Source organism: Zalophus californianus, chromosome 14, assembly GCF_009762305.2.
Source record: "Zalophus californianus isolate mZalCal1 chromosome 14, mZalCal1.pri.v2, whole genome shotgun sequence".
Lineage (NCBI taxonomy): Eukaryota > Metazoa > Chordata > Mammalia > Carnivora > Otariidae > Zalophus > Zalophus californianus.
The window spans coordinates 30,859,294-31,000,211 of record NC_045608.1 but is presented as its reverse complement, the minus strand read 5'-3'; the positions used below and the strand labels follow the sequence as shown (position 1 = coordinate 31,000,211).

Below are 140,918 nucleotides of genomic sequence, written 5' to 3'. Positions count from 1 at the left end.
CCCATGTTTTACCATGTATTAGTACTTCATTCTTCTTTATTGCCAAATAATATTCCATTTATGGATTATACCATGGTTTCTTTATCCATTCATTACTTGATGAACATTTGAGTTGTTCTACTTTTTGGCTATTATGAATAATGCTGTATGAACATCTGTGTACAAAACCTTATATGAGCATATGCTTTTATGTGTTTTACATACTGTATTATTAGTCTGAGTTCTCCAGAAAAACAGAATTTATATATATATATATATGTGTGTGTATATATATATAATTGATTTACTATAAGGAATTGGCTCATATAATTATGGAGGCTCTGAGAAACCCAAGATCTGCAGCCTGCAGCTGGAGTCTCAGGATAGCCAAGGGGGTAAGTTCCAGTTCAAGTCAAGTCTGAAGGCAAGAGAAGACTGATGTCTCAGTTCAAAGACAGTCAGGCAGAAATAGTGAATTCTCCCTTATTGAGTCTTTCTGTTCCATTCAGGCCTTCAACTGATTGGATGAGGCCCATCCCCATTGGGGAGGGCAATTTGTTTTACTCAGACTATCAATTTGTATGTTAATCTCATCCAGATACACCTTCACAGACACACCCAGAATGATGTTTAACCTAATATCTGGGCATCTTTGACAATTGCCAAACTGTTTTCCACAGGAGCTGCACCATTTTAGGTGATCTCCAGTGAGGGGTGAGGGTTTCAGTTTCTCCACATCCTTGCTATAGCCATCCTGGTGGGTGGAAATTGGTACCTCACTGTGGTCTTGATTTGCATTTCCCTAATGACTGGTAATGTTGAGCATTGCATATGCTTATTAACCATTTGTATATCTTTGGAGAAATGTCTATTCAGATCCTGTGCCCATTTTTAATTTGGGTATTTATCTTTTTATTAGTAAATTTTAAAATTCTGCATAATAGGCCCTTATCAGATATTTGATTTGCAAGTATTTTCTCCCATTCTATGGGTTGTCTCTTACTTTCTTGATAGAGTCCTTTGATGCACTGAAGTTTTTCATTTAAAATGAATCTTTAGGGGCACCTGGGTGACTCAGGCAGTTAAGCGTCTGTCTACCTTCAGCTCAGGTAATGATCGTAGGGAATTGAGCCCCACATCGGGCTCCCTGCTCAGCGGGGAGACTGCTTCTCCCTCTCCCTCTGCCTCTCCCCTGCTTGTGCTCTCTCTCTCTCAAATAAATAAATAAAAGCTTTAAAATAAATAAAATGAATCTTTAAATTGAGTGATATTCTCCCCTACAGAATATTTTTTTAAAACTTTATTTATTTTAGAGAGAGAAAAGGAGAGAGAGAGCAAGAGAGAGAGAGCCTGTGAGTGGGGAGAGGGAGAGAGAATCATCAAGCCAACTCCCCACTTAGACCGGAGCCTGATCCAGGGCTCGATCCCACGACCCTGAGATCATGACCTGAGCTGAAACCAAGAGTCGGCCACTTAACCAACTGAGCCACTCAGGCGCCCCTCCCCTAGCAGAATCTTGAGTCATACCCACATTGCAATAATATGAGTACATTGTTTTGATCTTTACATCATAAGAAATTAAGTCCCTATGAATTCACAAAAATCTAGAGGCTTGTGTTTCCCCACACCTCAGTACTGGGGTTTGAGGAACTTAAATCAGCTTACAGGCTAAGGGTCCCAGCTCTCATTTGGGTTATACCACTATTAAGGAAATCTTATTTACTATTCTTCGTTGCAAATGTTGTTTACTACTTTTATTACAACTAACACACTAGGTTAGCAATATTTCGGGTAAAATAGACTTGTGTGGCCCAACTTGAGAAGTACATTTAGAGCACTATTCTATGGTGAAGTGTTTTGAGTTCTAAACAAGCACATGTAGAAACACACAATCCATAAACAAGTTGGGAACTACCTGCATATGATTCCATGACTTATTTCAGTCATACAACTTGGTTGATTTTGAGCATTAAACTTCCATATCTTGCAATATGTATTTATTCTTAAGAAATAAACTTTTATCTAAATAACTGACAAAAACAGAGATTGAATAAATTGACAATAAGAGTTGAAACAACATCTTATTCATAGAAAGAAAACATTTTTATGTACTTAATATTTTACTAGGCTTTTAAAACTTTTTATTGATAAATGGAATATTTTCCTAATTATAAAATCAATGCCTGCTTATTATAAAACATTTAGAAAATACAAAAGAGCATAAAGAAGAAAATAGGTATCATCCATAATCATTACAGCCAAAATTAAAAACCATTGACCTTCTGGTGTAATTCTACTCAAATATTTATTCAATATGTATATATATATTTATTTAAATGTATAAACATTTTTTTAAATTGACATTATATTGTATATAGAATTTTGTATTTTTTTTAATTCTCTAATTATATAAGTGATGAATATACTTTCACCAAAAACAATTTAAAGGGTACAGACGTAAAATGCTTCCTCAGCTCGTCCTTCCCCTCATGCTTTCTCCCCAAAGAGACCACCATGCAGGTTTGTCCACTATCCTCTCAGACTTTCCTGTGCATTCCCATTATTCAGGAATTCACTATGTCTAGTTTTCTATTAAAACAACCAGTAGAGGGAACTGTTAGACTGTTTTCTCCTTTAATATGTAAGTTATACCTCTTTTTGATTTACAAAAATCTAAGCGTCCTGGATGTCATTTACACAATGCAGAATGATACATCAATTTATAAATATATTATTTCCGACTAGTTTTTTTTTTTTAAGATTTTATTTATTCATTTGGGACACAGAGATACAGAGAGAGAGAGAGAGAGCATGAGCAGGGAGAGAGGCAGAGGGAGAGGGAGAAGCAGGCTCCCCACTGAGCCAGGAGTCCGATGTGAGGCTCGATCCCAGGACCCCGGGATCATGACCTGAGCCGAAGGCAGATGCTTAACCATGTGAGCCACCCAGGCACCTCTTCCGACTAGTTTCTAACCTAAATAAAAATCTTAAATCTTATTTTCTCCCTTCAACTTTCTTGTTGGTTGGTTTGTTTTTGTTTCCTTTGACTTTGAAATTATGTGATTTTTAAAGGATACTGCTACTGGGTATATTTATGGGGGCAAAATCCTTTCTGTTGGCAGAAATATGGTTTTTTTTTTCCTTTGAGAAGGTAAATCAGATACAAAAAAAAAGAGGTGCAGATGAAACTTTTATTTAATGTGGCAGTAATTCCATTTAAGATCCTAGATTAGAATAATTGGATAGAGACTATTTACATATACATACTCTGACAATGTTTTTTTCCAAGATGATAAATTCTGTGTATGTCTTTCAGTAATACTTTATGTAAATGATATTTATATTTGTAATTTCACAGCGGTTCCCAAGAGAACCTGACAAAACTTGCAAGCATATTCCATCTATTGTGCTGCTGCTGTGGGGGTTTGTTTTCACAGCTGCTGTTGATTTGCATATTAACTAAAATACCCTGAAAATGGTGGTTAGGCAATGAGGTGTTCTAGTTATGAGAACTTTCCGAATAACTGACTCTCCTTCATATGCCAACACTTTTCATTTTTAAGCATAGGAAGGGAACGTTTCCAAAGAGTATTTTATTGTTCACTCAGCTTTCTAAATAAAGGATTTTGAGCCTGAGTTTTGTTATGTTGACTACATTGTATTTTTAATCCCTACTTAGTCATCTCTGTGAACCTTCATTCGTTTTTCTCTCCTAGCCAGCTAGGCGTATCTTCATAGTGCCAGTACATTTCATATGCTTCATAAATATTTGATGAAAAAAAAAGAACGATCTGAGTGTCCTCCTCCCGTCAGTTTGCATGTATCTAACAACCCGTCTCAGGTCTCAGCCGTTCACCCTGTGCGCCCCTCCTCCCCACTCCCATGGTTCTCCCACCCCTACATGCCCCTTCAGCTTGCGCATCTAATCTGCTTGTACAAAAACAAAATAGGCAAGCCTGATTCTTAAAATTGTAGTAAATAACAGTGAATTAACAGCCAGTGGAGCCCAGAATGAAAGCCTAAGGAACTTGACTGGGGAGCTTTCTGTCAGCCACTGCCCTCTTTAAAACATAGATTCATCCTTCTGAAGTAATCAGCCTAAGACTGGAGCTTTTTGTGAAATCCATGTGTAACTTAACTACAAAAGTACAAGACTTATTTATAACAATGAAAATGTGGAAACAAATGAAATTGGAGATTGGCTAAATGTAAAGTTGGAGACATCTATAAGATAAATATCATGTGCCCTTTAAAAATGGTCTTAGACAATAGTTCACAGTGATCTGATATGAGGGACAAAGGCAAAAGAAATTTAGGGGAAAAAAATTAAATCTTACAACTTACAGCCCATTGACAAGTTCTTGAGACAGGCAGAGTGACCTTCCCCTAGGAACTCAACTGCCTCGATGTTAATACTTTAGCTTAATATTGTCCAACTTCCAGGATCCTGTAAGTCTCCTTTAACATATAAAAAGTGCTTTGGAAACTTCCCTTATCTCTACCCCACTGAGATATAGGTTAACAATCATCCTCCAAGGATGTGGCCCACTGATATAAATCTGAAGAGACTCAGGACTAAGGTTTTACTAAAACAGTAGTAAATGACCTTTTCCTAACAACAGCTAGCCCAACAAGGTCCTGGAACCTTGCTTCCAAATTCCTTAGAGACTTTCACTATCCCTAACCCACTTCCAACTTAAAAGTATATAATCAGTCACCTGTCACAACCCCAGAGCAGCTCTTTCTGCCCACAGGTCCTGTTCCTGTGCTTTAATAAAACCACTCTCTTTGCCCAGAAGACATCTCAAGAATTCTTTCCCGACCATTCGCTCCAAACCCCATTTTCACATTGATCTGCATGGAGAAACCCATGGGAATCTGTTGGAAATGATGCATCTATGAAATGAGTGTCTGTTTTATCATTTATCTTGAATTTTGATGAACCCATATAAATTTTCTTTAACCACAAAGATATGTTAGGGAAGAATATTTAATGACTTGAAAACATGTTCACTTAACCATATGGTTAAATAAATAAAATGGGTTACAAAACACTCTTTATCATATAATCTCAATTTAGTGGGAGGAAAGCATAGCAAAAAGACAGGATTGCTGTTTACCAAAATGTTGGCAGCAGTTATTTATGGGTTATTTTTTAAATTTTCTTCTGTTTGTTTACCCACAAAGCCTAAATTTTCTAGGGTTAACGTACTGTTCTTTTGAAATAAAGGGGAGAAATGTTATCTTAGACTACTTTGAGTCAGAGCACTTTAGTGCCTGAGCCAATAGGGGGCGCCCTCAACAGCAGGCCCACAAGTTCAGCCACCACTCACAAAGAACCAGGTTCCTAAAGGTAGCGGGTTGCTGAAATCAACTTGATGTTGTCATTGTTTCAATATTGTTCACTAAATAGCAGGAGTTACCTGTGCTTTCCATATTTCTTTTATGAGTCGGGCTATGGTATCTTCTTCATATTCAAAAGAAGGAAAATTTTTCCAAATTTAGTCTAGCAGAATTGATATTTCAAGGGAAGAAAGCAGGCCAATTTCAATTAGAAGGATAATAATTTAGGACAAAAATTTGAAGTTAATGAGGTTGCCCAGGAAGCAGGTTGTAATGTAATCATAAATTTACTTAACCTTTGGTAAAATGTCTCCAAGAAGAGAGTACAAGGCCAGAAGTACGGCAAATAGAACATGCTTTGTGTGTTCTATTTATGACTAAATCATTTCAGATCATTTTGCATTGCAAATAGGGTTTAGAACAGTTGATATTTATTAATATACATTTGAAATGATATTTTTAAAAATTCAATATTTAATATCTTCAGTCTCGAGGCTTAAAATTCCATATACATGCTGCTGTTCTCAAATTTATATTTCCAACTCAGTTTCTCCCCTGAGCTCTAAATGTAAACATCTAACTGCCTACTCAGCATGCCAAATTCATGGCATGTAGGAGATACCTTGGCTTCACTACATCTAAAACCAAATTGCCACCATCCTGGTCAAGACTATTCCTTACTGGGGCACCTGGGGGGCTCAGTTTTTAAGCATCTGCCTTCAGCTCAGGTCATGATCCCATTGTCCTGGGATCGAGCCCCACATCGGGCTCCCTGCTCCGAGGGAAGCCTGCTTCTCCCTCTCCCACTCCCCCTGCTTGTATTCCCTCTCTTGCGCTGTCTCTCTCTGTCAAATAAATAAATAAAATCTTAAAAAAAAAAAAGACTGTTCCTTACCATTCTTCCCTACCTCCACTAACATCACTGGCTTCCTCCAGTTGCTCAGGCAAAAAACCTGGGCACCCTTCCTATCTCTTGCCTTTCACGAATGCACCTCCTGTCAGCAATCCCTGAAGGCTCCCCTTTCACCATATCTAGAATTGACCATGGCTCACCATCTTCACCATCTCCTGCTGTAAGTCACCATCATCTCTTATCAAAAGAATTGTCTCTGTCCCAACTCACCTGTCTGTCCTCCATTCTCCTGCTGGGGATTCACAAAGGCTAAGCTCCAGTCAGAGTGGCCTCCTGGGAGGGAGACAGTGCAGAGAATGGTGGACAGTGGGCTTGCAGGCACTAATAGACACAGTGGGGCTGGTCGCTTCATACTTAAAGAGGGTAACTTGACCCATTGAGTGGGATTTTCAACTTACAAAGTATTGTAGGAGAAGAAAAACAATTTTCCCTCTACCTTTCTAGGTTCCTGGCTGAGGAACACTCCTCCCAATAATAAAAGATTAACAAGACAAAAATAAACAATTTAAATTGCGTATGAACATACGTGCACACAAGATCACCACCTCATATACCCTTTAGACAAAGAAACAATAAATTTGTGAAGGATTGACAAGACAAAGGGGTTTGGGCTAGGGTTATTAATATGGTGAAGATGTCACAAGTTTTGTTTGTACAGTCTTCTTGGCCCTAAACTCCTTGTCTCTGGTGATAAGGATGCCTTCTACCCTCTTGTTACAGGAAGATTATCTTTCACGTGAAAGATTTATCTTCTGCTCTCAGTGAGACAAGGGAGGATCAGTGTCCTTTTTACACAAGCTATTTCTCAAGTATGTTTAGTTCAAAATAATCAATATGCCAAAGTGACATATGCCGTATGCCAGTATTTTGAAACAACATGTTCTGAACCCCAACAGTATCATTGTTGGTCAGACTCTTATTGCAGTAGTTATTTATAAAAACTTAAATAGTACTATTCATTTGAGGGATACAACATCATTTCCCACTTAAAATTATGCTGGGTATATAGTAACACTCCTGGGCACACTTGAGGTATTTAAATGTACTGTGGCACCAGGGAAAGGGGAGAAGTTGGTGGAGAGAAGTGGGCTCAGTACCCAGTGACAAAAAGGGAATTAGTGGAGTCAGCTCTTTTACAAATTCATACTGGGGTGGCAAAGGGACCTGCCAAGGAAGGAATCATGGCTGGCATTCATGACATCCATTGCCAGGGCTAGAAAAACAAGCACATGTCCCATGGGTGGTAATGAGCAGGCAGCATCTGTATGCGGGCAGACTGTTCTTATTTAAAATAAATGATGTGTGCTTTCGTGTGAGCATGTGTGTGCTCACACTTTCTTCGAATACAAATGTAAGATGATACACTTAACTATTAGTATTTCGGCATTTTTAAATTAAGTTTTAAATTTTAATTCTAGTTAACATACAGTGTTATATTAGTTTCAGCTGTACAATTTAGTGATTCAACATTTCCATACAACACCCTGTGCTCATCAGGACAAGTGCGCTCCTTGGTTTCCATCACTGATTTTCACCCATTCCCCCCACCCACCTCCCCTCTAGTAACCATCAGTTTGTTCCCCATAGGTAAGAGTATGTTTCTTGGTTTGTCTTTCTTTCCCTTTGCTCACTTGTTTTCTTCTTCTTCTTCTTCTTTTTTTTTTTTTTTTAAGATTTTACTTATTTATTTGAGAGAGAGAATGAGAGATAGAGAGCACAAGAGGGAAGAGGGTCAGAGGGAGAAGCAGACTCCCTGCTGAGCAGGGAGCCCAATGTGGGACTCGATCCTGAGACTCCGGGATCATGACCTGAGCCGAAGGCAGTCGCTTAACCAACTGAGCCACCCAGGCGCCCCTCACTTGTTTTCTTTCTTAAATTCTACATATGAGTGAAATCATCTGGTATTTGTCTTTCTCTGACTGACTTATTTCGCTTAGCATTATACTTTCTAGCTCCATCCATGTCATGGCAAATAACAAGATTTCATTCTTTGTTATGGCTAAGTAACCGAGTAACTAATTCCATAGTATATCTATACCACATCTTCTTTATCCATTCATCTACCAATAGACACTTGGGCTGAATTTATTTTTCATTAATTTATGTTATTGGATTTGTTTTTGTGTATGGTGAAAAAAAGTGGTCCACTTTCATTCTTTTGCATATAGCTGACCAATTTTCCCAACACCATTTGTTGAAGACTGTCTTTTTCCGTTGTATATTCTTTCCTCCTTTGTCAAAGATTAATTAGCCATGTAATTGTGGGTTTATTTCTAGGTTTTCTATTCTGTCCCATTGATTTCTGTGTCTATTTTTATGCCAGTTCCATACTATTCTGATTGTACAGCTTTCTAGTATAACTTGAAGTCTGAAATTGTGATACTTCCAGTTTTGTTTTTCTTTTTCAAGATTACCTTGGCTATTTGGTGTCTTTTGCGGTTCCATACAAATTTTAGGGTTTTTGTTCCAGTTCTGTGAAAAATGCTGTTGGTATTTTGATAGGGTTGCATTAAATCTGTAGATTGCTTTGGGTAGTATAGACATTTTAATAATATTTGTTCTTCCGGTCCATGAGCATGGAATGTTTTTCCATTTCTTTGTGTCTTCTTCAATCTCTTTCATCAGTGTTTTATCGTTTTCAGAATACAGGTCTTTTACCTCTTTGGTTAGATTTATTTTTAGGTATTTTATTATTTTTGGTGTAATTGTAAATGAGATTGTTTTCTTAATTTCTTTCTGATGCTTCATTATTAGTGCATAGAAATGCAACAGATTTCTGTATGCTGATTTTGTATCCTGCCACTTTACTGAACTCGTTTATCAGTTCTAGCGTTTTTTTTTGGTGGAATCTTTAGGGTTTTCTCTATATAGTATCTTGTCATCTGCAAATAGTGAAAGTTTTACTTCTTTACCAATTTGGATGCCATTTGTTTCTTTGTGTTGTCTGATTGCTGGGCTAGGACTTCCAGTACCATGTTGAATACAAGTGGTCAGAGTGGACATCCTTGTCCTGTTCCTGATCTTAAGGGAAAAGCTCTCAGTTTTTCCCCATTGAGTGTGATGTTTGCTGTGGGCTTTTCATATAAGGCCTTTATTATGTTAAGGTATGTTCCCTCTAAACCTACTTTGTTGAAGATTTCTATCACGACTGGGTGTTGTACTTGGCAAATGCTTTTCTGCATCTATTAAAATGATCATATGGTTTTTATCCTTTTTCTTGTTGATGTGATGCATCATGTTGATTGATTTGTGAATATAGAACCACACTTGCATCCCAGGAATAAATCCCACTTGATAGTGGTGAATGATTTTTTAATGTATTGTTGGATTCAGTTTGCTAGTATTTTGTTGAGGATTTTTGCAACTCTGTTCATCAGAGATATTGGCCTGTAGTTCTCTTTTTTGATGGTGTCTTTATCTGGTTTTTTATCAGAGTAAGGCTAGCTTCATAGAATGAATTTGGAAGTTTTCCTTCCTCTTCTTTTTTTTGGAATAATTTGAGAAGAATAGGTATTAACTGATCTTTAAATGTTTGATAGAATTTTCCTGTGAAGGCTTCTGGTCCTGGACTTTTGTTTGTTGGGAGTTTTTTGATTACTGATTCAATTTCATTGCTGGCAATTGGTCTGCTCAAATTTTCTATTTCTCCCTGCTTCTGTTTTGGTAGGTTACATGTTTCTAGGAATTTAGCATTTAGGCATGTTTTAAGGCTACTTTATACAGTACTGAGTGACCAGTGTTCCCAACTAAATTCGATATGCTGAGTGACAATTCTTCATTGAATATTTATTTGGGGGAAGCTAATTAGTGGCTCCTAAATTGAAGTCAACCCAGTGATCTCTTCCAACTCCTACTCCTTTCCACCCACAGCATGGTTTCCCACTTCCCTTCCAGTGTAAAATGATTCCTCCCAACATTGCTGTGACCAGCATTTTCCCAACCAAACCACTGTTTTCTCTGTCATGGCCTTTAAAAAAAAAAAAAAAAGTCAGGCAGATGAGTTTCACAGAGAGAAATTCACTCTTACTTTTCAACATCTTACTTTTCCATATATGACATTTTGAACATTTTTGGTCTTGAGACACATTTGAAAATAGTAATTACTCAGTAAATATTTATGGAGCACCTACTATGTGCCAGGCACTGTTCTAGACACTGCAGACCCCTGCCCTTTTGGGAAACTGACATTCTAGATAGGCAATAAGTAAGAAGCATAGTAAAAATGTGCTCTGCATAACATGTTGAGAGGTGATAAGTACTATGAAAAAAATAGATTAGTCTGGGAGACAGTTATCACTGCCAGATTTTTTACGTCACTGTCTTGCTCAGAAATATCTAATGCTTCCCTCAGTGTGTCATCCAAGACTTTCTGTCTGCTCCCAGCCTACCCTCCCACTTCATTTGGTACTGGACATGTACAAAAACTCAGGCTTGGGCCCTCACTGTCTCCCGCCACCTTCCCAGCTCCAAACCATTGCTCAGATTGTCTCCTGACTCTTGGAATGTATGTATGTGTGGCCTATAAAAAATGGTGATCCACTCCCCAAAGCCTTTGGGACCTCTGCAGCACACACCCTGAGCCCATTGACCTCTGAACTTCCTGGTCTTCTCTGTCCCTGACATTCAGACCCTTAATCAAGCGCCTCCTTGAATCGCTACTTAATGATTACTGAACCATGTGTAGGGATTATCTCCTGGTGCAGATTTTCAACTCCTGGGGGCGGGGGGGGGGGGGGCAGGTACCACCCTCAGGATTTAACTCAACTGCTTTCTATGTACATGGTAGGTCCTCAGAAAAATTCCTGTTGCTGAATAAATGAAGGATAAACTACTAAATAGAGACATTTGTATACAACTTCTGAGTTGATGGACCAGAACTCCTTCTCTGCTCTTAGAGGATGTAAACAAGGAAAGATGAGTGATGATTTTGTCATTCTATCTCCCAAACAGCAGTTTTCAATCCTTGTGCAAATGTTTATAAAACTGATTTGACATAAACCATAATATTTTCAGGCCACTTATATTTTCTATATTACTCTCTCGAAGCATTCTGTAAAGGATTTTTTGGTTGCTTGCTTCTAAAATTCTAACTAACGTATGGCCTGCTTGGTTGTTAAGCAATTACAGTCTCGTTCAGTCAAGTCCCTGTCGTGGCTGTCTCACAAGTCTCACTGAATTCAGTTTACCTTGCACAGCCATACCCAGGGCAGTAACAAGAAACTCTGAATGTTGTTACCATTCAGATCTTGAGAAGCTCTTTTTCAAGAGGCAGTAAACATCAACATCTTTGAGGACATTTCTTCCAGGAATTGCTTTTCAGTGACTGTGCATGCAAAGGATAGAGAGGAGAGACCACAAAGTGCAGCAGGTGTCTTAGCAAAGTCAGCAGCCTGCTCTGGGGGACCTAGGGGTTTGAATGAGGGAAACCTAGCCACAGCCACAGGTTTTATTGATAGCATCCTCTTGAAACTGCTCTGAACCTGAACACCCAAGCCAAAAATAATTAAAGCACCAATTGATGAGCTTTTCAAAAAAAGGTTAAAAACAATCATTTGGAAGCGCCTGGGACCAAGAGTATACCACAGAGAAGTACAGTGGTCAGCTCAATACAGGCAAACTTGGGGCTGACGCAAGTGATGTATGGAATCTTTGAGCCTTTGGATATCCTACATACAAGGCCATGCCCCAGTGAAATCATGAAGAGACAGAGCTGTCCTTGGTGGATTCTCTTTCCATGTCTGATCTGTCAACCTCCTTTTTTTCCTGGAATCTCCTCTTTTTCTCCTTCTAGGTCTCAGGAAAATCCAGGATATTAGCCATGCTTTTACATAGAGTTGTTGCTCATTGCAGGAGAATTTGGAGACAGGACTTTGGGGCAAAACATGAAGCCTTGAACTTGGGAGTTCAGGGAAAGTCCTCATTCTAATGGCATAACTGCTTCCCTGGTCAGGCTTTGGGTCTTTCTTCCCCTTTGTCTGGGAGCACTGGATTTGGACCTCCAGCCACAAGAGATGCTTCTCACTTCCTAAACTTTTCCACATGCTTCCTCCTAGTGGGGAGTTCCCAGTCACAGTGAAGTCTGATGGAACAGAGAATCAGAATCCATACTCATGTATAGGTGTTTGGGAGAACAAAAGAGTCTAATGGAATTGACCATCAATCGCCAATTAAGACAAATATTCAAAAATGGTTAGCCAACCATGTAACAGCTTACACTTTAAAAAAGTGAAGCCCAATAATTCTGCCTTTATGCTCACTAAAAAAATGTGTTTGGCCCACTGCTAGGGACATGTGGTATCCCCAGACTAAAACAAGCCCAAGATGGAACTCCGTAAGAGGAACAGCTTGCCCAATTTTGTCCACCCACCTTGTGCTCCAGAACCACAGGAAAATAGAGACCACATGCCAAATCCACACAGAGGGATTCTTTAACTTGGGAATGAATACATACAACAAGGAGATTTATTAAGAATGACTGACTCCAAATTCAAGAATGACATTGATTGTAGTTTCCTGTATTTTAACTTTGGAATATATGTGTGTGTGTGTAGTGTAGTATGACATAGTATAATACAGTATAGTATAGTGTAGTTTCAATATGACTCTTTGGTTGTGAATGATAGAGCTTCAAAATGGCTTAAACGGAATAAAAGCAACATTTTTTTTTTTTTTTTTTTTTTTTTTTTTTTTACTCAATAATAGTAGAGAGAAGCAGTTTTGCTTCAGGCACACTATCACCTGGGCTTGATTCCCGCCCATTTCTTAACCCTGTTTTCTGCTATGTTGGACTTGCTCTTGGTCCGATCCTCTCTGGGGGACAGCCTAGCAACTCCAGGCTTACACCCCCCAGGACTCACGTCCAGTGAACATACTTCACTTCTCCAAGGGGCCTACTCAACCTGGGAATTCAGGCCATATCCTGCACCAATGACCACATCTGGGATTGGCCAGGTAGTGCCCTTGAGTGATGGGAAGGGGTAGCAATCAACCCCACAAAAATGCATGCATTGAGCATGCAGGAGGAAGATAAGAGTCATACCAGGGGTGCCTGGCTGGCTTGGTTGGTAGAATATGCAACTTTTGATCTTGGGGTTGTGAGTTCGAGCTCCAGGCTGGGTGTAGAGATTACTTAAAAATAATAAAATCTTAAAAAAAAAAAAAGTCATACCAGTCAGAAAGAAGTGGTAAGCTGTTGAACTGGCAAAGATAGTGGGGTCACCATATAGTATAGCTCTAAGTGCCACTAAGAGAGGTTCTAGATCTCTTCCTGGGATTTCCCCCTCTCCTGGATGAGGACACATGGAGCACTGGCCACCTGGTAACCTCAGAGGGCGTTGGCCCCAGGGTGAGTCAAGGCTGTGGACAGGGACACAGAACCAATCTAGAGCCCCATGTATTTTTTATTTATTTATTTATTTATTTATTTCAGAGAGAGAGAGAATGAGAGACAGAAAGCACGAGGGGGAAGGGGGTCAGAGGGAGAAGCAGACTCCCCGCCGAGCAGGGAGCCCGATGTGGGACTCGATCCCGGGACTCCAGGATCATGACCTGAGCCGAAGGCAGTCGCTTAACCAACTGAGCCACCCAGGCGCCCGAGCCCCATGTATTAAGGCAGAGTTATAATTGGGGCTTCTGGGTGGTTCACTCGTTAAGTGTTTGCCTTCAGCTCAGGTCATGATCCCAGGGTCCTGGGATCGAGCCCCAAGTCGGGCTCTCTGCTCAGCGGGAAGCCTGCTTCTCCCTCTCCCACTCCCCATGCTTGTGTTTCCTCTCTTGCTATGTCTCTATCTGTCAAATAAATAAATAAAATCTTAAAAAAAAAAGACAGAGTTATAATTAACTTGGATTCTGCCCTACTTCTGGACCCTTCTATAAGATAATGTAGTTCTCTTATTATTTAAGGAAGTTTGTGTCAAGTTTGTTGCTCACAATCAAGAACATCCAAATTCATAGATCTATAATCAAAAAGGTAAAAGATAAAGGCACATTAATTTTTTAAAAGTGATATTTTTGTTATATCACAAGTTTTCTGAACCTGAATATTGAGCTGTGTCTCCTACATGGCAGGCTATTTTGGGATACTTTGCAAATTCTCCTACTTTACCTCAGCTCATTAATGGAAAAACATTTAGAGCAATCTTGCACTCTGAAAACAAATTATGGATATCTGAAATAATTCAATCAAAAGTTAAAAGCCATGTAAGTATTTTTGCAATGGGGAGATCAGCTCACACTACCTTAAATGAGTGATTTAACATCAACTGTGGAACAACCAGGTACGGTGTGCAGTAACTAGAAAGCAATATGAAGTATACAGCATCACTCATGAGGACTTGTCAAAAATATTTAGCCCAAATTTAAGTAACCCTTTAGATCTAAATTCTGATATATGGGAAACATAGGGGATAGAGAAATAAGTTAAATACCACCATGAGGAAACAGATGAATCTAAAAGGCAGAATATTTTATAGGACAGTAGTTTATTAGTCAGCTCAGGTGCCATCACAAGATACTACAGACTGGAGGGCTTAAACAACAGACATTTATTTTCTCCCAGCTTTGGAGGCTGGAGGTCCAAGGTCAAAGTGCCAGCAAGTGAGGCCTCTCCTCCTAATTCAAAGACTGTCACCTTCTTGCTGTGTCCTCACATGGCCTTTCCTCTGTATGTGTGAGGGGAGTGAGAGGGGTTTCAGGTCTCTTCCTCTTCTTACAAGAACACCAGTCCTATCAAATCAGGGCCGCACCTTTATGAGCTAATTTAACCTTAATTACCCCCCTAAAGACTCTGCCTCCAGATATAACTAGGGATTAGGGCATCAACATATGAGTTTTGGGGAGACACATTTCAGTCCACTCAACATTCATTGTTCAGTCTCTCCAACAAGTCAACAACATTAACAAATAAAAAAGGTGAGGGGGCCAATAAATACCTAGAGACATAATAGCCAAATGCAATGTGTGGTCCTTGATTGAATCCTAGTTTAAACAAACCAGTTATAAAAGATATTTTGGGGACAAAATTGAAGAAATTTTAATACAGATGGAGTGTTAGATGGCATTAAGGAATTTTTAATCTTGTTAGATATTATAATGGTGTCATGACTATGTAGGACATTTTCTGCATTTTTTTCAGAATTGTATAATGACGCATTTAGGAGTACATGTATGATATATGTAATTTATTTCACAATGCTTTACAGACACGGCAAATATGGGAAAAATAATTCTCTTTTTCTAAGTTTATCTATTTTTTTAGTACTCTCTTCACCCAATGTGGGGCTTGAATTCATGACCCCGAGATCAAGAGTTATATGCTCTTCTGACTGAGACAGCCAGGTGCCCCAGGGGAAAAGTAAAGTAATTCTTAAATCTAGTTGATGTGTATATATTTATACAATTCTTTTCTCTATACTCGACATTTCTATAAGTTAAAAAAATACAATTCTTTTCAAAAAATAATTTTCTTATAAAATGCTACCATATCATTTCTGTATGAAATTCTGCTAAAATTATAAGGTATTTTATATTAGATTTATTAATACTTTTACAATGAAAAACCAGACATTATACACTTGTTTTCTAGAGCTGCTGAATCAAATTGCCACAAACTGGATGGCTTAAAACAACACAAATGTATCTCCTCAGAGCTCTGGGGGTGGAAGTCCAAAAGGTGTGAGTGGGGTCATGTTCTCTCTGAAGGCTCTAAAGGAGGATCTTCCCCTGCTCTTCCAGCCTATGGTGGTGGCTTTCAGTCCTTGGTGTTCCTCAGTGTATAGTGTCATCACTCCAATCTCTGTCTCTGTCATCACATGGCCCTCACCCTGTGTGTCTGTGTCTTTTCTTTTTATAAGGACACCAGTCATATGGGATTAAGGGCCCACCCACCAGTATGACTTCAACTTCACTTAACCAAAAACATCGGCAGTGACGTTACTTCTAATTAAGGTTCTGGCAAGAACATAATTTTTTTTTTTTAAGATCATGATTTTTGGTGGACATATTCAACCCAGTACATATTACCTCAGGGGTTCTTGCACATCTTCCTGGACCTATTTGGCGAGGGTGTCCCAACAGGTCATTCCTGGTTATATTTAAAATTCCCAAAGGGCAAATTTGTCCCCAGAAGTATTGAAATAAGATGTAAACTGATGGCTTAATACAGGACTAGAGACGCCGGTTCCAGGTTTGCGTCAGGGGTACCATGAGGATAATCTCTGAATACACATCTTTACTTCTTCATATCATACTGTGTTTTAAAACAAGAAACTTTAGAGATTTCTATAACTTTTAAATATGAAGTATTTTGGTTTTAGAATTTATTTGCTTAGCTGTTTGGAAAGGAATTAATATCATGTCATCCCTGGAGCCAGGTAAGAGAGAGCAGATTACACATTACACAAATATTTGGTTTTAGGATCAGGCAAAATGTGTCCAATTGTGAAACTGAATATGAAATGGTTTGTTCTCAAATACACAAATGTCCTCTGTGAAATAAGACTGCATGAGTCTATTCTTAGGCCATTATAACTAGAAAATTCTTTCCCTGGATTTGGTATTTGTCCCTGACTTTCTCAGTTATTTATTTTATATCCAATTTATAAGGTCCTGGAATTTTACTTAATGCAAAGGACTATCTCTGGTTCCATTTAAGTAAAACAAAGCTGAATGATAACATGAATACACTATCAGAAGTGTATATAGCTATTAGCAAAAGTTCCCACCGCTTCTCACCGCACCCTCCCCAATGAATTCTTCTCAATAGAGAGAACCACTGCTAACATTCTGAGGTCTCTCCTTTAAGACCTTTAATAGGAATATAGAAAAATGACTTATATGTTTCTGTGCATGAGTGAATGTGTGTAGTTGTTTATTTACTTACATAAAAGTTGAATTATAGGGGCGCCTGGATGGCTCAGTTGGTTAAGCGACTGCCGTCGGCGCAGGTCATGATCCCAGGGTCCTGGGATCGAGCCCCGTGTCGGGCTCCCTGCTCAGCGGGAAGCCTGCTTCTCCCACTCCCACTCCCCCTGCTTGTGTTCCCTCTCTCGCTGTCTCTCTCTTTCTCTCTGTCAATTAAATAAATAAATAAAATCTTTAAAAAAATGAATAAAAATAAAAGTGAAATTATATCCTATATATTTTGGGACAACTTGTTATTCTTCTTAACCAAGCAATATGTCATGAACACTGTTGCATGTCAGTATATAGTATTCCATCATGCATATATAACAGTTTCTTTAATCCAAACCTCTCCTGATGAATATTTAAGTTGTCTCCAATTATGGAAAGCCTCATTTTAGCAAAGAATTCTCAGCTGACAATACTGTTTCATTAGTAGTAGCTTTAATTCAAGCTCTTTAAAGGAATCTGGAAAAATAAGATTGGAATGTAGCAATCAAGGACTTAGCTAAAGGAACATTTAAAACTTTTAGTAGTTTCTCACTCTTCAGTTTTACTATTGACACTAAAATTAACAAAATATTAAAGAGGAAAAAGCAAAGGGGACTTATGATTTCAGGTCCAGCATGTAAGGAGCTTGAAGGTTGTCACTGTGTCCCAACAAGTAAAATGCTAAACAAACTGAAAAATTAACAACTCTTCCTAGATCCATCAGAGAACTGGGAGTCATGGGGCAAACTGCTGCTCTCAAAATTAGGAGATAATGAGAATCACGTTACCAGAGCAGAATCCTATGTATAGAAACCCTTGGGGAAGCTAGTGCCAGGGTAGGAGAACATGAATTATAACTCAAAAACTGCTGGAGGCTCATTGTGGACAAGTCTGAGAGTTAAACACTTCAGGAGACCCCATGCATAGGAAGGGAGAGGGACAATTTGTGAGTTTTACCTCCAAGAATTCTACCACTTGCTCACAGTGAATACTGGAAAAAATATCCTCCTGTTTCTGACAAAGGAAGGGGAAAAGTAATTATTTTAAAATTCACCAGAGCATTCCATTCTTCTTAACAAGGTCTGTTCTCAGAAGAAACTATTTCCCAGAGCCAAATCTGCTGGGGTTAACAAGGTCTGTTCTCAGGAGAAACTATTTGCCAGAGCCAAATCTGCTGGGATCTTATCAGAAGCTAAACCACCTGGGAGAAGGGCTATATCCAATTCCAGCCCACTCTAGCCATCCTGTTCTAGGAAAGGTAGTGGAGGTGGGGGTGGGGAATGAGAAGTACTTGGAAAGTACACTAAAAGACTGAGGCACAATTGATAAGTCTACAGAATGCTTTCCCTCGCCCCACACCTTACCACCACATTATTAAAGACCTATTGGTAGCAGTTCCATTTACTCAGTAGACCATATATGGCTATAAAGAAAAAATCAGAAGACATATCAAAGGCAAAAAACACAATTTGAAGAGACAAAGCAAGCATTAGAAGCAGACATGGCAGGTATGTTTAAGTTATCAAACTAGGAGTTTAAAACAACTATAATTAATATGATAAGGTCTCTAAGGAAAAAGTAGACTGCATCCAAGAACAGATGGGTAATGTAAGTAGAGAGTTGGAAATTCTAAGAAAGAAACAAAAAGAAACTCTAAAGATCAACAACACTGTAAGAGAAATGAAGAATGCTTTTGACAGGCTCATTAGTAGATTAGAAACAGCTGAGGGAAGAATCTCTGAAGTCGAGGTTATGGCAATAGAAACTTCCCAAACTGAAAAGCAAAGAGAAAAAATGACTGAAAGAAACCCCAACAAAACAGAACAGAGTATCCAATAACTATGGGACAACTAGGAAAGGTGCAACATAGGCATAATGGGAATACCAGAAGGAAAAAAAATACAGAAAGGGACAGAAAAAATATTTAAGCATAATAAATGAGAATTTCCCCCCAAATTAATGTTAGATACCAAACTACAGATGTAGGAATCTCAGAAAACACCAAGTATGCCGGGCACCTGGGTGGCATCTGCCTTCAGCTCAGGTCATGATCCCAGAGTCCTGGGATCGAGCCCTACATCGGGCTCCCTGCTCAGCGGGAAGCCTGCTTCTGCCTCTCCCACTCCCCCTGCTTGTGTTCCCTCTCTCGCTGTGTCTATCTCTGTCAAATAAATAAATAAAATCTTTTTAAAAAAGAAAAAAAACCCATCAAGTATGGTAAACGCAAAAACAAACAAACAAAATAACAAAATCCCCTACTACACCTAGGCATATCATCTTCAAACCACAGAAAATCAAAGATAAAGAGAAAATTCTTAAAAGAACCCAGAGGAGGAAACACATTATTTATAAAGAAGCAAATACAAAATTTACATGTGATGTCTCCTTAGGAAGCACACAATCAAGAAGAGGGTGGAATGAAATATTTAAAGTGTTGAGAGAAAAAAAAATCTACCAATTAGAATTCTGTAACCTGTTAAATTATCCTTCAAAAGTGAAGGGGAAAAGGATTCTGGGAAGATGGTGGAGTAGGAAGCACCAGAAATCTGTCTCACTATGTAGGCAACAATTACACTGGTAAAATCTGTCTGACGTAATTATTTTGGAACTCTAGACTGTATTTTTTAAAAAATATTTTATTTATTTGAGAGAGAGAGAGAGAGCACAAGCAGGGGGAGGGGCAGAGGGAAAAGCAGACTCCCAGCTGAGCAGAGAGCCTGAGCCTAATGCAGGACTCAATCCCAGGATCCTGGCATCATGACCTGAGCCAAAGGCAGACATTTAACTGACTGAGCCACCCTGGTGCCCGTGGAACTCTAGACTGTACTTAAAGCTTGAAACTTCCACTGGAAGACTTGAATGGTAAGTTGTGTTTAATTTCTGTCAATTTCAGCTCTTAACACAACAACTAACTCAGGGGTACCTGGGTGGCTCAGTCAGTTAAGTGTCTGCCTTTGGTTCAGGTCATGATCCCAGGGGCCTGGGATAGAGTCCCGCATCCAGCTCCCTGCTCAGCGGGGAGTATGCTTCTCCCTCTCCCTCTGCCGCTCCCCCCTGCTCATGTGCTTACACTCTCTCTCAAATAAATAAATAAAATCTTAAAAAACAAAACAAAACAATAATAGCTACTCATGCCCCAGTGTGTAGCAGGCAGCTGTGCGCATGTGCCAGGAGCAGCATGCACACAGTCTGTGGAAGACAGGGTAGTAAAAACAACAACAAAACCATGTCCTCCAAATATCAGTGATATGTGCTCTGATTTATGATTGCTTTTTCTGATCACAGAGGTACACTCAAAGAAGTGGGCAAAATTATTGTGCAAATGAAATCCAGAGGATTTAATAGGCCAGCGGATTTTCCCCCTTTAATTTTATTCTTTTCTCCATTTTGGGAGCCAGACACTAAAGACTAGGACAATCAGAAGCAACTGCATATATGGGAGGACTTGGAAAATCACTGTGAATGCCAAGAGAAAGTTGCAGGCTCAGAACAGACCTGAAAAGACATTAATTTACACCTCAGGCTACTCATTGGTATAGAAACAGCTGACAATAATAGAAGAGGAAGAAGAAGGAGATGGAGATGGAGGAGGAGGAGAGAAAGAGAGAAGGAGGGAGCAGAGAAAGGAGAAAGACAGAAAGAGAAAGAGGAGGAAGAGAGGGAAGTAGGGGAATTGGAGGAGAAAGAGGAAAGGAAAAGAAAATAAAGGGGAAAAAAAAGAATATGAAAATACTGGAGAAAGGGGAAGAATCTAATAGCCATAATTATCATTATTAGATTCAGATGTCTAGTGTGGAACAAAAAAATCAGGCATACAGAGAAACAGAAAGTATGGCCCATTCAAATAAACAAACCAATAGAAACTGTCCTTAAGAAAGACCTGATGGCAGATCTACTACATAAAGACTTTAAAACAATTATCTTAAAGAAGCCAAGGAACTAAAGGAAATTGTGGAGAGAGTAAAAAAAATGACATATGGACAAAATGGAAATAATCAATGAAGAAATAGAAAGCCTAAAATAGAAACAAATAAACAAAATAAATTCTGGAGCTGAAGAGTACAATAACCAAAATGAAGAATGCACTAGAGAGATTCGAAGGCATATTTGAGCAGGCGGAAGAAAGAATCAGTGAACTTGAAGATAGGGCAATTAAAATTATTGGGTCTGAATAACAGAAAGAAAAAAGATTGAAGAAAAGTGAATAGAGCTTAAAAGACCTGTGGGATGCCATCAAGTGGACCAACATACACGTTATGGGAGTCTCAGAAGAAGAGAAAAAAGGGCAGAGAATATTTGAAGAAATAATTGTCAAAATTTTCCCAAATTTGATGAAAGACATGAATACAAACATCCATGAAGCTCAACAAATTCCAAGTAAGATGAACTTAAAGAGACACACAAGATAAATTATAATTAAAGTGTTGAGAGACCAAAAATAAATTTGAATATGGAAAGAGAAGAGAATTATCATGTACAAGGGGTCCTTAACAAGATTTTCAGCAGATTTTTTTTTTTTTTTTTTTGGTCAGAAACGCTGGATGCCAGAAGGCAGTGGACTGAAATATATAAGGTACTAAAAGGGAGTGGGGGAACCTGAAAGCAAAGAATCCCATATCTGGCAAAACTATCCTTCAAAAGTGAGGGAGAAATGAAGATATTCCCAGATAAACCAAAGCTGAGGAAGTTCATTACCACCAAATCTTCCTTGCAAGAAATGCTAACCACAAAGAAAAAGGCTACAGAATAAACACACACACACAAGATAGAGAGAGAGAGAGAGAGAGAGAGAAGGAAATTAAAACATTCTACTACCAAAAAAAATCAATAAACATGAAAATAGACAGTAATGCAGAAAATGAAGCACAAAAACCTATATGTCATATGGAAAACAAATGGCACAATGATAGAAGTACCTTCTTAATAAGAATTATTTTAAATATAAATGGGTTAAATAATCCAATCAAAAGACACAGATTGGCAGAACGGATAAATAAACATGATCCAATCATATGCTGTCTACAAGAGGCACTTTAGATAAAAAAATACAAATAGGTTGAAAGTGAAAGAATGGAAAAGGATATTCCAAACAAATAATAATCAAAAGACAGGGGGGTGACTGTACTAATATCAGACAACATAGGCTTTAAATTTAAGAACCTTATAAGAAACAAAGGATATTATATATGGATAAAAGTTTCAATACAGCAAGAAGATACAACAGTTATAAACAATTATACACCTAATGACAGACCATCAAAATATGTGAAACAAAAATTAACATTTGAAGGGAAAAACACACAATTCTAAAATAATTGTGTAGATTCAAATATTCTATTCTCAATGGATAGGACAACCAGACACGAAATAAGTAAATAAGAATAGAGAACTTAACAGAATAAACCAACTAGGTCTGACATACATATGCAGAACATTCCACCCAACATGAACACATTCTTCTCAAGGGCACATGGGACATTTTCCAGGATACACCATTTGTTCCGTCACAACCTAAGTCTCAATGGATTTAAAAAGACAGATAATAGCTTGTCTGATCACAATGGGAGAAAGTTAGAAATCATTACAGAAAGAAACTGGAAAGTTCACAATTGTGGAAATTAAATAACACATTTTCAACAACCAATAGATCAAAGAATAAATCACAAGAGAATTTAGAAAATAAACAGAAATAAATAAAAACGAAGGCTAACATACCACAACAAATGTGACACAGTGAAATAAGTGCTAAGGTGGAAATTTATAGCTCTGAATGCTTATTTTAAAAAACAAGAAAGATCTCAAATGAGTAAATGTATCAAAGTAACAGAAAAAGAAGAACAAAACCCAAAGCTACCAGAAGAAAGAGGAAATAATAAAGATAAGAGCAGAGATAAACAAAGTTGAGAATAACAAAACAACAGAGAAAATCAGTGAAATTCAAAGTTCGTTCTCCAAAAAGATCAACAAAATTGACAAAACTTTAGCTAAGTGGACTAAGAAAAGAAGACTCAAATCACTAAAATCAGAGGTGAAAGTGGGGACATTAATACCAATTCTAAAGAAATAAAAGGGATTATAAGAGTACTATGAACGGCGGAGCAAGATGGCAGAGGACTAGGAGACTGGGTTTCGACTGGTCTCAGGAATTCAGCTGAATAGGGATCAAACCATTCTGAACACCTACAAACTCAACAGGAGATCGAAGAAGAGAGTAGCAACAACTCTCTGAACAGAGAAGCGACCATTTACTAGAAGGTAGGACGTGCGGAGAAGTGAATCCGAGGCGATATTCGGGAGGATAGACGGCGGGGGAGGGGGCCTCCGTCGGCCACTTCTGGCAAGTGATAGAGCCGCGGAGCACAAAATCGGACCTTTTAGAAGTCAGCTCCGCTGAGGGACGTCGCTCCAGTGGCTGAGCGGGGGGAGGAACCCTCGCGGGACAGTGTGGTCGCAGGACCCTTGGGGTCACAGAAAGACCGGGGGTGCCTGAGTGCAGCAGAGCTCCCAGGTATCGGAGCGGGGAAGCCGGCTGCAGAGACGGAGCCGAGGCGCGGGCTCTCAGCTCGGGATTGCGATAAATTGTGATCCGCGGCCCAGTCGGGCCACTGCTCCTTCAGCAGGGACCCAACAAGCGGCAGAGCCGGGGAGACTCCCCTTCCTCCCTGGGGAGGAGCGGCGCGGGAGCGCACCGCAGGGATCTGCTGGGTTTGGAGACTCCACACGGGGTCGGGTGCCAGAGATAGAAACGCCCGGTCACAGGCTGGGTGAGCACAGAGTGTGGCCAGAGACCAGGGAGACGGGAGTGACTGCTTTTCTCTGGGGGCGCACTGAGGAGCGGGGCCCTGAGTTCTCAGCTCCTCCGGGTGGAGATTGGGAGGCCACCATTTTCACCCTGGTCCTCCAAAGCTGTACCGAGAGCTTGCAGGGAACAAAAGCTCCCGAGAGCAAAGCCCAGCAGCTTGCTTAGCCCGGACCGACAAGGGCGGGGCAATTCCACCTCCGGCAAAGACATTTGGAAACCACGACAACAGTCCCCTCCCCCAGAAGATCAGCACGAACAGCCAGCAAGCCAAGACCAAGTTTACCGATCAAGGAGAATGGGAGAACTCCAGCACTAGGGGAACACTGCACACAGAATTCATGTCTTTTTTTTACCATGATTCATTAGTTTTTCAAAGTTAATTTTTTAACTGTTTTTTTTTAATTTTTCTTTTTCCCTTTTTCAACCAACATCTTATCAATCCCTTTTTGAAAAAAAAAATTAGTTTTCATTTTAGAGTCATATTCTATCCCTTCATAGTAGATATCCTTATTTTTGGCATATATATATATAAGTTGTTCTCTCTTTAAAATTTTGAGATACAATTTCTTCTATACCCTAAATCACTAGTGTGTGGCTTTGTTCTAGTCTCCTGCTTGGTCACATTCTCCCCCCCCCTTTTTTTTTAAATCTTTCTTTTTTGAAACAACACCTTATCAATTCCTCTTATAAAATCTTTTATAATTTTTATCTTTACAGTCATCTTCCATCCATCCATTGTATCAAACCTCATTTTGTACATATATGTCTTACTTCCTTTAAAATTTTAGGAGGCACTTTTTTCTAACAGACCAAAGTACACCCAAAATCTAGTGTGTGGCACTGATCTATGCACTAGCCTGATCACATTTGATCATAGTCTGTTTTTTTTGTATTGTTCTGTTTTGGTTTTTATCTTTCTCTTTTTGTGGGTTTTTTTTTTTCTCTTTCTTTTTTCTTTCTTTCCCTTTCTTTTCTCCTGGTTTCAGGTCTTTTCTGATTTGTATAGAGTATATTTGCTGGGGACGTTGTTAACCTGTTAGCATTTTGTTCTCTTATTCATCTATTCTCCTCTGGACAAAATGACAAGGCAAAAAAAATCACCTCAGCAAAAAGAACAAGAGGTAGTACCGTCAGCAAGGGACCTACTCAATATGGACATTAGTACGATGTCAGACCTAGAGTTCAGAATCATGACTTTAAAGATAATAGCTGGGCTTGAAAAAAGCGTGGAAGTTATTACAGAAACGCTTTCTGGAGAAATAAAAGAACTAAAATCTAACCAAGTCAAAATCAAAAATGCTATTAATGAGGTGCAATCAAAAATGGGCGCACTCACTGCTAGGATAAATGAGGCAGAAGAGAGAATCGGCGATATAGAAGACCAAATGATGGAAAATAAAGAGGCTGAGAAAAAGAGAGAGAAACAACTACAGGATCACGAGGGCAGAATTCGAGAGATAAGTGATACGATAAGACGAAACAACATTAGAATAATTGGGATCCCAGAAGAAGAAGAAGAAAGAGAGAGAGGGGCAGAAGGTATATTGGTGCAAATAATAGCAGAGAACTTCCCTAATGTGAGGAAGGAAACAGGCATCAAAATCCAGGAGGCACAGAGAACCCCTCTCAAAATGAATAAAAATAGGTCAACACCCCGACATCTAATAGTAAAACTTACGAGTCTCAGAGACAAAGAGAAAATCCTGAAAGCAGCTCGGGAGAAGAGATATGTTACCTACAATGGTAGAAACATTAGGTTGGCAACAGACCTATCCACAGAGACCTGGCAGGCCAGAAAGGACTGGCATGAGATCTTCAGAGCACTAAACGAGAAAAATATGAAGCCAAGAATACTATATCCAGCTAGGCTGTCATTGAAAATAGAAGGAGAGATAAAAAGCTTCCAGGACAAACAAAAACTAAAGGAATTTGCAAACACGAAACCAGCCCTCCAAGAAATATTGAAAGGGGTCCTCTAAGCAAAGAGAGAGCCTAAAAGCAGCATAGATCAGAAAGGAACACAGACAATATACAGTAACAGTCACCTACAGGTAATACAATGGCACTAAATTCATACCTTTCAATAGTTACCCTGAATGTAAATGGGCTGAATGCCCCAATCAAAAGACACAGGCTATAAGATTGGATTAAAAAACAAGACCCATCTATATGCTGTCTGCAAGAGACTCATTTTAGACCCAAAGACACCCCCACATTGAAAGTGAGGGGTGGAAAACCATTTACCATGCTAATGGATACCAAAAGAAAGCTGGGGTGGCAATCCTTATATCAAACAAATTAGATTTTAAAACAAAGACTGTAATAAGAGATGAAGAAGGACACTATATCCTACTTAAAGCGTCTATCCAACAAGAAGATCTAACAATTGTAAATATCTATGCCCCTAACGTGGGAGCAGTCAATTATATAAGGCAATTAATAACCAAAGCGAAGAAACACATTGACAACAATACAATAATAGTGGGGGATTTTAAACACCCCCCTGACTGAAATGGACAGATCATCTAAGCAAAAGATCAACAAGGAAATAAAGAATTTAAATGAAACACTGGACCAAGTGGACTTCACAGACATATTCAGAACATTCCATCCCAAAGCAACGGAATACACATTCTTCTCTAGTGCCCATGGAACATTCTCCAGAATAGATCACATCCTAGGTCACAAATCAGGTCTCAACCGGTACCAAAAGATTGGGATCATTCCCTGCATATTTTCAGACCACAATGCTTTGAAACTAGAACTCAATCACGAGAGGAAAGTCGGAAAGAACTCAAATACATGGAGGCTAAAGAGCATCCTACTAAAGAATGAATGGGTCAACCAGGAAATTAAAGAAGAATTAAAAAAATTCATGGAAACCAATGAAAATGAAAACACAACTGTTCAAAATCTTTGGGATACAACAAAGGTAGTCCTGAGAGGAAAGTATATAGCAATACAAGCCTTTCTCAAGAAATAAGAAAGGTCTCAAATACACAACCTAACCCTACACCTAAAGAGGCTAGAGAAAGAACAGCAATAAAGCCTAAACCCAGCAGGAGAAGAGAAATCATAAAGATCAGAGCAGAAATCAATGAAATAGAAACTAAAAGAACAGTAGAACAGATCAACGAAACTAGGAGCTGGTTCTTTGAAAGAATTAAGAAGATTGATAACCCCCTGGCCAGACTTATCAAAAAGAAAAGAGAAATGACCCAAATCAACAAAATCATGAATGAAACAGGAGAGATCACAACCAACACCAAAGAAATACAAACAACTATAAGAACATATTATGAGCAACTCTATGCCAGCAAATTAGATAACCTGGAAGAAATGGGTGCATTCCTGGAGATGTATCAACTACCAAAATTGAACCAGGAAGAAATAGAAAACCTGAACAGACCTATAACCACTAAGGAAATTGCAGCAGTCATCAAAAATCTCCCAACAAACAAAAGCCCAGGGCCAGATGGCTTCCCAGGGGAATTCTATCAGACAGTTAAAGAAGAATTAATACCTATTCTCCTGAAACTGTTCCAAAAAATAGAAATGGAAGGAAAACTTCCAAACTCATTTTATGAGGCCAGCATTACCTTGATCCCAAAACCAGACAAAGACCCTATCAAAAAGGAGAATTACAGACCACTATCCTTGATGAACATGGATGCAAAAATTCTCACCAAAATACTAGCCAATAGGATCCAACAGTACATTAAAAGGATTATTCACCATGACCAAGTGGGATTTATCCCTGGGCTGCTAGGCTGGTTCAACATCTGCAAATCAGTCAACGTGATACAATACATTAACAAAAGAAAGAACAAGAACCATATGATCCTCTCAATAGATGCAGAAAAAGCATTTGACAAAGTACAGCATCCTTTCTTGATGAAAACTCTTCAGAGTATAGGGATAGAGGGTACATACCTCAGTATCATAAAAGCCATCTATGAAAAACCTACAGCGAATATCATTCTCAATGGGGAAAGGCTGAGAGCTTTTCCCCTAAAGTCAGGAATGCGGCAGGGATGTCCACTCTCACCACTGCTATTCAACATAGTATTAGAATGCTAGCCACAGCAATCAGACAACAAAAAGAAATCAAAGGCATCCAAATCGGCAAAGAGGAAGTCAAACTCTCACTCTTTGCAGATGATATGATACTGTATGTGGAAAACCCAAAAGACTGCACCCCAAAACTGCTAGAACTCATACAGGAATTCAGTCAAGTAGCAGGCTATAAAATCAATGCACAGAAATCAGTGGCATTCCTATACACCAACAACAAGACAGAAGAGAGACAATCAAGGAGTCAATCCCATTTACAATTGCACCCAAAACCATAAGGTACCTAGGAATAAATTTAACCAAAGAGGCAAGGGATCTGTACTCAGAAAACTGTAAAATACTCATGAAAGAAATTGAAGAAGACACAAAGATGTGAAAAAACGTTCCATGCTCATGGATTGGAAGAACAAACATTGTGAAGATGTCAGTGCTACCTAGAGCAATCTACACATTCAATGCAATCCCCATCAAAATACCATCCACCTTTTTCAAAGAAATGGAACAAATAATCCTAAAGTTTGTATGGAACCAGAAGATACTCCGAATAGCCAGAGGAATGCTGAAAAAGAAGAGCAAAGCTGGCGGCATCACAATTCTGGACTTCCAGCTCTATTACAAAGCTGTCATCATCAAGACAGTATGGTACTGGCACAAAAACAGACACATCGATCAATGGAACAGAAAAGAGAGCCCAGAAATGGACCCGCAACTCTATGGTCAACTCATCTTCGATAAAGCAGGAAAGAATGTCCAACTGAACAAAGACAGTCTCTTCAACAAATGGTGTTGGGAAAATTGGACAGCCACATGCAGAAGAATGAAACTGGACCATTTCCTTACACCACACACAAAAATAGACTCCAAATGGTTGAGAGACCTAAACGTGAGATAGGAGTCCATCAAAATCCTAAAGGAGAACACAGGCAGCCACCTCTTCGACCTCAGCCGCAGCAACTTCTTCCTAGAAACATCGCCAAAGGCAACGGAAGCAAGGGCAAAAATGAACTATTGGGATTTCATCAAATAAAAAGCTTTTGCACAGTAAAAGAAACAGTCCACAAAACCAAAAGACAACCGACAGAATGGGAGAAGATATTTGCAAATGACATATCAGATAAAGGGCTAGTATCCAAAATCTATAAAGAACTTCTTAAACTCAACACCCAAAGAATAATCCAATCAAGAATTGGGCAGAAGACATGAACAGACATTTTTCCAAAGAAGACATCCAAATGTCCAACAAACACTGAAAATGTGCTCAACATCGCTCAGCATTAGGGAAATCCAAATCAAAACCTCAATGAGATACCACCTCACACCAGTCAGAATGGCTAAAATAACAAGTCAGGAAATGAGAGATGTTGGCGGGGATGTGGAGAAAGGGGAACACTCCTACACTATTGGTGGGAATGCAAGCTGGTGCAGCCACTCTGGAAAACAGTAAGGAGGTACCTCAAACAGTTGAAAATAGAGCTATCCTACGACCCAGCAATTGCACTACTGGGTATTTACCCCAAAGATACAAATGTAAGGATCCGAAGGGGTACGTGCACCCCAATGTTTATAGCAGCAATGTCCACAATAGCCAAACTGTGGAAAGAGCCAAGATGTCCATCAACAGATGAATGGATAAAGAAGAAGTGGTGTGTATACACAATGGAATATTATGCAGCCATCAAAAGGAATGAGATCTTACCATTTGCCACGACATGGATGGGACTGTAGGGCGTTATGCTGAGTGAAATAAGTCAATCAGAGAAAGACATGTATCATATGACCTCACTGATATGAGGAATTCTTCATCTCAGGAAATAAACTGAGGGTTGCTGGAATGGTGGGGGGTGGGAGGGAGGGGGTGGCTGGGTGATAGACATTGGAGAGGGTATGTGCCATGGCGAGTGCTGTGAATTGTGCAAGACTGTTGAATCACAGATCTGTACCTCTGAAACAAATAAGGCAATATATGTTAAGAAAAAAAAAAAAAGAAGAAGATAGCAGGGGGGAAGAATGAAGGGGGGGAAATCGGAGGGGGAGACCAACCATGAGAGAATGGACTCTGAAAAACAAACTGAGGGTTCTAGAGGGGAGGGCGTGGGCGGATGTGTTAGCCTGGTGATGGGTATTAAAAAGGGCACGTTCTGCGTGGAGGACTGGGTGTTATGCACAAACAATGAATCATGGAACACTACATCCAAAACTAATCATGTAATGAATGGTGATTAACAGAACAATAAAAAAATTTTAAAAAAGAGTACTATGAACGATTGTTTGCCATCAAATTGTATAACCCAGGTGAAATGGAAAAATTCCTAGAAACACAAAAGCTATCAGACTAAATTCGAAGAGACAGAAAATGTAAATAAAATAACCTATAAAAGTAAGGAGATAGAATCAGTAATCAAGAATCTCTCAATGGAGCAGCTGCCGCGGCCGCCGTGTTCGGGTATAGATTTTGGAATCCCTGCGTCACCTTAACAATGAAGCAGAGTTCGAACGTGCCGGCTTTCCTCAGCAAGCTATGGACGCTTGTGGAGGAAACCCACACCAACGAGTTCATCACCTGGAGCCAGAATGGCCAGAGTTTTCTGGTTTTGGATGAACAAAGATTTGCAAAAGAAATTTTTCCCAGATATTTCAAGCACAATAATATGGCAAGCTTTGTGAGGCAATTGAATATGTATGGTTTCCATAAGGTTGTGCATATTGACTCTGGAATTGTAAAGCAGGAACGAGATGGTCCTGTTGAATTTCAGCATCCTTACTTCAAACAAGGCCAGGATGACTTGTTGGAGAACATTAAAAGGAAGGTTTCATCTTCAAAACCAGAAGAAAATAAGATTCGTCAGGAAGATTTAACAAAAATTATAAGTAGTGCTCAGAAGGTTCAAATAAAACAAGAAACTATTGAGTCCAGGCTTTCTGAATTAAAAAGTGAGAATGAGTCTCTATGGAAGGAGGTGTCAGAATTAAGAGCAAAACACGCACAACAGCAACAAGTTATTCGAAAGATTGTCCAGTTTATTGTTACATTGGTTCAGAATAACCAACTTGTGAGTTTAAAATGTAAAAGGCCTCTACTTCTAAACACTAATGGAGCCCAAAAGAAGAATCTGTTTCAGCATATAGTCAAAGAACCAGCTGATAATCACCATCATAAAGTTCCACACAGTAGGACTGAAGGTTTAAAGGCAAGGGAGCGGATTTCAGATGACATCATCATTTATGATGTAACTGATGATAACGCAGATGAAGAAAATATCCCAATTATTCCAGAAACTAATGAGGATGTTATATCTGATCCCTCCAACTGTAGCCAATACCCTGATATTGTCATTCTTGAAGATGACAATGAAGATGAGTATGCACCTGTCATTCAGAGTGGAGATCAGAATGAACCAGCCAGAGAATCCCTAAGTTCATGGCACCAGTCCTCTTATGTCTAGTGCTATCCAGCTAAATGGCTCATCTAGTCTGACCACAGAAGATCCTGTGACCATGATGGATTCCATTTTAAATGATAACATCAATCTTCTGGGAAAGGTTGAGCTGTTGGATTATCTTGACAGTATTGATTGCAGCTTAGAGGACTTCCAAGCCATGCTGTCAGGAAGACAGTTTAGCATAGACCCAGATCTCCTGATTGATTCTGAGAATAAAGGATTAGAAACTACCAAGAACAATGTAGTTCAGCCAGTTTCAGATGAGGGAAGAAAATCTAAACCCAAAACAGATAAGCAGCTTATCCAGTACACTGCCTTTCCACTTCTTGCATTCCTCGATGGGAACCCTGCTTCTACTGTTGAACAGGGGAGTACAGCATCATCAGAAGTTATGTCCTCTGTAGAAAAACCCATAGAAGTTGATGAGCTTCTGGATAGCAGCCTAGATCCAGAGCCAACCCAGAGTAAGCTTGTTCGCCTGGAGCCATTGACTGAAGCCGAAGCTTGTGAAGCCACACTGTTTTATTTATGTGAACTTGCTCCTGCACCTCTGGATAGTGATATGCCACTTTTAGATAGCTAAATCCCCAGGAAGTGGACTCTACATGTATATACTCATCAAAATGATGAACTATTTATTTTAAAGTATCATTTGGTACTTCTTTTTGTAAATTGCTTTGTTTTGTTTAATCAGATACTGTGGAATCAAAAGCACCTTTTGCTTTTCTCACTTACACACTCTTGCAAAGCTTTCAGATGTTACTCAGCTACGTAGGTACACAAAATTTAATGCACATTGTTGGCATTATCTTTAAGTTGGATTCAAATGGCCATTTTTCTCCACTTGTAGTGGAGATTTAACAAAATTTTTTACATATATGCCCATTAACAAAAGTTAAACTTTTGTTTGTTTTATTTGTTTGATGCTGTCTGTTTGCATTGAGTGTAAGTCACTAGAACTAATGGTAGAACTCTTAAACCTTTGTCTGTTCCAATTACTTTTATCAAATATTTTTCACTTGGCTTATTTTTAAAACGGGGAACATAAAGTGCCTGTATCTTGTAAAACTTCATTTGTCTCTCTTGTTCAGGGAAGTTCATTCATGTTCAAAGGAAAGGCAAAGTATACCTGAGTGCTTGCTGTCAGATAGGGCTCCAGCTCCATACACATAAAAAGAAGGGGGATGGGATGGCATCAACCCCATCCATCTCTTTGGACTAGTTTTAAGTAAAAGTTTTCTGATTTGTTTGTGTTTTTTTTTTTTGAACCATACTATTTAGTAAAATAAATATAATGAATGTTGCATAAAAAAAAAAAAAAAAGAATCTCTCAATGAAGAAAAATCCCCGGACATAATGGCTTCACTGGTGAATTCTACCAAACCTTAAAGAAGAACTAAGTTCAGGTTTTCTATAACTTTTCCAAAAAATTAAAGGAGGGAACAATTTTATAATTCATTATCTGAAGGTGGCATTATTCTGTACCAAAGCCAGAAAACACATTACAAAAAAGCTGCAAACCAATATCCCTTATGAACACTGATGCAAAAAATCCTCAACAAAATACAAAATAGCAAATAGAGTTCAGCAGCGTATTTAAAGGATCATACACCATGATCAAACAGCATTTTTTTTTTCTGGAATGCAAGGATGGTTCAACATAAGAAAATGAATCATTTTAATATACCACATTAACAGAATAAAGAACAATAGCCACATGATCATTTCAATTGATGCAGTAAAAGCATTTGAAAAAATTCAACACCCTTTCATGATAAAAATATTCAACAAACTAGGAATAGAAGGAACTACCTCAATATAATAAAAGCCATATATGAAAAACCCACAGCAAACATCATACTCAGTAGTAAAAGACTGAAAACGTTTTCTCTAAGATTAGGAACAAGGTAAGAACACCAATTTCACCACTTCTATTCAACACATTAGCGAAAGTTCTAGCCAGAGCAATTAGGCAAGAAAAAGAAATGAAAAGTACCCAGATTAAAAAGGAAGAAATAAAATTATCTCTGTCTGCAGACAAAACCCTAAAGATGCACAAAAATTGTTAGAACTAATAAGCAAATTCAGCAAAGTAGCAGGGTTCAAAGTCAACAAACAAAAATCAGTTGTATTTCTATGCACCAATAAAGAACAATTCTAAAAGGAAATTAAGAAGACAATTCCCTTACATTAGCATCAAATAGAATAAAATACTTAGGTATAAACTTAATCAAGGAGGTGAAAGAATTGTACACTGAACACTATAAAACATTGATGAAAAATTAAAGAAGAGATAAATAAATGGAAAGACATCCATGTTCATGGATCAGAAGACTTAATATTATTAGAATGTCAATATTATCCAAAGCAATCTACAGAGTCAGTTCAATCCCTACCAAAATCCCAAGGATGATTTTTGCAAAAATACAAAAACTCAACTTAAAATTCATGTGGAATCAAAGGTACCTTAAATAGCTAAAAAAAAATCTTGAAATAGAAGAACAAAGCTGGAGGTCTTACACTTCATGGTTTCCAAACTTACTATAAAGCTACAGTAATTAAAACAGTGTATACTTGCATAGGAGACATGTATAAACCAATGGAATAGAACAGAGATCCTTGAGAGCACCTGGGTGGCTCAGTCATTATGCATCTGCCTTTGGCTCAGGTCATAATCCCAGCGTCCTGGGATTGAGCCCCGCATCGGGCTCCCTCCTCCACGGGAAGTCTGCTTCTCCCTCTCCCACTCCCCCTGCTTGTGTTCCTGCTCTCTCTATCTCTCTCTGTCAAATAAATAAATAAAATCTTTAAAAAAAATTAAAAAAAGAACAGAGCTCCTTGAAGTAAAAGTTTGCATGCATGGACAAAAGACTTTTGACAAGGGGGCCAAGATCAAGCAATGGGGAAAGGACAGTCCTTTCAACAAAAAGTGAAGACTGAATATCCACATGTGAAGAAATGAACTTGGACCCTTACCTAACACCATAAATAAAAAGTAATTCAAAGTGGACCAAAGACCTAAACTTAGACCTAAAACTATAAAGTTCTTACACAAAAACATCAGACAAATCTTCATGTCATTGGATTTGGCATGATTTCTTAGATATGACACCAAAGTCACAGGCAACAAAATTAAAAATAGACAAATTGGACCTCATGAATATTAAAAAGAATTGTGCATTGAAAAACAATATCAGCAGAGTAAAAAGATAACCCATGGAATGAGAGAAAATATTTATAAGTCATGTATCTGATAACAGATTAACATTCAGAATATAGAGTGAACACCTAAAACTCAGCAACAAAAAACCAAACAACCCAATTTAAAGTGTGGGCTAAGAACTTGAATAGACATTCTCCAAAGAAGATATACAAATGGCCAATAAGCACATGAAAAGATGCTCCACATCATTAACCTTTAGGAAATGCAAATAAAAAGTACAATGAAATCACACTTCACACTCAGGATGGCTACCTTAAAAAAAAAATTAAGCAGAACATAAGAAGTGATGGCAAGGTTGTTGAAATTGGGGCCTTGAGCACTGTTGATGGGAATATAAAATGGTACAGTTCATGTGGAAAACAGTATGGTGGCTCCTCAAAAAATGAAAAATAGTATTACCACAAGATCTGACCATTCTACTTCTGGGTATATAATCAAAAGAATTGAAAGCAGGGTCTTGAGGAGATCTTGGTACACCCATGTTTACAGCAGCGTTCTTCACAACTGCTAAAATGTGGATGCAACACAAGTGTCCATCGATGGACGGTTGGTTGAGCAAAATGTGTGTGTATATATAGTGGAATATTATTCAGGGTTAAACAGGAAGAAGTTCTGACACATGTTACAACATAGATGAAACTTGAGGACATTCTGCTAAGTGAAATAAACCAGTCACAAATGACAAATATGGTATGATTGTACTTATATGAAGTACTAAAAGTAGTCACAATTACACAGGCAGAAAGTAAAATGTTGATTGCCAGAGGGTGTTTGTGCAGAGGGTGCTGGGGGATTATTGGTTAATGGGGACAGAGCCTCAGTTTTGTAAGACGAAGTGTTTTGAAGGTGGGATGTGGTGATGGTTGCACAGCAGTGTGAAGGTATTTGATACTACCGAACTGTATGCTGAAAAACGGTTAACATTGGGGAATTTTATATATTGTATATTTTACCACAACAAAAAATTTGGGAAAAGTGGAGAAATAAAGACTTTTTCAGACAGACAAAAATTGAGGGAACTTGTTGCCAGGAGACCTGCCTGCAAGAAATGTTAAGAGAAGTTCCTCAGAGAGAAGGAAAATGATGTAGGTCAGAAGCTCAGACCTACCTACAGAAAGGAAGAACCTTAGAGAAGGAATAAGTGAAGGCGAACAAAAACAAAAAAAACCTCAAACAGAATAATGTCCTCCTTCTTTCCCTCTCTCCCTTTCCTACAAATACAGCTAAAGATGAGTTGTAATTGTTTCTGATGATCTGAATGCACTCTCATAAAAATGAAATTACTTTATAGACATTATAGGTATATATATTCTTAGAGTATTGTTTATATGATAATTTTTATTTAATTCTGGTGAAATAAAGAGGTTAATTTTAATCTAGAAAACTAAAATTATTTTTGCCCCTTTTCTATGTAGTCTTGTTAGAAACAATTATGTGCTCTTAACTTGACAATGATATTTGAAGTCAGGAGAACTGATATGCAGTTATATTCATGGAAAGTTTTAGATTGTCCTCTTTGCATCAAGGAAACGTTTTCTTCTGTGCTTTGAAGTTCTGCAAACTGTCTCTCAACTTCATCTAAGCTGGAAGATAGTTCATGATTCTCCTTTCTTTTTTGGTGCTGTCGATTTCCCCCTCAAATTTAGATGGGGCTAGCGATGTTAGTGCCGGCCTTTTTAACAAGCTACAAAAATTGTATTACATTACAAAAGAACAGAAGAAACCAGGTCTGGCTGCTCTTTTTTCTTTCTGCTAGCACTGCACTCAAGAATGTGTATTGGTCAAACGAATTGCACATGTCCTTTTGTGTCCCTGTGCAGACAGCTGGTTAGAGCATGTGGCTACCCTTCTCTGTCATTTATGCTGTCTCTGAAGATGGGAAGAAATGTCACCTTGGTCATAGCCCGTAAACCTCTAGCCCAATGTCACATCACCAAAACAATAAAAGATGACAGAAACCTCTTAGTGCAGTATAAGAAGATGCAGCCTCCAAATGCACAACCCTAGATTGATAGCTGTAAGAAAGAATAATGAAAAAATATAACACCATGAAATGTTAATAGCCTCAGTGTCAATAATTCTGAGTCAAGGCCATCAGAATAGATAATATCTTTTCTCTTAAAAATCTGCTTTATATCCCTTTAAAGATTTCAATAGTTTTCCTTTAAAATGCCTGTGTGTCCCCACAGCCTAAATCTGGTATAAAAAAATGTCTCTGAACTAATAGTTTTCTGTGAAATGCTATTTTAACATTACACAAGTTACCAGTTCTCCCTTTCTCTCATTGTCTTTAAACCCTAACCAAGTCTTATTAAATAATCTGCTCTAAAACTCCTACTTTTGCAAATTTCTTGAAAATGGGGCAGGGAGGAAAGACCCCACAAACTTTCTTAAAGAAGGAAATCTGAATTGAAGTTCAGAGTTTTGCTCCGCTCGGGACCTCAGTGAACACAAGGCATGTTCTCTGTTGGCACGTGTTTAGGCTTTTTTGGTATTACTTCCCACACGTTACTTCACAGCTGGAATTTCTCTGAATGTAAAGGGTTTGAATCAGCCACAAAACTGTAGCTTAAAATTCTTAATGAAATTTCACAAATTTAATAGGAAAAGGTCAAACCCAGAATTACTCCCACTGGCAAAATATTTTTGTTAGGAAGAATTTTTAATTATAAAAGTAACACATGCTAGTTGCAAAAATTTCAAACAGAAAAGATGTGTAGAAACAAAAGGAATAAAACCCCAATTCTACATCAGTCCCCAGGCTACCATTTTGGAGTGATTCTTTCCAGCTGTGTGTGTGAGCGAGCGTGAGATGCTCTGACTACACCCACTGTTTTCTCTTTTGAATTCACAATATGTCATGGACATCTTCCATGTCATTTTTAGCAGTCCTTTTGAAATATTATTTAATGGTGCAGATGCTACTTTTTATGTAATACATGCTCTGGGTAAAAAAAAAAATGTAAACAGTACAAAAAGCTGTATTTCACCCCTACATTCCCAGGCTGCTAGTTCCCTGCCCAGAGCAGCCACGCTATTTGAGTTTTTCTTCTTGGTGGATCCAACCAAAGACACTCTGCTACGGCTGTGTAGACACTAACTTAAGATCCCTCCGTCCCTCTGCAAGTTACACGAGGACTGTCTCCCCCTCCCCCGTCAGACACATCCAATGCTTCAGTATCAGGAAGGATTGTCCTGAGAGGAATACAACAAGAGAGAGCCCATGCTTTATGGTGGACTTAAAATCTAGGTTTCTGAAACCCACAGGGTTGTCATGCAAGCAAATTTTTTTGCTAATAATGGTTGGGCTGCTTTAAAAAAAATAAAATTGAGTAATAATATACAGATAGTGAGGCACACAAATCTTAAATTTACAGACCGATTAATGTTTAAATTAACTCCCATGTAACCCCCTCCGTAGTTAAGAAACATACCCAGACTTCTGGAAAGGAGTCAGACTTTTGAGAAAGAAATAGAGGTTTTGAGTACCAAAAAGGCTAAGAACCCCAAGAGATTAAAGCATAGAGTTTATACATTAAAATGTCCTCAAAAATGAAATCAAAGAGGGAGACAAACCCTCTTAAGAGACTCTTAGTCATAGGAAACAAACTGAGGGTTGCTGGAGGGGAGGTGGGCAGGAGAATGGGGTAACTGGGTGATGGACATTGGGGGAGGGCATGTGATGTAATGAGCACTGGGTGTTATATAAGACCGATGACTGAATTGTACCTCTGAAACTAATACCTTATATGTTAATTAATTGAATTTAAATTTTTTAAAAAGGAAAAAAATGTCTTCAAAAAGAGATGACATGTTCTAAGAAAAATATTTGTCTCTCAGAAGACAACCTGCACCCTGCTTCCCATTAAAGCCAAGAATGGGGTGTTATGGACTGAATTGTGTCCCCCCAAAATTCATATGTTGAAGCCCTAACCTCCAATGTGACTGTTTTTGGAGACAGGGACTTTAAGGAGGTAATTAAGGTTAGATGACATCATTAGAATGGGGCCCTAATCCAACAGGGCTGGTGCCTTTACAAGAGGAGGGAGAGACTGGAGGGGGTGGGAGGGATGGGGTGGCTGCACCATAGACATTGCGGAGGGTATGTGCTATGGTGAGCGCTGTGAATTGTGTAAGACTGATGAATCACAGACCTGTACCAATGAAACAAATAATACATTGTATGTTAATAAAAAATAAATTAAAAAAAGGGGGGGAGACTCCAGAGCGCTTGCTCTGTCTCTGTGGTCACCAAGGGAAGGCCATGTGAGGACAGAGAAGGTGGAAGTCTGCAAGCCAGGAATACAGCTCTAAGCCAGAAAGTGAATTCGCATGCACACCTTGATCATGGTGCCTCCAGAATTGCGAGAAAACGTCTGTTGTTCAAGCCACTGTCTGGTGTTTTGTAATACTGTGGGCAAGGAACAACAGAAACCCCAGAGAGATGCTGAGGAGTTTGAGAGCAGAAGAGGCCTGGGCCCTCTTCAGAGTACAGCCTGGGGAGACTGCCCTCTTCTCAGATGTTCTGGTACCACAGGACATAGCAGCAGTGCAGATGTAACAGGTGGTGGTATGAGACAGCCCTCTGAGCCTCCCACCCCAAGCTTCCTGAGAGGCTGTGAGAGGGCTGCAGGGGCCTCCGGGCTGGGGCTCCAGCCAGTGCACCCCAGTCTGCATAAACCAGAGGCTGTGCAGGACCATTGAGTCCTGCAGAAGATGCACCTGGGCCATGATCCCACCCTTCCCCACCCTCAGTGTGAAGATGCAAGTGAGGACTCAGATGGAATGGACTCTTAAATCTTCTGCAGACAGAAGGAGGGGCAGAATCTTGCTTTCACATCTTTACCTGCCTCGACTGACTACATTTACCTGGAAAAGACCTTGATTTTCTGCTTATTAAGCAGATTGAATACTCAAGGCAAAAATTAAGTTCAATTATAGGAAAATATTAACAATTTTCTATACCTAAGCTGTGATCTGTGAAATGTGTACTAACAAAAAAACCACTTACGTGGATGTGGTTTATACATGTACTTGCTCGTGTGTGTGTGTGTACACACCTATACATATCCCCACCTATCTTCAATTTTCCTGGTTTACAAGTCATTTAGATCTGGGTTCTGGGACACCCAGGATAGGGGGTTAGTTAACCAATAGGGGATTAGTTAACCAATAGGGGGTTGGTTAACCAATAGGGGGTTAGTTAACCAATAGGGGGTTGGTTAACCAATAGGGGGTTAGTTAACCAATAGGGGGTTGGTTAACCAATAGGGGGTTAGTTAACCAATAGGGGTTGGTTAGTAGACCTTTAAAAGCCGAAGTACTTCTTTCCCCACAGATTGGATGACCAGTAGGGCAAGGACTCTTTAACAGGAGAGTCACTAAGACAAACTGCACTGCACACCAGAATATTGTTCCTTCCGCCTGGAATCAGATTAAGTTTTAACTGAAGGCAGCATGACTTGCAGATTCATAACGCCAGTGTTAGCAGTTTGGGGAAGAGCTTGACCAGTTACAGATACAATTGCTTACAGTAAATACCATTACAAGGAAGGATTCAGAATTAGTTCTTTCCATTCTAAGTGGGCTAGTTCAACAGTTTTGCTGATCTGGTTCCGGAAATCCTTTGTGATGTCTAATCCTAGTATGCAAATATTAGCAATGTGGTGGCTTTGGAACATGTCCAATTCTGCTAGGCTGAACTACATTTCCCAGAAGTCAACTCCTTGTACATTTCCAGTTGAGGTGGCCATAAGATCTGAAGGGTAGGCCTGAAGTAGTAGGCATTATATGGCTTGTACACAATGTCACCTACCAGTCGGCTCACCTGGGAGTGTAGAAAAGCAGTGGGCTGCACTGTTCCACCTTTCCTGAGCCAAGCCCTGATCACACATGCATGTCAGCTTTGTGACGGATGGTGCCAGTTTCTCCTGCTGGACGCTGTACCTTTAGAGGCTGTCAGAGCTTTCAGTCCACACTCATGGGTCCAGCTCATGCCTGCGGGTCCCAACTTGTCCTTGCTTTCCCATTTTACAGCCCTTTATAACCACTGCCCATCCCGTTCATTTCAGGTTCTAGCTGCAGATGCTAAGACAACAGCCTTACAGAGCCTCCTTAACTGGCTCCCACAGTTGCATGGGGCCAAATCCCTTAACAAACAGTTCCATTTATACCTACATATACCCATACCTCCAAGTAGTTCTGCTTCTCTGAGTGATCCCTGACTGATAGCAGAATTTGGTACTGGAAGTGGAATGGTTCCAGGGAATGGAATCTTAAAGCTGCATTCTCTCAATTGATTCTGGGCTTTCTGAAATTTGTTGTCTGTTCTGATTAAAGATATTAATGACTATTTCCAGTGGTAACAGGGACACTGACAGTCTGTGGCATCCTCTGGCAAAACCGTTTACTCAGATTATCATCTGTAGATACCTATAATCAGATACCTAGAGAAGGCAAGGCTCTGGGTGACCAAGTACTTGTGGCCACAGATGACTTCGCTAAAAATAGACTATAATGGAGATAGTTGCTTGTTTCTAAGTGTGCTGGAGAACTTGGAAGAAAGAGAATGATAATCTCAAGGCTTTAAATTCGCCAGCTCAAAGTCCACATAAGGAATCTGAACATTTCTATGGCTGCCCAAAACAAAACCCTGATCTCCTGTATACACAGGGAGGGCTAAAATTTCTGAAAAGCACACCCCAAGTCTAACCTGAGTGTGGCTGAATTACAATGCAGATTGAATTGCCTCCCAGGTCTGTTGTGTTAACATTAGGGCACTGACTAGAGAGAAATGGGATGCAGACAACTGGAAGGGTGCTATATGGGCAGGTTCTAACGAAGCACGCCAAGAACAACATTTCCTAGAATCCTCCTCCCAGTGTAGCTCCCGTTTGGAGGTTGCCAAGGAAAAGAATACCCACAGAGTTTTGAGTGTGGATGTGAATATCCCAAACAAGCAAATTAAGAATTATTTGGATACTTTCGTAACCTAGAAAAAATTCAGTGGGAATAATTTGATTCATAGAACTTATAAACAATGATGTCTGGGTCCTACAAGAATCAATTCATAAAAGATACTGGCACATCTTGATAATAATATGCATCAGGGGCACCTGGGTGGCTCCATCGTTAAGCGTCTGCCTTCGGCTCAGGTCATGATCCCAGGGTCCTGGGATCAAGCCCCACATCGGGCTCCCTGTTCGGCCGGGAGTCTGCTTCTCCCTCTCCCACTCCCCCTGCTTGTGTTCCCTCTCTTGCTGTGTTTATCTCTGTCAAATAAATAAATAAAATCTTTTAAAAAAATAATATGCATCAGTTGCATTATTATGTTTACCATACATCTGTTTACTACCCTCCACCAAAATCCTGGCTAGAGTAGTGATATCCTTTAAGTTTTTATTGGAGAAATTACAGGTCATAGAAAACTCCATGCAAAAACATGAATCCTCACACGAGGAAATGGTGCTACGTTCATTCTTCCAATTTTGCATTCTGTAATTAATGCTTGAGCGCCACAGAAGTGAAATATAAAGACACTTTCTACATGGACCCAGAAATGTACTGAGTGATTTTCCCCAAAACCAAACACATTTATACCAGGCATTCAGCTTCCTGCTTGGATATCAGCCCTTTTCTAGGGCAATGGATTTACTTGGTAAAGATTTATTTATCTTAGAAAGAGAGAGCGCACACAAGCTGGAGAGGCAGGGAGAGGGAGAGAGAATCTCAAGCTGAGTGTGCAGCCAGACGCAGGACTCCATCTCACCACCCTGAGATCACAACCTGAGGCGGAAGAAACCAAGACTTGGATGCTTAACGGATAGCCCCACACAGGTGCTCTGGCAATGGATTTATTTTTAATGCCCATGCTAGGTTGTGTGTGCGTGGCTGAACTCTATTTACACCAAGCAGCAAATACGTCCAGCTGAAATACTTAGATACCTTGCAACTAAGTGCATGCATGTGGCCAAATTCTAGCAAATGAGATGAGAGTGGACGTGGCAATGCCAACTTCAGGGAAACCTGCTTTAATGAGAGCTGGCTGAGCCAGGAGGGCCACTGCTGTCCTGGAATGTGAATGTGACAACTGGAGCTCCAGCAGCTATCTTAGACCTTTAGATAATATTGAGAAGAAGACCCATATATGGTAGAGTAGAAAAATAGCACATGAATCATGAATCCGTGAGTTGTCCAACAAGTCCCACACTATGTTTCTGAATTTCTATCCTGTGTAGGCAGTTCTGTGTTCCAATCTGTTAGTAGTAGCCACAATATTTCTTAACTGATATACTTTGTGACCCTGAGGTATGTCCATGTTCCAGGTGAACTAACTGCATTGGGGCTGTTATATATAATGGGATAGTCCAAACCCATTCTACTGTCACCTCCACAAGTGGCCACTGATTTCCTGGGGCGAGAAGGTTATGAGAACTTGGTCTCCTCTCGGGGAGTGGCTGACATCTCCATCTGGAGGCTCATTATTCTGAGCAGCAGTACATCTAAACCTGATTCCCCTTCTCTTCACCTGGTAGCAGGGGTGTGTGCTTTCCCCCTATGTCTCATTTTACTTCCTGCTGTCATGACTCTTTCAGCCCACTGAATTGTGCCTAGACAGGCACTGTAAGCTGTTTCCAAGGATCGAAATGGCAGCATGGCTTGGCTGGGAGCTCCAGGAAGATGGTCTCCCAAGGCTCAGGGAGCCTCAGTGGTCACAAGGCCTCTCCTTACAACTGCTCCTTCCTCCTAAGCTCTAAGAGGTGGTGTGGCCCCTCTATTTCCACTTCTTCCAGTGCTTCGGTTTGGTCTCTTCAAAAGGTACTCATTTTTCCTGATTACGCTAACTTTACACATTCTTAGTAATGAACACCAGTTTTCTTCTCCAGGAAATCCAATTGATTTCCTCTTTGTTCAACAATGTCCATAACATTCTTCCACATCTGTAACAGTCTTCTGGTGTGTATGTCCACACATAATATATCTTGTAAAATTTCTATCTCCCTGTAGAAGGAAGTCCATCCCTACATTTTAAAGCTAGGTGACAGCTTAACTGTAGAGTTCATTTAATTTGAATAGATCAATATAGATTTTTGGTAGAAAGTAGTAGAACCTCCTGACCACATTACAACAATCTTTTCTTAAGAGCGGGGTAGCCTCTCTTCCTCAGATTAAATGCCCTGGACTTAAGCAAAGTTTCCATAAGAATGCAAACTATGCATCTCCCCTTCCAACCCCCAACACTTCTAGTATGTTACCATCCTTCTGTAGTTCAGTTGTCTATGTTATGGATAAGCAATCTCAAAATAGCAGTGGCTTAACACTACCATTCATTTCTCACTTTCATTACACGTCCCCTGAAGGCTATCAAGAAACCCCATTTGATCTTACCACTTTTAGGGACTTAGGCCAGCAGACTCCACCATCTTTTAACTAACTCATCAGAACACGGCCTCAGTTGCCTGGGCAGAGGAAGTGCCGGGAGAATCGTGCGTGGGCTTTCCCCACCTCACTGCTTTTCCTGTTTCACTGTCAGAACTAGTCATGTGCTCCATGCAGCTGCTGGGGTGGGGCCGGGAAATGGGTAACACAGAAGAGTAAACAGAGTATTTGTTAAGGAGTAAAGGTTCCTGCCCTAAGTTCTACACAGAACTGGACTGAAATCAGATTTAACACTTAAACTGAATCATCTTACACTCATTTGAATTAAGACTTTTTAGTTTTCTTAGACACCATTATCTTCCAAGCATATTCGTTTTTATTCCTTGCTTTAATATCAATTTCTTCTATTAAATTTTTTGCCTCACTCATCTACTGTGCACAATTTACAGAGCTCTAGCAAAGATCTTTCCAGTCTTAACAGCAAGACTAATTCACACAGGCCAATGTAATTACTACTTAGAGGAATTCTGATTTCTTTCCCCCTCCTTGCAATTTGCTTCTGTACCCATGGCACATTTTACCCCCAAAACATGGAAAGTTACAGCATTTCTCAGTTCCATTCTCCCCTCCACATCTAAAATGGTAGGTGTTGTTACTGTTTTATTTAAGATTATTTGACACAGAGAGAGCGTGCGAGTGAGCACAAGCAGGGGGGAGGGACAGAGGGAGAAGGAGAAGCAGGCTTCCCGCTGAGCAGGGAGCCCAACTCGGGGCTCGATCCCAGGACCCTGGGATCATGACCTGAGCCAAAGGCAGATGCTTAACAAACTGAACCACCCAGATGCCCCCTAAAATGGTAGTTATCCAACTTCTGCTTGGAATGCCGCTGCTGGGAGCCAGAGAGGGTATCCCTGGGACCTCTCTTACCCCACTGGTCAACTTTTGGAGGGGAGCCTTAGTATTCCTACAGCTGGGAATTGTGCATTGGGCTACCTTGCTGTTATCTCGACTTCCTTAAACTGTTCACTGGCCCAGGCAATCTGAAGTACTGGAACAGCAGGTGAATTTTGCTGTTTGGTTCCCTCAACCACCCAGATGCCTCATGCCACATGCCATCTGGTCTCCACCTGGGAAGAGTCGGCTCACTCCTTGGGTTTCCCAATACTCTATCCAAAGTACAATCGTGGTGGTGGGGCTTTCACATCAATTTCATTTTGACAGTAGCTGCAGCATTTCAGGTGGGGTAGAACTGCTGGGAACAGATCCATCTAAAGACCCACCAGGTTACATTAAATCCCTGATTTAATTAAGACAAACTTTTATCAAAAGTAAGGTGATCACACAGGGCAGTGGCAAATACAGCTTATTTTAGAGGAGGTTCCCTTAGACCCCAGAAACCTCAGGAGTATGGGCCCGTGAGTCTCACAGACCAGAGGATAGGGTCTCACCAGGTCAGAAAACTTTGATTCTTGCCTTGCCACTGCCCTTTCCAAACTGGAACAAAAGAACAGACGGTAGCAATTTATGCACTTTCCTTTAACCTAATGCCTTCAAACACTGGCCTCTCCCTTTCTTGAGCCAAACTTCTTGTAAGGCCCTATCCTTATCCAAGGAGAGCAGCAGAGTGCCCCAGTATCCCTGAATAATAACTCTGCTTCTGATTTCCCAAGTCTGGAAAGCCCATTTCTCCATATTTAGGTAGGTACCTCTGTTCATCACAGCACTTTATTGCTAGTTTTAATTGCATATTTGCTTATTTACATGGTGACTGTTTAGCTCTCCCACAAGACTGTAGTAGTCTACAACCACGTTCTCCCCCGCAGTCACTGAATATGCAAGGCCTAGTATAGTGCTCAGCACATTAATTGTTCAATAAATATTCATTCAACAAATTAATGAGCAAGGAATATTCCACTAATTCCAAATGGTTTGACATAGCTGCCCCTTAGGGTGCCCATTAAGGACAGGCAGTCACACCTAAAGCATAAGCAACAAAAGCAAAAATAAACAAGTGGGACTACATCAAACTAAAGAGCTTCTGCACAGCAAAACCATCAACAAAGTGAAAAGACAGTCTACAAAGCGAGAAAAAAAAATTTGCAAACCATATCTGATAAAGGGTTAACATCCAAAATATATCAAGAACTCATAGAACTCAATAGCAAAATAATCCAAATAATTCAATTAAAAAATGGGCAAAGTACCCGAACATTTTTTCCAAAGAAGATACACAAATGGCCAACATGAAAAGATGTTAACATCACCAATCATTAAGGAAATACAAATTAAACCACCATGATATCACCTCATGCTTGTTAAAATGGCCATCATCAAAAGACAAGAGGATGGATGTGGAGAAAGGGAACCCTTGTGCACTGTTTGTGGGGATATAAATTGGTACAGTGACTAAGGAAAACAGTATGAAGGTTCCTCAGAAAGTTAAGAATAGAACTACTTGTCATCCAGCAATTCCATTTCTAGGACTATATCGAAAAATAAAAACACTAACTCAAAAAGGTATCTGCATTCCCATGTTCATAGCAACATTATTTACAATAGGCAAAACATGGAAACAACCTAAGTGCTCATCGATGGATGAATGGATAAGGAAGATGTGGTATGTGTGGAATATTATTCAATCAAAAAAATAAAAGGAAATCCTACCATTTGTGGCACGGGTAGACCTTGAAGGCACTATGCTAAGTGAAAGAAGAGAAACACAAATACTGTATAATCTCACTTAGTAAGTGTGATCCACCCATATGTGTAAACAAAACCATAAACTCACAGAAAGAGATCAGATTTGTGGTTACTAGAGGTGGATGGTTGGGGGGCTGGGTGGTGAGGAAAAAGGTACAAGCTTCCAGTTGTAAGTACCAGGGATGTAATGTACGTGACTACAGCTAACACTACCATGTGATACACATGAGAGTTAAGAGCTGATCCTGAGTTCTCATCACAAGAATTCTCTTCTGTTTACTGTATCTATATGAGAAGGTGGATATTAAATAAACCTACTATGGTAATCATTTCACAATATATGCATATCACACCATCATGCTATACACCTTAAACTCATACAGTGACAATGTCAATTATTTTTCAGTAAAACTAGGGGAAAAAAAACCAAAAAAGCAAAAAAAAAGGAGTCAGGTAACAGCCAAAAGATGAAATGGTTGCACACAGCACACTGGGGTTTCGGGATTTAAAACGAAGGCAAGTTTTTCTAAGGTGCCATTAGCTAATTTTAAGGAGGGTGACACTCAGATCTTTATTTTAAATCACTTGGGAAGCTGTGCAGAGTGGATTGGTACAAACAGGTGTTTTCACACGGGGCAGGAGAGTCTACTGCTGTGCTCCTCGACTGTAATGAAAGTTTGAAGTAGGATTAACAGAACTTTGTGACCAACTGGATGTGGAGCTGAAGTAGAGGGATTTAGAATAAATCTCAGGTTTTTGATGGGTGCCACCGAATTGATAAGACAAGACAGGAGGAAGGGGGAGTTCGGGATGGGGGAAATTAACACTCAGTTTTGGGGTTTAAGAAATTTATGCCATTACCATTTACAGAATTGGATATATGATTTATAACTCAGAGCTAACACCAGGGCAGGAGTGGAGGAAGTTGCATATAATCAGCACAGAGGAATCAGAAAAAGAGTTGGGAAAAGATGAGATCATTTAAGGTAAGTATGTTAAAATCAAAAGCCCAAAGATAAGAGTCCTTGGGAGCTCCAATATTCAAGTCAGAAAGAATAGAAACCATCAAGAGTGAAAAGACAACTTACTAAATGGGAGTAAATATTTACAAACCATGTACCCAATAAAAGGTTAGTCTCCAAAATATATATAAGGAACTCCTACAACTCAATGGCAGAAAAACTCATAAACCAGTTAAAAGGCAAAGAAGAGTTATCCAAAGACATATAAATGACCAACAGGTATATAAAAAAATGCTCTAATCAGGGAAATGCACTCATGTGCGTGCGTGCACACACACACACACCACCTTATACCTGTCATGGTGGTATTATCAAAAACAAGTGTTGAAGATGTGGAGAAATTGGAGACCTTGTGCTCTGTTGGTGAAAAATGCAAAATGGTACGGCTGCTATGGAGTATGGAGGTTCCTTCAAAAATTAAAATAGAACTACCACATGATCCAGCAACCCCACTGGGTATTTATCCCAAAGAACTAAAAATCAGGATTTTGAAGAGATACTAGCACTCCCATGTTCACTGCAGCACTACTCATGATAGTCAAGATGTGGAAATAACCTAATCCATTGACAGATGAATAAAGAAAATGTGGCAATACAGGTGAACAACACAGGTTTTAACTGTGTGGGTCCACTTATTTGCAGATTTTTTTTCAATGATATATTAAGACATTTTTTGGAGAGTTGCAACAATTTGAAAAAATGCATAGATGAATCATGTTGCCTAGATGTATCACATGTTAATGTTTCCAATACTGTATTATGAATATGACTGTAATACTGTATGCCATAAAAATTTTATAATGATTCATTCATTAATGTAATGCTAGGCTATCATATTGATTACACTAGGCCACTGTGAAGCAATTGTATTGATTACACTAGGTTACCATAAAGTAGTATTGCTGCTTTTTATCAATGCATGAATCATTATTCCTAGAAATCTGAATTTTTCACATTACCTTTTCATTTTTGTTGTCTACTGTTAGTAATATGTATCACATCTACAGTATATCATATAAGACAATACTGATACAGGTACTGACAGATAATTCATCTTATAAACAGAGAACATAAAATTATGTTATCGACATAGTACAGTACTTTAAATGTATTTTCTTTTCCTTATGATTTTCTGAGTAACATTTTTTTCTTTAGCCAACTTTATTGTAAGAATACAGTATAGAATACATGTAACATACAAAATAGGTGTCAACTGTTTGTGTTACTGGTAAGCCTTCAGTCAACAACAGGCTTTTACTAGTTAGGTTTTGGAGAAGTCAAAAGTTACACTCAAACTTTTGACTGTGTGGGGGTTGGTGTTCCAAACCTCTGTGTTGTTCAAGAGTCAACTGTATACATACAATGGAATACTATTCAGACTTTAAAAAGGAAATTCTGTAATATGCAGAAACATGGATAAACCTTGAGGCATTATGCTAGGTAAAACAAGTCACAGAAAGCCAAATACTGGGTGATTCCACTTACATAAAGTGTCTAAAATAGTCTAATTCATAGAATCAGAGTGGAATGGTGGTTGCCAATGGCTGCGGGTGGGGGCAGGAGGAAAAGGGAATCATATTCAACAAGCATAAAATTTCAGTTAAGCAAGATGAAAAAACTCGAGAGACCTACTATACAACACTGTAATGTATTATACACTTAAAATTGTGTTAAGAGATCTCATGTTAAGTGTTCTTACCACAATAAATCAAGGGTCAGGCAGAAAAACTGAGGCAAAGAAAGCAGAGAAAGGTCTTCCTGAGTTTATGGAGAAAGCTTCAAAGAAGGAATTCTTAATGTTGCTGTCAAGCAGTCATGTATGGTAAAAACTGAACAGTAAACTCTATCTGGCTACAGTACGAGTAAGGTGACTGTCCTGGGTCATTTCTGGATTGACACAGAATCAGGCACTAGTCGGTAAAGGGTGGCTGGGAAATGGGAAATAGAAGTAGGTAGTTGAGCATAGATGACCTTCAATAACTTTGACACAAAAACAGGATTATCTTGCTGTACTACTTTGTGGTATAATGAACTTTTCATGCATTCTTTATGAAAGATTTACCAGGAATTAAGAGTTTGCTTACTCTTAAAATAAACCAAAAATGCTGGAAAGCAAGGCAAAAGGAACGTAAGGTGAGTCATTACATTTTTAAGAAGAGATGTATTCAATGAATGGTATTATCAAACTTTCACAGTTGGCAAAATAAAAACAATTATGGGTTTGTTAGACTGTTAAGGTGATGCTCACATGACTCAGAGGCTTGATTGTCTTGTCTGGACAAGAAGAATATCACCAGTAACCTGACAACTGACTGGATAATCAGCCAAACTCATCACTTGGTTGGGAAATTAGATGGGAAAGGAGCCAAAAGCCTCACCCAGGAAGGAACTCTTGGTCTCTTCTAACAAGAAATGTCTGAGAAAAAAGCACAATGTCCAACACAAGAGTAACACGGTGATTTTAAAACACTGCATTGAACTGCTGTACTTATTTGAAAATAATTTAATACCATTATCCATATTCATACTTTTCTAAGTAACAAAAGGAATATTATAACTTTTCTTTTGTGCTTGCACCTAACCTATTTTGATAAGGAAGACTATTTAAGAGGTAACTAAAAAAGATCTTAAAAAGCAAGTGACCAGCGTTTTGAACCAATTTCAATTTAAATGTTAATAGCGGGGGCACCTGGGTGGCTCAGTCGTTAAGCGTCTGCCTTCAGCTCAGGTCATGATCCCAGGGTCCTGGGATCGAGCCCCGCATCAGCCTCCCTGCTCTGCGGAAGTCTGCGTCTCCCTCTCCCACTCCCTCTGCTTGTGTTCCCTCTCTTGCTGTGTCTTTGTTAAATAAATAAAAAAAAATCTTAAAAAAAAAATGTCAGTTGCAAGTTATAAAAAAGTGAGCGTAAACCCTTTAAGGAAACATTATCTGAAGCAGAGCTGTCCTAAGATAATGCACACAAACCAACATAGTCTATTTAATAAAAATATTTAATGCTGCCAAAAAGTATAAAAATACAGTAGGAATGGCAGTACAATACAAAGTAGTCTCTCCTAATTTATTTCTTTTACAGCTTTCTACATTTCATACACGTATTAAAAAACTTAACAATACATCAAATGAGAGAGTTCTGCAAAGTCTTCTGCTGGTGGTGCTCTTCGTTCCCTGGATGTAAAGTTTACTTTGTAAACAGACAAATGTGAGGCAATCTACAGGTTTATCAAGCCTCACTTTAGTTTCCGGAGTGGGCTTCAGGTCTTGCTTTGCACATCAATGGTTCAAAATTTATAGCTGCAGAATATTCTCAAGTCATGAATATTTAGGTGTCTGTCAATCTTGGCCTAAAACATAAAATAAGAAGTCATCTATTCGATTCATATTTACCAAACACACAGACGAACACAGATACACACAAACATAAAAGGACTAACAATGAACTAAAAAGGCAACTAAAAAACATTCCAACATGTCACATTCAACCACACTAAATGCTTCAGTTATCTTGGTAAATCTGCTTATGTGCTCAATTTTCAAACAATTGGTGGTGTGAGGTAGACTCATGTTAAAGCACAACTCATATGGCTTTTTCAAGAATTACTAACTATGAATTTCTCAGGTCATCCTGTATTACTTAAGAAATGACCTCCATGTGAGATACTGACAGACAGACAGGTTTAAAAAAAATGTACCCACAACAGTTTTGCAAGATTATATGGTATGTGCTAGACTTACCAATACTTTGGAATTCAATGCAAAAGTCTAATTCCAATTTGGACCTCCACTGTATCATACTGCTAAAAATATTAGGAATGTAATGTTTGAACATAAAATTGGCTTAAATCTTTAAATCACGGACTGTTAGCAGCATGCTTTTTTTGTCCTGAAGGATAATACTACTGATTATAGCAATAGAGAACCAAAGTGACATGATTTAAGTTATTATCAATATAAAAAAAACCCACAGACATAAAATTGACAGATTTATTGTATTTTAATGTCAAAAAGTAAAGATTAATGAGAACTTAAGGAACAGACAGATGAAATAGCTATTTTAAGGGCAGTTTTTGATGGTATTTCACAATATTTGCAAATAACTGAACTTTTGAGAGGGTATTTTTCTTCCCGACTTCCCTCGCTATGACAAAAAAACTCAAATCTAAATACATGTCCTTATTGTGTCTCCACATAAATAGGAATATAAACCACGTCCACACATTTTCCCAAAATATTTAGGGCTTCCCAAAAACCCTCAAAATACTGTAAACTGGGCTTCTTCCTGACTACTGACTCTTCCTACTGAAGAATAACAATACCAAGCACCTGGTGTTCTGAATAGCCCTATTCCTTTATTGTCCACACTGACACAGAAATGTCAAGTCATCAAGAAAACATTCTCATTAGATGTCTGTGAGTCACAAAACCTACTACAGGTGCTTACTGCAGGGTCCTACTGAACCCTGCACCATAGTGGACGGAAGTAAGGAAAGGTACTTCTTACTGACTCGGACTGCGGCAAAATATGTATTTATTTCCCACACATTCATAAAATCTGCTCATCAAAACAAAGTAACTCAATCTAATCAATCAAGGTGAATGAAATAATGGTCTGGTTTAGAGAATATTTTGATGTTCCAGTATTTCTCTGGTTTGGTGGCAGTTCAAACTGTTCTCACAAATTTTTTTGGAGGTAAAAACTTTGATTTGCTTCACTTAAAAAATAAAAAGAGCATTCATTACTTTGGATTTTAACAGGTAAAAGTAGTTGTCTAATTTGTTCCATTTAGATAGTCCATACAAAACAGAATCCATGTGTCATAATGGAAGCAGCATGAGGTCTGGAGTTACTGGAATTCTACAGACAGGAGTCTGAATTTCAGCTATCATGTACTAGCTGCGCAATCATGGGCAAGTTACTTATTCTCTGACTCGGTTTTCTTATCTTAAAATAGGGTAACATATCTAGAAGAGGTGTTAAGCAGATTATATTTAGATTATGTATTTAAGCTGATTGGTAGAACTGCATGTGTCCAACATAAACTGTTGTTTACCCCAGCACAGTGTTAGAGATTCACTTATCAAGGATAAACTATCGTGTGTAACAACAACTAAAAGAACCTGACAGCATTTTTAAAAATTCACTTTTTTCTTTGTAAATATTATTCTGGAGGATAAGAAAATAACACAAAATCACCGGGACTGTTAACTGTTTTTAAAGAATGTATTTATTTGCAAGACTGAAGACAAATGGGCTTTATTTTAGGAAAAAATATGTTCACTTGAATCATTTGTTCAACAAGTCAAAATAAAAACGTTCAAAGAACTAAAGTGGAATAATTAGCCATGCTTGCTGCTTTCTCAGCAGCCTGCACATACTGCCCACTGCCCTTATTCTGGAACGGGTCCAGGTTTACAGACAGAGAATGATCTTCCCAAGCTGGCTCCATACCTGAAGTAATAGAAAGTCAAACTGCATCCAAAGTATTCTTTGCCATCAGATAGTCACACTATTTTTTTTTTTTTTTTTTTTTTACTGAAAAGAATCACAAAACCTTCTGTAAGGTGAGCAAGGCATTGCCTTATAGACAAAACAAACTTACCTAGTTTCCCTCTCCTGAATTCACCAAACTCAAAATAACTTGTTTTTTTGATAAAATCTATGTCAAATTAGAGCAATAAAGAATTGATGCTTTTCTTTAAAAAATGGTCTCCATAAAGAAAAAGAATTCCCATGCAATTCTTCTTATAGCTCCCCAAATACACTATGTAATGAAAAACTAGATTAGTACTGGACTCCGTAAGTAAGGTCGCCACTATATCCTGTAATTTCCATATTCTACTGTACATTATAAAACCAAAACAGAAAGAGTTCAAAAGACTGAACTTTTTTCATTCTCCCAGGGGACTTTCACAGAGATGGTCAGAGCTCTTTAAAACTTTTTCATTGTCAGGTTGTCACCGATAAAGACAAAGCCTTTCAACCCAAGTAAAAGCTTCTCGTCTGATGCACTGCTTCCACTTAGCAATGCTCTGTGATGGAATAAATGACAGTGAGGAAAAAAATTCTCCCCAAGAAGTTTCCAGAATTTAGTAGCCAAAGGAGATAACCATTTCTCTGAAGGGTGTTGAGGAAAAGGACTTGTGCAGAATTGGCTGTTCTTGGAGCAATCTGAATGTGGTAAATATTGAGAAAATTCCTGTGGGTAAGGGAAAAATGAGATGGCCAAACTCATACCATTTTCCTAGAAGTCTTCTTTCAAAGACTACCCAAGAAAGTGAGTAGCTTAAAATTCCTAAATTACATTGTCAAATCTGGATGAACAATGAAATGGCTATATTATGGTGAGTACATGGAATATAGCCTCAAGTGTGCAGTATCTGGACTGGGGATTGCTGGGCAGGGCAGGTGCTGTGCAGCTTACACAACCCGAGTTTCTTCCCACGAAGGCATGTCATCACTTATATGTAACATATCTGATGAAACGAGAGAGAACTGGAAGTTCTAAAATAGTCATTCACTCTTGTAGGGGCTGTTGGTGATATTGTCCTATAAATACTGCTTTGAAAATAAATATAAGAAAAAAATGGAATCAAATCCAAACAAATGAACTAGGGAAAAAGATCAAAGAAACAGGTCAACTCCAGAATAAACCATTCAGGGAATGACCAAGACCTGCATATTAAGTCAGGAGAACTTAGTTTTGTCATGTGGAAGAATATTACCTTCCAAATTATATTTGTAAGATTTTGTGCCCCTATCCTCTAAATAAGTCAAGGGCAAATTAAAGGTTTCTTAAAGTAAGAGAGATTTAATTAGCTACTGACGTAGAAATAAGAACACAGAGCAAACGCACTTTGTTTCAGGCCAGGATCATTGCACCAAATCTGACCTCAGTTTCCCCTGCCCTGGGGTGCAGCAGATTTGGAGACTCACACCCTTGCTCCTTACTCTCCACCCCCCCCCAACAAACCCATGTGCACCTCTGCACAAAAAAATAAATCGATGTTGACAGAACGTGTGATTCCTAGACTTCTGCCTGAACGCAGGAAGAAGTGGATGATATACATAATGGCATTAGGCTTATAATGGACTACATTAAAATAAAACCTCTGTAAATTGTGTCTGAAAGTGAAAATTAAGGCAGACTAGATTTTAAAATCTGTACAATAATCAGGCAGGCACTTTGGAGATGTAGGTACTTGTTGAAATAGAGTACACAAAGGTTAATGACAGTATTTCTAAATCAGGTTCTGGCCTGTGTCTATTTACACAGAATCTAGTCAGATGTATTTTTCTAAGAGGGAAATGACTTGCAGAGGGTTAAGTCTTTCTTTGAGAATAATCTAATTCTAAAATATATTACATACAGGAGACTTTTCAATGATAGCAGCATAAAACAATGTAGAAATGTCCAGTCTCAGGCTGATTATGGCTTAATAATAACAACACCTACCTCGAAAGCTTGTTGTAAAGATTAAATAGGATAAGCTATGAAAATGCTTATTAGCACAGTGCCTGGCACATAGTAAATGATCAATAAATGGTAGCAACCACCACTCTGAAAGCAAAGGACTTGATATAAAAAGCAGAGGACTGCTCCGTATCATAAACTACTTTTCAAACCAATACGTATTTTTTTGATTCATACCATCAATTCTAGTTTATTTAAAATGAAGGGGACAAGCACAAGTATACATAAAATTAAGAGTTACAGTTCTTCTTATGACATACCTGTTAAGCAGAGCTATTAAAAAAAAACCACTTTATTTCCTTTCTCTTGTTCATTTCTTGGTAGAAATATTAATACAGTCAGTATTAATTTGAAGAGAGAATAAGAAAAGGACAGAGCACATATATAAAATACCCCTAAACATGAGGAATGGTCTTTATATTGTTCTAAAGTTCTCTATACACTTTTACACATTACTTTTTTTTAACTTGTAAGAATTCAAGAAAAGGTATTATTTTTATTTTATATATGGATAAACTGAAAAACGGAGAATTACATTTGTACATGTTATATATATGCAAACATAGATAAAAACTGCTAATAGCCCAGCATAAAATACTTAGCTAAACGTGGAGACAAATACACAACCATAACCAGAGAAGATGGCATTAAATCCAAGACTGCTGTCAGTTTATCAGTAGAGACAGAGATGAACACGAATACACTATGTATTAATATAAATACCTTTTCTTAATAAAGCCTCTGGCTTTTTAAAAAATCTTTTCTTCCTTAACCTATTCAAAAAATAATACTACCTCATTAAAATCAAACTACACAATTGACTTTTAAAATCTGTTATGTTTAGAAAATATTAGGAAGACCTAAGGATACACTAATTTTGTAAAATGTAGAATCTATTGTGGATTGCTAACTCTGTCCTCTGGCTGTTACCTGAGAAGGCAGGAGCCCTTGTCTGTTCCTTCCCTCTGACTAGCACACCTCATTTAACAAAGGCTCAGGATGATGACCCTGGGCACCACAGCACATTGCCATGTATTTTTAATAATCAGTATATGGAACCCACCAAAAATACTATTACTGGTAAAAACTTAACACACTATCCTTCAGGATCTGTTTGAAAGGAGGAAAGATGAATAACCCTTGCAGAAGTTTATCAACAAATGTTTACTTTACTGAATGTAACTGTTAAGATATATTACAACAAACACCACTTGAAGGACAGAAAGCAGACAAAAAGCAAAGCTAAAATCCTGAATCCAGGGAAGCACATTCACCCTGCAAAGGGGCAATGTGCATCATTAACCAGCATTTGTTTCCTTTAAGAAGTCTTTTACCCTTGTTTAAGGCAAGGCTATCTTCAATTGGAAATTTAGTATGATCTATCCATATTTGACTTGTAGAGTAATATACTGTGTTTTAGCAAATATAAACCAAGGCAAATTAGAAAGGTTTGAAACCAATTAAGACGGGTCCTGGTACCTGAACACAGGTTTAATGCAGACAGACATTAGGGGGAAAAAAAAGTCCCTCTTACCTCCTCTCCATTTAAAGGTTACAGGACACAGTAATACTAAATTAGGACACAGGCACAAGTTACGCAAATCTGATTTAATATGTAGTACCACCTACATCCTGCTTTCAGACTTTCAGCATAATTTAACACATTTAAGAAGGCTACTCAAATCAATTCAAAATACCTATCTATGCAAATGGTTTTCAAACTGTTTTTTAAAAATTTTAACTGTCCCCTTCAAATAATGACACCTCAGACAGAGATGACACGAAGTATATAAGGTAGATAAAGCAGAGATGGTCTGGTTGAAAGTAAAGACTGGTAGCTTGGAGTCCTTCCAACCACCTCTCAGAGACCCCTCAGAAATCCAATGAGCATAGCCTGAAAACCACTGAAATAAGGTGATTTTATTCTATCAGCAATTAAATTTATAACAACTATTTAAAGTTAAATAAGTCAAACACTGAATGGAATGTTGGGATCTGAAGAAGAACTGCACTCAAATGAGCAGTTAAGTTCATCAAACAATATGTTTTAAAAATACCCATTAAGAAGTTAAAGGGACAAGGTCAGGTTTGTACATCATCATACTATTTATTGAAGTAGAAAGAACTTGAAAAAAATTTTACTTCAAAACTTCAGTCTAGTAAACTGAAATCATGGATAATAAAATGCTGCTCCTTATTTTTATTTCCTAAGTCACGATTTACCCCAATTATAAATTAGGGTAATTACACTGAAATTTTCATGAAAATTAAAACAGTATTCATCATGGGCTTTACAGAAACCAATTTCTTTACACAAAGTCTTGACCAAATGTTACCTGACTATGCCAGTAAGGAGAATTTTCCTTCAAAGATATTTTTAGGGAAAATTTTTTTCTTTTTAAAATTGGGAAAACTGTAAAACATAAAAGAAATGCAAATATATAGTAAAAATTGCTTATTCAGAGTTAGTTCTAACTGCTCGTATCAAACTTCTCTTTAGGAAAATGTATTCAGTACAATTGAATCAACACACAATTTATTTTTTTATGGTAACAGATTTTTCAAATTGAGTTTTTAAAAAGTACATTTAACTACAAAAGTAAGATTAAATAGATACTTATAAAATATATTTACCCTGAAATGGCTAAGAATATAAAATGTCGATGTCCATGTCAACAGTACATTATACATTACACGCATTATTTAAAGGTCATTTTCTTTCCAGTAATAATGTAGATAAAACCACAATATTTATTGCTTGTATCAAGTGCAGGTTAAAATCCAGTTGGCCTCCAAAAACCAGTCCTTATGGTAAAGGATTTCTCAATCTGGTCAGGTGAAATAGTACGCTTAACATGTATGAATACAGTTGCAAAATGTACCAGTTTTCAACAAGCATTCAAGTTTTTATTTCAGATAGCCGTTTACAGTTTGGGGACAGTGCCCTGAGATGCTGGGCTGGAGACTGAACATATCACTTATCTGGCTGGTGTCTATTCTACCGCACTGTTTCTGGGGTGCGAGGAATCTGCTAACAGACAAACCCTGGGACTAACGCAACACTGTCAGCTACTAGACCAGCAGCTCGCTGGGCAGAACTGTTTATTTATAGGACATTCTGCTGAAACAACAGTGTCCAGCCAACAAAAGCACCCACCAGAATGAATGACACAAACCCCATCTTAGTGAGAATAGGTTGCCAATATAACCACCTTTTCCTTTTTCGTTCAGTCTCATTTAGCCTCTGTTTCATCTGCTGCACCTTCTGAGCCGTGTTAGCCTTTCTGTCCTCTCGAATTCGTTTCCGTAGAACACTAGGAAAAAATAAAAACAAATAAAAAAAACTGCATGGCAGGACTTATTACTCTAATACAGAGGACCAAAGCCCAAATACCCACTCCCCAAGCCCCGTATTTTTAAACTCATTAAAACACTGGAATAAAAAAAAGAGGGGGTTTTTTCAATATTCTTAGTGGTCTAGAGATGTACTCTGATAATTCAGCAACAATTTCTGGTACAATATTCTATTAATAAATACTTTTAGCAGGACCTGAAAATAAGCATGGTGCTTTCTTTGTTGAAATGAGAGCTGGTGGCTGTCAGCTTTCTTTCTTGCTAACCAGCTGGAAGAGGTGGGAGACACGAGACCCTGACATCTGAGCCCCTTTCGTGTTTACACATGATTTTTCACAAAGACCACTGGTAAAAGCTATCTACTTAAAACTTCCGTAAAGATTCTGTCATGGGATGCCTATTGCTCTATTTGTCCACACTTATTTCTAGCTTCCATTTTCCTATTCAATACAGAATGTTTGTTCTGTATTGAACACTGTGACTCCCAAGACGCATGGTCCTAGGACACTGTAAAGAAGAATGGCCAATGATGACATGTACACTACTATTTCTTCCCTTTAAAAAAATGTCCACAAAATCCATCTACTCTTTTTAATTTTCTTATTGTTATGTTAATCACCATATATTACATCATTAGTTTTTGATGTAGTGTTCCACGATTCATTGTTTGTGCATATCACCCAGTGCTCCATGCAGAACGTGCCCTCTTTAATACCCATCACCAGGCTAACCCATCCCCCTACCCTCCTCTCCTCTAGAACCCTCAGTTTGTTTTTCAGAGTCCATCGTCTCTCATGGTTCGTCTCCCCCTCTGACTTACTCCCCTTCATTCTTCCCCTCCTGCTATCTTCTTTTTCTTAACATATGTTGCATTATTTGTTTCAGAAGTACAGATCTGTGATTCAACACTCTTGCACAATTCACAGTGCTCACCATAGCACCTACCCTCCCCAATGTCTATCACCCAGCCACCCCATCCCTCCCACCCCCCCACCACTCCAGCAACCCTCAGTTTGTTTCCTGACATTAAGAATTCCTCATATCAGTGAGGTCTTATGATACATGTCTTTCTCTGATTGACTTATTTCACTCAGCATAACACCCTCCAGTTTCATCCACGTCGTTGCAAATGGCAAGATCTCATTCCTTTTGATGGCTGCATAATATTCCATTGTGTATATATACCACTTCTTTTTCCATTCATCTGTTGATGGACATCTTGGCTCTTTCCACAGTTTGGCTATTGTGGGCATTGCTGCTATAAACACTGGGGTGCATGTACCCCTTTGGATCCCTACGTTTGTATCTTTGGGGTAAATACCCAGTAGTGCAATTGCTGGATCGTAGGGTAGCTCTATTTTCAACTGTTTGAGGAACCTCCATACTGTTTTCCAGAGGGGTTGCACCAGCTTGCATTCCCACCAACAGTGTAGGAGGGTTCCCCTTTCTCCACATCCCCGCCAACATCTGTCGTTTCCTGACTTCTTAATTTTAGCCATTCTGACTGGTGTGAGGTGGTATCTCATGGAGGTTTTGATTTGGATTTCCCTGATGCTGAGCGATGTTGAGCACTTTTTCATGTGTCTCTTGGCCATTTGGATGTCTTCTTTGGAAAAATGTCTGTTCATGTCTTCTGCCCATTTCTTGATTGGATTCTTTGTTCTTTGGGTGTTGAGTTTCATAAATTCTTTATAGATTTTGGATACTAGCCCTTTATCTGATATGTCATTTGCAAATATTTTCTCCCATTCTGTCGGTTGTCTTTTGGTTTTGTGGACTGTTTCTTTTACTGGGCAAAAGCTTTTTATCTTGATGAAATCCCAATAGTTCATTTTTGCCCTTGCTTCCCTTACCTTTGGCAATGTTTCTAGGAAGAAGCTGCTGCGGCTGAGGTCGAAGAGGTTGTTGCCTGTGTTCTCCTTTAGGATTTTGATGGACTCCTGTCTCACGTTGAGGTCTTTCAACCATGTGGAGTCTATTTTTGTGTGTGGTGTAAGGAAATGGTCCAGTTTCATTCTTCTGCATGTGGCTGTCCAATTTTCCCAACACCATTGGTTGAAGAGACTGTCTTTTTTCCATTGGACATTCTTTCCTGCTTTGTCAAAGATGAGTTGACCATAGAGTTGAGGGTCCATTTCTGGGCTCTCTATTCTGTTCCACTGATCTATGTGTCTGTATTTGTGCCAGTACCATACTGTCTTGATGATGACAGCTTTGTAATAGAGCTGGAAGTCTGGAATTGTGATGCCGCCAGCTTTGCTTTTCCTTTTCAATATTCCTCTGGCTATTCGGGGTCTCTTCTGGTTCCATACAAATTTTAGGATGATCTGTTCCATTTCTTTGAAAAAGGTGGATGGTATTTTGATGGGGATTGCATTGAATGTGTAGACTGCTCTAGGTACCATTGACATCTTCACAATGTTTGTTCTCCCAATCCATGAGCATGGAACGATTTTCCATTTCTTTGTGTCTTCTTCAATTTCTTTCATGAGTATTTTATAGTTTAGTTTTCTGAGTACAGATCCCTTGCCTCTTTGGTTAAATTTATTCCTAGGTATCTTATGGTTTTGGGTGCAATTGTAAATGGGATCGGCTCCTTGATTTGTCTCTCTTCTGTCTTGTTGTTGGTGTATAGGAATGCCACTGATTTCTGTGCATTGATTTTATAGCCTGCTACTATACTGAATTCCTGTATGAGTTCTAGCAGTTTTGGGGTGCAGTCTTTTGGGTTTTCCACATACAGTATCATATCATCTGCAAAGAGTGAGAGTTTGACTTCCTCTTTGCCGATTTGGATGCCTTTGATTTCTTTTTGTTGTCTGATTGCTGCGGCTAGGCTTCTAATACTATGTTGAATAGCAGTGGTGAGAGTGGACATCCCTGCCGCGTTCCTGACCTTAGGGGAAAAGCTCTCAGCTTTTCCCCATTGAGAATGATATTCGCTGTAGGTTTTTCATAGATGGCTTTTATGATACTGAGGTATGTACCCTCTATCCCTATACTCTGAAGAGTTTTCATCAAGAAAGGATGCTGTACTTTGTCAAATGCTTTTTCTGCATCTATTGAGAGGATCATATGATTCTTGTTCTTTCTTGTGTTAATGTATTGTATCACGTTGACTGATTTGCGGATGTTGAACCAGCCTTGCAGCCCAGGGATAAATCCCACTTGGTCGTGGTGAATAATCCTTTTAATGTACTGTTGGATCCTATTGGCTAGTATTTTGGTGAAAATTTTTGCATCCATGTTCATCAAGGATATTGGTCTGTAATTCTCCTTTTTGATGGGGTCTTTGTCTGGTTTTGGGATCAAGGTAATGCTGGCCTCATAAAATGAGTTTGGAAGTTTTCCTTCCATTTCTATTTTTTGGAAGTTTCAGGAGAATAGGTATTAATTCTTCTTTAACTGTCTGATAGAATTCCCCTGGGAAGCCATCTGGCCCTGGGCTTTTGTTTCTTGGGAGATTTTTGATGACTGCTGCAATTTCCTTAGTGGCTATAGGTCTGTTCAGGTTTTCTATCTCTTCCTGGTTCAATTTTGGTAGTTGGTACATCTCCAGGAATGCACCCATTTCTTCCAGGTTATCTAATTTGCTGGCATAGAGTTGCTCATAATATGTTCTTATAGTTGTTTGTATTTCTTTGGTGTTGGTTGTGATCTCTCCTCTTTCACTCATGATTTTGTTGATTTGGGTCATTTCTCTTTTCCTTTTGATAAGTCTGGCCAGGGGTTTATCAATCTTGTTAATTCTTTCAAAGAACCAGCTCCTAGTTTCGTTGATCTGTTCTACTGTTCTTTTGGTTTCTATTTCATTGATTTCTGCTCTGATCTTTATGATTTCTCTTCTCCTGCTGGGTTTAGGCTTTATTTGCTCTTTTTTCTCTAGCTCCTTTAGGTGTAGGGTTAGGTTGTATATTTGAGACCTTTCTTGTTTCTTGAGAAAGGCTTGTATTGCTATATACTTTCCTCTCAGGACTACCTTTGCTGTATCCCAAAGATTTTGGACAGTTGTTTTCATTTTCATTGGTTTCCATGAATTTTTTTAATTCTTCTTTAATTTCCTGGTTGACCCATTCATTCTTTAGTAGGATGCTCTTTAGCCTCCATGTATTTGAGTTCTTTCCGACTTTCCTCTTGTGATTGAGTTCTAGTTTCAAAGCATTGTGGTCTGAAAATATGCAGGGAATGATCCCAATCTTTTGGTACCGGTTGAGACCTGATTTGTGACCTAGGATGTGATCAATTCTGGAGAATGTTCCATGGGCACTAGAGAAGAATGTGTATTCCGTTGCTTTGGGATGGAATGTTCTGAATATGTCTGTGAAGTCCATTTGGTCCAGTGTGTCATTTAAAGTCTTTATTTCCTTGTTGATCTTTTGCTTAGATGATCTGTCCATTTCAGTCAGGGGGGTGTTAAAGTCCCTCACTATTATTGTATTGTTGTCAATGTGTTTCTTCGCTTTTGTTATTAATTGCCTTATATAATTGGCTGCTCCCATGTTCGGGGCATAGATATTTACAATTGTTAGATCTTCTTGTTGGATAGACCCTTTAAGTAGGATATAGTGTCCTTCCTCATCTCTTATTACAGTCTTGGGTTTAAAATCGAATTTGTCTGATGTAAGGATTGCCACCCCAGCTTTCTTTTGGTGTCCGTTAGCATGGTAAATGGTTTTCCACCCCCACTTTCAATGTGGGGGTGTCTTTGGGTCTAAAATGAGTCTCTTGCAGACAGCATATAGATGGGTCTTGTTTTTTAATCCAATCTGATAGCCAGTGCCTTTTGATTGGGGCATTTAGCCCATTTACATTCAGGGTAACTATTGAAAGGTATGAATTTAGTGCCATTGTATTACCTGTAGGTGACTGTTACTGTATATTGTCTGTGTTCCTTTCTGATCTATGCTGCTTTTAGGCTCTCTCTTTGCTTAGAGGACCCCTTTCAATATTTCTTGGAGGGTTGGTTTCGTGTTTGTGAATTCCTTTAGTTTTTGTTTGTCCTGGAAGATTTTTATCTCTCCTTCTATGTTCAATGACAGCCTAGCTGGATATAGTATTCTTGGCTGCATATTTTTCTCGTTTAGTGCTCTGAAGATATCTTGCCAGTCCTTTCTGGCCTGCCAGGTCTCTGTGGACAGGTCTGTTGCCCATCTAATGTTTCTACCAATGTAGGTTACATATCTCTTCTCCTGAGCTGCTTTCAGGATTTTCTCTTTGTCTCTGAGACTCGTAAGTTTTACTATTAGATGTCAGGGTGTTGACCTATTATTATTGATTTTGAGAGGGGTTCTCTGTGCCTCCTGGATTTTGATGCCTGTTTCCTTCCTCACATTAGGGAAGTTCTCTGCTATTATTTGCTCCAATATACCTTCTGCCCCTCTCTTTCTTCTTCTTCTGGGATCCCAATTATTCTAATGTTGTTTTGTCTTATCATATTGCTTATCTCTCGAATTCTGCCCTCATGATCCTGTAGTTGTTTCTCTTTTTCTCAGCCTCTTTATTTTCCATCATTTGGTCTTCTATATCGCCGATTCTCTCTTCTGCCTCATTTATCCTAGCAGTGAGTGCCCCCATTTTTGATTGCACCTCATCAATACCCTTTTTGATTTCGACTTGGTTTTATTTTAGTTCTTTTATTTCTTCAGAAAGGGTTTCTCTAATAACTTCCACACTGTTTTCAAGCCCAGCTAGTATCTTTAAAGTCATGATTCTGAACTCTAGGTCCGACATAGTACTAATGTCCATACTGAGTAGGTCCCTGGCTGACGGTACTACCTCTTGTTCTTTTTGCTGAGGTGATTTTTTTCGTCTTGTCATTTTGTCCAGAGGAGACTTCCAGTAAGTGGTCGCTTCTCTGTTCAGAGAGTTGTTGCTACTCTCCTCTTCGATCTCCTGTTGAGTTCATAGGTGTTCAGAATGGTTTGATCCCTATTCAGCTGAATTCCTGAGACCAGACGAAATCTAGGTCTCCTACTCCTCCGCCATCTTGCTCCGCCCCCCATCTACTCTTTTTACTTATTGCCTATATTATAGCAAAAACCTAACTTTTGCCTCTGAATTAAACAATATCACCCTAGCAATTTTTCTGAAGTATACTTCTCTGGTTTTGTAGCTTGATTAAAAATCTTGAATGCCTTTTCAGTATACTACACATTAAGAGCCTACTTTTCTGCCAGCCAAAATGTTTAACCTGAATCTAGTAATGAGAAACCATCAGAGGAAAGGCAACTGGTATAGCAGCTGCAAAAATGTCAAGGTCAAGGCAAGGAAAAAGAAGAAAGTGGTGAACAATTTCAGATTAACAGAGACTAAAGAATCACATCAACTAAATACGACGTATGATCCTTGAGTAGACCTTGGATTATTTCTTTAAATAGCTAAAGAGACTGAGATCATGAAAATATTCTGAAATTAGATTATGGTGATGGCTTCACAACTCTGTAAATATACTAAATTCACTGAAGTGTATGCTTTAAATGTGTGAACCTTATAGTACATAAATTGTATCTCAAAGTTATTTTTTAAAAAAGCTACAAGGTAGATTTTTTTATACAACCAAAGAAATTTGAATAGACTATATATTAGGTAATTTTATCAATGTTCAACTTCTTTGGACTACTGGAACCTCAGACACTGCTGGTGGGAATATACAACGATGCAGCCACTATGTTAAACTGGCAGGTCCTCAAAATGTGGAATGTAGGGTTCCCTTACGTCCCAGCAACTGCACTCCTAGGTATATACTCAAGAGAACTGAAAGCACATGTTCACACAAAAACTATCCAGTGTTCGCCTACTGTGCACAACTTTGTTCTTGCCCAAATGGTTTTTTGCTATTTTCCAAATTTGTTCCCCTCTAAACTAGAAAGCTCTCTGGTTCTCTCATTTCAATTGTTCTTCAATTTCTCCCTCTACTCAACCCCTAGGGCCCCTCTGTTCTTATCTTACAGCATTTAATTTACAGTAAATAATTTATGTTGCTAATTTGGGTTATTTTACCCCCTAAATATATTCGCAACTCAGGGACTTTGTTTTGCCTATCTCTGTGTGCCCTATGATTTCCAATGTCTTCTTCACTTTATCACATACCCAAGTATCTTTGACTGTCTGAATTCTCTGAATATTCACTATAATGACTTGCAAAAATTATTACTCAGAAATCACTTTTTGAATTTAAAAATCACTATTAACAAATACATGTGTACCCATCAGTGAAAAAAATTTAAGTTGTATTCAAGTGCAGGCAAAGCATATATAAAATATGTAAAAGAATACAGAGCTCCCATCCAAGGGCCCAGCCTTCCACGGGTCCTTGTATTTGCTTCTGTCAGGAGCCTAAAGCCATCAAACAATCAGGTTCTAATTTAGATGGCATCTTTAACAGATTCATTTAAAATTTTCACTGCAATATAGAAGATAATTAAAATTTTTATTCAGTGTTGATATTTATCATGTAAACCCAATATGAGTATACCGAGTGTTATGTGATTATGTAATTAGTGCTTTAAATATTACATAGCAGTTTAAGAGGATTTTTTAAAGTGGATTTTTATATTTAGAGAAACTGGTTATGAGAACTGAGAACACAATTTTCCCCATTTAAAATTGTTAATGGAAAAAAAGTAAAAAATAAATAAAATCATTAAGGGAATAGAGGCGCTTGCTTTCCAAAAATGTACTATACAGATGTTTTCAGGAATGGAAAGAAAACAAGTACCAAGAGATGTAATTACTTAGTTTAAGAATGCAATTCCAAAGTAAAAACTATTCTCAATTTGTTATACAATAAAATCTTTTTTAACCTAGTTGGGCCTAAGGAAATTACATCCATGTAATCAAAAGCCACAAATAGGCAGGGAAGGACTCCTATGGACCCTTGCCTATGGAAGACCATATGGAAGTCCTCCCCATGGCACACACAGCAGGCTACAGCTGATACATGTTTCAACTGGCATACCTCATACTATGCAAACACACAGGAGGAGGATCCAAATAACCTGACTTATTTATCCAAACTGTTCTCCACTCAGTGATTTGGGTTTAAGAATTGCACTACAATTGAGAACATTGGCTTTTAAACTTTGATGGTAAACCTTGACAGCAAGAAATGTCTTACCATCACAACAAAGTAACTGCACACACAGACATATTTGTACATGTACACAAAGTATATGTCAATACATAGAATTTATATATTATGTATATATATGTTAAAATAATTTTTATCTGTGTACTCTGATCTATTTTTTCTCTAAACTCTAATTTCTATTTTATTGTATTCTATTATTTTAAAAATGCTTTTTTTTTTATAACTTACTAAATTGATTTCATGACTGAGAATGTGACCAATACGAAAAAACTGACTTGAAGGATATTTAATAATGAAAGAAAATATTGTGCCCTACTCCCTTTAAGCTGAAATTCTTTCAATAAAATTTTATTTTATTAGCCTCCCTAATGCAAAGGTATTGATCAGTATTAAAATTAGGACTGAACAATACACTTTTTCACACAGCAATCTTTATTTTATGCTCTTTTACTTTTCTACAACCTGCTCCCTCCATTAGTTCTCTCTGCTTACAATCCTTACTTTCCTACTGGGGCTTTGCCTCTGCTTTCAAGCAGGATCTGGTCTCCTCTCTCCTTGGGTCGGGCTCGGGGGGGGGGGGGCAATAAAACAACTTCTGCAATCACTCTGTAACTTGAGCGGTTTTGCTCATTTCCTTCAAACTGAAATTTGGACAATGAGTGGTTTGCGCCTTGTTGGGTCTGTGTCCTTAAAGAATAAAACTCAACACCTCTGAATAGTAGCCAAAACTACAAGAACATTAGGTATCTGAGAATCTTATTACTGAAAAATACAAGGTAATTTAAAACATGATTTCTTCATTTCAAAGTATTATATTTAAGGTGGAAGAAGGAATAAGCAAATTAATGCTTTAACTTGTAGTCTCAAACCACTAGAGCCATAAATAAGGAGTAACACTGCTAAGTCATAATAAACTTTTCAGTACAAATATATTATAACACATAGACTATGTATTTATTCCAATGTTACCTTTCATAAGATTTCAAGTAATTTTTTTTTAAAGATTTTATTTATTTATTTGTCAGAGAGTGAGAGTGAAAGAGAGAGAGAGAGCACACAAGCAGGGGTAGAAGCAGGCTCCCCGCTCAGCAAGGAGCCCGATGCAGGGCTTGATCCCAGGACCCCAGGATCACGACCTGAGCCAAAGGCAAACGCTCAACCGACTGAGCCACCCAGGCAATTTTTATATTGGGGAAATACAGAAGTGAAGTTACTATAATATATAGGAGACCTCAACGATTTTCTTGGTTCCCCTAACATCCCAATGTAACAAATAGGACTAAAACATAAAATGTGCCATTTAAATAAAAAGCGTATTTTGACAAAAAGAAAGAAAACATCACTGAGATGTGAAGAGGGGATGTGAACACGCTCATTCACTCACACCTCAGGATACCAGCTTCCTAACGGGTGGGAGATAACTAGAGCCTTAGAAATGTAAATGTTTTAATTTAAAAACTTAAAACGTTTATACTTTCATATAGATTCAAAAGTCGAAAAGTATAAAAGGTATTTTGTGTAATCTTTTTTTTTTTTGAAAAAGACTTCTTCCCTTCCAATAATGTAATTAAATTTAAATATTCATTTAAATATTTTACAATTTCATTAAAGGCACATTATCCATTATATTACTATAGCATGAACACTAATACTTGTACAAATGGCAAGTATTCATACCACTTATTTTCTGTATCATACTATATGTTTTAGCATCTAATTATATTAACTTTACCACTCAAATTAGAATTGCGTTAAACCATTTTCCAACTGGTTTCTGTCTATAAGTACTGGCTTCTTAATAGAGCTGAAAGCTCTTTGAGATCAATGATGTCATCATATAATACTTCAATACCTTTAGATAATAAATGAGGAGCTACATTAATTCAATGAACAAAGGGCCTATATGAGTTCATATCCACTGAACTTATTAAAATAAAAAAGTCTCATCTTTTCAAGCATGTAATTGCCATAAGCTTACCTTTCGCTGTTCTCTTCCGTAGTATCCTGCATTTTAGAGGATAGTCCTGTATATCTGTCACCTGTCAGTTTTTCTTCTTCTAGGCCTATCCTATTACCATTGTATTTTTCAGTCATTATTTTGGTTGGTGAATGATCAAAAGCAGGGCATAAGTCTTCCTTAGAAAGTTCTTTCCACCGTTTCTAAGTAGGGAAGAGAAGTGAAAAACAAATGCCAACACTAAAATTTTACTTTTCTTTAAGTAAAAAGGATATACAAATTGAAATTATATATTCAACTTTAAGAGAACCCTGTGATGCTAATTGGAAGAATGAAAAAGGTATTTTACAGAAACCTCTTCTAGATGTGCCTCTTTTAAGCTTAAAATTTAAAAACAAAGTATTTAATATGTATATACATCTCTAGGCAGTTGAATATAATAATCTTAATGAAATTAAAGTGGAATTTAACCTATTGAGACAAAGTATACTAGGACCTCACCAAAATATTAGTCATAGTAAATGAGATTTTAGCCAGAGCCAGATTCTGCTGGACTCCTAACCCACAGTGACCAAGACGGCACTTGAATGTGTTCTGTTGTTCCTCTCTGTTAGACCAGTCTGGTCTAACAGAGAGGAACAACAGTGAGATCTCCAGGCAGGTCTCTCTGATGCCAGAGGACCTTACTTTGTTTTTTTCCTACCAGCTATGCTAGCAGCTCCAGGTAAGCTAGCCCACCACCAGGTTAGAAAAAACTCTGCTAGCATGCCTAGACTTCAGGAGGCAGGATTTAGACCAAGACAAAGAGAAATTCCATTTCCTTCCTCTAGGAAACAGGCTGTCATCACCTACCTTGAGAGCCTATTGTGATTAATGACATAACAAGCCTAGCATCATATCTGGCAAATGTTAGATTCCGTTGCCCTCACTGCCACCATCCCTAGGGAGAGAGGAAGAGGTGCAAAGTGTATCTGAGCCCCTGGAAGATGAAGGCAGTGACAAAGTACTAGCCAGAGAGGGAGAAGGCATGTATAACCTCAGCATGAGGGACCTCTAGCTCAAGTTCTTCAAGGGCTGCAAACACAACCATCCATCTCCCAGCCAATAACAAGAGTAGGTAAAGGTGGCAGTGAGAGCCAATGGTTTTGATTATCCACACTGGTGCAAAGTGACCTGGTACAGACAGGGGTTGCCCTCTTTGAAGATCTTACCACAGAAGCAAGGAGTCTAGAACCTAATGAATAAGAGACTCTATAACTTATTGCCTGAGGATTGTAATGATTTTGAACACAAATGTAACCCTGCAATTTACACTTGTCTGGAACTTAATGAAACATTCTTTCCCTGGAGCTGCTTTGGTACAAAATGGCATTGTTAAAAACAATGCTTGTATATTATTAAAAAAAAAATCTTTGGAAAATTCATTGATACGCTGATAAATTAGTTTCTAACTTATTTCATTATCCTACAACAGAGGAATTAAAAAAGAAAAAGGCATTTTACCACACTCCTCCTTTCCCATATATAGCTATTTTACTAAGAGGCATAATTAATGTATCTTTTTTTAATAGTAGTTGATTCACAAAAATTTTAGAGAATGCAAAATTCTGTAATTTGCTACATTTGGAGGACAGTGAGTAGGACAGTTTGATCAATCTGACTAGATGATGAACATGTAGAGCTTGACTCAGAGATGAAGCCAGAAAGGAAGTGGACCTCAAGGAAAGAAGTCTCTGAACTTATTTTAAGAAACAATTGGATGGAACCCACTTCTCCTGAGCAAGGACCTAAGAGGATGCAAACCATATCCAGAAAGAGTATTTTGCCAATACTTGAGAAAATGCTATAATGGAATATAAGAGTAAGATGTTTTCACTTTAGAGGACTACGTCAGTTTTCCTTCTTCCCATTCAACATGTTTGTTACTCAGTCCAGACAACGTTTTGTACATTGAAGATGTACATGGGGAAACTTCTCAAGTACTTACTATACCCACACTGACTTAATGCTTCAGCTGCACCAGCTCTTAAATCCTCAGAAGAACCTCAGGAGGTAGGTGCTACTACTGTTACTATCATCACCCCCCTCTACAGAACAGAAGCAACTTGACCAGGCTATGCAGCTAATTAACAAAAGGGCCAAAATTTTAATGCTATAATCCTTCATGATTATTTCTACCTCTGAAAAGCTCATCAATTTCAGATACCAGATAGTTTAAAGAAAGTACCCAATAAAAACTGTTAAATTGTCTCCAGAATTTAGGTTGTTTGATTTTTTTTTTAAATTTTGATTCTTCCCTGGGGACCTAGTTATAACAACTTGGCCTTATACTTGGACAAAACTCAACAATGTCAATAAACAAAAGACAATGACAAAAATCACATCTTACTGGACCACTTCCCAGAATATGCAACAAATTCAGAATCTGTCAACAAGAAAAGGACTCAGCACAAAAGGGGTAAGGGAGTGGAGAAAAGGAGATATTTAACGCTAGTGACTTAAAAAAAAAAAAAAGGCAGTGTCATTTTGCCACATCTCTGGGCAGCAAACTCACTCAACTTTGCCTTCCCTGTAACCCACAAGTAAACAGGCAAAGTCACCTGCCTTGGCTTGTCACTGCTGACTGGGGAAGCGAAGGAATCAATACCACACTCAGCTACAACTTCATTCAAGCTCTCATCTGGAGGCCTGGAGTACAGCCATCTGGACCGAGAGTTTATCTTTCTAAATCTACACACATGCTGAACCACAGTCCGCATATCACACGCTGCTACGAGCCACTCCCTGCACACCACCTGCAACCTCACCCATTTCTCACTGAAGAAAGTCCCTTGAAGGAGCACTTAAAAGTGATGTCATTAAACTTGAAACCCACTGTAATTACTTTATTAGTAGTGTCAAATTACCAGGTAGAGATCTTACAACATCAGTTCTGAATTGCCAATCTAGATATGTTACTGTGAGGTTTTCTGTGATCATGGGTACTGGGAGTGTGCTGTTAAGTGATAATACCAGTAACTATAACATCTTTTTATGCCCAACCTTGTGCCAAGAAAGATGTGAGGTAAATGATATATTCTCAGAGACAACTAGAAATTATCTGTATTTATCTAGGTAGGTCAAGATCATTGGAAATTTCCAAAACTAAATACATGCTGTATGATTATAAACATACGTGTATTTACCGATTTCAGAAACAATCGCTTTAGATGTATTAACAGCTCTCCTTTATCCTGACAGGTTCTAAATCATTTTATATCTCTATATGTCAGAAATCTTCACAGAAAAATAAACTATCCAATAATGAAAATACCACTCACATAATATAAATCCAAATTAAGACTGAAGGTGAAGACAGAATGTCCCCTTGAGCAAAAAGTACCAGAAACAAAGAAATACGGCTCGGGTGCTGCTGACCAGACGGTTCTCTGAAGATACACAGGTTCAGGAAGCGTGATATCACCCTCCCACACCCCTGGCCACAGTGCTCACACCAGAAAGAAGCTTCCTTCTTTCTTCTTTACAAATAGTAATTTTTCCCAAAATTCCTAGGTAAAGAGGAGGAGGTAGACATATGGAGAGAAAGAAGAGTCTTTTTATAAATTGGCTACCCTATCTTTGTATGTCAAAAGAGATACTTGTATAGGTCAGTTATATTCATGCAGTTTGAGGTTTCTACATTAACTTTAGATCTTATGATTTAGGATTTCAGAGAACTTCTCTTAGATTTTTATTTTAAGCTAAGGTTCTAGAATAGTACTGTCCGGTGAAATATAATGGGAGCCACATATGCAATTTTCAAATGTCTAGTAGTTGTGTTTAAAAAAAAAAAAAGATGAATTTTAACAATATCTTTTATTTAACTCAATATAAAAAATATTGTCATTTGAACATACAATACTTTAAAAATTATTGAGATATTTTATACTTTATCTCCCTGTATTTAATCTTCAAAATCTGGTGTGTATTTTATACTTCAAACAGATCTTGATTCAGAATAGCCTAATTTCAAGTACTCAATTACATGTATGGTTAATGGCTACAGTATTGGATAGCAAAGTTCCATGCAGAGAAAACTACCTATGTAAAATAAACAAATCCATATACTCATTAATTATCTTTATAATAAAAAAAAAGTACAGCACCACAGAAATTATAGGAACGCTTAGACCATTTCCGTGGAAACTGACCCCTCCAAACGGATAGGCTTTTCTGATCCTGAATACCTGAAAAATACAGAGACATTTCCAACATCCTATCTGAAGAAGGGGCAGAGAATGTCTTGGGTTTGCATGGAGTGCTGGATGAAGCTACATGGAAACTCTGATGGCTATAACCTACCAGATAAACTGAGACAGAAAAAAACTCTCCCAAGCCACAAACTATACTGCTATAATAATAATAAAGACCACAAAAAAGTATGTTCATAAAATTCATCTCTGTAGTGAAAAAGATCCTCAAAGTAAGGGAATATATATTCTGAAACTAAGGAAACTTGAAAAAATTTTAAAGTGGAGGGAAGGATACTATCCAAAAGACAGCAAACTTTCTCTACAATTAGTACATAAGAACGTCCAGGAAATAAGCAATGAACAACTAGGGAAGCTACAAGTGTGTGAAAAAAGTTTGGTTTAACTATTTAACTTTTTTCCAACTCCAGATTGGAGTTTTTCAACTCCAAACTGAAGAGAAGTTCACAGAGATTAAAAAAGAGAAAGAGAGAGAGAGACCTTTTCCTAATCTTAAACATTTGAGATAACTTTTACTTCTGAAATCACTGGTTCACTGCCAAGCAAACCCAGTGTTCCCAAAGTCTGACTTCTGAAGAAGGGTCTCATGTTTTATGGGCCTAATCGAAATACTGAGTATTTTATGGACTGATGCAATGTTTCTCTTCATTAAAGATTTATTCTTGTTTCTTGGTTTGCCTATTTTTTCCCCTTTGCTTTGTTTTGTTTCTTAAATTCCGCATATGAATGAAGTCATATGGTATTTGTCTTTCTCTGACTTATTTTGTCTAGCATTATACTCTCTAGCTCCATCCATCTTGTTGCCAATGGCAAGATTATAAGACTTTAAATTTTACTGATAACAGTTTGTTTTGAATAGTTACAATAATACTAAAGATCAGAACAACAGTTAGCTGAGAAACAGAACTGCTTAAGAATATTTTAATGTCTTTGAAAGTGTAACTTATATTTAATTCCATTATCACCGATGGTCTGAGTTATAAAAGGCTTATTCAGGGTATTTCTGACTTGCCTCGTAATCACAGAAATTAAGGAACCAGTATATGTGTTCATAAGAGAAATATAAAGAGTTTTGATCCACTTTATGTCCAATACTATGTGACCAGATCAGACAAGAAATAGGGGTCTGTTAGTACATAACACAGATTTCTGATAATCAGTCTTTGAACTTAGTTTTTGCAAATGTGGAACAAAAATGTCTTCATGAGAGCATAGCCAGAAATCAGAGAAACAGAACCTTCTACTGGAATTTCATATGTCTGCCGTAAGTACTGGAGTTGCTCACTGTTAACAAAATTAAGCATCTATTACATAAACTAATTATTCTATAATTGCAGGTCAAGTTTTTAATGTGCTAAAATTACCAAAATTCTTTGGTTTATTTTAATGCTTAAATGCTTAAACTAACCTCCTTATATGAAAATTCCACTTTCTTTAATAAAATCTTGTTCCCATTAGGGCTTTTGAGTAACAGGCAAGATTTAACATGAGGCTGAGGTATATATGAGGATGTGAGCTTAAACGTTACAATTTTAAGATGGCCAGCTGGGTTCTCCACATGAATGTAAATATGCTTTTTGGAAGGAAGGGAGAAAACAAGTGCTTCAATGGAGTGCAGCAGTTATTTGATGCTAATCATATATAATACACAGGTATTATTTCCCTAAAAAAGTTTACCTGTATATTTGAATCTCCCTTTATAAATTTTCCTCCTTCTATTATAGTCATATATGAAAATCTGAGTTGATCTGGTGTCTGAATAAGTCCCATTCGATATTTCCTCATATTCAGTAACAGTTGTTTAATGTTAATATCATCTCCTTTTTCCATCTGCAAGAAAGGTAAAAATTATTCAAGCCTTTTATTGTTAAGAGTCCAGGAAAGAGAAGCAATACAGGATAGCTGGCTGCTCAGCACTGTGCAATGTGCAGCGTCTCCCCCAAGAACCAGAAGTTACCACTGCTGTAACTCTTTCTGTACAAAACAGCTACCCCAATCCACCACCTTCCGCACACCTCAACTGCTCAAGCAGTAGATGGAGGCCTTTAGCTGATATGCAACTGATTCCAAACCAATCGTAATAATCTTATTTACTTTGGCCAGTATTTGTCTAAGGAAGAATTTATGACCAGTTCTGGCTTAATATAAAGATAAATCCACTGAGATTAGTGTTCTGCTTTTTTTTAAAAGGTCTTAACAGAAGTAAATCTTTTTTGCCCAGTGCCCTTCTGCCTTCATGTCTGTGCCCAGCAGCCATCTAAAGATGGTGGAGAAGAAAAACAGTAAGAGCTTAGATTCACAATGACACTGTTAAGTCACTGCACCAGCTCCAGACTATCGATCTCATATTATAACCAGCACAACCCTCACCCCAACTGAAAAAGAAAAAAGTGGAAGTTATGTCTGGCAGGGAATAGGCACAAACACACAACCCAGTTTTTAACAGTCATTCACCATTAAGTGAATAGAATTTTTTTTAAACATGTCAAAGTTCACTTTAATGTAACAATCGGTTTTAAGATTTTATTTATTTGAGAGAGAGAGAGAGAGAGAGAAAGTGTGAGTGTAGGGCAGAAGGGGCAGAAAGAGAGGGAGAGAATCTCAAGCAGACTCTGCACTGAGCGCACGACCAAGATCATGACCTGAGCCAAAACCAAGAGTCAGATGCCTAACTGACTGAGCCATTCAGGTGCCCCAACCCAGTTTTCTTTTAATTTTAATTTTAATTTTAAATTAAGTATGCTCTATGCCTGACATGGGGCTTCAACTCATGACTCCAAGATCAAGAGTTGCATGCTCTACTGACTAAGCCATCCAGGTGCCCTGTAACAATCCAGTTTTTGACTGAAGTTTATTACTTACAGGCAGAGTAGTAAAGTAATACAGTAGGTATATTAAGACTCGACCATTCCTATACTCTAGAGATGCCCTATGCCCCAACTAAGGAAAAATGGACATTCTAAAAAGAAAAGGCACAGGCCTGTATCCAGGCTGGGGCTGGGAATGGGTTGGTGAAGAAAGAATACAGCCCTTGGGGGCAGAGATTGGAATTTCAAGGGAATAATAATACTAACATTTACTGAGTGCTTAGAAAATACCAGAGACTCTTCTAAGTGTTCTAAATGTATTAATTCACTTAATTCTTGTGAGGAACATAGTATCATTATCCTTAGTTTGTAAATAAGGAAACTAAGGGCAAGAGAAATGTAGTGCTGGTTTGAGTTGGAAGGAATTCAATATTATATATCAATTTATATCTGAAAAACAAGGAAGGGGGAAGACCTATTATTTCTGTAAAATAAAGCTACGAGGGGGGAAAAAAAGTCTTCTTGGAGATGTCTAGAATCATCTTGGACAGAGCCCCACCACTCACAAATAAGAGGCAGTTAAAAGGGTATAAGTGAAATTTTTTAGGTTTTTCTGAAGAAGGCAGAAGTTTGAAAATCACAGTTCTGGGATACTGACATTAGAGCTTACTTCTGCCAGGGGAAAACAATAAAAAATTAAACAAGACTAAAATTAGATCATAAGAAGCACTTACCAGAACAAGACAGGTATCTACTAGAGAAAAGGTGCCTGACCGCCCAATGCCTGCACTACAGTGGATCACTGCAGGCCCGTGTTCAGGATTCAAGGAACCAGACTCTCTCACTTTAAATAAGAAATTGAGAAATGAAGCTGGTGATTCAGGGACTCCAAAATCTGGCCAGGTAGTATAATGAAAGTGAGATATTGTTCTGGTTTCACCACTCTAAAAAGTGAAAATCAAGGGAAAAGTTAGTTCTAATTTCTTTTCTTTGAAAACCCTACTTCAGAAAGAATATGTGTTTTGTGTTAATGCTTTTAATCCTTATGGACTTCTGTACCATGATTTTTTATTTGGTTTTTGATAATCACTCACACAAGTTTGGAGTTCTTCAGGAGAATTTGGAATTTATTTAATAATAGCTAACATTTCTAAAACATTATTTTGCAGGCATGTCCTAAGTTTTTTATGTATTAACTCAACCCATACAACAATCCTAATAAAACTCCTTTTCCAGATGAGATAACAGAGGCCAGAGGTTAAGTAATTTACCCTAGGTGACACTTTGAGACAATAGCAGAGCCTGAATTTGAAGCAGCAGTCTGGGCCCTTAACCACCGACCTACACCATACATGTTGCCAATATTTTAATTCATACATCATGATGAGTGTTCCTTTTGTTTTTCCTATTTATTTTTAAAATATTTTTTTTATTTTTTGTCAGAGAGACGGAACACAAGCAGGGGGAGTGGGAGAGGGAGAAGCAGGCCCCCCGCTGAGCAGGGAGTTCCATACGGGCCTCCATCCCAGGACCCTGGGACCACGACCTGAGCCGAAGGCAGACGCTGAACAACTGAGCCACCCAGGTGCCCTTTTTTTCCTATTAAAAAAAAAATCCTACCAGTATAATTTTACATTTTTTAATGGTTTCCTTTTTAAGAACGCCCAACATTTTTAGATATAATTTTTCTCATCAGATGAGTTATCTTGTAGATTCTGTTACACAGGCTCAGAGGAGCAACTCAAGAATTAATTTAAAAACACAATCTTTACATTTTTAATTGAAATTGCTCTTCTAATTGCTGCTTTTCCCCGTGGTAATAATTTCCAATCCTAAAAATGTTTATATGACTTTGCTGATGTGCTAAAATGGTTTACCAATATGCTAAATGCTTCCTGTCTCTTAAAGCCTGCCTGGCATTCACTGTCACTTCCTGGATATTCCTGATGAGCTTTATTTCTGACTAACTCATTATGAAAATGTTTCTAAGCTTTTGCCAGCTGCCTTTTGCCCCAAGAAGCACTTTGGTGCCTTCTAGTCCTCATTTTTGTAAACCAAAGCAGTAACCCTCTAACATATCTCTGCACAATTTCTCAGTTTCATTGTAGGATGTTTCTGGAGGGAGAAGCCATACAAGCAACATTAGGAAAAAAAACACCATGATAATTTTAATGGTTAAAAGCTAAAAATTATTATTACAGCATCCTTTTGGTACAAGTTTTCAAAATTAACTTTCTTTTTTTAAAAATAAATTTTCCCCCTTTTTCAGCAAAAATTAAGACTCCTAAGTCCCAGACTTGTTATATGAGGTATAACACTGATAAAATACAGTGCAGAAATTCTTTTAAAAAATTTCAAATTACCTACTTTTAGTGACTAATTTTCTTAAAATTTGCTTTCATAATTCCAAATACACTCTGATCCATAGGTTCTCAATATACTGAAGGTACTAGAAAATATAAATCTATTACTAATTGAAATGATCACTGGGATTCCTAAATTTCAAAACATTTCCTTTCAAAATTGTAGCTTACTGTATGTAAAAAAAGGGGGGGGTTAAATTTACTGTATTAAAAAAAGGCATTGAAAACATTCCAAATTAAGAAGGCTAAACTTTAGTTTCTTCTTACAAAACCATAAATGAACAGGTAACAACACAATACCAGCACAGGAATGGGCTAAAGTGGCTGTTCCTGCCGTAGCCCAGGGGCATGGAGTCACACCTTCCTTTAAATAGGGTCTAAGATTCCAGTGGGAGTGTTTACCCTTTTCCCAACCCTGACAACCGCTGTGCTGTGGTCATCTGCCACCATGCAGTGCTGACCTCGCATAGCAGGGCCAGGCTTTGTCATGTGAGCCTAAACCAGGTCCTGTGTGGACCTGCTGGAGCTCCCAGGTCTGGGAGGGGTGGTGCCAGAACCCAGCTCACCTGCAAGCTGTGCTCTGCAGGGCCTGGCCCAGTCTTCCCATAAGGTTGTATACTCACTTATGCCCATTTACTGCATCACCTCCTGGCTTAAAACCTAGAGTTAACCCACAATCCTGAGCAACTGCTTGCTTTTTTTTCGCTTGTATGATTTTGGCTCAAGACTAGAAGTCTCTTGATTTTTTTCAAATTCAGGTCACGCTGTCTGGGATACTCAAAGCCAGTTCCCAGAAATGTTCACGACTGTTTGTATAATGCAGTCTTCCCCACTAATAGATTTTTGAGAATCAGTCTTTTTCTTCCCCTAACAGGACCAGACTAAAGAACTTAAGAACTTTTATTAATGTGTCCCTACTGAAACAAGATTCAAAATCACAGCTCACCAAAAAAAAAAAAAAAAAATCATACAATTCCCAACGGACCACTTCATGAAGCAATAAGATCTGTATGTTTCAGACTGAGATAGAAAAGAAATGTTTATATGCTTGACTGGGCCTCTTCTCCCTCTTTTTTGTGAGGAAAAAACATGAGGGAAAAAAGGATTGCCAAAGGCTGGAGAGCTAAAACAAAATTCATCTTTATTCCAAACAAGCTCTACGTGTAGACTTTACAATTTTTGACAAACTTCTTATTTCAAAACTGGTGGAAGCCCCCTCTCCTTCTTCCAGGTCATCAAGTCACATCAGTCCTCCTGTGATGCCCAGTTGGCCTCTCCAACCCCTCTCACCTCATGCACACCGGTTGCATCTGCAATTACATGGCTGTCCCTGACAAATCTTCTTTGTAAAACACTGCATTATGTATACCACACTCTGCACAAGATGTCAGTGGTTCACTCTTCTTTTTAAGGCAAAATCTTATTTACATATTTTGAAGGAGAATTCTGCCCTTGAATAAGGATATCTAATTCATTATATATGGAGGCCAGGAAGATAAGCTAGGAACTGAGTAGGTATAAGACCATGGGCAACAGTCAGGCTTATGGCAATTTAAGTGCATGCCACCTAAAGCCATTCAAAATCAAGTTAACTTATTTTATACAGACAGATAAGATTATAAATTTTCTAATTATTACAAAGAAATCTATGCAGCTCTTTGGTCCTAGGCCCAATTATTTTCACACTTTGGGCATTTACAGAAGTACCAAGATTGTATTTCCAAGACTTTCATCATAAGCCCAATTTTATTATCTGTAAATGGTTAAAAACAGTACTTACCTTATAAGGCTATTGTGAGGAATAAATGAAACAGTGAATGTAAAGTGCCTAACCCATGCCTGCATATGGTAAATACTTACAGATACCTTTTCGGAAACAATTATATACTGACTCTATTGTAGCCCCTAGTAAGCTCCAATCAATTGTAAACTTCTTCACATTTTCAACTGCTTCAACTTAGTATTTCCTCTACACAAAGAAGTAGCAAAGTTTGTGAAGCCTATCTCCTAAATACAAACTTATATGAGATCTGTAAAGTGCCTTAGTTCAGTCCCTCCTCAATTTCTGCCAGGATCATTATATGGTCTGTGTTAAATATTTAGTTACTGTAATTCATTTTGAAAGATGAACAGACCTCACCAGATCAGGAGAGGAGAGTGACAGAACAGGTAGGCATGGGGCTTGCATTCTAAGCAGAGAGAAAGCAATACAGAGGTGTGGGCCTCCAAGAATCAACCTATTTGAGAAGTGTAGGACTGTTAGCAAGAACAAACCGAGTACCTAGACAAGAAGGAAGGACCAGTCCGGGCTGGGTCTTGGACTTCTGCATAAGCAACAGAAAGATTTTTTAGAGCAAGGTGGAAGGATTATGCCTGTATTTTATTTTAATTAATTTCTTTTTTTTAAGATTTTTATTTATTTATTTGACAGAGAGAGACACAGCGAGAGAGGGAACACAAGCAGGGGGAGTGGGAGAGGGAGAAGCAGGCTTCCCGCCAAGCAGGGAGCCCGATGCGGGGCTTGATCCCGGGCTTGACCCCAGGACTCTGGGATCATGACCTGAGCAGAAGACAGACACTTAACGACTGAGCCACCCAGGCACCCCTACGCCTGTATTTTAGAATAACCACTCACTCGGTACAATGGCAGAAGGAAGCACAAAGGTAACAGGTAAGGACTCTACCCATGGGGAGCTGAAAACCTTGTTATGGGAGTCAAAGTACATACATACACAAGTACTAAATAAGCCAGTAAAATGGAAAATTTAAATTATGGAGAGAAGTGTAAGATTACAGCTATTAGGAATGAATGCGTCATAGATGAATTAAGAAAGACCAAAGTAAGAAATGGGTCACAAGGTGGTCCTGAAGGATGTGCAGGATATAATCAGGCAGAGAAGAGAGGATGACACTCCAGGTAGGATAAACTGTTTAAACTATTTTGAATCAAATCCCAGCTGAGCATGATAATAATTAGGCACTCATCCTGTTTTGGGCAAATCTACAGGGACAGAGAAACAGAAGGCAGCCAGCATTACAATAGTATTCCTGGAACTTGATAAACATAAAGCTGGCCAACAATATTATGGAAAATAGTGAAGGGCAACTAAAAAGAAAATCCTGAAAGACAAGCACTCTAGATGACTTTATGTTTTAAAAGCCCTACAAAACCTTCCCCTTAGCTTAAGCCACGGGGCTGCTTTAAAAGCAGAGATGGAATTTCTTCATTCAGGGGCAAAAGTTCAAACTCTTAGCTCTACTGAAGACACTGGAAAGGGCAGCTGGTGTGCAGCTTTACTGCTCCCTTAGACCAGAGGTCTGTAAAAGAGCAGGGCCCACACAGACCACAGCTTGGGCCCCAGACCTCTTACTACAGACAAGTCAGACTCCTTTAGCAGCAAACTGGTTCTCTGCGGCTCAGGGTGAGGTTGGTGACCACTCCTTACCTGCAGCATCACCTTTCTCACTCTTTTGGTATTTCTTTCTCCCTCAACTTGTTCTTTCTGCAGTCCTTCCCAATTCATTGATATGACAAAGGAAACAGATGCACACAACTAAAGCTACTAACTGGGAATCCTACATGGAGTCTTAGGCCTGTTACAGCATTAATTCACTTGATCCTTACAGCAACCCTCGGAAGTACATGTGTCCTTAATCTTCATTCTGTAGATGAGTAACTGAGGCACAGAGTGTAAATAGTGGGACCAGTCACACAACCAGGAGGCATACAGTTGGGATTTAAACTCAGGCAATCTGGATCCAGACTGTAAATACTTAACCAAATACAATTCTGCTTCTCATGCTGAAATGCTACTTTGTTCTTCTAACATTCCTAGTTCTTACTAAGGATTGTAAGGTAGAATGTAAACATATTGTTGCTATTAATTATGGTGGACTCTGAACCCAGGCCAATAAGAAATCACACAGTTGCTAGCAACTGAAACAGTGGTTGGCCAGTTCACATACTTCAACTCAGAAAGATGCTTTAGAACCAAGAATCTTCCTTTACTAGGACAATTAGCACTTTTTTCAAAAGATTTATTAGCCCCATGTCATTCCAAGTCAGGAGATCAGGATTTGAGTTCTGGCCTGTCACTTATTAGCTGAGTAATCTATTTACAGGAAAAATCTTATAACCTTAATGGATTTTCGGTTTTTAAAAAATATAGGAAATATTGAAATATTAAGAATATTTATCACATTATAGGAAGACTGTGGGTCAAATTATATGTAAAAGTGCTTTGCAAAATGATAAAATACAAAATGCATTTTATTTTATTATTAAGGTATAATTAACTCTTAATTAGATAGGATAGGTTTCAGAAAACAGGGAAAAACACCTATGTCTTTCTCCATTCAAATCAGTTTTTAGGCCAGAAGCAGATGAGGTACCTAGGATAAATATCAAGAGAAGATGATTCGAAGAACCATGAGAAGTTTATAGAAAAGCAGTTCTGTTTCTGGGAATAAGAACTGCACAATCTAGTACCAAACAGCTGTTGATGTATCTCAGGGCAGCTTAAGACATATGTAAATCGAACAGTTGGTTCAAGAAACTACAAATAAGGGAAATTTATAAATAAATCTAAGTCTTGTAATTCCCAACCTTTAGACCTCTCAGATAATCTAAGAGATCACATAAAAACTTAATTACGGATGTCATGCGAAGCTGGGCCTGGGCCCTCAACAGTATGCACCTGTGCTTACAGTAGGCAGCAAAAAACAGGCGTTTCAAGAGATCAACCTTAAAATGTATTTCTTCATATCTAAAAGTGTGTGTGTGTATGCACTTTATATATCCCTTCTCTATAAAACTTATTAGGGTCAATGATCCCATGTTAATAATTTCATTCAGTTAATGGTTAACTAAAACAGTATCTCACTATACAGACTAGATACATTCCTGAAATCATTTTTTGGCAGACAAATATTTTCCTATTTTATAGTTTTCCTAGCTCCTAAGAGCATCCCAGAATCACTCTCATTTCATATTTTTCAGTTATCCTGATTACAACACAAAGAAGGTAAAACAGGTAGGTGGTGAAAAGGGGAGAAATGTCTTGATCCCCAAGTTGAAAATAGCAGGTTCACAAATCCACCATGTACATTTATCTCAACCAAGAAATAAGGAACAATTCTTGTATTTCTGGAAAAGATCCAAACAAATGTTCTTGGGACCATATGCTAAATTTATTTCACCATTTTCCCCAATTCAGTAAGGACAAATTTCTCTGTGGTGAATCATCTGAATTAACAACATTCCGGTAAGTTATTTTCTTGACTGGCCTGCCACTCTCAGCAGTACCAAGTGCTGCCATGTTGACTGGGCACCTATTCTACATCAGCTGCTCTGCACACACATCTTCATTTGATCTCCACAACAGCCCTGAAAGGGAGCTATCACAATCTCTGCTTTCCAGACGAGGAAAGGATGAGGGACGTTGAGGAACAGGTCCCAAGGATATTTCTACTAAACAACAGAGCTGGGATTTGAATTCAGGTTAGCCTGATTATAAAGCTCTCTCTCTCTTCATCCCCAAGTAATCTTAATAAATTATCTTCAATCCTGAACTTTAAAATCCTTAGTTTCTAGGTTTTCTCAAGAGTCCTCAGAGAGCTACCGCATTAGGAAACACAAAGTAAACACCATGCTTATGACTACATACTATTATCGATACTATCGAAATGTATATGCAGCCCCAAACTTCAAATCTAATGACAAAAAATAATTCTGAAAATCAGCAATATATAAAGTCCAATCTTTTAGGCATGAAAAGTCTTACATTGATATTTTCTAACTGCAGTAGATGTACTGTATAATATGACTTCACATCTTCTGACAAGAACTTCACACTGAATCCTGTTTCTTTAAACAGCATCTCTCGATCATCTTTTGTTGGCCAGTACTGTGCACATTTAACCTAAATTTAAGAATATGTAGATATTAGTTCCTAGACATTATGAAACCCTAAAAAGCTGGGAAAGGAAGACAAACCACACACATACACATGCTATATTTTTTTCAAGTACCCAAATCTATGAACAATTGCACTATATTTGATGCTCAATGTATTTTAGTAAGATTGACATTTTATAAAAGGTTTGTAAAATGTTCCTATTACTTATAGTAAAAAAAAAAGCCATAAACAGATATGTTCATAAAAGTGAATTTGTCATTTCTAAAGCATGATAACCTATATTTTAACATCATACTGGCATTCACTTCACATTTCTAAAATTATCAACCTCTTGTAAGAATCTTTTCTTCAAACAGTATTGAAAAGGCTTTATTTTACAAGTATTTTCTACAAATACCCATGAATCTGCTACCAAATACTATTTATCTAGAAGTAACATTGTATATTCACTTACTAAAATTAAGTCAGGGAAACAAATCAGAAGATAAGCCCCCTTTGGGGTGCCTGGGTGGCTCAGTCAGTTAAGCATCTTGACTTCATCAATCAGAGAAAGACAAGCATCATATGATCTCACTGATATGAGGAATTTGAGAAACAAGACAGAGGATCATAGGGGAAGGGAGGGAAAAATGAAACAAGATGAAACCAGAGATGGAGACAAACCATAAAAGACTCTTAATCTCAGGAAAAAAACTTGAGGGTTGCTGGAGTGGAGGGGGGTGGGAGGGATGGGGGTGGCTGGGTGATGGACATTGGGGAGGGTATGTGCTATGATGAGTGCTGTGAATTGTGTAAGACTGATGAATCACAGACCTGTACCCCTGAAACAAATAATACATTATATGTTAATTAACAAAATTTAATCAGGAGGAAAAAAAAAAGCATCTGACTTTGGCTTGGGTCATGAATGAGCCTGGTCCTGGGATCGAGCCCGGTCCTGGGATCGAGCCCCGTGTTGGGCTCCCCACTCAGCAGATTTTCGGTTTTTAAAAAATATAGGAAATACTGAAATATTAAGTATATTTACTCTATCACATGATAGGACTGTGCCTAGGGAGCCTTCTTATCTCTCTCCCTATGCCCCTCCCCATGCTTATGTGCACATCTCTAATAAACAACATCTTTAAAAAAAAGAAGAAAAGCCATCTTTATCTAGAGTTGGTACATTTTGGTAGAACTACTAATATGGAATTCCTATTTGTGACAATAAAAGGATCTTCCCAAAAGCCAAATTATGAGACCAACAGACTGTGGCAAGGTGAGATAAAGAGCCACTTCATTAGGAAAAAGAACACTACAAAAATATCCTTATAAAATATGGTCATTTCTTTTCCAAATCAAAAACAGCTACAAATCACAAACAGTAACAACACCTCCAAACAAATAATTACTATGAGCTGATACTTCCAAAGGTGCTAGAAGACATTTTAAATATGATACAATAAGTGAAAGAGCATAAAGGAGAATGAGAACAACTCAGAAATGAGGTGATAGGAGACAGAAAAAAATTAGGAATCAAAGAACACATCATTTCAGAAATGAAGACTAAACTAAAAGGAACAGAGGCATGAATAAACACAGCAGATAATAAAAGAAATGGAGTGACAAGAGGATTTAAGAGAAAGTGACAAATATAAAAATAAGCAAAGAAAATCTAACGTGAATAGTATCCAAAGAACACTAAAGCAAGCAAACAGTAAATATTAACAAGTATAATCAATACATTCTTCTTTAAAAAATCACAAATTGAAAGAGCATACTACGCATCTGGAAAAACTGACCCAGAATGACCAACACTAAGACATATTTTAGTAAAAATAATGGGATTTGAAGGAAAAAAAAAGTCGTTGGGTAACCTAGATAAAAAGAACACATGACTTGCAAAGGAAATAAAATCAGATGTCCAATTGATTTTGTCCCAGTAATCTCTAAAGCCAAAGGGAAATGGAGTAATGTATTTAAGTTGCTCAAAGAAAAGCAAATGTGAGCCAAGATTTTATATCCTGTCAAAGTGACTTTTAAGCATTAAGACAGCAGATTAATCTCTCATCGACAGGTAAGAAATCAGGAACTAATACCCATGAGTCCCTTCCTTAGGATGCACTACAGAATGAGATATCTACAGAACAGCTGGAGAGACATCAATAAGACCGACAATGTAAATTAAATATATATTTACATGTAGAACTAAGGTTTTACAAGGGATATGAGAAAGACTGTGGTTATGTTATATACTCTGACAATGCAGGTAAAGTACAACTTAAAAACAGAAAGAGATGGGAAAAACATAAAAAATTTAAAACTTTTTCAGTAATTATTTTGGTGATGGAGTTGATACTCTTATTATGAGTCATTTTGGTGTGTAACATGGGGCAAAGTAAATGAGTCATTATAAGATACTCTTTATTCATTGTGTCTTTGAAAAGCAGGATTCATGGTATAGAAAAAGGAGGAAACAGATATAAGGCAGAATGCCTTAAGCCAACCCCCTCAGTTCTAAATTTAAATTGGAAGTATCAGTATGACCCTTGAAGTGTGTTATCTAACACATTTCTTCCTTAGCTCTGTTCACCAAAAAGCTCTAAAAACAATGATCAACCCAGCATCAGTAAATATCCCTAATTTTTTTTTTAAAGATCTGATGTATTTGTCAGAGAGAGAGAACACGCACAAGCAGGGGGAGCGGCAGGCAGAGGGAGAAGCAGGCTCCCCACTGAGGAAGGAGCCCAACGCAAGACTCAATCCCAGGACCCTGAGATCATGACCTGAGCCGAAGGCAGACGCTTAACCAACTGAGCCACTCAGGCGTCCCAACATCCCTATTTTTATTGTCCTGTTGAAATATCACTGCCCAATAAAAGAAACCAAGGTTCCTTAGAGAAATGACTGATTCTATGAAGAAGAGGTTAAGTAGTCATTCCAGATAGTAAGAAAATTATTAAAGACTCTTTGGTTTTATCTCTTAGATTTCTGACTCAGAGCCCAACTTGAAGAGATTCCTGCTAGCCAACAGAGGAATAATTCAACTACTAAGACGGATAATAACTGCAATGGAGTGAAGTACATCAAAGATGTTTAAATCTATGAATTCAGGGGAGTCTGGGTGGCTCAGTCATTAAGCGTCTGCCTTCGGCTCAGGTCATGATCCCAGGGTCCTGGGATTGAGCCCCGCATCAGGCTCCCTGCTCAGTGGGAAGCCTTCTCCCCATCTCCCACTCCCCCTGCTTATGTTCCCTCTCTTGCTGTCTCTCTGTCAAATAAATAAATAAAATCTTTAAAAAAAAATCTATGAGTTCATAATAATTGATCCCCTCCTGCCCCTGTCCCCACACCAAAAAAACCTAACTGGTCACCGGTTGAAGACACTAGGGAATTAACTATTTTGTAAACTCCTTTTCCTATATAAAAGTGGTCAACTAACTAGAAGGGAAGTTTTTCTTTTCTTTTTTAAAGATTTACTTATTAGAGAAACAGGGGAGGGGAGGCAGAGGGAAACTTAAGCAGAAACTTAAGCAGACTCCATGCTGAGTGCGGAGCCCAACGTGGGGCTTGATCTCACGACCCTGAGATCACGACATAAGCCTAAACCAAGAGTCAGGCACTCTGAAAGTTTCTTTTTATAGAGGTATTCCAACAAAAATTTAAGAAGGAATGGTAAAATTGGAATATCACTATTTTTTGTAACCTGTAACTAATGAAGGAAGTAAGCACTGACCAGCAATGGCTGCTAACACCGCAAAAAGAAAGATAATCAGACATTATGGGCTTCTTCATAAACAAAACAGTATCACTCATGAAGTAATCTTCCCCAAAATAATTAAACCTGAATCTTTTTAAGCATCTAGGTCCAACCACCATAAATAAGATTTCTAATTTCTAGTGGCAGTCTTAGCTTATTAATATACTAATTATGCTCCAAGAAGAGAGACGAAACTTATAAATCATCTACTTTGCAATGCTGCTCAAATTGTTCAAACAATGTCATCATCACTGAATTTTTAAGTCACACTGGAAGCCATGAAGAAGCCATGTAAATAACTATGCCAATATTGCTGGACATTCTGGTATGTGAATGTCACTCAGGATTAGAAAGAGAGTAGAATAATTTGCAGCACCATCAAAAGCCACCAAATATGAATTTAGAAAAAAGTAAGAATCAGGAATCTGAAGAAGATCTTAGGCTGGAAGAGACCTTACTGACAATACTTTCCAATTTGCTTCTTTGACAGAAAAGGAATCTAAAGCTACAAGTTACAAGACTTAACTAATTAGCACTGTGTTTAGACTGTACCTCAAGTTTAATATATTTATACATTCCCAAACTTACTGTCTCATGACCTAAGAGCCAATAAAAATTCATATAGGTTAACAAAAACCTGTCACTTTAATCCTTTCTAAACTTTTCAAGATTTTTATAATAATAAATTATAAAAATTCTAATAAAGCCTAGGGATTCCAAAGATCTATGTCACCACTGGTCAATATTTGTTTCATTATATTTACATCTTGGAAGGTAGTGGTGTATAACTATTACTTAAATACTTAAGGCAAGAAAGGAAAAGGATGTACTACTTCTGGTCAGAAATACCCTGACCGCTAGCCTTTAGCAATTCAAGGCCAAAACCAGTAAATGAATGAATATCCCAAAAGAAGTATGAAAACATTTATAAGCTAATGGTACAGGCAGGACACTAAGTTGTAAATATTAAGTATTACTCACCGATTCCTTCTCCACAACTCGGTTTAGCATGACAACTGCTTTGGTTTTTTGCTGCCAAACCATGAGCCAGAAATGGCAACCTGTATTAGGAAGTGGGCCCTGTAAGAACAGAGAAGAAAAAGGAGGTAAGGGAAAGGAGATGGAACAAGGTTCAAGGAAAAATTCCTTCAAGTATGCTTCTGGTTTAAGAACAATGTATTGAATCACAGTAAGTAAATCATTTTAAATCCACTTGAGTTAAAAAATAGTCTGTACTAGTTGCTTATAAATGATCAAAACTGACTTTTATTAACTTAGGCAGAAAAGGAACCTTTCAGGCTATCAGATGACTTTCAGAGTTGAGGGCTGGAAAGGCAGGCTTCAGTGTGAACCAATGTAAAGGCAAGATTCTGCTCAAAGGAGTCAGCTTGGGACAGTGCTCCTGACGCTGGTACTACTATCACCTTGCTGTGCTGGCATCGCCAATGCCAAGGTGGCTACAATCACGCAAAACCTTTAAACAAACCAGAGTCAAGATCATGGGCAGGAATAACTGACTGGTCACGTTCTAGCTGCAAAGGAAATTTCTGTCCCTTTCAGCTTCCACAGCAGGAAGAGAGGCCCTGCCTGCCATGGATCATGGCAGTCCTACGAAAGAGGAAATCAGTGCTATCATTGGCCAACCAACCACCCCAAGTTAACTAGAAAAAGATTTCCAGAAAAAGCGGAAATTTCAAAGTGTCTGAACCACTAAGAAGCTGTTAATCTACAAAAACCACAGCATGTGCAACCTCAATAGAGGACTTAAAAGGGGCAATGGTTCGTATTACAGTACTGCCACAGGGGAAAAAAAAATCAAATCCAGTTATCTTCACATTTTGCTTGGCTGGAGCACAGGGCAGAAGAAAGGGCAAACAGGAGATGAAAAGGCCATGGTCAAATTATAACTAATTTTAAAGGTGAAAATGAATGAGGCTCTGCTGCAGCTAATGCAAGTCAGTGCAAGCATTTTCCTCACAGGACAGAGGGAGAGGCAGTTTCAGGGGCTGGAGGCCAGCTCTCCTGGAATTTCAGCTTCCCATGTCAAACAAGGTCATTCACGTGGTTTGAGGCTGAAAGCATCTTTTGGGCAACTGTATTCCCTGGTTTGTAGCAGATGCTCTATTAATATTTAAATTAATAAACTCTAAGCTTCTAAGTTATAAAAAGGCCAGAAATCTACTTAGAATCTTGAGTAATGACAACCAAATGTTTGAAGATACTGTTCTCCTCACTTAATGTATATTATTACTTGATCTACTTCTACAACAAAAGTGAAAAAATCCCCAGTAAAATGAATGCCTTTTCTTTCATCGGAAAAAATGGATCTACTAATTCACCAGAAGTCACTCAGCGTGTATACATACGGAAACACAAAATACATTATGTCAGTGGTTCTAAGGTGGTTGGTGGGGGGGGGGGTATCTCTCAGCTCTTCCACCTACAAGCAACATTAACAAATTTTTTTTTTCAAAATGGAGATTTATAGCAAGGACTGATATTTTTTTAAAAAGTCAGAGGAAAAAGGTGACAAAAAGCAACAAAGGACAATTAGAACAGCTAAGGTTTATAAACATTCAGCATCTCTAGTTTTCTCTGTCCTGTAAAATATTCTCAGCCTTCAAAGAGTTTACTAAGAAGGCAAGGAGAAGTCCTTGTCCTACTAACTGAAACATATCAAGTGCCACAAAAGTAAGAGGTAAACCATCAGATCTTCGGGAGCAGGAAGGATGCTACAGCACAGCTTAAAAATGAGGAGGGCACTGATACAGGAAGACGTTGTAGAAGGACAGGGAGCAAGACCGGGCCCATTCCAAGCCATAAGACAAGGCACATGCAAGTACAGGGTACGTTTGGGAGGGACAAAGAAATCAATGAGGGCAAAGCAGAGGTAAGTATGCAGTAGGAAATCACACTGTATAGAGTGTGGAGGGTCTTGAATACAGGAAATTAGTCACCAAACTTTTTAAGAAGTAAAGTGGTATCATCAGATTTGTATGTTACAAAAATAATTCTGAAGGCATTGCTAAAGATGGATTAGGAAGGGAGGGACTGGTAGCAAGGAAACAAAAAGCAACTGCATTAGGATTCAGTAGATGATGAACATAGCTTTAACCCAGGTGAGAAAAACAGGAAGGGAGCTGGCTTGGTTTAAAAAAAAAAAAAAAAAAAAAAGAGTTAGATGTAGAAAATACAGAATCTGCAATGTAAATGAGTCATCTGGGTAAAAATATCCAGTGAAGACCTGAAAAATATAGGGGAAAAATTCAGGAAAGAATAAAATGCTAAAGACAGCCTTCTGAGTCCTCCAGCTCTAAATGCATGGAGCTCTGTCAGGACACACAGAGCAGTCCAATAGGGACAGGACACTTAAACACAACTGGTAGGCAATTTCTTTATCATTATGGGATTTACAGTATTTTATGAGAGAATTATTATTACTTCTATTACTACTACTAAGACGCAGTAACAAATGCCACAACGAATAATCCATGGAGGGCTTACCATAGTACCAGGAACTATAAGCACTGTTTCACAGATAATATAGGTATACATCTATAATATAAATATATATATAGGCTTGGGGAGTTAGGTAGCTTGTCCAAGGTCACACAGCAATCTTATGGTTGTAGAGCTGAATGATTAAGAGCATGACCCATGGAGCCAATGGGGCTTCAAATTCTGGCTTAAACTCACTTGTTGTATGGGCTTGGTAAAGTTTAATGCTTCTGGTCTTTAGCTAATTCCTCGTGCATTAAACCAGGGGGATGACAGTGTTTACCAGAGAGTTATCCTGAACCTTAAATTATACAAAACACATAAAGTACAGAATAAGGTTACAAAACTGCTAGATGTTATTAATTTTATTTCCTACTATGATGTAAAGTTCATAACAACAGGGTTTTGCTTAATGTCTAATTTTTTAAAAAAATTTTAAGGGGGGGGAGGGGCAGTTGGAGAGGGAAAGAGAGAGACTCTCAAGCAGATTCCACACCCAGCATGGAGCCCGATGTGGAGCTGGATCTTACAACCCTGAGAGGGTTGTAAGGTTTTGTATACCTTTATATTTTTCTTTGAACTGTGAATTTATGTTCCTTCCCAGTTTTTTTTTTTACATAGTTTCTTTTTCTTTTTTTTTAACATATAGCAGCTACTTTAAGTAAAATGAATTATTTTTCATTTCCTGTCAATTAGAAATAGTCTAATAGAAGATCTTTTTACTATATGAAACTGTTGTCTCTTTCAATAACAGGTTATTCTGATCCGAATTTTTAAAAAGTTCAAATATTATGAACATATAGCTTATCTTTTGAATTTCAAAATCATTAACTGGGGGATATAACAGCACTGCTCATTAAGCCTCTGTCATTTGATAAAGGGCAGCTGGTGTGGATAAACCAAAATAATTTCTATTATCAAAGAATGAAAGAATAGTGCTGGGATATGGATGTGGCCAACGTGCCAAGAAGCAGTCAGTCAGAATGCCACAAGGAACCCTCATGCTTTCTGGCCTCCCAGCCAGTATTCTGGGCACCTGGTCTTACCACCCTCACTCTGAACAAAGGCCAGACATCACTGAAGCATGTTCATATTCTCTGAAAATACATGCCAGAGAAGGGGGTCGAGAAGGGCCTTCAAAGGGCCTCTGGTTATGATACAGATTATGTGAAGAGAACTTAACAAAGCATTAACAAACATTTTGTATCAATATAAAGGATGATAATTTGCCTTAAAAGAACTGGTATAAGTCATTTGTTAAAAACTTTTCCTTTTTAAAAAATAACTTTAATTTCATATTCACATACAAACCTACAAAACACTGAAATGTCTACATTTTAGTACATAACAGAAAAAACTGAAATGGCATTTCATTTCCAAAAGAAGTAAAGACATCCTTTTAGCTGTGTTTCAAAGCAGACCAACCACAATAACTGCACTGCAAAGCATCTGCTTGACATCACATCACTTGCCTGTGTTAAGATGTAACTCCTCTGTGCCTCTTCTATATCAACTAAACTGGCATTTATATAATCATTTTCAGCATTTTGCAGCTTAACACGACTGTGATCATCTGAAACAGAGAAGGATAAACCATAATTGTCATTTCAAACTTCTCATTTCTTTTTTTACTTTAATATTAATGTTCTAGGTATTTATAAAATGATAGAAGAAACAAAGAAAAATAAATTAGCACCACAGAGTTGAGTCAAGTCCTGAATTATTCCCTTTTGAAGGAAGTATAAAAATGAAATCTTGTTGTTACTGTAGTATTGGAAATGCTTTTGTTTGTAGTAGGTTAGCTACCGTAACTAGAAAAATTGACCAAAGAGTAAAATATAGTAAAAGGAATAAGGCACCTACCATCCTAAAAGTAAATGGATCCTTTAGAATCTTGGTGCTTAAGAACTGATAGGTCTATCTACAAAAAACCATGCAAAAAACAGTGCATTTTCTTTATTCCTCAACTGACCTGCATTCAACTGTGTTAATAATTTTCAGTAATTATATTTAAATTAAGTTAAAGATTTTTAAATACAGATGGAATACTCTAATTCTTTTTCTTTCTTCCTTTTTTTTAAGTAGGCTCCAACTCACAAACCCAAGATTAAGAGTCGCAGGCTCTACTGACTGAGCCAGCAGGCACCCTGGAATGTTCTAATTCTTTACAAGACAACCAAAGATGCCTCATTACTTACATTGTGTTATAACACAATAGAGAAATATACCTAGTTTAGATACACTTCTTGCTTTTAAAAGTAAAAATATCACCATATGCAACAACATGGATGACCTACAGGGTATTATACCAATTGAAATAAGTCAGGCAAAAACAAAGACCATATGACTTCACTTATATGTGGAATCTAAAAGAACAAAACAAACAAACAAAAGAAACAGACTCATAAACACAGAGAACAAAACTAGTGGTTGTCAGAAAAGAGGAGGGTGGGGAGATGAGCAAAATAGGTGAAGGGTATTAAGAGTTACAAACTTCCGGGCGCCTGGGTGGCTCAGTTGGTTAAGCGACTGCCTTCGCCTCAGGTCATGATCCTGGAGTCCCGGGATCGAGTTCCGCATCGGGCTCCCTTCAGCAGGGAGTCGGCTTCTCCCTCTGACCTACCCTCTTTCATGCTCTCTCTCTCTCAAATAAATAAATAAATAAAATCTTTAAAAAAAAAAAGTTACAAACTTCCGGTTATAAGTAAGTCCCCTGGATGGAAAGTACAGCATAGGGAATATAGTCGATAATAGATATTTTTTAAAGATTGTATTTATTTATTTGACACAGAGTGACACAGCGAGACAGAGGGAACATAAGCAGGGGGAGTGGGTGGGAGAAGCAGGCTTCCCGCTGAGCAGGGAGACCAATGTGGGGCTTGATCCCAGGAACCCTGGGATCATGACCTGAGCCAAAGGCAGACACTTAACTGACTGAGCCACCCAGGCGCCTCTATAGTCAATAATATTGTAATAGCTTTCTATGGTGACAGACGGTAATTACACTTATTGTGATAATAAGCATTTCAGAATGTATATAAATGTTCAATCATTATACTGTACATCTGAAACTAATATAATATTGTATGTCCACTATACATCAATTATAAAAACAGGCCTCAAAATTAAGAAAATGTCATGAATCCTACTAAGAAAAACCAAAATACAACCAAAGCATTAAAATATGTAGAGTACCTATAAATCAATAAGAAATGACAGAGACACCCTGTTTTTTAAAAGTGAACAAGGACAATACACAAAAGACTACTCTCACTATTAATCAAAGAAATGGAAATTAAAATGAAAAGATAACTTTTTTTTATTTAAAATTTTTTGGTAAAGTTTTTTGTTTTTAGTTTTTTAAATGATAATGCCCAGTGCTGTCCAGGCCATGTCTAGCCCCTTAGTAAGCACTAGATGAAACTATAAGAGAACTTTCAGATGCCTGGTTTAGAGTAACAGGTGTAAATCCTTTAAAATCCAAGGTTCCCATTTCTGTGAATGAAACCAATGCATATAGCCAGAGACAGACACAGGGATTAACAGTAACACACAAAAGGGGAAAAAACACAAATTTCCAAAATGTCCAACAGTTAAGTTACAGTATATATGAAAGATATACTACTTTAATGGAGCCATTAAAAATCATGCTTTAGGGTTAAAAAATTAGTAAAAATCTCACAGATTGAGAATTTATGCTGATTTAAATATGTAGTCTACAAAACTTTACCTTATATCATTTTGATGGAAAAGGAGAAGTTTTTTCAGAGAGAGAAGGCATGTGCATAATAACAGAGTTAACACTGGCTCAGTATCCTAAATACACAACTGTCAGAAGAATGTAACTGAATTATAAACCGAACACGTCTGATAAGTTTAACTCTGGAGAATACATTCAATTTAAACTGCTCCCCTGCAGGAAATTTATACTAAATATCCTTTTTCTCCCCACTTTTAAACTTAAAAAACGAAACAAAAAACTGTTTACATTATCTCCATATGAAAGAAAATGTTAAATGGCTACAGTTTCACACATCAATTAGATATCTGAGATGTTTCTGCTGGACTGAATCCAAGACCTCTGTAAATATTACATGTCATTTGCCAACAGGGAAAACTACGATCTTGTTAGAGTAAATCACTTATACTAGTGTTCTCGGAAAGATGATGTCAGCAAGCACTTTTTTTTTTAAACAGTCACTTTTTTTTTTAACAGCTTAATCACCCTTTAACTGTTAAATTGTGTGAGATGGTAAAAAGGTCAGCTACCCAATTAGCAAAACAAAGATCATATATCTCCTAGATAACACTGATGTGTCAGACTGTCCCCTTTTAGAATGCTACACCATCCCTAAAATTCGCATTCCACTAGAATATAATTACCAAAGGAATGTATTTCCTCATGCTGTAATCACAGAAAGAACACAAACCCCAAAGGTTAATCATATCTATTGCACAAGTGAAAAAAGCAATTTGGCCAACAGAAGCAAGAATCCATAAAAACTGGGTAGGTTCCTCTCCAGGGCGCTGGGAATTGAGTTATCTTGCAGGTTGCCATCCAAAGTTCTGGAGGAAATAAGAAATAAGCTCAGAAAAAGACCTTCGACAGTTTGTTTTTAAGAGTATTTGACACCCTGCCCTCAAGACCTTGAACTAGAATTCAGTTATTTTCCCTCTAGCTTTAAAATCTACACCAGCTGTCACTGCAATATTGAAAACACCGAATCACACGTAAAAGCACAAATACATTTCCTGGAGCCCCAAGGTCTGACCAAAAGGGAGCAGGGTGCTACCTAAAAGACACCCAGGGTCCTGGACAGTCTGACCCCAAATGGTGGCCCTGCTACCCTCTCACATTTATTATATATAGTCAACAAAAGCAAAGGAAGACTGAATTTTCTCAGAAAAAAATTTTTTTTCAATGTTGCTGGCAGATTAAGACTAAAAAAGGAAGGTAATCCTTGGGAAAACTCTCTAGCAATTTAGAACTGGCTACAAATGTTGGCTGAACCTATATTTTCTCCTCAGGACTAATTAAAAATAAAACTCTGAAATTCACCTACATTATTAGAAATTTATTTTAATTCTGCTTTATTAAGAATATTAATAAAAACTTCAAATCATATTTAACATTCTGATTCTGTAGGAAAAAAAAGTTTCTAGTGTTAAGTAAAACATATCATGTTAAAACTATCTACAAAGACAGTAACTATACAGTACATTTCAGGAAGTGAAACTATCAAAGCCTTTTTATGATAAATTGTGACTTTATGATTTATATTCTCTAGCAAAGATAACAGACAATGCCTCTTCTCCAATTAAGAATCACTTCATGTGTGGTTTAAAATATCTACGAGAGTGGACACAGGTCCCCTCACAACCTGAGAGTCAGAATGTCCCCTTTCTCTGCCCTATTACTATCAGTCAGCCCAAAATCTGTGAAGTGTTCTTCCAAACCAAACTTGACTTTTGAATTAGTACAAAAAAATAAAAATAAAAACACCAGAAAGTTAAATGCTTTCTCCTCTCCCAGAGTTTATTTGGCCCAGAAACCTCTGAAATGAGATTATCAAATAGACAGTCCTATAACCCGGGGGGCTCTAAGTATTAAGCCCCAAAGCCTCCAGTACTTTATCATCATTCTAAGTTCAGTATATGGTTATCTCCCTCTTTCCTATTTTTAAAAAAATCCAGCAAAGGGAGAAAAATAAAGACAGTTCAGACTACATTGCATGAGATACAAAAAGCAATCACAGGAACTCTTAATTCTCAACATCTAATAACACCAAAAGCTGAAAAATCAAGTATATATTTTAAATAGGGGGCACCATCTGTTCTTAATTCTTGTCTACAAGTGAATGAAGAAATGCAATATCCAATAGAATTGTAGCTTGTAAACTGGATAAAAATTGAGCAAACTTCTGATGAATATTCCCTTCACCTCCCACCCTCAAACAGTAGGTTTTCTGAGAAATGGTTTCATCTGTCAAGAAATGACGCTCTAGCTGTGGCCTGAGCTGACAATACAGATTAGCTTCCTCTTTCAATAATGTCACAATAAGCCTTTTTTTTTTTTAACACCCCTACCCCCTTCACTGGTTTACCTTTTATCATTATTGTAAAAAGATCGTCTTTTTGAAAGTCTTCCAGGTCAAACAGGAAAAAGAATTCACACTCATCATAACCAGCCTCCTAGGTTATACCAAGGCAGAGATAAACAATCATTATCATCAACTGGGGAAGGAGAAGACCGGTTCCATTAGTACAGCACTGAAAGACTTTCCCCTTCTCAACCAGAGGGAAACCGTACGTTTTCAAACACTGATGTCTATATTTATATGTTACCTCCCTGCAAGAATGCAAAGCATTTCATAGATATGCTGACCCTCTTTGACTCTACAAGTTAAATACTTGAGGCATAAATATTATTAATTTTCTCTCTTGAATCAAGCAATGAGCCAAAAGCAAAGCTAGAACTAAAATCCAAGTCACCATAAAAGCACTACCATATTAAGAAACACACACCTTAGTAAACACAGTATTAACATTTCAATTGTTTCTTCTGAAAATAAAACTCAATTTGATAATAGTTCCTTTATTAATGACATAACCAACTATGACCACTGTATAGAATTTAGCGGCCTAGGATATGTCAGGTACTGTATGACACACCTTACTACATTTCTGCAACAATCCTTACAACCCTATGAAGTTGACATTATCATGTTCATTTCACTGACACTCGGGGAATCTTTACCATACACACACTAGAGAAGCACAAGAGGAGATTCAAACTAGGTTTATACAACTTAAGAGACTACATATTTCCCACACTACATTGTCTCTGATATGTCCAAGTTGGTTCCTTTACCATTCTTTACACACACCCTAAATTCTTCTTGGCATTGCCTTTCACACTGTTCTTTACATCAAGGATGACTTCCATCTTCATCTCTGTCACACAAACTCACTTCCATGAAGATCCATACTATGACTTACCTGCTCTAAACAGCCTCTCTGAGGGAACCCCTACCATGAAGGTCCATTCTTTACATTTAAATCCTTCAACAACTTTATATACAATTTTCATTCAACAAATATATTTTAGGAGCCAGACAACAACGACATAAAAATAACATATAATTTATTTAAAGCTTTTTAAAAGAAAAAATTTTAGGGGTGCCTGGGTGGCTCAGTCAGTGGGTGACTGACTCTTGATCTCGGCTCAGGAGTTCAAGCTCCGCAATGGGCTTAAAAAATTTTTTTAAATTAAAAATTACTTAAAAAAATAAAAATTAAAAAAAGTAAAAAATTATATTAAGTAGTAATTCCTAGTACCATCTTTATTGGACTATGTGTTGCGGGAAGAAAGCTGACCAACTGATGCCTGAGGAGGCCAAGTGAGATGAACAGGCTTCGCTACAAAGATGAAGGAGGAGCACACACACACAAAGGAGTAAAAGGGAATGGTGTATCATGAAAGACCGACAAATTCAAAATGGCTGAAGAGGTCCCAAAACATGTTGAGGCCAGACTCTGAAGAGCCTTGTGTGCCGTGCTCCAGGAAAAGGCTACACCTCGATGAAGTTCTTTAAAGGACTGAGAGAAGCTCACATTTGATTTCAAGAAAATAACTACCATCACTATGGAGGACAAACTGGAACTAAAGGAAGACAACTTAACACACTGATGCACTAACAGTTTAAAGATTTTATTTATTGACAGAGAGACACACAGCGAGAGAGGGAACACAAGCAGGGGGAGTGGGAGAGGGAGAAGCAGGCTGCCCGCGGAGCAGGGAGCCTGATGTGGGGCTCGATCCCAGGACCCCGGGATCACAACCTGAGCCGAAGGCAGACGCTTAATGACTGAGCCACCCAGGCGCCCCTGCACTAACAGTTTAATCAAAAGATGAGTACAGAACCAAACGGTGGCAGGAATGGGGACGGTTACAAAGAAGCATGTCCCAAGTACACACCATCACCAACTTGCTAACCAAGTGGGTGTTCTAGAAACATCCAGAAGGCTCAATCTTTTTCAAACAATAGGTTGACTATCTGTGACTTCAATCTCTTTCAATCCACCAAGATTTTAAGTTCCTAAACTTGATAGGACAATGTTAATTGATTAAATCTGGCTTCCACACATTTCCAAATTGAAAATAGATCTTTAATCTATCCCTAAGAGTTTCTCCAATGGAAAGAACACCTGGGAAGTATCCTTTTAAAATGTGTAAAATCAATTAATCCACTAATGTACTTTGGAACATGGACATCTTTCCTCTTTAATAGTTTGCATAAAATAAGACATACTAAATTTCAATTTATCAGTAAGCCCCTCACCCTTTTCCTTGAAACTCAGAATCTCTGCTTTAAGGAGAGACAGAGCCTAAAACATGGAGGGTAGAGGGAATTGGGGAGAAAGTACTATCCTTACATCCAGAAGTCCACGGGACACCACAGAAACGAAGTAGACCAAATATTTATTAAATTCTTTCTACATTCGAGGACTGTTATAGACACTAAGGACCCATCCATACCCTTGTGGAGCTTACCTTCTCAGAAAGGGAGACAGCAATAAGCAAAACAACTAAGTAAATTGTATTTTATATGGTGACAAATGCTATGGGGGAGGGGGAAAAGTTGTGCTAAGGAGCAGGGCAGGTTGCAATTCTATAGGGTGGGCCTCACTGAGACAGTGACATTTAAGCAAAGACTTGGAGGAGGTCAATCATATGACTATGACTATTTTGGTTAAGAGTGTTCCAAGCACAGAGTAAATACCTTAAGGTGGATGTGTGCCTAAATGTCTGAGGGACACAAATAATGGAGCTTGAGCCCAGTGAACAAAGGGAAGAGAAGCAGCCTCCAATTTAGGTTCAGAGAATCAAGAAACTGTACTGATTCATTAGTCTCACCTCGTAAATTCAACTCAGAGAAAAAGAGTTTGTACTTCCATCTTCTTAGTGTTTACCTGAAAGAGTGTCCTAAATAATTTAGATTGGCAAGTGTTCAAGCACTGTTTATAAAATAAATTCCAGAAAATTTTCATATTCAAATAATTAAACTATGGTAGAATTTTGCTAGAATGACAAATCACTATTAAACCATTCTGAAATCAACACAGGAGGTGAGATTATGTTAGCTGACTTGAAGAGTGACCTAATTCAGCAAAAAGAAAGAGCTCAGACAGCTCCAGAACTTTTTAGTCGAGATACCTGGAACTCTGGCACAGATGAAAGAAAACAGGTGAGGGAAGGCTAAGGGGACTAAAAATGTAGATTCCCAAGTCTGTCCTGGCTCTACCAACCTATGTGACCACAGACAAAGCTGTGATTTATATAGAAGAGTAACCTGCTACTTGAGAAACATTTTTAGCATCCAAGTTAGTGACACACTACACCCTGTGGTAACAAGAGGTCACTAAGTCTCAGTTTTCTTGTATGATGAAATGGCTAGACTGGGCCAACCCTTCTTAATTATTTTTAATGAATGACCCTCACTTAATATCCTAAAAGTATTTAATACAAAACTCTTTGAAAAGTCCTATTTCATCTTAAAAATTTATAGGAACTTGGGGCGCCTGGGTGGCTCAGTCGTTAAGCATCTGCCTTCGGCTCACGTCATGATCTCAGGGTCCTGGGATCCAGCCGTGCATCGGGCTCCCTGCTCAGCAGGAAGCCTGCCTCTCCCTCCTCTCCCACTCCCCCTGCTTGTGTTCCCTCTTTTGCTGTCTCTTTCTCTCTGTCAAATAAATAAATAAAATCTTTAAAAAAAAATTTATAGGAACTTAAAAATTCTACTTCATTGTGCATCTGTATTTTAACATATAAGCAATCACACCTTCCCTCCCCACATTCCGAGTATAATCAATGGCCCTGGAAGATATGCCATGTTTCCCCAGCATGTTAAGCTCCTTCCCTGTACATTTCTGCTCCTCCCTCCAGTCCCCAGTGCTAGTACTCTACAGCAGAGCTGCCTAAGTGATGAGCTGTGGCTACAGTGAGGGCCCTCCGTTAGAAGGCTACCGTTATGGCAAGATTTTGATCCTCTAAGCCCACGGGGCAGCAGCAGTGCCCACACTTTCAGCTATCTGCAGCCTTCTGTTAAGAGTTAAGCTCTCTGATAGCCTGGGACCCTGTCAGGTTCACCATGTATTCCCACTGCCTAGCATAGTACCCTTTCCAAGTACCCAATTCAAGAAGGCATCAAATTCAGAAACCTTGAAAGATGCTGGTATAACCCAGACTGTACTCCAATTTCCTGTTTTACAGGCACCCATTTGTGGGTGTGTACAGTTATATGCCATTTTATCACATGTGAAGATTGTGTATCCACCACCACAATCAAGATACAGTCCTGTTCCATTACCACAAAGATACTCTGTGCAAACCCTACACAGTCACACTCTTCCCCCAACCCTGTCCCTAACCCCTTAATCTGTTCTCCATCTCTGTAATTTTATCATTTCAAGAATGCTATAAAAATGGAATCATACAATATGTAACCTTTGAGATTGGATTTTCTGACTCAGCATGAGTCCTCTGAGATCCACCAAACTTCTTGCATGTTGTCAATAGCTCATTTCTTTTTACTGCTGAGTAGTATGCCATGGTATGAATACACCAGTTTGCTAACCACTTACCCATTGATGGACATTTGGGCTGTTTCCAATTTGGAGCTACTACAAATAAAGCTGCTATAAACATTCATGAATAAATTTCTGTATGGACAGAAGGTTGCAATTCTCTGGGATAAATGCCCAGGAGTGCAAAGGCTGGGTTATATAAGGTATGTTTAGCTTTTCAAAAAACTGCCAATTTTCCAAAGTGGCCATACATTTTATGTTCTCACTACCCTTGTATGAGATCCAGTTTCTGTATTCTTGGAATACTGTGGCCTCGTTATTTTAGCTGTTCCACTGGATATGTAGTGATCTCTCACCAACATGGTTTTAATTTTCATTTCCCTAATGGTTAATGATGTTTCCCTAATAGTTAATGATATTTCCCTAACAGTTAATGATGTTTTTCACATGCTTATGTGCTTATCTGCCATCTGTGTTCATGATCTTTTACCCATTTCCTAATTGGACTTCTTTTGGTTTTATGGTTTGGTCTTTTACTGTTGAATTTTGAGAGTTCTATATATATTCTAGGTATGAATTCTTTGTGGTTTATATTTTCTCCAGACTGTCCCTGTCTTTTCATCTTCAACTCCCTATCAGGGTCTTTAGCAGAGCAAAAGCTTTTAATTCTGGTTTACTCCAATTGACTGATTTTTTTCTTTCATGGACTGTCCTTTTGATGTCACCTTAAGAACTCTTGACCTAGCCATAGGTCCTGAATTTTCTGTTTCTTCTAAAAGTTTTACACTTTATATTGAATCTGTGATCCACTTTAATTTTTGTATAAGGAAGTTAAGGTTGAGTTTTTTTTTTTTTTTTGCCTGTGGGTGTCCAATTGTTCAAGTAATGACTGTTGAAAAAAATCATCCTTCTGCTATTAAATTGCTTTGCACCTCTATCAAAAATTAGTTCACCATACTTGCATGAGTCTATTTCTAGGTTCCCTGTTCTATTTTACCAATCTGTGTTTCTATCCCTGCCAATACCACATTGTCTTGATACCATAGTTACACAGTAAGTCTTATAATTGGGCAGATTCCTCCTCACCTTCTTCTTTTTTGAAATTTAGTTATTTTAGTTCCTTTGTCTTCTCACACTCATTTAAGAGTAAGTTTATTTATAGCTACAAAAAAAATCTTCCTGAGATTTTGGTAGGAACTGTATTACACCTACAGAAAAATTTGGGGAGAACTGACATCCTTACTATGTTGAGACTTCCAACCCATGAACATGGTATATTTCTCCATTTATTTAGATCATTTTTTATTTCTTTTATCAGTGTTTTGTTTTCAATATTCAGGTCTTATACATGTTTTGTTAGACTTATTCCAAAATATTTCCTTTTTTAAGAGCAATTATAAAGGACCTTGTATTTTTTTTTAGTTATTTATTTGAGAGAGAGAAAGAGAGAGACAGAACATGAGCAGGAGGGGCAGAGGGAAAGGGAGAGAGAATCTCAAGTAGACCTGACATTGAGCACGGAGCCTGACACAGGGCTCGATCTCACAACCCTGAGATCACAGCCTGAGCGGAAACCAAGAGCGGGATGCTTAACCGACTGTGCCACCCAGATGCCCCTAAATGACCCTGTATTTTTAATCTTGGTTTCCATGTGTCCATTGCTAGTAATTATAAAGATAATTAATTTCTGTATGCAGATCTTATATAGAGCAACCTGGTTTAACTCACTTATTAGTTCCAGGAGATTTCCTGGTAGATTCTTTAGGATTTTCTATGTAGACTATCATGTCTAGACTTTGTGCAAATAGAGACATTTTTATTTCTTCCTTTCAAATCTGAATGCCTTTTATTTCCTTTTCTTGTCTTCGTGTACTGACTAGGATTCAATATCCCCCGCCCTTTTAATCTTTTAAAATTTTGTAAGTTGAAATAAATTCAAAACTTACAGAAAAATGCCAAGAAAAATATAAATATTTTCCTAAATCATGACAACAAGTTGCAAACATGGTATCTTATTACCCCTGAATAGTTTGTGTGTATTTTCTACAAAGGACTCAACCCTACTTTACCACAGTACAGCCATCAAAATCATAAAATTAACAGTGATACTTTACTAACCCAGACCCCATTCAAGTTTCACCAAATGTCCCAATAATACCTTTTAAACAAAAGGATCCAATACAGGATCACATGTTACATTTTTTTTTTAAGATTGTATTTATTTATTGAGAGAAAGAGAGCACGCACATGAGTCACAAGCATGCACAAGTGGGGGGAGGGACAGAGGGAGAGGGAGAGAGAATCCCAAGCAGACTCTGAGGGCAGAGCCCGATGTCAAGGCTTGATCTCACAACCCTGAGATCCTGACCTGGCCAAAACCAAAAGTCCGATGCTTAACCGACTGAGCCACCCAAGTGCCCCAATCACATGCTAGGTTTAGATGTCATATTTCTTTAGTCTCCAACCTAGAACCATTCCTCAGCTTTCCCTTGGGAGGGTTTTTATAACCCTTTGAAGACTACAGAGTGTCAATCCATTTGAGTTGTCTGATATTCTCTACATATGAGTTCAAGTTGTGCACTTTGGTGAGTTCAGCAGTGATGCTCTGTACTCACTGCATTCTACAGGGCAGTTCAGGATTTCAATGTGATGTGTCCCATTATTGGTCATGATTACTTGTTTAAGGTTGGTGTCTGCGAAACTCCTCTGCACAGTTACTATTCCCCTCTTATGTTAGTATTTTACATAAGGCCACTTTAAGATTATGTAAATCTTTTGTTCCTCATCAAAATTTTACCCACCAAGTTTACCATCTATTTCAACATTTATTACTTGCCATCCTACACTAAGGTAGATCTTTCCTTTCTCCCCATTTATTAATTGATATTTCTTTATATCAGTGTAAACTCATGGATTCCTATTTTATTCAGCAGGTTATAATTATTATTTATTTCAAATGCTCAAATCACCCCCAGATTTAGCCCACAGACTTCAAGATGGTTTCTGTGTCCTTTTGACATAGCCTCATCATTTCTTGACCATCCTTACCTTCTGGGACTATGACACATTCCATGTTACTCTTATACTTTCCCTGCCCCAGCCCCAGAGTCAGACATTTCTTCAAGGAGCCCTTTTCCTCTTAGTGGAGAATGAAATTTGGGTATCAAAAGCTAGGCATGCCCAACGCTAAGAGGGTGTCATTGCTCCCAAGACTTCTCAGTGGCCAGGGCTAGGAAATAGAAACATGCACATACACACATCTACATTTCTATGTATCTGTATATCCACATTCCCTGAAAACCGTGAGTTCATACACTGATACACTAATTCTAATCTAACATCACAGGGTTCACTCCATCTTTCCTCCACTCTTCAAACATGCCCCCCCAAACCACCACCTAGCATGCCTTCGCCCTTATTTACATGCCTTCCACATGCTGGTCCCCAACCCCAAGGACTTTTAGATTGAATTATTCAGAGGAGAGAGGGGAGGCTAAATGAGGTCTTTAATACCTCTTTTCCTATCCTACTATTTGAGATAACAGAAACTATACATAATTTTTTAATATCAATAATGCCCTAACTGAAATATATAAGAAAATAAATGGAAAGTAGTTTATAATAAGATAATATCTATTTTAATATATATCAAGAGTTGAGCAGAAATACACCAGAAGAAAAAAAAGTGCCCACAAATTTCCAAAATGTCTCCCAAGGGATGGTAAACATCCTTGTTGAGTGTCACTCCTCTACAGAGTAAACGTAATAAATAAAATTATAAGGAGGTAAGATTGTGCCAGAATACAGAAACAGAGTGCTATAGAAGCAAACTGGTAACTTCTAGTGGGTACCTCTCAGAGGAGTGATACCTATGTCTTGGAAGACTGAACAAAACTTTACTGGGGGACAGGTGGCCCAGTTTAATAAAAATTAAAAAAAAAAAGTATCTGTTAAGGAATCAACAGTGTAAGAGGAGAGAAAGGTGAATGGGGGAAGTGAGGAAGGGACAAGGAATGAGGCAATAAGTGAAGCATACAAGAGATATTTCAAAATTATCTAACCAACCCTCTATAATTCAAAAAGTTGGTGACCTGAAATTCACCAACTGTGTTATTCGTTAACTGCAGTTCTATTGTTCAAGCTTAACAGAGGACAATGAGTTCCTTTTGCCATATGAAGTTCAAGTACCTGAAGTCAGGTATCATGTTGTTCAGTTAAAGTTTTCTTTCCCCATCTAATCAATTCTAGCTTCTTCACTAAGAATTCTAATTCTTATTCCTTGGATCCACTCCAGTGCACCAATGACCTGTAGAAATAAATTATTAGAAGTCCAAAATAGGTGCGCTTGGGTGATTCAGTCTCTTAAGATTCTGCCTTCAGCTCAGGTCATGATCTCAGGGTCCTGGGACTGAGCCCTGTCTCGGGCTCTTCGCTCAGCCGTGAGTCTGCTTCTCCCTCTCCCTCTGTGATCTCTCTTGCTTTTGCTCTCTCTCAAATAAATACAATCTTTAAAAAAAAAGTCCAAAATAGCTTTGATTTAGACTTGATTAAAATTGAAGATTAGAAACAAAATTAAAGACAGAACCAAAGGTCAAAGTGCTAACAAATAATGAGAAAACCTTTAAGTAAAAAAGGTGACAACAGAATGGATTTGAGAATGTGAAGTGCATTTGGTCTTTATTTTTACACTTTAGATGGAATAAGAAAGAATGTTAGCAAATATTTACCTAAGAGTTACCATAAAATTTAAGTTCTATCTATACTTGTTCTGATTACTATTATGCAACAACTTTTATCTAAATCTGCTTACTAAGAAAGATGACAAGCAGATTCCTGTCATGTATAAAGGTCTGTTTTAATAATTCAAAGATCTGTTGTCTTATAATTCTGAGACTACCATAATGTTTCTTCATAATTCTTCGACTTGTCTGCACATTTTCTGGATTATGAAGAAAATAGTATCATCTGTAATTGTGATGGTTTTAAACTATGTCCACAGGGCGCCTGGGTGGCTCAGTCATTAAGCGTCTGCCTTCGGCTCAGGTCCTGGATCGAGCCCCGCACTGGAGTGGGGAGCCTGCTTCTCCCTCTCCTACTCCCCCTGCTTGTGTTCCCTCTCTCGCTGTCTCTCTGTCAAATAAATACATTAAATAAATAAATAAATAAATAAAATCTTTAAACTATGTCCACAATTCTTTGATAATTCTTACATCTAATGGTGGGGAGCATCAGTCCTCTTCCCTAGAACCTGGATGGCCACTAATGAAAAGAATGTGATGGAAGTGATGAGACTTCTAAGTCTAGGTGGTACAGGCAATGTGGTTTCCAGCTGGCTCTCTCAGAACCCTCACTCCTGAAACCCAGCTATTTGCAAGGAAGTCCAGGTCACATGGTCATGCCCCATGTAGGTGTTCCAGCTGACCGTCCACAACTGAGTGAGGAAGGCCTCAAGGTGACTCTAGCCCCAGCTACCATCTGAACTACAACTGCATAAAAGACCCTGAGCAAGAATCACCTGAGTCCAATTAACCCCCAGATTTGCATAGATGATAAATGATTGCTACTGTTTTAAGCCACTGTTTGGTGGTGGTTTGTTACACAGCACCAGATAAAATAGCAGCTTTCTTTTTTTTTCTAATCTGTATGCCTTTTATTTCTTACTCTTCTTTCAGTAGTGGCTAGGACCTAAAGCATGATGTTAAGTAGAAGCGGTAATAGTGGGCATCCTTGTCTTGTTCTACATTTTTGTTTAAAAAAAAAAAAGGTTTCTAACATGTTATCATTCAGACTTACGTTACTGTAGGCATCTCTTAGATAGCTTATATTAGGTTACAGAAATTCCCCTCTTTCCAATTTGCTACGTGTTCTGTTTTTAATCATGAGCAAGCAGTGACTTTAAATAATCTTTCTGCATCTACTGAAATAATCATATGACCTTTTCTCCTTTACCTCATTACTGTGGTGAACCAACATTTTTAAGGTTTTCTAATGGTAAAAAAAAAAAAGATTTTATGTTAAGCCACCCGTTCCTAAAGTAAACTTACAAACTACTATATTCAGTCTGCTAACCTTTACATCTATATTCATGAGGGAGATATGCCTGTAACTTTTATTCTTATTAAACTTTTCAGGTTTGGTTATCAAAGTTCTATAACAAGTTCACAGAAAGAACTGGGACCTATTCTTAGCACATAAATTTTTATCATTCTGTTTTAATACATTTAAGACATTTTCTTTTTCTTTTTTTAAAGATTTAGTTATTTATTTTACAAAGACAGTGTGCCAGCAAGTGGGGGGGAGGGGCAGAGGGAGAGAGAATCCCGAAGCAGACTCCCCACTGAGCACAGAGCCTGACCTGGGGCTCAATCCCAGGACCCTGAGATCATGACCTGAGCGGAAATCAAGAGTCAGACATTAACTGACTGAGCCACCCAGGCACCCCAAGGCAACATATTTTCTTTGCATTACTGTTTTTGCTGCCTTATGAAAGTTCTGATAAATAGTATTTTATGTATTGTCACTTTTAAGCATTTTTAAAATTTCCTTTATGATTTCTTCTTGACCCATGAATTACTCAGAAATCTCTAAATCTCCAAATTTATGTGACTTTTTATCTTTTCATTAATAATCTATAATTTAATTGCATTCTGGTCAAAGAACATGGCCAATAAGACAGCAATTCTTAAATTGTTAAGATTTACTTTATAGTCAAGTCGATGGTCCATTTTTTATAAATATTCCAAGGTCCTAGAAGAAAATGTATTCCCTAATTGTTGGAATAAGGTTCTATATATTTTTCTTATTAAATTAAGCTTAATTGTGTGGTTAAATCTTCTATACTAATATTCTGTCTTATTAAAAGGCCATGAACATGGACTTGTCTATTTCTTCCTGTAATTCTATTCATTTTGCTTAATCTATCTTGAGGCTATTTTATTGTTACACAAATATATTTATTATACAAATCTCAGAGCTAATACTGGCATTTGCATTCAGAGTAGCTATGCCATTTGCTGAGGTTTTTTTAGGAGGTGGGGAGGCGAAGGAGGTCTGGAAGTTTACTTTCTCCCCACCTAGTAACATTTTATTTTTTAAAAAAGATCTTATTCATTCATTCATTCATTCATTCGAGAGAGAGAATCTCAAACAAACTCCCCACTGAGCAGGGAGCCAGCCCAATATGGGGCTCAATCTCACGACCCTGAGATCAGGACCCTGAGATCAGGACTTGAGCCAAAATCAAGAGTCAGATGCTTAACCGACTAAGCCACCCAAGTGCCCCCACACCTGGAAACTATTTTAAAAGTACATTTACTGAAAATCTTGTTTTGTGGCCCTAAGGGACTATGGATTATCTAACATGCCATACTACCAGAATCAAAAGTCTCTGTGTTACTTGCCTTTAAAAACTGACATTTTCACATGGATGAACCTTGAGGATATTATGCTAAGTGAAACAAGCCAGTCATAGAAAGACAAATACTGCATGATTCTACTTATATTAAGTATCTAAAGTAATCAAACTCAAACAGAAAGGAGAATGGTGGTTGCCAGGGGCTGGAGGGAGGGGAAATGGATGTTGTTGTTCAATGGGCACAGAGTTTTAGTCACACGAGATGAAAAGATCAGTTGTACAGTAACATGCATATAGTTAACAATACTGCAGTGTACATCTAAAAATTAAGAGGGTAAATTATGTTATGTGTTTTACCACAATTAAAAAAAAAAACAAAACTGTTTCAGCGTCAGTGAAAACAAATGACAGTTCACTAAAGACTTGCTGGCACTTCCTTTTAGACCAAACACAGGATTTATAGAATTTCTACCTGTAAAGCAGAAAGTTAAGGAAAATTTCAAAATTGTCTCTAGTAGTATAATTCTCAAAGAGATTATTAAAATCTTTTACTCTCTTTTTTAAAGATTTTATTTATTTGAGAGAGAGAGACAGAAATAGTGACAGAGAGCATAGCGGGGAGGAGAGGGAGAAGCAGGCTTCCGGCTGAGTAGGAAGCCTGATGTGGGACTCGATCCCAGGACCCTGAGATCATGACCTGAGCTGAAGGCAGACGCTTAACCGACTGAGCCACCCTCGCGCCCCTACTCTCTTCTCAATCAACCCAGTTCTTGCCTGTCTCTTTCACAACTGTCTCACAGTTAAAACTGAGACAACTGAGGCATCTTTTGGTCATGGCAATTACAGGAAAATTGTGGACTTCTTCAAATTCTATTTCAAAATATCTGTTTGATTATGTTTCTCATATTCACACCTCCAAATGTAGTTTCTATATGTCAATCTTAGGACCGGGGCCAGGCTGGGTATATAGGGATCATGTAAGGAGACTGTTTAAAAACACAGATTTCCAGACCTACTGAATCAAAATCTAGAAAAAATCTGGGACTCATAAAAAAAGTAATTTATGTTCAGTTCCCCTTTACCTAGCTGCTTACTATGTATTCTCTTAAAAGCTATCCCTAACTCCTTAGGCACAGCTCCACCAATATACACGGTTCTATCCCATGATACACACATCACAACAGGTCTGTATCTCCCTCACTATACTGTGAATTATCACAGGGCAGGGTACATATATTCATGGTATTCTCTGCATAGCCTAGTGTCAGTCAGCTGTGTAGCTGGTTTTCAATGCATGTTTTCTAAACCAAACTAACTGTAAAGTATTTTGTATGGAAATACATTTTTAAATTTTATAATGACTATCAATAAGGAAAGGTATATCTGCATAATCCAGGGAGTGTTCTAAAATACACATTCCTGGGCCCGTCTATATTTAATGAGAGTCATCACCTCCATGACCTCCTCCACTGTGTGAGAATAACACCCAAGGGGAAGTAGTGGGGTAGATATTTGGAAGAAGAGGACTTTGACTAATGTGGGTCAGAAAGAGGAAGATGTTCCAAAAAGGGAATGATATATTCAAAGACACTGAGTTATTAGTAACTGGTCACACTGGGGGGTGCCTGGCTGCCTCAGTCGGTAGAGCATGTGATGCTTGATCTCTGGGTTGTGAGTTCAGTCAAGCCCCATACTGGGTGTACAGATTACTTAAAAATAAAACGTAAAAAAAAAAAAAAAAAAAAAAATCTTAGAAACTGGTCACATTGGGAGAACTCTTAAGTGTTTCAGTTTTACCAAAATCAATAATTTTGAGTAGGGCACCTGGGTGGCTCAGTCGGTTAAGCGGCTGCCTTCAGCTCAGGTCATGATCTCAGGGTCCTGGGATCGAATCCCACATCGGGCTCCTTGCTGAGCGGGAAGGCCTGCTGCCCCCTCTGCCTTCCCCTGCTTGTACTCTCTCTGACAAATAAAATCTTTAATAATAATAAATTTGTGAGAAAATGGCTAGAAAAAATCTGGAGGTATGTGAAGGGTCGGTCTCCAAAAGGTCTTGTATGATAATGCTACAAAACTAATTTCTCATAAAACTTGTGGAATGCTACTGGAGAGTGGAAAACAGACACGCATTTTACAAAGATTATCCTGGATACCGCATGGAGAATGGACTAAAATGGGAACAGAACAGACAAGGAGTCAAGAGTTTATTGTAATAATCCAGAAAAGGAAGAGCAAGGGCCTGAACCAAGCCAGTACAAACAGTGAAGAAGAGATTTAAAACACATTGTGGGGGCGCCTGGGTGGCTCAGTCACCTTGAGCATTTGACTCTTGATTTTGGCTCAGGTCGTAATTTCAGGGTTGTGAGATTGAGCCCTGCATTGGGCTCCGTGCCAGGCATGGAGCCTGCTTGGGATTCTCTCTCTCCCTCTCCCTCTGCTTCCCCCGCCCCCCCCAGTGCACATGCATGCTCTCTCTCCCAAAAAAATTAAAAAAAAAAAAAAAAAAAAACCACATTGTGGAAATGGAATTGTAATTATTTAGTTATCAAGTAGATATGGGAGCTGAATTGGACAGGAGTTTCTAGCTGCAGCATATGTATCAATACTATTTATGAATATGGGGAATACAGCAGAAAACGCAGGTCTCAGGGTTGGGACCGATGGACTGTGTGGGGAGGAATGCTAGATCAGAATCTAGACATACTGAGACTGAGGCAGCTACAGGACATCCACAAGAGATGAGTGCCTTGCATAAATGGGTCTACAGCTAAGAGAGACCTAGGCTACAGATGAGATTTAGGGTGACAAGCACATGGTAACCAAACCCACAGATGATGAGATCATTCATAGAAGTGTCAGAGTGAGAAGGAGGGGGAGACAGAACCCTGAAGAAGACAGTCAACTGAGGAAGAGAAGTTCTGAAAATGCCTGACTAGCCAGAGGAATAATAGCAAAACAGAAAAAATATGGTGTTAGGAAAGGAAGGAAGAGTTAACAATGTCAAAAGTCAGAAGGATAAGAAAAGAAACCAATGGAAAGTCCCTCATTGCATGTGAAAACTAGAAAGCTTGAAAACAGTACTTGAGAATAAAAGTTTCAGTGGGGAGCCTGGGGCAGAACCATGGGCTGAAGAACGCACAGGTGATGAGGATGGAGAGACAAACAATACGGTGTCTTTTTTTAAGACTCTCTGTGCAAACGTGTGCACGTGCTCATGTCCACACAGGTAACAGAGAAGTGGAGCTGAGGTGTGATAAGATGGTTGAGATGAGAAGAGGCTGAAGCACATTTACGTAACAAGGGAAAGGAGCTACTTCAACCTCTCGGTTGAAGACAGGAGTAAGAGTGGTGATGACAGCCAATGAGGTCCCTGAGGAGGAATGAAGCATCGGGATACAAACCTAGGACAGGAGAGGGGAAGGTTATTTCCTGGGACTTCAGGAAAAGGTGAGTGCAGACAGAAATAAGTTTCCAGGTGGTAGAACATGAAGTTGAAGAGTTATTTCTGGATTTTTAAAATGTTTCTCTGCAGAACTGAAGGCAGATCACATTTTGCGAGTGGTGGGAGTGGGGGTGTGTTGAGAGCCGGTTTCCTTTGGGACAAGCCAGAGCAGAAGGGCAGTGGGAGTGACGAAGGGCACGGAGGACAGCGGGACACCGCAGGCCCAGCCAGTGGCCGAGCCAACCCAAGGCACACACATGAGCCCAAAGGTCACAGAAGCTGAAAGACTATCTGACGCTAGGTTTCACAGGGTAGGTAGAATTAAAGAGCCAGAGATTATCTTTCTAACATATTAGAACAGCAAGAAAGTCATTAAGTAATAAATAGGGTGGGGAAGGAAGTAATGTACTATAATAAATGAAAAAGTCAACAAACTAAAGATCCTGATGAAGTCAAAGAGCTGGGAAGACAGAAAGTAGCCCTCAAGGTAGCAGCATTTAAGATTTCAAGTTGAGAGTTGAAGAGATCCAGAACTGTAAGGCAGGGAGGGATCTTAAGGTGAAGCTGTTCCACTGGTCCGTACCCAGACTGGGGTGGAGACCCCACACTCTACCATGTAACAGAGCTGAGCAGAACTGAACACAGCCACAAATGAGTGCAAGTAACACTGGGGAGATCTGGATGGATCATATCCATGTCCATTTCCTGATTGCAATTATGCCAAGATGTTACCACTGGGGAAAACTAGGGGAAGGGTATGCTGGATCTCTGAGTGCTATTTCTCACAACCGCATAGATAGCTACAATTATCAAAATAAGAAGCTTGGGTTTTTGGTGTTTTTGTTTTTTGTTTTTTTTAAATTAGAGGCAACAAAGCAAGGTGTACAACTGGGACACACTGTCTTCAAAACTCTTGGTACAAAACACTAAAGATTAGTGTTCTAGCTCAATGATACTCAACAGAAATTTGGAGTGGGTGAAGGGGCACCTAAATGTTAGAACCACTGCCCATACCCCCATTCCCTGCACACACACCAACACCAGAATTGTTGCCATGGTGAGTCAGGTTTCTCTGGAAGTCTCTCATATCTTCAAGTGTCTATAAGTGAAGAAGAACAGAAAACCACTCTCTGCTGGAGACTTATCTTTACAAACACTATTAATTGTTAAGGAAAACGTAAGAGAAACATAATATTTAATAAGTAATTTATAATAAACATGAAATATTTTAAGAGATTACTTCTCATTTGATTTGTCCAAAATCAGCCAATACACTTTTCATGGAAATGTACTTGGTCAACAGAAAGAATGTTCTGTTCCTTTAAGAAAGTATGGACCTTTTCCCCAGTAATTAGATTTTCAGTGGCATATTCATACCCTCCCCTAAGAAGGAATACAACATATATAAGGGTATACAATCATAGCCTTGAGTAGAGTGAGATTATTCAGCCTACACAGGAGGCCTCAGCACACCAGCACCATACCCTTGTCAACTAGAGGAAAGAACGATAAACAAGCAAGAACCAAAATGTGATACATTCAGATTTTTTTTAACATCCCTACTAACAAGCAGCCCTAAAGAAAATACCTATGCCCACTAAAATCAAATATGGGGTAATACTGTAGAATAGTAAGGCAGCTTAATTTAGTATTTCAACAAATGGTATCAATCAGAACAAAAAATAAAATCACCTCAGGATAAACACATTTTTAAAACAGTGGTATGACAACTATTCACAGAATTGTGTATATAAATGAGTGTGTACATCAGTATCCAAATGTTCAACCACAAGGGAACTGTTACATAAAAGAATGGCATATCCAAAGCCACTATTAAAGCCACTAAAGGATTTATGACAGGAAAATGCTTACAATGTATTGTGAGGTGGGAAAAGAGCTACAATTAATATGTGAAGGATTCTAATTTTATATTTAAAAGAATGTGTATAGGCATGCTGGGGGCTCAGTCAGTTAAGCATCCGACTCTTGGTTGACTCTTGGTTTCAGTACAAGTCATGATCTTAGGATCCAGAGATCGAGCCCCATGGTCAGGCTCGGTGCTCAGCATGGAGCTTGCCTGAGACTGTCTCCCTCTCCCTACACTCTCCCTGCTCGTATGCGCACTCATGCTTGCTCTCAAATAAATATTTAAAAAATAAAAATAAAAATAATGTGTGTATGTTTATTCAGAAAAAATACAAAAAGAATATAAACCCAAAGGTTTCTGTTTTTAAATCACAGGGTTTTTTTCCTTTATACATTTCTGTTTTAAAAATTTTCTACAGTGAGTACATACTATTTTTATAATTTGGGGAAAAAAGCAAATTACACTGATAAATATTTTAATATTTAAAAGGTTGGAATAATAATGAAAATATACATATATGAATACACATTACACATAAATATGATTACAATTAATTTTAAAGAAAAAAATTATGCTAAGAAAAATAGGAAATACACCAAAATAACAGTGGCTGTGTTTGAAGGATGCAATAATTATGAGCAATTTTCCTTCCTTCTAGTATTCTGTGCCTTGAAATTTTTCTTTAAAGAACGTGTATTATGTTAATATGAAGAAAACCACTGTACTTATCAACCCTGATCCCAAACCTTCTTTTTCATTGTATTCTGCCTCCTAAAACAAACCAACAAACACACACATGCACACACACCAAAAGTACTTACATGGGCTTACATCTCTGTATCTGTTTCGATTTCTGTTTTCTGGAAACTTGGCCACTCTATGAGGATAGTCATGGGACTCATTGCGAATTTCCTTAAAATAACAAAAATATATTTTAATATTCCTCTTAAATTGTATATAGCAAAACAAATACTTTCCCAGCCAGTATAAAGTAACATTTATCAAGCACTGATGAAATGCCAAGTACAACACAAAGCTCACTGTCTACATTATCTCATTCAATTCTTACAACACCAATAGGAAAAACTATCATCCCTGTTTTATATGTGAGGGATGATAAGCTTTGAGAGGTTAAACAATCTGCCAAAGGTCATAATGCCAGTAAGTGGCAGACCTCAGGACTGAACAAGGTCCTTCAGGCACAAAGTCTCTGCTCTGGATATATTTATATATTGCCATGCAATATTCAACACCTACAGGCAACATTAAACATTTTATGTAACACAGAACAAATGCAATGGAGGTATCTAAGGCTAACCACATCATACTCAGATCTCTCACAAAACTCTCAATAATATCTACCTCTATTTTGGAGTTTCCCATATTGCTGTTACTTTGAGTCCAGAAATATCCTCAAATTTTATTTCTAGACCCATAACTGCTTAGCAACCACCACTGGGCCAGAAGCTCATCTTAGGACCCTTACAGTTTTCTGTGTTCCACTGGGGAAGAAATTCCGAGAGGATATGGCCACACTAAGCCTAGACCTGAATGTGTTTAATTGTACATATAATATTACTTAACATTTAAAAACTTATTATAATTAATGTGTGGGAATAGTTGACATTTTTTCATCTTTTCAGCTCATTACATTTGTTATCATATGCTTTCATGGAAAAGTATTTGAAACTGAAAGGTAATATTTCTGTCCAAATTAATATAGGAGGCTGCTTAACTTTGATATGAAAACTGAATGAAACATATGAAAATAGAAAATTAGAGGTGGTCTCCCTCTCTCTGGCACGCACTCTCTCACTAGCACACATTCTCTCTCAAATAAAAAATTTTTTAAAAATTACAAAATAAAAGAATACTACAACAGTTTTCTGTTAATAGCTTTTCTGTATCAAGCGTAGAGAAAACAAATTGGCAAGAATAAAAATTCTACTAACACTATGCAAATGATAGTATTCTCATACATTACTGCAGAATATAAACAGATACAATGTTTGAGAACAATTTAATAAGATCATAAACCTGACCTACCAATTTTATCCTCAAGGAATTTATATCATGTAGCCACACACCTGTGTGCAAAGATTTATGCACAAGGATGTTCACTGTACATAAGAGTGAAAAATTAGCAAGAATCTGAGTGAACTGGTGAGATAAATTATAAGGCACCAATGCAGTAAAATACATGGGAACAAGGAAAAAGGACAAGTACTACATACAGTGATATGAAAAAATTTCAAAGAAACAATGAAATGAACAATTTCACTGCACAGTGGGAAAAAAAAGTACAAAAGAATATGCACTCATGGTGGGGAGGGAACAACCCACTCAAACATAAATATGCCTAGAATACAGTGAATAATTCTAGAAGGAGATGAGAAATTAGTAACTTTTGTGGGGGGGAGGCTGAACATCTAGGGAAGGGTACAGATTTATGTAACTAAAAATTTGTTTTCATTATGAAATATTTCCAACAGAAAAATACAAATAATATCACACTCATGTTACCATAAGTTAGATTAAACACTTATTGCCACTTCTGAATATCCACTTCAAATCTTTTTTTAATTTATTTATTTTAGAGAGAGAGCGTGCATGCTCAAGTGAGGGAAGTGGGAGAGGGAGAGAAAGAATGTCAAGCAGACCCCACATTAAGCATGGAGCCTTCATGGGGCTCAATCCCAAGACCCTGAGATCATGACCTGAGCAGAAATCAAGAGTCAGATGCTCAACTGATTGAGCCACCCAAGTGCCCCCAAACCTCTTTTTTTAGGAAAGGAATAAAACACATCATTGCAGCATTATTTACAATAGCCAAGATGTGGAAACAACTTAAGTGTCTGTTTATATATGAAAGGATAAAGAAGATGTGACACACACACACACACACTCTCTCTCTCTCTCACACACATAATTAAAACAATGGAGCACTACTCAGCCATAAACAAGAATGAAACCTTGTCATTTATTATAGCATGGGTGGACCCTGAGGCATGCTAAATGAAATAAATCACAGGAGAACGACAAACACTGCATGATTCACACATATGTGAAATCCAAAACAATAAACAAAATCAAAACTCATACATACAGAAAACAAACTAGTGGTTACCCATGGGGAAGGGGTTTCGGGAGTGGATGAAATGGGTGAAGGAGGCCAACTGCATGGTGATGGATGGTAACTAGTCTTGTGGTGATCACTTTGTCTTGTATTTAGGTATCAAATTATAAAGCTGTACAGATCAGATATAGCCAAAGGCTTTCCCTACCCTGCCCCCTCTCCTCCTTTCCAAAGTAATCTGTCCTTTTAACTCCTTTTTATTGGACACTTTTTGTGCTACTGGGATTTCAAACCATATATTCATATATTACGTTAAAATAAACTAGCTAAAATTCTAATAAATACTAGTATAATATCAGTCCTAATGCTACATAGTTTTAAAATCACATTGAAAAGTTGTTGCAACCCACAGAATGGGAGAAAATAGTATCTGATAAGGGATTGCTATCCAGATTATATTTAAAAAGTCCAATAAAAACAATTTTTTTAATGGGCAAAGAGGGTCCTTCTAGTACACTAGCCCTGCTTCAATGCTTGTGTTATGCATATACACTTATTTTCCACACTTAAGTCCATCTCTCAGTTGCTGATTCCAATTTTTAGCCTACAGAAAAACACTTATTTGTGTTCACTATAACAAGTCATTACTGATGTTGCAAAAAAAAAAAAAAATAAGGTGGAGCAACAAGTATAGGGATAGGGAAGAGATTTTAATTTCCCAAACACCATAAACAGCCAAGTTCTTGGGATTAAGAAATATTCATAACAAATACATTCTATTTTCTCAATTAATTAAAAAAAAAACCCACATAACTCTGTAAGAGTCCATTCTCTCAAATTTCTAATGTTTGTTCCTCTTTAAGTTTCTTTCATTTCAGTGCATTTAGGACCAGAACCCCCAATACCTTTTTTCCTTCACCGTGCCAGACTAGAGTCAAGCTCAACAAAGAACCCCCAATACTTTAAAAAGCGGCTCCAGAGATACATACTAGTTGCCATCCTAATATCCATTCTTCCTTACTCAAAGTTTCTAATTATTACTTTCTAACTTAACAGTTAACTCAACTAAAATCCTCTATTTCCCAGCCTCCGGTACAAGTAACAACAGTCATGGGACACAGTTCCAGCCAATGAGAATAAGCAGAAATCACTGGACTGGGTTTCAGGAAAGCTTTTATCAAAAGAGCTGGCTCTGCTGATCTCTGTCCTTCTCACTTCTGCCTGCCGGGTACAAGTTTTGATGTTGGGGGTGAGGGATGGGAATGGGGAGGAGATATCCCGTGCCAACAAGGTAAAAAGCACATTCTAAGGAAGGCTAAGCAGAAATAGAGGAAACCGGGTCACTGAGGGCATCGGGGAGCCATAGTAACAACTCTGGACTCCTACCTCCAGAACTGTCACTGCAGAAGAAAAATCTGCCTCTATTTGTTAAGTCAGCTACTGCCTGATTTTCTTCCTCATGCAGCTAAATGCAGATCTCAAATACACACAGTATGGCCAAATCTCAACAATAACTAGGTCTGACACTGAATGAGTCATTTTCAAGAATACCCAATACACAAAAATAAATAATTTTATAAGCATTTTGTATAAACAATAAAACACATGGTGTTTCTCAAAATGGGAAGATACGTGTTGAGCTATTTACTAGGTCTGTATTACATTTGGCAGAATCAGCCTCTATTGACATTTGATGCTAAAACATTCCCCTCCTAGAGCAGAGAGAACCCAGAAACAGTAGCCCTGAAGACTACAAGAATGTTTCCTGCCAGCAGCAAAACCTGCAAATCCAAGGTTTCTCAAACTCAGCGCTACTGACATTCTTTGTTGGCTGGATAATTCTTTGGTTTGGGGGGGGGGGGTTGTGGATAATTCTTTGTTGTGGGGACCGTCTTGTGCCCTGTAGCATGTTTAGCAGCAGCAATGCTGGCCTCTGTGCAATAATGTTGTACCATTCCTTCTCCCAGCTGTGACAAACCTCTTCACACATTGCCAAATTTCCACGGACAGCAAACTCCACCTCAAATCTACCTCACCAATATCCAGTTGAGAACCACTGTTCTGGGCGCCTGGGTGGCTCAGCTGTTAAGCAACTGCCTTTGGCTCAGGTCATGATCCCGGCGTCCTGGGATCAAGCCCCGGGGCGGGGGGGGGGGGGGGGTGGTCCCTGGGGTCCCTGCTCAGCAGGGAGCCTGCTTCTCCCTCTGCCTCTTTCTCTCATGAATATAAATAAATAAAATCTTAAAAAAAGAAAACCACTATTCTTTTTTTTTTTTAAATATTTATTTGACAGAGAACATAAGTAGGCAGAGTGGCAGGCAGAGGGAGAAGGAGAAGCAGGCTCTCCTCTGAGCAGGGAGCCAGCCATGGGGCTCGATCCCAGGACCCCAGGATCATGACCCAAGCCAAAGGCAGCCACTTAACCGACTGAGCCACCCAGGCGCCCCAGAAAACCACTATTCTTATCCAATACCAACTCTTACCTAATTAAAGCTAAATCTAAATGGAAAGGATCGTGTTTAAAGGATCGTGAAAAATTTTTAAAATCCAATTTATTTTTATTTTTGCTCAAAAAAAAGCTAGGACTAATTGGCTCACTAGTTACTTCTCTTGTAGGGGCAATAACCCAAAATGTGGGTAACTCATGTACAAAGATCTCTTTCATGGAGTTATTTATAATGTTGAAAGCTAGAAATAACCTGAATGTCCAATGACAGAGGAAAGACCGGTTGAAAAAACAGTGGTACATCCAATCAACTGAATATCATGTAGCTGTTTAAAAGCCAGGCACTCATACCATCTCAGCAGTAGCATAAACTCATACAGTCTCCTCGAATGATAATACATGATATAAACAAAGGAATAACAAAAATCAATAAATGGAACTGAGCCACCATTTGCTATTTGGGAGAAAAATTCATTTAACTCCTCAGCATATCTGTAATTTACATACACATATAGTTGACTATATTAAGATTACCCATGTCCTTTTGCAAAGAAGCCTAATTTCTGGAACATAAAATAATCCACTTCAACCATTGGCCTTATAACTTACATCCAGGCAGAAGATTCTAACTTTAAATTCTGAACATATTTACTTTCAACACAGCTACTTTCTCTTTTTATTTCATCTAATATTTTTATACACATAACATTTAATCTCTTGAAATTTATTTTGGACATATGGTTTGAGTAAGGAGCTAAACTGACTCTACTACAGAATTTAATTTGCAGATGATCAAATAATGTTAGGCTGATCTACAAGAATACTACACTTTCTCGCTAAACATCCAGCTACTCTTCACTTCATAAACAGCCCTGCCTATTCTTGACATATACCCTTGAATGCCATTCACAGCAATGAAGAGCAACTATGGCTCTTATTTTTTTATTTTTTTAGAACAGTTGACACACAATGTTACATTAGTTTCAGATGTACAGCTTAGAGACTTGACAAGTATACATCATGCTATGTTCACCATAAGCATAACTACCATCTGTCCCTTTACATTTTGCTATTACAATATCACTGACTATATTACTATGGCTCTTATTTTGACAGAAATTGAATGTCAAGCTTTTACAAGCCCCACATGAAACCATTCAGCTCAATAAAAAGTTTGTTTTCTTGGATAGAAGACAGTAACATGTTTTGGACAAAAAGGGAAAAAAACAGTTTTAAAAAACTATTCATGTTGACCCTGCAAGCTCCCCCGCCGCTCCCCCCCCCACTCCTGGGTGGGACATGTGTGACATTCTTCCAGGAATCTCCCAACTATCTTAATGTTAATCCCTTGCTAGAGGGGAAAACCACCTTAACTTGACAATGGCAAGGCCTCCAATATCTTGTAGGTCCTCTTTAGCATATGAAATTTCTTTTGAAACCTCCCTTTTTCCTTACCTCCCGCAATCCCACAGTATATAATCAGCCACCCCCCACAACCCCAGTGTTGCAGCTCTTTCTGCCCCTGGGTCCTGTCCCCGTGCTTTTGATAAAACCACCATTTTGCACCCCCCCAAACAACAACAACAAACCGTATTCATTTTGTAAGATTAATAAGAAATTCTTAAATGTAAGACCAAGCAGGGTCTGATATTTGTATCTGCTTATTTCTTCTAGAGAAACTATAAAATAAACCTATTAATCTCAGGTCTAAATTACAAACTCTTTGGGGAAAAAATTCATTACAGTGCCTATAGTTACTAGAAGTGAAATAAAAATTTTTCTGCTTCAAAATGTCTTTATGAATGATTTGTTACATATTTTAAAATGTAAATATTTAGTTTCAAATGGATGTGCCCATAAAAATGTTAGTCTCCTAAATGGACTGGAAATTTCCTTTACAATTTTATTAACCCTAAAAGGCTAAGATTTCATTCATCTTGCTTTATCTGGTATACTTTTTCTAAAAGTAAAATTTCAAAAAAACTAGTTAACAAATTGTTTTAAAAGATTTTATTTATTTATTTGAGAGAGAGAGAACACACGATCGGAGCTAGGGGCAGAGGGAAGAGGGAGAGACTCTTAAGCAGGCTCCATGCAGGGCTTGATCTCACAACCCTGAGATCATGACCTGAGATGAAATCAAGTGTCAGACATTTAACTGACTGAGCCACCCAGGTGCCCCAAACCCAAAACAATTCTTTTAGGATTTTTATTTATTTATTTATTTGAGAGAGAGAGAGAGAGAGAGATGGCAAGAGCAGGAACACAAGCAGGGGGAGTGGGAGAGGGAAAAGCAGGCTTCCTGAGGAGCAGGGAGCCCAATGTGGGGCTCAATCCCAGCACCCCTGGGATCATGACCTGCACCGAAGGCAGACGCTTAACGACTGAGCCACCCAGGCACCCACCCCCCCCAACACATTTCTTAAGTTCATTCTTAAGTATTTAAAAAAATTTTGTTATTTTAACTGATCTCAACATGACCACACTTTTTTTCTCCTTTAATCAACAAGGATGAATTACATAGTATTACACTCCCTCATACTGACCATCTTTATAGCCCCAGAATAAATTCGGGAATGGTGTTCTATATCTTTAGATAATATCTAATAACATCATTAGAATTTTAGGACTATAATCATAGGTAAAATTAAACTGCCTATTAGGAAGGAGAAGGGAAGATGTTAAACTCATTTATTTTTACCTTTCCTTTTATTCAGTCTGTCCTTCTAAAGTTTTATTTCATTTTTTTTTTTTGTTTTTCTAGCTTGAAATGAAATGCTTAGCCTATTAATACCCTTTTCTTCCCTTCTTGTTTTAAAGACTGGTCAAATCCTGTTAAGTTTTAGAAGAGCGTCATCTCATTATTTTCTAGAGTCTCTAAAGGCATATTGATTTCTTCTTTTACCCAAAAATAATTCATAATGGCTGTTTTCTATATGTTATGCTTCCTTATTTCCTGTTCCCCTTGTTTATTAATCAAGTTTTCTTTGTTCCTCTTTCCCTCTAATAATTTAGAAGTAAAAGTACCATTCCTATTCTGCTGGGGATTAGTCTTAAAATTTTGTAAAAGCATTTGAACTTGTGTCTTTCTACTAATGTGAAAGCATCTATCAAATGCCTACTGGTAGGACTGTCTGGGTGGCTCAGTCAGTTAAGCATCTGCCTTTAGCTCGGATCATGATCCCAGAGTCCTGCATCGGGCTCTCTGCTCAGCGGGGAGTCAGCTTCTCCCTCTCCCTCTATGCTCTCAAATAAATAAAATCTTAAAACAAACAAACAAAAAAACCTACTGGTAAAATCTATGGTACAATTATCATTGGTTTCACTTCCCTCTTCCTACAGCCCAATCCCCCATATTTTCTTGAAATAATCCAGAAATTTGGATCCACATTTTTTACATTTCCAATTATTTCAAAATTAATTTCTTATCATTTGCACTAAGGCTTATAACAATAATTATAATTATTTAGCTTAACTCTAGATTTTACTTGGCTTCAACTGCCCAAACCTACATTCTATACCTATTTCATTTCTCTCAGCTCTTGGGTGACATTTCTCCCTTATCTTCTGGCATACAGTGTCCAGAGTGCATAACTCTCATGCAAATCTGACTGGTGCTTCTCTAAACATAACTTGTTTTACTACCTTACAGGGTTTTTTCTTTTATCATGAATACTTAGAAAATTCATCATGACACACCTAGGTTTTTATGCTTTTTTAAATATATTCTTGGTGAAGACTTTGTGGTCCCCTTTAATCTTGAAATTCAAGGCTTTCTTCAGCTCAGAGACACTTCCACTATTTCTTTGGTCACTGCTTCATCTAAGGGTCCTCTGTTCTCTCAGAACCACCTAACACAGAGATTTGAGACCTTTACGTGTTTTAAATGTTCTCTCATAATTTTCACTTTAAACATCTTTTTCCTGAATTCGGAGATTTTTCTCACGCTAACCTGGTATCCTGCATGATCCATTTTTCTAGCGAGTCTTAAATTTTAACAATTATGTTTTATAAGTTTTAAGAGCTCTTTCCTGTTCTTGGTTTATTTTTATAACCTGCTCTTGTTTTGGGAATCTGAATTCCAGTTTTCTCTATTTCTTATACTATTTCACATGCTCTAAATGATCCAATAGTCTTTCTTGAGGTGAATTTTCCATATGTCTAACATTTGTTCCTCTTCACAGAAAGTGCAGGCATCAACTCTTACCCAAGCTTTTGTGGATGCTCACACTATTTAATATCAAAATCCCCTAAGTCTTGGAATTGGAGGAAGCTGGTCAAAAGATACAAACTTCCAGTTACAAGATAAATAAGTACTATGGAGGTAATGTACAACATGATGACTACAGCTTAACACCACTGTGTGATACAGAGAAAAGTTATTGAGATTAAATCCTAAAAGTTCTCATCACAAAGAGAAAATTGTTTTCCTTCAGGTCTTTTCTTTTTATTCTATTATATGAGAAGATGGATGTTAGCAGAACCTATCTGGTAATCATTTTATAATACATATAAATCAAACCATCATGCTGTATGCCTTAAATGTATACAGTGATGTATATCAATCATTTCTCAATAAAACTGAAAAAAAAATTTAAGTCTCAAATATATGAGTAAGACCTTTCTCTGGTGCCAAATAATAATGTAGATTTTTTTTTTCTTATCACTGCATTTTGGTCATTTCAATGATAAGAACAACAAAAAAGCCTCTATTGCATGGGATTAAGGACCTGAAAAATTATACCCATTTCTCATGATCTATCACTATTCTTGTTGTCAATGTTTACTGCTATTTGTACAACTGTATCTAACAACCTTCTCTTTTTCGTACTCAGAGCTCAAAATTTTCCTTGGGACTATCATAAGTACCATACGAAAAATATGCTCACATTTAAAATAAACACAGATGGGCGCCTTCGTGGCTCAGTTGGTTAAGGATCTACCTTTGGCTCAAGTCATGATCCCAGGGACCTGGGATGGAGCCCCACATCGGGCTCCCTACTCAGCAGGGAGCCTGCTTCTCCCTCTCCTGCTCCCCCTGCTTGTGCACTCTATCAAATAAATACATAAAATCTCAAATACACATACATACACACACACACACATATATTCAAAATAAACATGGAAAGTGGATTTACTTTCACCTGGGGGAGTAAAGAGCACAGTGCATTAACAGACCTAAAAGATGACCAAGAGGGGCACCCTGCTGGCTCAGTTGGTGGAGCATGTGACTCTTGATCTCAGGGTTGTAAGTTCGAGCCCCACACTGGGTGTAGAGGTTACTTACAATAAAGTAAAATCTTTAAAAAAAAAAAAAAAAAAGAATGACCAGGAGTATACCAGGTATACAAGTAGAGAATGACAGGTCTAAGCAGACAAAACAGCTTGTGCAAAGTCATTAAGATGTGAAAGTACAGGGCGCCTGGGTGGCTCAGTTGGTTAAGCGACTGCCTTCGGCTCAGGTCATGATCCTGGAGTCCAGGGATCGAGTCCCACATCGGGCTCCCTGCTCAGCAGGGAGTCTGCTTCTCCCTCTGACCCTCTTCTCTCTCATTCTCTCTCTCTCAAATAAATAAATAAAATCTTAAAAAAAAAAGATGTGAAAGTACATAAAAATAAGCAAATGAAAAAATAAACAGGGCGCCTGGGTGGCTCAGTTGGTTAAGCGACTGCCTTCGGCTCAGGTCATGATCCTGGAGTCCCGGGATCGAGTCCCACATCGGGCTTCCTGCTCAGCAGGGAGTCTGCTTCTCCCTCTGACCCTCTTCACTCTCGTGCTTTCTATCTCTCACTCTCTCTCTCTCTCAAATAAATAAATAAAATCTTTAAAAAAAAAAAAGAAAAAATAAACAAATGAAAGAACGAATAACTGATGTCTTGCAAGAAGTATAAGGAGCACAAAACTTGTGGTGCACAAGAGATGAAAATGCAAGAAATGAGGATGAACAGGTGTAGAGAGATGAGATTATACAGGCATTTGTTCATGCTTCATTCACTCAATACACATATAGGAATTCTGCAAATTATAAAGATGGTACTCTAAATGGCGGGAAGAAAGAGGAAAGAGGGATGGGATACTCAGCAAACAGTATGATAAAAGCAGGCAGTTATTTAGAAAAAAAAACTGGTCAGGAACAAGACAAGGATTCCCAATTTCACCACTTCTTTTTTTTCAAGATTTTATTTATTTATTTTAAAGATTTTATTTTTAAGTAATCTCCACACCTAACCTGGGGCTCAAACTCACAACCCCAAGAACAAAAATTGCACGCTCTACCAAATGAGCCAGCCAGGCACCCCACACTTTCACCACTTCTATTCAACATAGTACTGAAATTTTAGCCAGAGCAACTGGGGGCTATAATAAATCAATAGGCATTCAAATTGGAAAGGAAGTTGTTAAACTATCTTTATTCACAAATGACATGACCTTATATGTAGAAAATCCTAAAGAACCCACCCACACAAAACCCGTTAGAGCTAATAAATTCAGCAAAGTTGCAAAACACAAAATCAACACACAAAAATCGGTATTTCTATACACTAGCAAAGAATCCAAAGAAGGAAATTAAGAAAACAATTCCATTCACAATAGAATCAAAAAGAATACTTCAGAATAAACAACCAAAAAGGTGAAAGCTTTGTACACTGGAAACTACAAAACACAGCTGAAATTAAAGACAACCTGAATAAATACAAAAAAATCCTGTATTCATGAATTGGAAGATTTAAATACTAAGAATACAAAACTACCTAAAGTGATACACTGATTCAATGTGATCTCTATCAAAATTCCGTGACAATTTTTGCAGAAATGGAAAACCTCATTCCAATATTTATATGGAATTTCACAGAACCCTGAATAGCCGAAACAATCTTGAAAAAGAGTAACAAAGTTTGGAGGACTCACACTTCCTGATTACAAAACTTACTGCAAAGCTACAGTAATTTTATCAGTGTGGTGTGGTATAGCATAAAAACAGTCACAGAAACTAATGGAATAGAACACAAAGTTCAGAAATAAACTCTCAGATCTACGGTCATTTGATTTCAATAAGCAAGCAAATTCATTCAATGAATGAAGTGCTGGGAAAACTGGATATCCACATGCAAAAAAATGAAGCTGACTTTTACCATACAAAAATTAACTAAAATGGATCAAAGACCAAATGTAAGAACGAAAACTATAAAACTCTTAGAAGAAAGCATAGGGGCTGAAAATCATCATGATCTTGGATTTGGTAACGGTTTCTTAAATTATGATACCGAAAGCACAGGTGACAAAAAAAAAATACACTGGACTTCATAAAAATTAAAAACTTTTGTTCATCAGATGACAATATACAGTTAAAAGGAAACACACAGATTGGGAAAAAATATTTGCATATCATATATCTGACAAGGGATTAATAACCACAATATACAAAGAATTCCTACAGTTCAACAACAAAAGGACAAACAACGTAAAAATATGCACTTATTAGAATGGCCAAAATCTGGAACACTGATAACACCAAATGCTGACAAGGGTAATAAAGCACAATAACTCTCATTCATTGTTGGTGAGAATACAAAATGGTACAGCCACTTTGGAAAACAGTTGGGCGGTTTCTTACAAAACTAAATATACTCTTACCATATGATCCAGGACACATAGCAGCTTTATGCAGAACTGCCAAAACCAGGAAGCAACAAAGATGTCCTTCAGTAGATGAATGGATAAACAAACTATGTTACATCCAGACAATGGAATATTATTCAGTGTTCAAAAGAAATGAACTATCAAGCCATGAAGACATGTAGGAACCTTAAATGCATATTACTAAGTAAAAGACCCAATCTGAAAAGGCTACTTACTATATGATTCCAACTATAAGACATTTTGGAAAAGGTGAAACTATGTAGACAGTAAAAAGATCAATATGGTTGCTGGGGTTGGGAAAGGGGGTAGGGATGAATAGGGAGAACACTGGATTTTTATATATGATGCCATAATGATGGATACATGTACATTTGTCCAAACCCTCAGAATGTACACCACCAAAAATGAAACCCAAGGTAAACTATGGACTTCGGGTATTTACAATATATCAATGTAGGTTCATCAATTGTAACAAACATACCATTCTGGTGGGGGATTTTGATAATGTGGAAGGCTATGCATGTGTGAGGGAAGGAGATATATGAGAAATTTCTGCATCTCCCCCTCAATTTTGCTGTGAATCTAAAACTACTCTAAAGGGCGCCTGGGTGGCTCAGTTGGTTAAGCGACTGCCTTCGGCTCAGGTCATGATCCTGGAGTCCCAGGATCGAGTCCCGCATCGGGCTCCCTGCTCAGCGGGGAGTCTGCTTCTCCCTCTGATCCTCTTCCCTCTCGTGCTCTCTATCTCTCATTCTCTCTCTCTCAAATAAATAAAATCTTTAAAAATAAATAAATAAATAAAACTACTCTAAAAAAATGAAGTACTGGGTGCCTGGGTGGCTCAGTTGGTTCAGTGTCTGCCTTCAGCTCAGGTCATGATCTCAGGGTCCTGGGACTAAATCCCAGATTGGGATCTCTGGTCAGCGGGGAATCTACTTCTCCCTCTCACTCTCCCTCTCTCTCTCCGATAAATAAAATCTTTTAAAAAAAAAAAGTTAAAAAAGTCGTCTTAGGAAAAAAAAATTGGCAAAGGACTTGAATAGACATTTCTCCCAAGATACACAATTTTAGTCAATAAACACAGGAAAAAGATACTCAACATCCTTAGTCATTACAGAAATGCAAATCTAAACCACTTCATACCTACTACCATGACTATAATTTTAAAAATGGAAAATAACAAGTGTTTGTGAGGATATGAAGAAATTAGAATCCTCAAACACTGCTAGTGGGAACATAAGATGTTGCAGGCACCATAGAAAACAGTTTAGCAGTTACTCAAAAAGGTAAACATAGAATTACCATATTAACCGGCAACTCCACTTCTAGGTCCAAATCCAAAAAAAATTAAAAAACAAGGACTCCAATGGCTATCTGCACAGCAATGTTCACAGCAGAATTATTCACAGTAGTCAAAAGGTGAAAACAACCTAAGTGTCCATTAACAGATGAATGGAGAAACAAAATGTGGTACATACATACAAAAAAATATTAGCCATAAAAAGGAGTGAAGTTGGTAACAGGCTACAATACACAGCTCAACCTTGACAGCATTATGCTAAGTGAAATAAGCCAGACACAAAGGGACAAACACTGTATGATTCCACTTGTAAGAGGTATCTAGAATAGGCAAATTCACAGATAGAAAGTAGAGCAGAAGTTACCAGGGGGAGGGGGAAATAAGGAGTTATTGCTTAATGGGTACAGAGTTTCTATTTGGGGTGCTGAAAGGGTTTTGGAAACAGTGGTAATGGTTGCACAACATTATAAATGGAATCAATGACATTGAATTGTACACTTAAAAATGGCTAAAATGGAACATTTTGTTATATATATTTTACCACAAAAAAAGTTAGTTGGATATCTACCTCATTCCTTTTATCAGAATAAAGTCCTGGTTTAACAATTAAACATAAAAAAAAAAACCCCATAAAAGTGTGTAAGGAAACACTGAAGAAAATTTTTTGTAATCATAGAACAAAGTCTTTCTAAGCCATGGCACAAAAACCTAGAAAAGGCTGATAAATCTGATTTCACAAAAATTTTAATTTTCTACATGAAAAAACACCATAAACAAGGTCAAAAGGTAATTGAGAGATTGAAAATATATTTGCAATACATGACAAAGGCTTAACTTCCTTAATGTGTAAAGAACTCCTATATATTGGGTGCCTGGGTGGCTCAGTCCTTAAGCGTCTGCCTTCAGCTCAGGTCATGACCCCAGGGTCCTGGTATGGAGCCCCGCATCAGGCTCCCTGCTCCACGGGAAGCCTGCTTCTCCCTCACCCACTCCCCCTGCCTGTGTTCCCTCTCTCGCTGTGTCTCTCTCTGTCAAATTAATAAATAAAATCTTCAAAAAAAAAACCAAAACTCCTATATATCAAAAAGAGAAAGGAAATACAAATGGCTTTTTAAAAAAAGAGAAGCTGTTCAACTTCACTCATTACAACAAAATTGCAAATTGTAACTACAGTAAGACTATTTTTCACTTCTCAGATAAAGATCAGAAAGTTGGACAGTGTAACTGGGTAGAGGTCAAAGAGTATAAGGAAATAAGCACTTTCTTATACCATTGATAGAAGTGTACATTGATACAACTTCTTTGGAAGGTTATTTATTGCAACACTATTTTTAATAGCCAAAGACTAGAAATAACCTACAGATCCATAGATGAATGGTTAAATAATGCATACTATTAAACTGTTAAAACGAACACAGCTAGATAGAAGGATTTCTGATAAAAGATTAAGTGAAAAAAGCAAGGTGTAGAACAGTGTGCTAATACTTGTTTCATTGGGGTGCAATAGACGGAGGGAGGGAGAAAGAAAAGCAGGCAATGATTAAAATATAAATCAATGCAGAAGCAGTTCTCACTGTCATGAAGTAACTGCAGTCTTCTAAGGTGACCCCAGCATACCAGCCCTTGACTAGGAACAGAGTGGTACATACTCTGGGAGCCATACAACCTTAGTCTAATCCATCTAAAGAATTTCTGGAAGCACTATTAAGTACAGCTGACCCTTGAACAAAATGGCTATTTTCTCTTCCTTATGATTTTAATAACATTTTATTTTCTCTAGCTTACAAAAATACAGTATATAATACACATAACATATAAAATATGTGTTAATTGACTATGTCTTCGGTAAGGCTTCCAGTCAACAGTAGGCTATTAATAGCTAAGTTTTAGGGAGTCAAAAGTTACATGCAGATTTTTGTGCAGGGGGCTGACGCTCCTAACCCTGTATTGTTCAAGGGTCAACTAGAAACTGCAAAGAGGAACTGACAGCTTTCAGAGTATAAAACTGTTCAAATACAGTGAAAGAATAAAATAATTCAATATGAGATTTTCTTCAAAGAAATGAAAGCAATTTGAAACAAAGTTACAAATGAGCAGTGACATAAACCAAATTAAACTGATATAACAAAGAGCATATTAAATCAGACATATTGGTTGCAAAAGGAATAAGAGTACATTAAAACAAACATGAAAATACCACACTTTCCACAGATTAAAGTGTCTAATCTGAAATCAGTTTCTTGACCAGGACTTCTTTCCCAGAGGTCATCAACCCCAACAGTTTGAAATCACATACTAAATTTTAGAGGATTTTATGTATGCAGACATTCCTCTTGTTCAGAGGTTTCATTTTAAAGGTGTTTAAAGATGTTTAAGATCTTTAAAGATTTATTTGTTTGTTTGTTTGATAGAGAGGGAGAGAGGGGAAGAGAGCGAGGGTCAGGCAGAGGGAGAGGGAGAAACAGACTCCCTGCTGAGCAGGGAGCCCACCACGTGGCTCGATCCCAGCACCCTGGGATCATGACCTGAGCCAAAGGCTGATGCTTAACCGACTGAGCCACCCAGATGCCCCGATTTTAAGATCTTTAAAAGCAAGGACTTCACTGTTAAGCCAAAACAACTGCCTGAACATTACTACTACTATACCATAAACAGAACATTAAATTAGAACTACATTAAATACATTTAAAATAGCACTACATTCATTTTTAACAGCTATTTCAGACAATAGCCAGGCAAGCTAGAACATCCTTAATTAGTATTCTACTCAGAACAGTAGAGTCAGAATTTATATTCTTTAAAATTATCCTGCTGAGCCATATTTCTTCCTCAGTTATCAGCCACTATGTTTTATTTACGTGCTAGACTGACATAGTACATAGCTAAGCACGTTACCCAAAATAATGGGGAGTAGTAGAAAAGTTCTAATATGCCAGTTGGTTTAAACAAGCCCCAACAGGGGCTCCTGGGCAGCTCAGCTGGTTGAGGGTCTAGCTCTTGACTTCAGCTCAGGTCTTGAACTCAGGGCTCTGGGATCAAGCCCCACATCGGGCTCTGTGCTCAGCAAGGAGTCTGCTTCTTTCACTCTCCCTCTGCTCCTCCCCACTCATGCTATCTCATAAACAAACAAAAATAAATATAAATCTTTTAAATGAAAAAAAAAAATAAACAAGCCCCAACAGCTTACCACCAAGAAACATCAACTTTAACAGAGCACTAAGTGATCAACAGGGAGACAGAATGACAGGAGAAGAGGAGACTGCAAGAGCTGTAACAGGTCTCCAACTGGGAATAGGGAATTATGTGCACAGTAGCAATCTGGGAGATTCCTTGAGTTCTTGGAGATTCTGGTTAAAATCAAGAAATTGAGGGGTGTCTGGGTGGCTCAGTTGATTGAGCATCTGAATCTTGATCAGTTCATGATCTCAGGGTTGTGAGATGGAGCCCCACATCAGGCTCCATGCTGGGTGTGGAGCCTGCTTAAGATTCTCTCTCCTGCTCCCCCTGCCCCTCCTCAAAAGAAAAGAAAGAAAAGAAAAGAAATTGAAAAACGCAAGCTAGAAAGGCAAGAGGACAAACGTGACTGTCTGGATTTCCACAACTGCAGGCAGGTATCAGTAACTATAGAACATACATCAGAGGCAAAACAGAGTCATAATTTCTAGTTATATATTCTCTATTGGGGCACCATTCCCAAGGCTGCTTTCCCTTAAAGCAGTGGTCCTCACCTATTGAGGAGTCAGATCCATATGAGAACAAAAGCTATGGAATCACCTAGAAACAAAATACCCAAATACACTCACACATACAATTTAGCATACAGTTTCAGGGGACTTGGAAACACTTTCCAGTCTAATCCATGGATCCCAGATACTGTTTTAAAGTCCTCCAATCCCAAAATGACCCCACCTATTATAACACATTGTGTTCTCTCCTTGCTATGAAAAATTTAAATGATTCTCTCCGTGTCACTAATCTCAAGTAAATCTTAAGGAGAAAGCAATGTAAGTAGTCACGTTGGCAAATTGGGATAACACGGAAATGAGAATCATAAGGACTAAATTTGGGTCCCATCTGTGTCACTGTTGGATATGGTGGTAACCTTACATTAAGTCCCAACCTCATGTCAGACAGGCATCGCCTCAGGTGTGAATGAGGGGGTTGGAATAAACCAAGGTGCTGACATGTTATTTATTTATTTTTAAGATTTTCATCTCTACACCCAAGGTGGGGCTTGAACTCACAACCCTGAGATCAATAGTCACATGCTCCCCAAGCCAGCCAGGCACCCCAAGGTGCTGACATTTTAAAAGGGGAGCAGTAGGCTTTTATTTAGTGAATGTCTCAGAACTACAGGCAAATGGCAGGGAAACAAAGAAAAACAAAGCACCCCTCAAAGAGGTAAACACACAAGTAGACAGTTATAAAATGATGTGATTCATAGTCTAATAAAAGAATATAGAGGGTTCAGGAATCACATAACTTTGCCTAAGAAGATCAGAGGCTAGTCTTGAAGAGGTTTCCTAGGTAGATAAGGAAGGCATAGAACACATCCAACCTATGTAAAGTATATCCAAAGTGTGAGAAAGCAGACCATTTTTAAGGAAATTCAAGGAGTCTGTATAGCAAGAGCACATGCAACCATGTGAAACCCCAAACCCTAAGATTAAGCAATTGTAGGACAATGTGTAGTACACACTGCAAAGGAAGTTGTTTAAAGTAAGAAAGCTTTGGTTTATCCTATGGCTACCCACTATAAATACTAGAAAAATAGACTTCTCTTGATACCCTACTTCTAAAACTTAGCTGACTCACAAATGGTCCTTACTCTGACAGTATTTGAACTACAAATTTCTAATAAAGAAAAATGACCAGTTAAGAGTTTCATGGTTCCTAAACTGATTAGTCAACCAAATTCTTTCTGAGCCACCATTTACTAGAAACATTATTTCATGGCGCTTTTTTGCCATTTCCCTACAGTTTTACTCCCTTCCCTGAAAGCTCACAAAACTTCATTCTTTCTCTGCCCTTCTCATACCCCAGCCTGATTCAGACAGCAATCAGCAGTGACTAAAGGCAAAAAAGCAATCATGAACATTTCTCAAAAAGCAGTTAACCTGAGACTACCTTAATGTCATTAGTTTGTCAGTCAAACCAAATTAGAATTTTCCAGTAATCTCACTTCTGCCAGTTGTACCCTTTCAAGGCCAGTTCTTCCATCTGTGTGCTCTTGCTCCCATCAGCACCTGCTTTTCGAGGTTTCTGGCACCAACAGTAATCCCTGCTACTTCTTCAACTTCCAACCTCTCTCTTTAAGCTAATTCTCCCTTCCTCCCCCGTGAAAACATATCAAGTCACCCTTCTCTGGTAAGAAGTCATTATTCAACAAATAATGACCCACTAAGTGCCTAACACTGCACAAGGCACTGGAACTGCCTGAATGAAGTTGATGAGACAGTGCAGAAGATTCATAGTCTGTTCTCCTCCGACCCCATAATTTATTCCCAAGAAACCTCCTATTATCAAAAGCTATGTTATAAAAGCAACTGTTCAAAACTGGATAAAACGCGTAAGAGGCCAAAGAGTTTCAGACTCAAAATAATCAATTCATTTTTCCTTTCCTGCAAGAATTTCAGTAAGGTACAAAGTAAAAGTTCTCACACCACTAAGCAAGTCCAACTTTTAGTTATATCTAGTTTTTGCCCAAGAGCAAAGCCTTTCTTTTCCTAATCCAGTTAACACTGCCACAAACAAAAAAAAATTAACACAAATATCACCCAATCTCGTGATGAAGCAGAGAGCCCACTTAAGCACTTTTCCCCTACTCAAGTAATAGCGGTTTAGCTTAATGCAAATTTGCGTTCCCTAAATAATCTGCTGCGCATTACATCCACCACAATGCTATGAAAGGGGAAGTCGTGGAACGCTATGGAGTATGTAACAGGGGATCATATCCTGCAGGGGAGGGACAGGAAGGCCCTCCGCCAAGGAAGTGAGACTTCTGGGATGAGTAGGAGGTACTTAATGGGGAAAATAGGGGGAGAAGTTGTGCTAAGGCAGAGAGAGCTACAATTATAAAGACCCTCAGGGAAGAATGGACACATACATTTCAAGGAACAGAACCAGTGGAAAGAGGGAAGAAAGGGATATGGGAAGGCAGACCATGTGGTCTTGTGAGCCACATAAGAATCTGAATTTTACATTATGATCAGTGAAAAAACCACTGAAGGTTTTCAGTAAATAGGGACGTAACTGCTTCATTTTAGCTACCTTCCCCACTCCATCGGTCAAGTTGGCCTTCTTAAAAGAATGGTCTACACTTATCTGGTTGTACTTCTTCTCAATGCCAGCATCTGACTTCTGTACTCCACTGAAATTGTTCTCTTTAAAGGTATCTGGGAGCACCTGGGTGGCTCAAGTGGGTTAGGCATCAGCTCTTGATTTTGGCTCAGGTCAAGATCTCAGGGTTGTGAGATCAAGCCTCACATTGGGCTTCATGCTGGGCATGGAGCCTGCTTAAGATTTTTTCTCTCTCTCTCCCCCTCTCCCTCTGCCCTCCTCCCTCCCTCCCTCTCTTTCTCCCCCTCTCTAAAAACAAAAAAACCCAAACCAAAAAACCCCACAAAAAACAAAAAATAAATAAAAAATAAAGGTATCTGCTGATCATCCACTTAAGTCAATGGGCCCTTTCAGTTTTGAGTTTATTTGTCCCATCTACTGCATATGGCCTCTGGACCATCAATTCCCTTCACACCCACAATCGATTTTCTCCCTACTTTCATGGTTATTCCTCTCCAGTCTTTTTTGCAAGCTCCTTTCTTTACCTACACCCTTAATTGCTGGCCTTCATCATTTCCAAACCCTCCGTATTTTCCCTAGATGATCTCACTCACATTTAGGACCTCAAACACCACCTATGCGCTCATGATTTCCAAAGTTCTATTTACAGCTCAAACCTCCCCTGAAATCCGTATTTATATATTAAACTATTTCCATTTTGAGGCCTTACAGGCATCCCAAACTGAACTGAACCAAACACATCTTATCCCCTTACCACTTCAAATCTTTATCTCCCCTTCATTCCTCCTGCCACTGCCTTAGTTCAGGTCGACACTTCTCTTCAGGTTTATTCCAACAGACTACTTCCCTGTACTACCTGCCCACGGATAGCCCCATCAATCACACTAAAACGATCTTACTAAAAAGTAAACATAGTAAAGGGATGCCTGGGTGGCTCAGTTGGTTAAGCATCTGCCTTTGGCTCAGGTCCTGATACCAGGGTCCTGGTACTGAGTCCCACACTGGACTCCATGCTCAGCAGGGAGCGTGCTTCTCCCTCTGCCTCACACTCCCCCTGCTTGTACGCTCGCTCACCCTCTGACAAAAAATAAGTAAAACCTTTAAATAATAATAATAAAATAAAGTTAAAAATTTTGGGGGGCGCCTGGGTGGCTTAGTCATTAAGTGTCTGCCTTCGGCTCAGGTCATGGTCCCAGGGTCCTGGGATCGAGCCCCACATCGGGCTCTCTGCTCAGCAGGAAGCCGGCTTCTCCCTCTCCCACGCCCCCTGCTTGTGTTCCCTCTCTTGCTGTGTCTCTCTCTGTCAAATACATATATAAAATCTTAAAAAAATAATAAAAAATTTTTTAAAAGTAAATACAGTATGACCATGGTTACTTCCAGGCTTAAAATTCCTCCAGGAGTCCTATCAACTAGCTCAAATTCCATAGTCTGATCTACAGGCACCTAATAGGCTCTGTCTTACTCTCCAGCCTTATCCCTCCAGCACCTCAACTTCATTCCATACTCCTCATGAGGCTAATTTGTTGGTAGTCCTCTTGGTGTTCTATGCTCTGTGCCTCTGCACATATTCCTTCCTTCTCTGGAACACTAATTCTTTCCCCCTCCCTTATTCTCTTCATCAAGCCAATTTGTCATTTAAGACTTAGGTAAGGCCATACCTCCTGCACCACCAGAACTCCCAGGTGCACCCCTTTGGGTGATTAGACAACACCCTGTGCTTAAAACTAGTTTTTGCGTTTCTTACTTACTATTATGTTTCATCTTCTTACCTATTTACTACTCCCATCAGGCTGGATCCTCAGGAGCTGGGACTCAGTCTAACACTGATACATAATAGATGTGTTAGGAGTGAATGAATGAAAATAGGGAATTGGGATGAGGCCATCAAAAGAACAAGTCCTAGAATTGTGAGCTCCTCAAGATTAGAAACTTTGCTGCATTCTGTGCCGAATCTCAAAGGCCCAGAGTAGGGACTGGCACACCACGGGTGCTCAGTATATACAGGTAGTATGGCTGTATAGAGTCAAAGGAAAACCTTTTCCTAGACTTGCTTTCCATTACTAACCTTCTTGGTTTGTGACCCACTTATATTATAACACCAGTATGTTTTGCATGATTTCTACTGACCAAACTAATGCTCTTCTTTTTCCATTACAAAAAAAAATAGTAAGAGCATTGACTAACCCACTAAAGGATTCCTTGGCATGAGTCCATGGAAGGGTTTCCTGAATTCCTTGAAACTGAATGTGAAATTTTCAGTGGATATAATAAAGTGCATTTTTCTGGTGAGAGGGATTACAGTGTTCATTAAATTTTCAAAGATATTAATGCTATCCCCACCCCACACAAATCAAACTGCTTAACCAAAATGTTAAGCTGAATTAAGTTGTAGCATTCACCTTTCTCTTCTCAAATCTGTATTTTGATATATCACTAGCAACTTGGAGACAGTAGCTTCTGTTTAAACAAATGTACCTGTAGAAGACACAGCTAGCTGGCAGGCTCTCACATAAAGATCCCTACTAGAATTTGCATTTGAAATTTTCTACAATTAGTAAAGCCAGTACCAATTGGTACTCTATTGGTTAGAACAGAGTACCAATACGCTGGTACTCTATTCTAACATACTCTACTCCTGTGAATCCCTGCTAATGTGTTCAAGAAAAAAATGTTACATTCTGATCATAATGACAAAGAAACAATTTTTACTGTCTTTTAATTAAATGAATTTAAACGGGGAGAAACCCAGAATCATCCAGATTTACAGGAAAACTTTTTTTTTCTTTTTCTGTATAGTGAACTGAACAACAGAAGCAACATTTAACTCACCACTCAATTTAATCTTGGGAATAATATGCTAATGATTAAGCAGTAGAGTACAGGCAACTAAATCATTTTCAAAGAAATAAATTTCTGTATGAATTGAAACAGTTCTCTAGTCGATGTGAAGAAACTAGTCACAAAATAATCCAACTACACGATTCCATTCATATGAGTTCGATAAAAGGCAAGACTATTGTATGGCAGTAACAAATCAAAACAGCGGTGGTCTATGGGATGGAAGAAGGGGCATGACGGCACCTTCGGGGTAATGGAAAGGTTCGTTATTTTGACCTGGTCGGTGCTTACACAGGTGTTTACATTTAGAAAACTAGCTTAACTCCATACATAAAATCTGTATATTTTACTGTATGTCAAGTATTCCTCAGTAAAGAAGATTTAAAAGAGAACATCCTTATTCTTTCTTTTAACTAACACAACCAAAGCCAGATATTCTCGTTCCTGGAAGCTGTTTGTGGAGGACGACCCACGCGCTGAGACACTGGGCTCTCTGAAAACACTAAGATTACTGATTCGCCGGGAGCTTCCGCCGTCACCACGGTTTAGGCACTGCCATTTCGAGAGGCCCCGGAGCCACCCGTTAACACCAAGGCCAGAGCGGGCTGCGCCGTCGTAAACGGGTGCCGCGGCCGGCCTCCGCTCAGCCAGCCACAGAACACCTGACTAGCGAGAAAGGTATCCGCGGTCAGTCGGCCACCTGGGCGCGAGAACTCCCGCCAGGCTGCAGCCGGCTCCCCGCCGCCCGCCCGCGCCCCCGCGAGGCCTCACCGCCCTTCTCTCGGCGCCCCCGAAACCTCTCGGACAGCCCGCGGATCTCCTCGGTCCCCCCCCCCCCCCCGGGCGGCGGAGTACGTCTCGCCCGCCACCAGGCGCCGCTCTGGAGCCGCCTGCCAGAGCTAACTCTGCGCTTGCGCTCACGAGGAGCACCCCCCCACCTCCACCCGCCCAAAGTCTTTTTTCAGAAGGAACCAGACTCGGTCGGCGCAGGCGCGCGCCTGACGCGGCCCGCGCGCCGCCACTTCCGCCCCGAGTAGAAGGCGGGGGAGGCGGGAGGGAGCCGGCGGGCGCGAGCCCGGGTCCTCGGTGAGGGCTGTGGCTGCTGCGCGACCCTGAGACTCACCAAGTACAGCTGTTGCCAGCGATTCTGAGCATCCAACTCCTCAAACTCCCGCTCGACGGTGGCAGACATGGCGGCGGGAGCGAGCTGGCGCGAGGGGAGCCTGCGCCGGCGGAGAGGTTCAGGCCCCGCACGATCCGGGGAGAGCGCTGGCGCTGCGGCGCATGCGCGCTCCGCTCCCTGCCCCGCCCCCACGCCGGGCCCGGCCGGCCGCGGGGAAAGTACCTGAAGCGTCGGACGTCAGCGCGCCGACTCGCGCCGCAGGGAGTCGGACTGCGGCGGGGCGGGGCGGGGCGCTTGGAGGAGGCGTGTCCAGAGGGCGCCCAGGTGGGGAGAGGGCGGGGCCAAGGGGACCGCCCAGAGGCTGCTGTCTGGGGGAGGTTGGGCGCTAGGTGGCCGCTGGCCCCGGGGAGAAGATACAGTACCGCGAGTTTCCCAGGAATGGAGCGGACCAAGAAATTCCCTTGGGAAGACCTTACTTCTTGCTGCCCCATTTCTCTTTTTCTCTCTCTTTAGTCTTAATTTTTTTTAATGCAGTATTTTCGTTTTAAACGTCATCTAGGTCAGCTTAGAGACCTGTGTCCAATTTTGAAACAAATTTCTCAGCTCCCTCGGAGAGTACAAACCAGCCCTGATGCCAGCTCTTGTATGCCTTAGGGGTTTTGTGCCAAATAAGCCACTATAGCAAAAGGAGAGGCAACCTCTTCGGAGTTATGGAGAATACATGTTAAGTAAATGTCACACAACTTAAAAATCAATGTTACCTATAAAAAGAACAAATAATATTTTACAGCACAAACATGCTGGTTGTGGAAATCATATCTCTTCAGATTAAGATAATTCATTGTTGGTAAACCATATGCTTATAGTATTTTGTCACATCATCTTCCTAAGAAATGTGAAGGGTTAGAAAACTTTTAGCGGTGCTACCCAGTATTGACATTTAAATTTTATTTTTCTTTTTAAAGATTTATTTTTTTTCAAAGATCTTATTCATTTGAGAAGGAGACAGCATGAGCAGAGGGAGCCGCTGAGGGAGAAACAGACTCCCTGCTAAGCAGGGAGCCCAATGTGGGCTTATCCCAGGACTCTGGGATCATGACCTGAGCTGAAGGCAGAGGCTTAACCGACTGAGCCACCCAGTCGCCCCTATTTATTATTTTTGAGAGGGGGGCAGAGGGAGAGGGACAAAATCTCCAGCAGAGTCCCTGCTGAGCACAGAGCCCAACTTGGGGCTTGATCCCAAGACCCCGAGATCATGACCTGAGCCGAAATCAAGAGTTGGAGGCTTACTGACTGAGCCACCCAGTGCCTGGATGTTTAAATTTTAATTAAAATTAAATGAAATGACAAAGAGTCACTCCTTGAACAAATTCTACTCAGGTTCTTCTGAGCACTTTTTCAACTAAGCATTGACTTTTGGACTTCCCTGTTTCTCTGCATTGTCTAATTTTAGCAAGAATCTTACTAAGTCAGTTTATCCAGAATCCCCCATTCTCAATATCTGATCACCCTCAATATTTATTTAATCAGGTTCCTCATCTTCCACTATCCCCCGGGTGATATCTGATCACCCTGGCCTGCCTGCAGCAAGAATCTTATTAGGTCAGTTTAGTCAGAATGCCCCTGATGTTTTCTGTGTTAAAAACAAGACAAAACTCCTAAAATGGAGTTGCTTGCTAAGCCCCGTTACCAAACCTACACTTAATTACTGTTTCAGCTCTCCCAGAAATG

At 38.5% G+C, this 140,918-nt stretch overlaps 2 protein-coding genes across 7 annotated transcripts; one reads left to right on the top strand and one right to left on the bottom strand.

The window, feature by feature from the left end:
- The first annotated feature begins 30,478 nt into the window (after positions 1-30,478).
- Positions 30,479-32,024, top strand: LOC113912883 (heat shock factor protein 2-like). The gene is given in 2 exon segments (XM_035723958.1): positions 30,479-31,419; positions 31,421-32,024. Coding segments are annotated over 2 exon segments (1,545 nt in total).
- Positions 32,025-50,737: 18,713 nt separating this feature from the next.
- PTPN2 (protein tyrosine phosphatase non-receptor type 2) lies at positions 50,738-139,383 on the bottom strand. Of its 6 annotated transcripts, none has more exons than XM_027575344.1 (10): positions 139,188-139,380; positions 115,281-115,371; positions 92,682-92,782; positions 88,693-88,791; positions 83,838-83,975; positions 76,426-76,635; positions 74,562-74,714; positions 68,656-68,837; positions 58,447-58,548; positions 50,738-51,106 (listed from the first exon to the last, which is right to left on the bottom strand). In XM_027575344.1, exons 1-10 carry the CDS (start codon positions 139,254-139,256, stop codon positions 51,085-51,087), a joined length of 1,167 nt encoding a protein of 388 aa, XP_027431145.1. In that variant the 5' UTR covers positions 139,257-139,380; the 3' UTR covers positions 50,738-51,084. The 6 variants fall into 6 exon arrangements, with proteins under 6 accessions (XP_027431145.1, XP_027431143.1, XP_027431140.1 ...); XM_027575342.1 differs by lacking the exons at positions 50,738-51,106; positions 139,188-139,380 and adding exons at positions 127,618-127,653; positions 138,836-138,889 and having other exon boundaries at positions 57,322-58,548; XM_027575339.1 differs by lacking the exons at positions 50,738-51,106; positions 139,188-139,380 and adding exons at positions 127,618-127,683; positions 128,926-129,527 and having other exon boundaries at positions 57,322-58,548.
- Positions 139,384-140,918: the final 1,535 nt, after the last annotated feature.

Coding starts and splice junctions, on each gene's coding strand:
- PTPN2 (XM_027575338.1), bottom strand. CDS start 139,256: ATGTCTGCCACCGTCGAGCGGGAGTTTGAGGAGTTGGATGCTCAGAAT. Junction 92,783..115,280: donor ATACAGAGATGTAAGCCCAT/GTAAGTACTTTT, acceptor TCTCTGTTTCAG/ATGATCACAGTCGTGTTAAG. Junction 68,838..74,561: donor AGGGAGATTCAAATATACAG/GTAAACTTTTTT, acceptor TTCCCTACTTAG/AAACGGTGGAAAGAACTTTC.